The sequence below is a fragment of the Pleurodeles waltl genome, chromosome 3_1, assembly GCF_031143425.1.
Source record: "Pleurodeles waltl isolate 20211129_DDA chromosome 3_1, aPleWal1.hap1.20221129, whole genome shotgun sequence".
Lineage (NCBI taxonomy): Eukaryota > Metazoa > Chordata > Amphibia > Caudata > Salamandridae > Pleurodeles > Pleurodeles waltl.
This window is the reverse complement of record NC_090440.1, coordinates 1,008,620,565-1,008,764,743: the sequence shown is the minus strand read 5'-3', so window position 1 is coordinate 1,008,764,743 and position 144,179 is coordinate 1,008,620,565. Positions and strand designations below refer to the sequence as shown.

At 44.7% G+C, this 144,179-nt stretch overlaps 1 protein-coding gene across 1 annotated transcript; it reads right to left on the bottom strand.

Moving 5' to 3' along the window:
• Positions 1-40,542: 40,542 nt before the first annotated feature.
• On the bottom strand, positions 40,543-103,991 carry TBR1 (T-box brain transcription factor 1). Its single transcript, XM_069224239.1, has 6 exons — positions 103,164-103,991; positions 100,449-100,603; positions 100,102-100,223; positions 97,017-97,175; positions 92,806-92,867; positions 40,543-43,782 (listed from the first exon to the last, which is right to left on the bottom strand). Exons 1-6 carry the CDS (start codon positions 103,853-103,855, stop codon positions 42,936-42,938), a joined length of 2,037 nt encoding a protein of 678 aa, XP_069080340.1. The 5' UTR covers positions 103,856-103,991; the 3' UTR covers positions 40,543-42,935.
• Between the last annotated feature and the right edge of the window lie 40,188 nt (positions 103,992-144,179).

Here is a 144,179-nt window from a genome sequence, read left to right as displayed (position 1 = left end):
TGGCTCGGCATCTAAAATTACTTAGCAAGCCTGGAACTCCACTTTTACTACATATAAGTCACCCCTAAAGTGGGCCTTAGGTAGCCCCCTATGGGAAGGGTGCTCTGTGTGTAAAAGAGAGGACATATCATTTGTATTTGTCTCATGTCCTGGTATTGACAAACAGCCTATTTGGTTCCTCGCTGTTGTAAGTGCTGTCCCTCTCATAGGTTTGCATTAGGAATTCCCCTATATATGTCTAAGTGGTCATTTCTGATCTATTAGGAGTAGTGTGGGCATGTTTAGTATGTTTGGAATGGTGTGAGAAATCCTGCTTATTGGTGTAGGTGGATTTTTTATTACTGTGGTGGAAATGCCACTTTTAGAAAGTGGGTATTTCACTGTGCTTATGATTCTTGTGCTTTGCAGCCTGACTCCAATCCACGTCTGTGGTAGAGGGACAGCTGAGCTTTGTGCATACTTTATACAGACACTAAAGGATGATGAACAGAGTGTTGAACAATGTAAACACTAACCCCCAGTCACAGATCTGGGTTTAATCCATCGTTCTTTTGCTCACCATGCCACCCCAGTTTGGACCCAGCCATATGCAAATCAGTCTTGACCATGTTCCTCATGGGAACAGTAGAGCCCGATCTGGGTTTAATCCATTGTTCAACACTCCGTCCATCATTTTATTTTGTGATATTGCCTTGTACGCCCTAAGTGGCTAGGGTATGCCCAGACACAGGTCCCTTGCTTGCTGCGCCACTGGATTCAAGCTAGCCTGGCTGATGGAGGGTGATACCCTGAAACCGGTCCCAGGATGCTTGAATCCTCTCCAGGGAGCACCTGGCTTGGCAGGAGGAACTGTTATTTTTCCAGGAAGAACTGCCAGTGGACTTACTTGCTTGTTGGGCTGACCTGTGGCCTGCTGGACTGCTAGTTCGGCTGACCCTTCGCTACCTGGATCCTGATGTGCTGGCCAGCTGCCTGTTCCTTGCTCTGGTGCCCTCAGCAAGGTTGGATTGGGAAGGGGGGCAGTCGGGCTTTGGCCGATGGGCAAGTGCCTTAAGGTCACCTATGGGCTGTTTTTTTAGATCTTCTGTGAACCGGCCCACAGAAACTGAGGGCCATATTTATACTTTTCGACACACAACTGCGCCAACGCAGTTGTGCGTAAAAAAATCTAACGCCATTCTGAAGCGCCATGCGGGCGCCGTATTTATTCAATGACGTTAGCCGGCGTTAGCCGGCCGAGCTGCCTGGTGTGCGTAAAAAAAAATGACTTACATCAGGCAGTGCCGGCGTAGGGGAATATGGAGCTTGGGCGTCAAAAAATGGGGCAAGTCAGGCTGAGGCAAAATTTTCGCCTCAAACCGATTTGCGCCATTTTTTTTAACTCCCAACCCCCATTGAAATGACTCCTGTCTTAGCAAAGACAGGAGTCATGCCCCCTTGCCCAATGCCCATGCCCAGGGGACTTATGTCCCCTGGGCATGGTGGCATGTAGGGGGGCACAAATCAGGCCCCCCTATGCCACAAAAAAAAAAAAAAATACTTACCTGAACTTACCTTAAGTTCCCTGGGATGGGTCCCTCCATCCTTGGGCGTCCTCCTGGGGTGGGCAAGGGTGGCAGGGGGTGTCCCTGGGGGCATGTGAGGGCACCTCTGGGCTCATTCCGAGCCCACAGGTACCTTAACGCCTGCCCTGACCAGGCGCTAAAAAACGACGCAAAAGCGGCTGGACATCATTTTTTTGACCCGCCCACTCCCGGGCGTCATTTTTGCCCGGGAGTGTAAATACGGCGCACATGCCTCGGAGTCATTTTTTAGAAGGGAACGCCTACCTTGCATATCATTAACGCAAAGTAGGTGTCCACGCTAAAAAATGATGCAAACTCCATGAACTTTGGCGCTAGACGCGTCTAACACCAGAGTATAATTATGGAGTTCGTTTTGCGTCGAATTTGCGCCAAAAAAAACGACGCAAATCCGGCGCAAACGGAGTATAAATATGGCCCTGAAAGTCTTCCCCCTTCCCTGTAAGACTACTAAAATGTGTGTCCCCGGTATCATTGGCACTACCCTGCCATGCTGTCAAACTGAGATTGGAGGGCAGGTGTTCTGGCCCTTAGGGCATTCTCACCTCATCTCCCTGCCTCGTGTGGTCGGCTTGTCCCAGAAGCAGTTCCCCTGCTGGGCCATCACTTTCAAGCCATGGTGGGCATAGGGAGAGTGGGCCATTCTTACATAAACTTCCCTGGAGAAGCAGTAGCAGCCATGTTTTTTCCTTGTCCCCTCCCCTGCCAGGCCATACCCTTAGTTTATAGTGGGCTGGGGAGCGGGTGAGTAACAGAAGTGGCCTCGCCAGGGGCCAGGTGTTGTCACCTTGGTCCCAATGTCTTTTAGGTCTTGGTGGAAGGGTGGGGGAGTGTTTACATAGACCTCTCTGTGAGGTCACCTTTCCCAGTGAAAAAAAACTTGAGATGTAGCGTTATGGCCTCTGAGCTGCTGATGTTGGAACTGGGGAAGTACGTTCAAGTTCTGATATCAGTACAACATCCAGTGATTCTGGGCAAATCACTTAATCTCCCTAACTAATTTAAAAATGAATTTGATCTTGTGCAATGTAGCTGGTGCCCCTTGTAATTGCTCCAATGCCTTTGGGAGGAGAAACTATAAAAAAATTAACAATTTGGGAATGTGGGCCACTTTTTTTGGAGTGCCCGGGCTGAATTGTGATCCCAATCTGATCTTGGCCCTCAGTGCTCTCCAGGGATGGGTGAGCTGACCACCTCCTTGTTTTTAGTGCAACCAGGATGTGTAAGGCACTCGCCCTGAAGCACAGGAGAAGCGCTGATCGCTCTCTCCCCTGTTCTGATCTCCTAGAGTGCGTGGTTGGCATTGTGGGCGCTCCAGATCTCTGGCCCTACTAAGTGTGCTTTTGGCTCAGCGGAGAGGTCTCTCCGTACTGAGCATGCTCAAGAGTTGCAGCGGAGGACTGGGTCATCAGCCTTCTCAGCGAGAGTGCCCTTTGGATTTTCCTGGGTGGCTCGCAGAGGCAGCCCACTGATGCTCTATCGGACCAACCGCTCATCATGGGAGCCTTCAGGCCAGGTGAAGGCCCAGAGTTGCTCACCTCTCTGTGCCGCAATACTCAAAAGGGGCGCCCTGGTGATTCGGAGTGCCAGTATCCGCTCCAGGTGAGGTCCCAAAGCTGGAGGGCTCATGCAGCGTACTGTAATTCCCCTAGTGGGAATGCCCACATTTCTTGGCCGCAATACTCAAAGGAGGATTGAGCATGCTGGCCGCGTGTTGGAATCAACCTACACATTAAAACATATCCAATAGAGGCCCGCAGGTATTCCGGTGCCTTACATTTGGGGTGGGAATGCCCCAGAAGCTACACTTCTCATGGCAAAGCTACCATATAACACATAACAGGTACTGCACCCTAGGTCCTATGTGCTTATGGTAACATGGTGAACTGTGGTGATTTACTTGCACTCATATGGAGATTCATGTAATACTGAGGATTTGTGTTGATTCCTATTATTTGATCACCTGCTGCCATGATGTCCTGATGCAATGGTATATGTCATGCTGATTCCTGTATTGTTAGGATAATGAGTCTTGATCCAGGATCTGCATCACATGGGCGGTAATGGTGTTTTATGTGCAAAGTTGAAATACTTCTTTTATTGCACTCATTGTAATGTTGGACAATTGTCTTGATGGCAAGGTAATCACTGTTTTATGAGGTTTTGCTCTCTATTTTATGAACAATATATTTCATATTTTTACATACCATTGTGTGGAGCCTCTTTTGTGGTGTATTTATTGTGTCACTGGTGTGTGTGTGTGTGTTGTGCAAGCGCTTGACACATTGCCTCTGGGATAAGCCTGACTGCTCTGGCCAAGCTACCAAGGGAGTGAGCAGTGGTTATACTGGGTGTGTAGCTCCCTTATCCTGACTACAGTGGTGGGTTGTGCCTGGTTAGGGGCATACCCTAGCCAACCAAATACCCCATTTCTAACAGTGGTTTAAATCCAAGTTTTATACACATTTTCCAGACAGGGCAACTGACTCCACTGTCTTATGCTTCAGAACTGCTTTTGGTTGGTTCCTGTTCAACTGTCATTTCTAGTTCGCTTTCCGGACACAACTTTTGCAAAGTGATAACTCACACAGCAGGAAGCAGTGAATCTGTCTCCAAGCAGAAGTACCAAAAACAAGGGCCGAATGGAGTGTGAGATCTCTACACTTGGCTGCCATCAGCCATTCTGAGGTAGTAATCATAGACTGTAAAAAAGGCAGGCCTTGTCAAGAAACTTCCCCATGTTTAACATCAGAAACTGCAGCCCCACTCCTGTTATACCACGGGTCACCGCCCCGCCTCCCGGCTGGGCCGCAGGTGTAGCCGCGGCGTCTCCTGGCCGGGCCTAGGGGGAAGCCGCGGCCCGTGTCAGAGGTCGCGGAGCCCGCGGCGGCCCTTTTCTCCGGCCGCGCGCTGTTGTTTGGATGTGGCGAGCCCGGAGGCCCAGAATTGGGTCTCGGTCCTCACCGCGCACGGCGCGCAACGCGGATATTGTTGTGGGGAGGCTGCGCCCCCCCCTAGCATCACTTACCGACACACGAATTCAGGGCCTTCCTCTTCCTCCTGCAGGGTTTTTGAGCCATGCCTTCTCCTTCCCAGCATGCTGTGCACTTCCCTTCTTCCCTGCATGCATCTGTTCCCTTTGTACAAGGGTATATTTCCTATCTCTTGCTATAGCTCCTTCCCAATCCAAGATGGTGGTGTTACTTCTTCCTGTTTATCACTTCCTTTCTAGGGGTACATAAGGGGAATCATTTCTTCTTCTCATTGTGTTGCAACACTTCTGTTGTGGTGTTCACGCTCCGGCTGGTCTTCGCTTGGACGCCAGTCATTCTTGTTCTGTCTTCAGCCTTCCAGATTTCCAGGATACTGAGTTCTAAATCCTTGTGTCCTCCTTCTGTTTCGGAGAGTTCCTGTTGGAGGTTTTTTCCCCCTTGGGGTTTTTCCTCTAGAACTCCTTCTGGAGGGCACGGACTGTGGTGGCGTACTATTGTCAACAGCACCGTGGCTACTGGAAGGGGTCGCCCCTACCTCGGTCTGAGCAGGACTTGCAGGAACCGGGGCCGCTCACCATCCCTCTCCAGTACAGACAGTAAGCCAAGGGTGAATCGTGACAACTCCTTGCCACTGCCATCTAAGAAATGGTGGTGCTCAGGAAGAACTAATTAGCAGCCCCTACTAACAAGTCTTCATGGAATTTCTAAGGCACTCCTGTCTCCATTCTCCTCAGTTCAGTGCCTGGGCTCCCACCCTCCAGGCACAAGAATTAAGGCAATCCACTTCTGTTGTCCAGGGGAGCTAGCATCAATCTCCATCTTGTACGATACTACAAGCAGGGGCATCTAAAATGTGTCCTACTGGTCTCAGTACTCAGACACACACACACACACATTGAGTTCTACTACCAGAAGAGTGTCAAGAGCTCACTGTACTTCACACACTCAACATTCACACAAGATTTTAGCAAGAGGTTTATGTTTTTAGGTATAATCAGAAAGTAACATGAGAGGGCCAGTAGACCATGCTCTCATTGATACTGAGAAAAAAAGTCTGACTACACCACATAGCAAAAAATATGGTATGCTGCCGCCACAAATTTAGTAATACACTGAGGATGGGGACATAAGTCCACTGTCTATTTTTAAGGGTGCACTTGGTGTGGCCCACCAGTTCATAGGACAGGTCTTGGACCACACTTGGGGGCTGATTTAAGAAAAGTGTTGCTGCACCCAGTGCAGCACCACTTTCCTTGTGCCCTTTAGCGCCCCACCTACCGCCACCATGTGTGTGCTGTATTTAAAATATGGCACATCATGATGCAGAGTAGAGGGCAATAGCATCAGAATTCCTGACGCTATTGATGTACTCTGCATGAGTATCGCCCAAATTTGGGCACTACTTCTGCAGAGTACGTAGGGGCTCATTATATTCAATGGCAAGCCCCCTTTTAATGCCTGCTCTGAGCAGGTGTTAAAGGTGCCGAAAAAAATGGTGCAAGGAAATCGCTTAGATTTCCTTGTGCCTTATTTTTGGCCCGTTTTGCATACATTATGCCTGGCACAGGCATAATGTGGCGCAAGGGTTTACAAAGTGGCGCAATGTATGCATTGTGCCAATTTGCAAAAATGGAGTGTGTAAAAAGCCAAATTAGTGCCGCCTCAGTTTTAAAAAAACGACGCTATGGTGACGGTAAGGTGGCACTAGGGCCTCTTAAATCAGGCTCTTGATCTCTAACATATCCCTGCTTCCATGCTAAATTAGTATGACGTCCAGGTAAAAAATAAATCAGGTTCTTGTTTCACATAATGCTGAGCAGTCATGGCGGGGTATGCACCCCTCTACCATGCAGAGGACATTTCCGTCCCACCACTGTCTAGTATTTGGAGATTTCCTACACTTTTGTCCCTCTGCAGCTGACTGCGAAACGTACAAGGGTTCAGCTCCATCTCCTTTCTCATTGATTGAGGTCCACACAGCCGAGTCACTACAAACATATAACACACATCGCTGAACACGAGTAAATGGGCCTTATAGAACTTTGCCAGAAGCCTTTACTCTAGGAACTACGGGGTTGATCTTAATTTAATTTCTAATTGTGGAATTGGCCACTCAGCTCTCTCTAGCAATTACTACTCATCTTAGTGGCATTTATTTTATGAACACACTAAGAACTAAAGTTTGAAAAATCCCTTCAAAGTTATGCCAAGCATGTCAAGTGGCTATTTGCCGCAGGGCCATAATCAACAGCCCTGGTTCTCTGATCACAGCAGCCATCACACCAACCTACTCAACTATTCTACTAAGGTTTAAATCCAGGTTTGAATGGCATGCATCAAACACATTGATTTTGCAACTAAAGGACAAGAATGTGGTAAAAGGGTGAATGTAACCAAGTAAACAGAAAAGTGTGTACGCACCTATATGTATGTATTTGGGGACATATTTATACTTTTTGGTGCACAGCTGCACTAACGCAGTTTTGCATCAAATGGTTTTGCACCGGCTTGCACCATTCTTGAGTGCCAGCCGGGCACCATATTTATGGAATGGTGCAAGCCAGCGCAAAGGGTAGGCTAGCGTAAACAAAATGACGTTAACCAGGTGGAGTGGCGGTATGGGAGAAGGGGGATTTGCACACAAAAATTACGTTAGGCAGGTTAGAGTAAAAATAAATGACTCTAACCCGCCTAGAGTCATTTTCTGAAACAAAACCATCCATACCACATGACACCTGTCTTAAAAAAGAAAGGAGTCATGCCCACCACCCCGTTGGCCAGCACAGGGGTCCAGGGTCCCCTGGGCATGGCCATTGCACCCAGTGCCATGTAGGAGGGCCCATTTCAGGGGCCCCAGTGGTACTTAAAAAATATATATATATATATATATATACACATTTGTCCCCTGGGCATGGCCATTGGGGTGGTAGGCATGGCTCCTGTCTTTACTAAGAAAATGGCACTACACTGCATAGAGGCAATTTCTTTCCCTACGCCTCCGCGGCCCTGGGCCTGAGCTCCGGCTAGTGCCATTCCATAAATATGGCGCCCGGCCGGCATCTAAGAATGGCGCTAGCCGGCGCTATTCTTTTGGGCACAAACCTGCGTTAGCCCAGGTTTGTGCCAAAAAGGATAAATATGGGCCTAAATGTGGTAATGATGCTGAAAAGGGCGGTCTCCTTCAGCAGATATTAAAACGTGTATTTAAACTTCGAGCCTGAAATACATACATTCTGTGTTCACTGTTAAGTATTTTAGAAGGTTTCTCAAGAGGGAGGGAGGATCAGTGTAAAGCGATTGAAGACCACTGGTCAATGTAACAAACATAGCATACAGCATTTTTACTAAAGGACTTAAGGCTAGCTGCAGTGATATGTTGGGACTTTAGATTAGTCCACTCCATGAGGGTTTTCCTCAAAAAATTACTGCATACGGAGATCTTGGAACAGAAAACTTACAGTTCCTTCCTCAAGAATGTATTGTATGTTTTCAAGCTATTTGGGATTTCCTCTGCATCCTTAGGGCCATATTTATACTTTTTGACGCAAAACTGCGCTGACGCAGTTTTGCGTCAAAAGGTTTAACGCCGGCTAATGCCATTTCTTTGCGCCACCGGGGAGTCAAATTTATACTTTGACGCTCCGTGGCGCAAACAACGGGTTAGAGTCATTTTGTTTTACTCTAACCATTGCGCCACATCGTAAAGAAAAATGACGTTAACACAGCGAAAATTACTTTAATTCGGTTTACGACATGGCAAACCGGATGTGTGCCATTTTTCCCCACAATAGCATCAAAAAGCGGCGTAAGCACAGCAAAATGTGCAAAGGAGCCCCAAAATGGATCCCAGAAGCCATGAGAGACCCCAGGAAGACTCCAACCATCCAGGAACCAGCCAGGAGGACCCAGACAAGACCCAGAAGAGGGAGAAGAAGAAAAGGAAGTGTTGTTTCAGTGCAGAGGAGCAGGAGATACTGGTGAAAGAGGTGACGGAACACCAGCATCAACTTTTTGTCACCTCAAAATTGCCAATTGGGAAGAGAGAGGCATTTTGGCAACAAGTTGTGGACAAGATAAACAGTGTGGCAGAAGTATGGAGAACAGTCACTGAGTGCAAGAAACACTGGCATGACTGCAAGCACAGGACCAAGGAAAAGATGGCATGGAACAGGAAGGCAGTACTGCAGACTGGAGGTGGGAGTCCAGCACCGCAGGAGGCCCTGGACCAGATGGAGGAGATGGTGGCAACCATCACCCCAGAGGAGATCATCACAGGGATTCAAGGACAGGACAGCGCAGACTACCAGGAAACCACACAGATGCAGGGTAAGCTGCATGGAGGACAAAAATGCATAAATGTTAACTGTAAACAGGGGGGGACATACCTACTACACAATGCATGTCAGTCATGAAAATCAGGTAGTGGAAAGGACAAAGGGGCACCGCACGGGTGCATGGGCTGTGCAGGGGAAACCAGGGGCACAGCACAACACTACACCAACAACCTTTCCATGGGGGTACTCTGCCATGCCAGGGATGTTGGAAAGGCAAAGCCAATCCAGGAGGGTAGGGTACAATGTAAAACTGGCCTGCTGTCACACGACAGCTGGTATTGTTGCTACATGAACTAGGGCTTAATTTCCAGTCTCAGGCCATATCCACAAATGGTATTAACCATTGACAATAGTTGCCACTACCACCTGTGCTGTGTGTGCAGGTCAAGTAGATCATGGCAGTTACGTGCCCATGGATCAAACACACCCAAAATAGAGGGTTCAGGGTGATGACGTTATCAATCCCCTGTAATTCCTAACAAAGTGCAAATCCTGTCAAATGCTCATGTCTATAGGCACTATAATCACCAGGTATTGTTACTTACATTATGAAGTACACTGCAGTAATGTCATACCCATGCTGCACATTTCAGGGTCTACCCCGTGCCGGTGTTACAATAGCTGCAATGCCACCTTGCAACCTCCCAACTGTCATACTGCTAAGACAACAGCATTGAGGGGGAGGACATATGTGTCCAGCTAGTGAAATACACCCACACAGTCATAAGAGGAAATGGAACACTGCCAGGACCATCAGTGCAATCCACTGTAGCACACATTCCCCAACATCAACATTACACACTACCAATGCTGACACCTGTACTGTGCCATGCCAATGCTATGCGTAGTATGTGCTTGGTCTCAGCACATATAGATGTATGTGAACTATCCAAGACTGGGTCAGTTCCATATTGTTAAGTGTGGTGCAAGTGGCATCAGAACACCCACAGCCATTGCAAGGCCTCACCATGATAATGGAAGTAGACGGAGGGTTGAGTAGGACAAGAAGGTGGCAACATACAATTTGGACAGAACCTACACCTAGATGATGTGACGTAGACAATTCCCCAAACTTCCCACACTACATGTGACATGCAGGTGGGGCATAGGCCTGTGAAAATGCTAATATTAATGACAAGAACAATGAACAGGAACCAAGATTACTGTGTCTCACTAATAGGAAGTCAGTAACGTCACATTACAACTGCCACAACACAGACACACTAATTGTACAATATTTCATTGCAGAGGATGATGGCTCTCCTGGGGATATGCCTGTCCTGGAGTTCCCTGATGACATGGATGACGAGCTGACAAACATTAGCCAGCAGACCCTCCAAGATGTCCTTGGAACCCTCCAGACCCCACCTTCAGTCGCAAGGAGGAGTACAGACACAGCAGCCATCACAGAGGACCCAACCACCACCCCAATAGTACGACCTGCCAGCTCCAACCCAGCTGAGGACTCTGAGGACACTGGTACCACCTTTGAGAGGATAGTAGTGGGAGTAAAGCAGGAGCTGGCCAAGGAGGTCCGGATGGGGATGCAAAATATGGCAGCCAGCCTTGAGGGGATGCGCACGTGCATGATGTCATCTGCAGAACAGGCAGCAGCCATGCAAGCGCTACCATCCCTCCTGCAAGGACTACAACAGTGTGTAAGGGAATTCACCACAGCAGTTAAGGAGTTGCCACAACACCTGGTATCCCAAACCTTTCACTGCGTGCACGAATACCATCATGACCCCCTCAGGGCCGACTTGGCTGCCTACCACAGTGATGTAGCTGCTATACTCAAGAACCAGCAGCTCCTCCTTGCTGCAGTAATGCCCTTAATAGCCCCACAGTTGGCAGCTACCGGGAATTCTGACTCCACGTCTTCAAACACCAAAGTGTGTGTTGCCCCTTCAAACCCACCACCACGAAGGGCAGAGGAGACGACACACACATCAGAAGATGAAGACGTGGAACAGATCACCTTCACCCGTAGGAGTACCCGGTAGCACAAGTCCATGCCACATGGGCACTGATATCCTAGGTCCTGTGCTTGTTAACATGCCAGTCTTGCTACAGTTTGTCACATGCACTGTTCTCCAGCACACTGTTTACCTTGACACTATGCACTGTAAGTGTCTCTCACTACCTCATTGGCAATTCATGTTCCTCTGCACTGTATGACACTTCACCCCAGCATGTCCAATGACATGTCCCTCACCATTGCACTTGTGTTCCATCACAATAGAAGGCATCACACTAATGTACTCACAATCCTGGACTATGTAAATATTGCACTACAGCACTTTAAAATAAATAGCACTTCCACAACCACTTTGTCTCTGTGTAATGTGACACATCAACTGAGTAGGAGATTAGTGGTGTATGTCACATGTCAATGGCCATAGAATGTCAATACAACAGTGCTGAAAGAATGTGGGCTGATAACTATGCACTGGGGTCTGGATTTTATCATCATCTGTGCTTCCTTAGGCTTATTTGTGAAGTTAAAGCATCACAAACAGTATCATGCTGTGTAGAACAGAAAATGTCAGTTTCAAAGTATGTATAACCTGAAACTCAATGTGGCCAACATTCCCTTCAAGACAATCTTTATGTATGTGACATCTGACTATAAACTTTCATCACACACACACACCATACAGCAGAAATGGATGTGTACGAGTGTATGAACAAATATGTATTCTGGGAGTACAATGTAATAAATGATAGGTGTGAGTTATGTGTACAGAACTACATTAGATTATAACATAACTCAGCTTATCAGTGTTCACATGAACATCAGGCTGCAGGCAGACGTCCCACAGTGCCCAAGATTCCAATTCAGGTATCAAACGAGGACAGATTAAAAAACACATCCAACCTTCACAACACATTGGGAACCATGGTAACCTTGAGTGGTGGGTGCAATGGATGGCAGATGCATAGAGAAGTAGCTTTGGTGTAGCTCCCAATGTGATAGCTCATTTGGAATTGGGAATAACCATGTCAATAATGGGATTCTGATGCAGGATGGAGCAGAAATGCAAATACTAAATTGACACTGTACACCAATGCCAAGGCCCTGATCCCCAAGCATTTGACACATACTGTAAAGGAGTACCTACAACTTTATTTCACAGTAATAAAGGAAACTTAAACTAGGGGAAAGACCTTAACTAACCTAACCTATCCCAACTATAGTTTACCCACAACTGGCCCTAACTACCCTAAGCTAAACTTACTTATCACATTTAACTAAACACTCTAAACATCAACCTCCCACCCCCCTTATATGACGGGACACATGTAGGACAACAGATACTAACCTAAACACATCCTTACTTATCCTAAACAAATATATTTTTTTGTATTTTTTTATAATTTTTATGTATTTGTTTATTTTTATTTTTTTATACACATAACCCCAACATCATCTAACACCTACCCGCCCACAAACAAAACATGTTATAATATAACCCCCTCCACCCCAACCCACTTATACTAACTAAACTGACCTGAATGCACGCCTATGACATTCCACTCAAGTGCCACATAAACAGAGCAAAACATGTGGAGCTCGATGCTGCTAGGACGTCAAACATACAGTCCTACATGTTCATTACTTAACAGGGATGCTCAAGGCTATGGGTAAGACTTCGGCATCACTGGTCTGTGTGAATCAGGGTATGACTTGCTGACTAAATCATGAAACTGGCCACCTCCAGTCAAGTCACATATTAGATCATGTGCCAGCACATCATACCTTGCAATGAGTCCAACACAGAGGAGTCAATCACATAACAGCTGCAAACAGAACACAGGACAAACAAACCTATTAACACTTACTGGATACGTCTGGGTCCGCAAATCGAGCCACTTCACCAATTGAAAATGGGGCGGGTCCACCTGTAAATCATGGAAGGGTGAAATGTGCTCAATGTCTGCTCACTGTACAAAACTTGGATCAAAAAATTACTGTGTGTGACAATTTATATGATAAAGCAGCACGTCAGGCATGTAGACACCCCAACAGACATACTACTGCAAACATGCATTGACACTGTTACTCCAGTGAGTGATAGACACACATATGCACACATGCACTGGTCCTAACAATCATGTGGTGCCAAACATGATTACTCAATGTTGTGCTTAATTATTTCTAGAGGGTACTCCATCTCATCATATGTTATTATGAGAGACATGCAAAGCCACATTCCTGGTGCACTGCAATACCAGTGACTCGGGTATTGTGGCTTGTGCATCAAGGGACAATGAGTTACTGTGTGATGCTCATGTGGGTTGAGTTTTGTTCAGGAATTAATGTGCTTTCAATGGTCCATTATATGTGTGCGTGTGTTGTATGTAGGTTACATTTGCCACATTGGCAGTGTACCCAGAGCCGTATATGCCCCCTTTGACACCATAATGGCAGGGATCCTGTGTGTTACTTGATGACAATGTTACGCAAAACATGGATTGGACATTTATCTAAATCATAACAACAAAAACATATATGCTGACCGTGTCTAATTTGATCATCCGTGACAGAATGCATGGGCACAGGTGTAGTCATTGCACCTGAAATGTGTTCCTCTAGGCCCTGTGTACCTATGTCAGGTATTGTAGATCACAGTTTGCCACATTCATTATCTTAGAATTGCCAAGTTGGGTAATCTGTGGTTATACAACCAAACTCACACTGTCCGCTAATTAAAACATGGTTTAACAAATGTCCTACTTCTGCAATCTTGATGAGGTATGTCTCTATTTGTAAGCACCTTGGGAATGGTGGCACTCACAGGAATGCTGGCCTGCTGATCTTAGCATACCACCATGTCTGTGATAGCCTTCATACTGAGAAGTTAACAATTGTACATATGCTGAACTAGATCAGCAGGGGTGTACCAAACGTAAACTAGCAAACTATTTTGTCACTTTAAATGTATGATGGAAGCAGTCAGTGGTCCCTTGCACAACATCATGCAAATAAATACTTTGTGACCATGCTTTCACAAAGTTAAGGGATCCCATGATGACTCATTAACTTTAGAAAATTGTTTTGGCTATAAGGTGACACAGATGGCAAATGCACCACCTCTGTACCAGCAATTGTGCCCAAGGCAAAAATGTTGTTGGGCCATGCTACTCAATGATAGGATTTCTACGCCTACTCTGAAAAGCCATGAGATGAACCTGTTTAGTGCTACTGCAATCTGGTAGAATCCGAGCACAATTACGTTTGGCCGTGTGAAAGATGATCTGTCCAGACATAAACACACAGAAACAATTAACTTAGGGCCAGATGTTCTTTTTTTTATGTGTAGCATTTGCTTCATTTGTTTATGCTACAGCTATGGAAAGTAGCACAAAATATTGAGATATTATCAAGTGTGCATTACTTTGGCATCAATCATTAATTTAAATGCTGCACAAACCAAGTCGAAATATGAGCCAAGATATTACCAGAGGTTAGGGAGATCTTTGTACGTATGGCCATGAATACTGTTCAGACATGGTATACAAAATCTGGGGACTCCATTGATTCCTTGCATTAGCATGTAAAAAACATCTCATTCCTGGTACACTCACAGGCCCTGAATAATACTTTTGTTTGTGCAGCATTACCATCATCTATTGATGTCAAAGCGGCACTAATTTACAAGATAAAGTTGTCTTTTGTAAGTTTGTGCAGCTTTTGGGTCAACAAATGATGGTAATGCATAGCAAAAATTGTTTAAATCAGGGCCACTGTTTGTTCAACTTGCATTCCACATCTCCACAAACATTGCATGCAGCATGTCACAAAATCTGCTACTGTCACTACAGAGCATTTTACTGTACACATTAGTCTAATTTGTACTCACCAACAGGGCTACCAATCACCACACCCAGTGGCCCACCAGGTCAGCCCAGCGATATTTCAGTTGGTGGTCGTTGCGCTGGCTGGTGAATAGTCTTCTTAGGTGGAACAGCACCTTTGCCCACCTGAGCCTCCTAGCCTCCGTGTGATACCCCTGTATCACTCTGCCACCAGCCTCCAACATCAGGGGGAGGAAGTGGCACACCAGCCACACAAAGGCCCTCAGCTCCTCCTCACCCATTCTCCCCAGACATGGCCTTCCCAACATTTCAACAATACTAAGGATAGGAAAGGGTAAAGAGGGAAAAACGGGGAAAGGAGGTATGGAAATGAAACTTAAAGAACCCACAAACAGCCCAACAATACCCCAACTAACAATGCCCACTAACACACTCCCAACAGTGCAAAGACAAATCTAATCTCAAAAAATGACAAAAACACACTTACATTGATTTACACAGACACTTACAAAAACAACAGATGACAATGGAAATAGCACACGGGAGACAAAAGCACAATATTCACAGACACAACTCTATACACAGCCACACAGTCTAGAAGAATCACAGAGTGCAAAGTGAAAGTTAAAGTACACCCACTGTACCATTTCTGTAAACAGGATATCCTATTACATCACTTCCTGTCTCAAATGCAGTGTTTTTTTATTATAATGCATGAAATGTTATGACGCTTACGGGCTTTGCATCAATATTTTTTGACGCATATGCTTAAAAATTCCCCGCATTCAAGGATCAATAACTTTTTAATGGATAACCGATTTCATGGGGTGCAGAGTTGGAATTAACGCTAGGGACCAATCGATGTATTATGGGTGTTGTTGTAACTTAAGTATATGATGCAATATCTAAATTGCATAAAATTGCTGCAGAAATCCACACAGAGACTGGTACTTGGACATTTTCTGGATGGTTTTAGGCTCTTGTTTCCGCTTGGAGCTGGAAACTACTGACTATCCTGTGTGTAATGATTGCAATATATTTCACATGCTGTATCTGTATTCAGTGTGGTCCAATGTTCTGCTCCATGTGTATTACTGCTTGTATGCCTACCAAAAGAAATATTACAGAAATGAAAGCACAACATATGTTAGATAAGGAAATAGCTGAAATAATGAGCATAAATATACAAGATGAATATTTAGATTATCCCAGAAAGACGAATGTCTTCAGCTAATGCTGAAAGGGTCGTCTGTTGTAACTTAATAGCGATTAGATTAAGCATTAGCAGAAGACAACTTGTATTTAGCAACTATTGTGAACATTTGGCGGAATCCATTTTGTATTCATGGCAGTCATTTTCTCTGCCATGTGCTCGCCATGTGCTCTGTCCTACCTTTCTGTTAACTACTCTTGAAAATCTATCTAGTGACAAGTTATATTTAGCATTTCCCACTTTCGCACATGCCCAGTAAGATCTGCAGCTGTTAGTAATCAGTAACAGACAGTAATGTGTCAATTAGTCCCTGAAACTTTTAGCCCCTCCTACCTGTCGACTGTGCATTTCCATATGACCTTACATGTATGTAAGTCTTGCTTCTATAATTGTACCACCTTCTTTTAGCCCCTGCGTGGGTATAAAAGGAGCATGCTCTCTTAGTTCAGTGTGCTACTTAAAACATTACCGAAGGGTGCTGTTTGAACTGTAGTACCACCTCATGAGGTTTAATAAACTTTGTCTTTTATTTCAGTTTCTGTGCCAACTTCTTCCTACATGGTCTGAGGACTTTGTGCAGAGAAGGGTGAACCCGTTACACTAGTAGGCCTTGCTGAGGCTTACTTCAACAAATTGCCGCCCGAACAGGGACTCATCGGCGACTCGGATGCCCAACGGATTGGTCGCGACAAAGGATTGGGATCTCGCTGGGGACGATCAATGCCTGAGGAGACCCGAGTCTTGGCAAACACAGCGTTTTTCCTTTCTTTCTGATTTGACCATCCAGGTGGCGCCGGTCCTCGACTGAGATCCTTTTTGTTCATTCGTCATGCAGTGACCATTTGGTCGATTTTAGAACTTGGCAGTTGGAACCTGGACAGCCTGTGATTGGTAAGAGCCGTTTTACGACACTTGCTATGGGTTTTGATGCCTTTGTTTGGTAATGAAGTTTAGCACTACTTACTGTGGCTCTCGTGTTTTAGGTGACTAGTCAATTTGTGTCCTTTGAATTGATATATAAATTGCAATTTATGTAGGCAGGTAATGAGGAGAATTTTCTCCAATTTAATTTTGATTTGAACGGCACCTTAAGTGCTACTTTGATTATAATATTGCATATTCTGCACTATTTTTGGCATGCCTGTTTTTAGCACACTTCGTAGGATGTGTTGCTTTTGTAATGGTACCAATTTGAGACTGGAAGAATCGCAACCGGCACCCCCAGAGAGGACGCCCAATAGAGATATGTATGTTAATCATGGTCTTTCTTCTATAATGTACAGCACATTATGGAATAAATACACTCATGCGGATCCTGAGTTACGTTGGCCTATGCATGGGTCATTTGATTTGCGAAACATTGAGTATGTGGAACAATGTATGTGTAAGCGAAAGTCTAGACAAGATATGTTTGACTGTGTATGAATGTGGGAGAAAGAAGTGCGTGGACGAGTGAAGCGTGAGCAAGCTTTGCTTGAGAAAGAGCAGCGGAAGAATGTATATGTGAAAGCATTGGAAATGAGAAAGAAAGAAATAAATGACTTAAAGGAGCTAGAAGAGAAAGAATGTAAATTACAGGTAGCTGGCCAATACACCGTTAGGCAACCTCTCTATCCTATCCCTAATAAACCACACGATTATTTTTTGTTACTAGATTGCCCTCCACCTCCGTACGTCGTTCCTTCTGCCCCTCATGAGTTAGCTAAGGTCTCCGGTTTGGAGCAACAGAAGATGCGAGACAGTCGCTCTATGTTGCCTGCTGACCGTGCGTCTGAGCTTAGATCTATTGCTCGTAAAACAATTCGTAGCGTTGTCTCTGCTTCTGAACTTTTAGACAACATGAAAGGGTGGACGGAAAAGGAGCAGCTATATTTTACTGAGGCATTTGTCACAGAAGTTATTGAACTATATCGGAAATATTCTGATGAGTTAGAGCCCAATGATGTAGCAGATGATCATAAGCAAATGCGTGATGGTCTTTCTGTTTTCTCCCAGGTGGCTGATGCAATCAGGCGTTTGGTGAAATTATGTGTTGTGGCAGTCCATTTGCAAGAGGAGAAAAGGGCTGTGGACGTAGTTGCACGGACATCTCAGACCGGCGGGGTGCAAGCTTCCATCTTCGGACAGATAAGGCTATGATAGTTCACGCGAAACCAATGCGGGAGGCTCCGCCTTTGTATGTTCCTCCTAAAGGATTGGGTACAAGTGATGATAAAACTTCTGTTGATGATAAGGGTTATTTTATTTATAATTGGGTGTATACTCCTTGGAATAGGGCAGATGTAATGGCACTTAAAACAGCATTACCCGACCCGCTGTAAAATCCAGCCGCCTTTTATGAGGAAGTTGAGGGAGCATTTAGTTCTTGTACTATGACTTTGGCTGACATTGATTTATTTTTCCGATTGATATTACCGCCAGATATGTGGAGAACTGTTCGTAAAATTGATGATCATGTAGTTTTTGGGGCATCATGGAAGAATTAGAACAGATGGACGGGGATAGGGAACCTGCGAAAAAGCCATATCAGTTGATTCTAGATCTTCCAGCAGACATATTAGTTAAGTTAAAAAACATTTCCCCCTAAAAAGATAGATTGGACTGTTTTAGCATCTTGTAAGCAAAAGGCAGATGAATCGGTCTCTGATTTCTTTACACACTTTAAAGAAGCATTTCATGATTTTAGCGGCCAGTTATTGTCAGATGATACGGGCAGACATTTGTTTGTCGATAAATATGTCGCAAATCTGTTACCAGGAATAGCTAGTCGTCTAAAAGCTAGTGAAAGTTCATGGACTACCTCTACTCCGGTTTCTCTTTTGACTATGGCTCAGTATTATGAACATCAGGAATTAGAAGCAAAAGGTAGCGAGGATAAAAAGATTAAAGAATTAAAGACAAAGGTTATGTTGGCTCAAGCTTATGGTCCGCCTTTTAGAGGTAGTGATAGAAGTGGACGTGGATCTTATGGTTCTTCTTACACTCGTTCGAATTTGTCTGTTGATCAGTGTGCGTATTGTAAGAAATTTGGGCAATGGGCTGCCGATTGTCCATCACTACGTATTCAGCAGTGTTCACGTGGTCGGGGACAAATGAGAAATCGCTCAGGATATTCAGGGCCTAGAAGAAGCACAAATGATCATGCTAGGGTTGATGCTAATGTACGAGGGCAGGATGGGTTTAACACTTTTGATAGACGGAACCAATACCAGATATCTAACTATGTGCAGCCTGATTTCCAAGATTCTGCTTATGCATAGGATTGCCTAGGATGGGGTGAGGAATCAGTTGAAGTTCCAGTAGATCAGAGGGGTCCCTATGTTACAGCACATGTTTTGGGTTCTACTGATCAGTTTCTGGTTGATACAGAAGCTACTCGTAGCGCCTTGTCTGAACAATTGATTCCAAGGGCTTCCCTCTCTGGCTTAACCATTACATCGATAGGTTTCGATGGAACACCTTCCCCTAGCCCATTGTCACAACCACTTGCATTCCATGTTGATAAATTTACTGCTCCATGTCCATTTTTGCTTTCTCCAAATACACCAGTCAATATTGTGGGTCTTGATATGCTCAAATATTTCAGGGCTACAATTCGATGCTCTCCTGAAGGGGATGTGTTATTTGGAATGATAATCATCCTGTGATGGAAAGAGTTTGTCTTGTTAAAGAGGATATTGCATTAGCTTCACTCCGTAGTACTTTGTGGGCTACTTCAGATACTGATGTGGGACAAATGATTATTCGACCAGTAAATATTAGTGTCAAGGAGGGAGCTGTATTGCCACGTTTGCCTCACTACAAAATTTCACAGGAGGGCGGAGAAGCACTCTCACGAATTGTGCATGATCTTATTGCAGTTGGAGTTCTTGAGGAAGTTCATTATAATGTTTGCAACAGTCCGATTCTTCCTATTCTGAAAAAGGATACTGATACTAGGATTTACCGATTCATTATTGATTTATAAGAAGTCAATAAGATTGTGATACCACAATATCCTGTGGTATCTGACATCACAACACTTCTTACTTTGGTTCCCCTGACAGCAACTATGTTCTCTGTGATAGACTTGAAGAATGCTTTCTTTTCGATCCCTATTCATCCTGACAGCCGATATTTGTTTGGTTTTACTTTGAATAAACGATTATATATATTTTGCAGAGTTCCTCAAGGCTCTACTGAGAGTCCTAGTATTTGTAGTCAAGCGTTAAAACGACAACTTGATTCTTTTGTTTTAGCTGAAGGTGTGGCTCTCATACAATATGTCAATGATATTTTGTTGGCAGCTGATACCCCTGAGCAATGTGAAAAGTGCACTTTGTCCTCACTTTCTTTTCTTGCTTCACACCATCATAAAGTGTCACGAAAGAAATTGCAATATTGTAGACCTAGGTAACCTATTTAGGTCACCTTTTGTCTAAGGAGGGCCGTGCAGTTACATCAGATCGTATTAAAACAATTTTAGACACACCAGTATCCTCCACTCAGAAAGATGTTCGTGCATTCCTTGGTCTTACTTCTTTTTGGAGGCACTGGATATTAGGATTTTCACACATTGTCAAACCTTTGCTAGCACTTTTGACTAAAGATACTCCAATGCCCCTCCCATGGACAGATGAATGTGAGACTGCTTTCCGGCAGCTACGACAAGCCCTTTGTTCAGCACTAGTGTTAGGTTCTCCAGATTACATGAAGCCTTTTGCACTTTACGTACATGAGAAAGATGGATGTGCATTGTCAGTTTTAGTACAGACACATGGCGATAAGCAGCGTCCCTGTGCATATTTTTCAGCAGTCCTTGACCCTGTCGCTCGAGCGTTGCCTGGGTGTTTTCGTTCAGTTGCCGCAACAGCTGTGTCAATACGTCAGAGTGAAGGGGATAGTTTTGTCACATAAGCTGTTGGTGTTAATACCCCATGCGTTGATGCTCTTTTAAATCAAACAAAGACACAACATTTAACTAGTGCTTGCCTGACAGGATATGAATTGACTTTGCTGGCTCCTCACATTACACTGAAGAGATGTGCAACACTAAATCCAGCCACTTTGTTGCCAATTCCGGTGACTCAGCCTCAGTCACAAGAAATACATGATTGTATATTCCTTACCAAAGAACAGACAAAGGGTTGTATTGATTTACAAGATACGCCCCTTCCAGATGTAGACGGGGAATTGTGGGTTGATGGGTCTTGTTTGAAGTTGCCAGACGGTACGACCTCAGCTGCATATGCAATCACCACAATACACACGGTAGTGGAGACAGCTCGTATACCACAGAAGTCAGCTCAAGCAGCTGAACTAATATCTTTGACACGAGCATGTGAGCTTAGTACTGACTTATGTGTGAACATTTATACAGACAGCCGCTATGCTTTTGGAGTGGCTCATGATTTTGGTTTGCTTTGGAAGGAGAGAGGCTTTCTCACATCCCACGGGATGCAGATAATCCACAGAGAATTAGTGCATAACCTCTTGACTGCATTGACATATCCAAAGAAACTAGCTATTGTGAAATGTAGTGCACACTAGAAAGTGACCGATAAGATAGTTCAAGGTAATGCCCTTGCGGACCGCGTCGCACGTGAGACTGCGATGCAGCAAAGTACTACTTCTATGTATGTAGTGAAGTCACAAGCTGAACGTTGGCATAATGCTAGACAAGACGTATTAGATATACAGAAATCTGCTTCTGTGAAAGAACGTGAGCAATGGTCTGAAGAAGGAGAATTGGATGATGAGGGCTGTTGGCGGAATTAGCAGATGGATAAATGGAAATTGCCTATAGCTTTTGTACAACCTATGGTTCAGATGGCACATGGGCTGGCACATGTTGGAGCTTCAACAATAACAAAGTTGCTTATGCAAGTTTGGGAGCATCCAGAAATTTCCAGTACAGCTAAGAGAGTAGTACAGTCTTGTTTGATCTGTTTACAATACAATCCTGGAAAAGGGACACCTACTCCTGCGGGAGGGTTTGCTACACCAACTGCACCTTTTGAAGTTCTAAAAGTGGATTATATTCAGCTTGAACGCTGCAACTATTTAAAGTATGTCTTGGTGGTGGTATGTGCCTTCAGTAAATGGATAGAGGCGTACCCCACAAAGGATAATACTGCCATTACCACAGCGAAGGTGCTTTTGAAAGAATTTTTCCCTAGGTTTGGTGTTTGCAGACTTTTATGGAATGATAACGGACCTCATTTTGTTGGGGAAGTTATTAAGGGGGTCATTCCGACTTTGGCGGGCGGCGGAGGCCGCCCGCCAAAGTAACCCCGTCGGAAGACTGCTCCGCGGTCAAAAGACCGCGAGGGTCATTCCGACTTTCCCGCTGGGCCGGCGGGCGACCGCCAAAAGGGTGCCCGCCGGCCCAGCAGGAAAGACCCTGCAACAAGGAAGCCGGCTCCGAATGGAGCCGGCGGAGTTGCAGGGGTGCGACGGGTGCAGTGGCACCTGTCGCGATTTTCACTGTCTGCAAAGCAGACAGTGAAAATCTGTATGGGGCCCTGTTAGGGGGCCCCTGCACTGCCCAAGCCAGTGGCATGGGCAGTGCAGGGGCCCCCATGGGCCCCACGGCACCCGTTCCCGCCATCCTGTTTCTGGCGGTGAAAACCACCAGAAACAGTGTGGCGGGAAGGGGGTCGGAATCCCCATGGCGGCGCTGCAAGCAGCGCCGCCATGGAGGATTCCCTGGGCCAGGGGAAAACCGGTGGGAAACCGCCGGTTCCCCTTTTCTGACCGCGGCTTTACCGCCGCGGTCAGAATAGCCCAGGAAGCGCCACCAGCCTGTTGGCGGTGCTTCCGCTGCCCTCCGCCCTGGCGGTCAGAGACCGCCAGGGTTGGAATGAGGGCCTAAGTATGTCCTGAAAGGATTAGGGATCAAACAGAAGTTCCATGCGGTTTTACACCACAATCAGCAGGGTTGGTGGAAAGGTATAATGCTACTTTGAAGCTGAAGTTAGCGAAGATACAGGCTTCCACATCCTTAACTTGGCCGGATGCATTACCGTTGGCATTATTGTCTATTAGGTCAGTGCCACACTCTCAAATCGGCCTTAGTCCTTACGAAGTGGTGTTTGGAAGGCCAATGAACATTTGGGGAGTTCCTAAGCCAAATTCTGTATAGATGATGTACCTTGTGTCCTGATGAATGATTATTTGGCACAGTTAACCGACAATTTGGTTTCTATTCATCAACAGGTTCAAGAAGCACTTCCTGACAGATCTACAGGTGAAGGCCATGAACTCCGACCTGGTGACCAGGTGATGATTAAGTCCTTTGAAAGATCAAGCAGCTTGGAACCAAGGTGGCGAGGCCCAGATCAGGTGCTCCTTGCGACAAGGACAGCAGTTCGAGTGACGAACCGAAAGAATTGGGTCCATAGTATTCACTGCAAGAGAGTGCTACCTACCTTGGTGGAACCTGCTGTGCTGACCAATCATCGAGAGATTTTGACTACGGAGAAAGGCCTTGCTATATCACCTGACTAATCTGCGGAGTTCTTCCCGGACCATACGATTTCTGGAGTGTCGCGATATAATTTGAGACCGAGGAAAGACCCCATAGTGCTGGAGAAAACTGGTTGAGCTACCACCCTGGGTTAGTGAAACGGAGAGCCAATGTGGCAAGAGGGGGGTTCAGCCATGCATTAGAGTAGTGACACCCGTCTTGGCCCGTGGTGAAGAAATCAGCGGCTGCCCAGGGATAAGAGCTCCAACAATTGTTTTTAATTAATTTCTGAAAGGGTCGATTATCACTGTTGCTAAAATGAATAACAAACTGATCATTAGTACTATGGGGTTTGTTGTTGTTTTGGTGGTTATAGCAATAATCACCTGGTTTGTTGAAAATAAGGCTCCTGCTCGTGAGTTTTTTGTTGCCACTACTCCAGTACCAAAGGATCACTATGACTTTACGCTTCCCTATCAGGAGCAGAAGCACCGTCAATCGTACTTCAATAATACTTTCATTCAGATGTTGCATCATACTCATAATGCTACAAATACTACTAACTGTTGGGTATGTGGAATGATACCTGCGCATCAAAAGAAAGGAGGAACACCTTTCATTCCTCTTCCTTTTTCACACAATGGTTCTTGTCAAGCTTGGTATACGCTTTTGTTTGCATCTGGAAAACGTACAGAGGGCGGACTTCTTTTTCGCCTTAATAAAGTATGCTACCAAGACAAAGATGGGTATCCCCAAGCCAAAGGAACTAAATGGGAATGGGAAGAGTATCAACCGGACAATGTTTCCATACCATATGTCTTCACAAATATAAGAGACTCTGACAAGAAAGAAGAATTTGTGATTTCTGTTACAAAAACTAAAGCATTGGGCGAATTCCAGTAAGGATAAGCGATTGTACCTTGATTTTAACCATTGAGGGTGTAAATAATAGTAGTTTTACAGCTTCACATAATACATATTTTGTTTGTGGTAACTATGGATATTACCAACTACCTGTTGGGGGGATCAGGTGTGTGTTATGTATCTTTTCTATTACCCCCTGTGTTTTTGGCCCCTGCATCATATCACCGAGATTTTAAACTGTTCAATGACATCATTAAAAATAGATATAAAAGGACAATAAGTACAAATGAGGTAGACCAAACGGATACTAGCCTGCAACAATATGTTGATTTTAATTTAGGGTTGTTCTCCTTTGTGGGTGCTGCGTTAAACAGTAGGAAAGTGAGACGATTGACTAGGGTTGTTGGAGCTGTTACCAATCAGGCAGCTCTGGCACTTGGGAATATTACCGAGGAGATCCAAATTGCGAGGATTGTAGCGCTCCAAAATCATATGGTACTAGATGTGATATTAGCTGATCGAGGTGGTGCATGTCGCATCATCGGTAGTAGTTGCTGTGTTTTTATTCCAGATCACTCACCTTCAGTATATGATGCAATATCTAAATTGCATAAAATTGCTGCAGAAATCCACACAGAGACTGGTACTTGGACTTTTTCTGGATGGTTTTGGGCTCTTGTTTCCGCTTGGGGCTGGAAACTACTGACTATCCTGTGTGTAATGATTGCAATATTTTTCACATGCTGTATCTGTATTCAGTGTGGTCCAATGTTCTGCTCCATGTGTATTACTGCTTGTATGCCTACTAAAAGAAATATTACAGAAATGAAAGCACAACATATGTTAGATAAGGAAATAGCTGAAATGATGAGCATAAATATACAAGATGAATATTTAGATTATCCCAGAAAGACGAATGTCTTCAGCTAATGCTGAAAGGGTCGTCTGTTGTAACTTAATAGCGATTAGATTAAGCATTAGCAGAAGACATCTTGTATTTAGCAACTATTGTGAACATTTGGGGGAATCCATTTTGTATTCATGGCAGCCATTTTCTCTGCCATGTGCTCGCCATGTGCTCTGTCCTACCTTTCTGTTAACTACTCTTGAAAATCTGTCTAGTGACAAGTTATATTTAGCATCTCCCACTTTCGCACATGCCCAGTAAGATCTGCAGCTGTTAGTAATCAGTAACAGACAGTAATGTGTCAACTAGTCCTTGAAACTGTTAGCCCCTCCTATCTGTCGACTGTGCATTTCCATATGACCTTACATGTATGTAAGTCTTGCTTTTATAATTGTACCACCTTCTTTTAGCCCCTGTGTGGGTATAAACGGAGCATGCTCTCTTAGTTCAGTGTGCTACTTCAAACATTACCGAAGGGTGCTGTTTGAACTGCAGTACCACCTCATGAGGTTTAATAAACTTTGTCTTTTATTTCAGTTGCTGTGCCAACTTCTTCCTATATGGTCTGAGGACTTTGTGCAGATAAGGGTGAACCCCTTGCACTAGTAGGCCTTGCTGAGGCTTACTTCAACAGTGTGAGCGTCATTTTTAATGCATATGCATCATATTTTGATGCATATGCGTCTTTTTTGACGCTTTTGCATCAAGAAATCTGTCTATAACTGTGTTTGTGTCTTTTTTTTTTTTTAACACACATGAAGGCTATAACTATACAAACATAGGATGTTATGACCTGCTGTGTGTGCTCTAGTATTTGGGCACATGTGGCAGACCACACTACTGTGGACCATAATACTCATGTTGTTGTGCCGGATTAGCTCTCTTAACTGACGCAACAGCAATACAAACTTTTGGAATAAAATTGGTATTTCCTAGTTTGAGCAGGTGTTGCATCAATACAGGATAGCAAGGCTGCGCAACTAAACAAATAGACTCATGGCCTGTGTGTTTATGTCTGTGAATTGGCTTTTCAATTGTTGTTGTGCCTCTGTGTGAACGTCACAAGAGGTGTTTTGCATAATGTGCATGTATGAATGTGTTATAATTGTGGATAACTGTCAGATGCCATTCATTGAGGTACATCAGTCATGATATGTGTTTGTTATATGTGTTGCGTCTTGTGCTGAATGAACTTCCCTGACTTTGGGCACAAAACATGTCCCATGACAAACTATACACAGGATAGATAGAGGACGGTTGATAATGGCAATGTCAGAAATGTAACCCATCACATTTAATGAAATGTTGGATCCCACTTCATGGTCACTTGTGTGCATACTACCCATGAGTCAGGCATTTGAACATGCTAGGTAGGTACAGTGTTTGTGACACAGAGCCTCAAATCCAATCCAAATATTTTTTGGTACACCGCAGTTTGAGTCAAGTACATGACCTATGTTTCTCCTGTGGCTGTGGAGGACCAGCAGACCATGCTGCATGTGTTCACATATTTCCAGTGGTTCATTGCACAAAGATATCCAGTTCAAGTGTGTGGCCATGTGTACCCTGTGTCAGTATTGGCCTCCATGTTGTCATAGTTATGTGCAGGTTTAGTCATAAGTCTGTGGAACCATTCCCTCAATTAACGGAGTAACCTTCCAAGCAGATTTGACTTAAAGCCAAAGATCAACTAACGACACACATGGTGATAGTCCAGCTATGGCACTGCAGACCTTTAATACGGCTGACAACAGGGCAACCTTGGTGTGCTCAAAAACTTTATGGATGAGTAATAGGTAACAGGCAGCTTTGATCACAACATGTGTACACAGGGTAGTCTTGAAAATTACCACTGCAACAGGGAACATCAGTGCCTCTGTGCTAATTAATCTCACAGCTAGTCATCATGCAAGAACCATCAAAAGGTGGTGGCAGAAGTGTTTCTGTGTCTGGACCGTCAGGGCACAAACATGTTTTGTCCTCACATACACATTGGCAAGCCTTGTTTGTTGTGCTGGAGGCACCGTACCGAATCCATGCATACAGCCATACCACACTGTCACTGTTTGGCAATAATGAATACATGCAAAACCAGACAAGGGATGGGGGCTGGATTAGGCCATTTGAATACATGTCCCAGAACTGATTACGATGAGTAACATGATTTAAATGTACTATCTATTTGAGGTTTCATTGTAGACCTACCACACACAATACCCCATGATGAAAGAGAGGGCATGGAAAGCAACTATGAGACAAATGTAGCCAAGTTAACGCAAAGACAGGAACCAGACTGGCTAACAGGATGCAGGCTCTGTCAGGAACAAACATGAACAAGGCAAATACACAGTGAGCAGACTCTGACTAGGAAAAGCTGGAACAACACTGTGGGAACTAAAAACAGTTTGTGCTGTGGTCTGCAACGTTACACACTCCCCCAATGGCTCTGGTACACAAGTGATTTGTACACCAATGCACAACAAGGAAATTCTGAAAATGGCAGCTTCTAAGCAGTTCCAGGCAGCAGCAAGGGCAGGGCAGGTTCAAATGGCTGGTCTGCATGGTAGTGTTCACAGGTGTGTGCAGCTTCAGTCTCTCACAAGTCCTGGAGTTGAGAATCAAGTTTAGAGGGCCAAGTGGACCTTTCACATGGGAAGCAATGGGCAGCTGATTACAGGTCTTACCGACTACCAGGCAGTGCATTATTTGACTTGAAGTCCATGCAGACTGATGAACTATGAATATGGCATGCCATACTGAAGTGGGAAGCACACAGGAGTCAGAATGGGAGTCTGGGTGTGTGTAGCTGAAGATTCTCAGGGTATAGATAGTCCATTTACAGGGCCCCCTAGAGGAGGGTGGGGAGAGACTTAAAACATGGCAGTGACAGGACTTATTACCTGGGATGGACTGCGCAGGGCATGTCTTGTGAGCAAAGCTAGTCATACCTGGGGCACTCGTGCTATCCATTTTCAGCTTAGATGGACTTCTTCTCACACATGCTCCTTGCAGAGATAGCTGATGTCACACTTACTGCTGTCAAGGGTCTGGTCATACATTCCTGTTACCAATGCAATAGCACATCCACTGCCTCATGTATGAGACACTTTTTTTCCTTATGATTGATGGTGTCTTAGTTGTTTTTCATTTGCTGCAATGGACCATGATGGCAACATGGATGTGTCTCATTGCTGTGGTCCTCTGATATTTCCCTTTACATGTGAATTAGACAGGATATATGTCATTTACATTGTGTGTGATGTTGGCAGTACATTCATACCCATCAAATGTGATGTGTCTTTTTCAGTATCCTAATCTGTATTTCTGCAATGCTCCATGAGGCCAAACTCTGATTATGATTCCTAGGGATCATGTGATGCATACAAAATTACCCAGAGCATGATTGAGTGATGAAGTTAGGTGTTTAATCTCATAGGATAACAAAGTGGTGATGGTGACTGTAGTTAGAAGAAGTTTAGTGGGATGTGTTGTCTGTGACGCAATCCTGCAGCAGTGTTTGGATGTTCCCCCTCATTTTCACAGACAGCATCCTCCTCTTCCTCCTCTTCAAGCATTTGTGGGTCTGGTTCATAGAGGGGAATGTTCCTCCTTACACAAATGTTGTGCAGGATGGCACAGGTCAAAATGATCTTGCAGACCATTTCAGGTGAAAATAGGAGGCTGCCTCCGGTGATGTCCAGGCACCTGACTCTGGACTGCAGGATGCCAAAAGTCCTCTCAACTATGGTGCGTGTCCTACGATGTGCCTCATTATAGGCATGTTCTGCTGCTATGCTTCGGTTGGCAAATGGGGTCATGATCCATGGCTGGATCCCATAACCCTGATCAGCTGAAAGAGAAAATGAGGGTAAATATTTGGTTGTTGGTTGCACCTTGATTAGCACTTTGCATGGCAGTTGTTATCTTGTGTTGTCTGTGACTCATCTGTGTTTGTGGTATTGTGTGGGATCCTAGGCTTCTAAGATGTTATTTCTGCATTGGGTTGTTTAATTATCAAAACTGGTGTTTGGCTGATTGACCTGATATCAGTGGTATATTTCGAAACTTGCTGTTCAGTGTGTATCTCCCATGCATTATGTAATGTGAAAGAAGAGTCCGTGTGCCTTCGCTGGAGGTGACATAATACTTCCACGCACAAAATCGATTCCACTGTGATGGTGACACGGTTGCCCTATATGGGCTGAACAATCCATCAAAATTGACATATGTAATTGCATGTGAAATGCAACAGTGAGGCCCTATGATTTGGCTAGGTGACAATGTACAACACATCTCTATAAGTTGGCAGCACTGAAGTGTTCACAATTGACAATGCACAATTATCCCAAGTGTGACAAGTTCTATGTAAACCTATTTTTGTGCCCTCACCGAGTTGGCTCATGTGCAAACAAGTAACTACACTACTGAACTTGCTCCAGGTAAGCTGGCTAACTTGGTTGTGGGGGTGAAGGTTTTAGTGTCAGAAGGTCCATGTGCCTGTACATCTGTTATTTATATGGGAAATTGTCTCAATCCATATGTGTAGCAGTGTGCACTTTGCATTAGTGTCATAGCCACATGTTTTCATAGCACAGTCCACTTACTTATTGCTAGCGGGCAATGTCACCCCAGGAGTGATGTGAGATGTTGGTACTGCCTCAATGATTCCATGTCACGTTCATTAGAGTCAGCATCATGATGCTATGTGTCTCATGATGTTTGACCTGCAGCAAAAGACATTACACACCCCTTACACAGTACGTATTGCTTGGAAGGGTGTGTGATTGAGTGTTATTGATGTGATACTGAAAGATTCATCTTCCAAGTTGTACTGCCAGTTAAGGCCATATCATTGTCACTATGTGGTTTTAAATTGGACCCTTGTGGCTTTGGAGTGGCATCTCTTGGTACTTGCATATGTCATTTGTCCACAGGTGTTTATCCCATTGGGTCAGGATATCACACATGACTACCAGTGTCACAACCTCAGTGTCTTCCTGGCCACATGTCAATGTAGTGGTGTATGTGTTGTGTGTCCTGCAGGGTTGCTGTGCTGTGTGTATATAACTAGGTTTCTGTACTTACCAACAAGTAGGCCATTGCCATATCGTCCATCCTGAAAGTGCTGATTGATGGTGCTGTGGCGGAAAATGAATGAATCATGTACACTCCCAGTATACTTTGCCACGATGTTGGTAATCAATCCACGGTGATCCACAATGGCCTGCACATTGATGGAGTGTGTGTGCTTCCTGTTGCAGTATAGATGCTCCATTCCAGCAGGTGGCACAATCCGTACATGTGTGCAGCCAATGGCACCAAGCACGTGCGGGAAGCCATTGATTTGATAGAACCCCTGTTTTGTCTCCTGCTGCTTCTGCTGTGTGTTGGGGAAGCTGATGTGGTGGGGTGTGAGGGAGATGATGGCATCAAGTACCTTGGGAAGGAAGGCAGAGAATGTGGGCTGTGAGATCCCGGCAACCAGAGCACTAGTGGTTTAAAACGAGCCACTCGCCAACATGTGCAGTACAGCTAGCAGCTTGGTCTCTGGTGGAATGATATGGGGTGTCTGCAAGCTGGGTGCCAACTGTGGCTCAATGTGGCGCAGCAGCTGCTGTATGGCTTGCCAGTTTAGTCTGTACCTCTGGATGATGTCATGTTCCCTGAGGCCCTGAAGGGTTGTCCTGGTTCTGAATATCCTCTCCTGCCTTCTGCATTGCCTTTGGGGTCCCTGCTGATGTGGTGGAAGCTGCTGCTGTTGCTCCTGTGCTCTGCGTCTTTGTGCATGCTGGATGAATAGCACCTCCTTGTCTTCCTTTTTGAGCTCTAATGTTGATTGTGTGAGTTTTTCTTAAGTAATGGTGTGTTTGCCCCATTTTAACACCTGCCCTGACCCAGGCATTAAATGTTGACACAAATCGGGATTTGCGTCATTTTCCGTCTCCGCCTCCCAGCCGTGCGCCATTTTTTGCACGGTTGTAAAAATATGGCGCACGGGTGTTTAAGTCATTTTTTAGACAGGAACGCCTACCTTGCATTTCATTGACGCAAGGCAGTTTCACGCATCCAGAAAATGATGCACACTGGGATATTTTTAGGTTTGCGCTGATTTGCATCAAAATAAATGACGCTAATCCGGCGCTAACGAGTATAAATATGGGCCTTAGTGATTTGGACAGCTTAAACAACCATAAAAAACCCTTACTCCATTTGTCAGTCTGAAGTCTGACACTCAATGCTGCTCTACCTACAACGAAACTTATGACAGCTATAGAGCCCACACAGGCAAAAACATCACCATACTTTGAGCTACCATTTCAGCACAATGTTTATAATGTCAAAAACAAAAGTTCTTCCCTTAACAGTGTCACTGGTACCTTGGAAAATCGAATCATAAGCATCCCACACCTACACTCTTCAACACGGAATTTGGTATCTTTGTCAGGCACTGCAAACACAATGGTTAAAGTTTTTTAAACCTTTAGTTTTCAGATCTGGTCCTTTAAGGCAAATGAAGCGCGGATCTCTATTATCATATCAAAATGACCTAATTGGCTTTAAATGGTTTACCTTTTTTTAATTGTTTTCCATCTCTATTAATCTATAACTAAGTAAAATTTGTTTTTATTTCTTATTTTAAAAGCTGTACTGTTACTTAATCTTGCTTTGTTTATCTCTAGTGGGGTAAAAAAATCAGCAAAGTATGCATGATATGCTAAAGGACTAAAAAACGTCTTTAAAAAGCAAACGAGATAAGGAGCTATTGTGTCGACACTATTGAGAATCTGAGCACGACGTCCTCTCATGCAAGCTTGGACAAAAGGCATGCATGAAAAAGCTGGGTTGTGTGTCACTCCAAACTTGGCCCTGCTGAACACACTACCTCACGGAAATGCAGCAGTCACCCCGCTCGGCGCGTGATCTCAGCAATAGCGTCTTTTCTGTTCTAATGCAAACGTGCGTGGGGTGATTTGTTGAAGTGTTTTATTTGAGATTTGTGGGCAGCCAGCCATGTAATTGTGCATGGAGCATTCTATTAGCGCCCCCTGTTCCGGCGTACGTGACAGAAAGGTGTAATTGAGTCTTTATATCAAACAACTACAAGAAAGCAGGACGCTGGCGGGCACTGCCTGATCCCAGTAAAATATTCTGCCCCATTTAAAATGGCGGAAACGTGTGAAAGAGGCATCCAACCCATGGCTTGTCTCTGCGCATCTGGTGTATGTGAAATAGATGAAACCCTGGGAGCATCCTGTAGGTTGTTGTCGTCGTCGAAAACTGTCCATTTGTGGAAGAAGAAAAAAAGTACCGAAAGCTGAAAACCCGTGTTTGTCATATACGACTACACAGCCGAGCAGCAATCGGGCGCCAATACTATAGTTAAAACAAAAGCCCTGTCTAGAGGCGTCAGTCACTGCAGATCTGAGGAACAGCACACGCGGAGCAAGTGAGGTTTCTAGTTTACACGGCTTTGACGTTCTTGGAAAATGTGCAATCTTCTGCGAGATGAAGCAGGCCTTCATAAATAGTGCCATAGTATCACTTACACCATCTGGCATGGCGAATGACTATGAGAAAAAAAACTCTGCGCAATCTGAGCCATGGCCCGCTTACTTTAAATTAGACAGCGGATATCATTTATATGTGCTTACAATACCGTAAACAAAGCATTACAGTGAATTTACAAGCCATGAGCGTTTTGTGTTTAGAAAAAGCATGCCCTGTATGGTGGTCTGAGCGTCTTCCCAACTGTGAGTTTAGAAATGGGGTTAATTACTGACGACAACCGAAGCTTGAGGCGATGATGCCTTGTAAATTAGCTTCGGAAAATGCCCTGGCTTTGTACAATGTGAAGACGGGTGTTCCTACTCTGACCGTTAAAGACCTAATCTCGGTCAGACTAGAGAGTAAATGGTACCCGGGTGCCCTACAGTTCCGAGGCCATGTTTTACTCGAGGCGGCCCTGCTATCAGCCATACCTCTCATGGAGTGCTTGGGTCATTCCCTGCCACTCTGCACCCTGCTACCTAGCATTCAATCGTGCTGGGTGGGCTCTGTGTCCAGCAGAGCGCTAGGCAACTGTAGCGTCTTCATGTTTTTATTCACCGTCCTCGGCTCCTGAGTGACTTACCCGCTCTTTCACTTGACCATCCTCGACTCATCAGTCGCTCATTCACCCAGACCTCGACTTATTCTGTTACCCTCACAGTCGCTCATTCGTTTCCTCCTTAGCCAGGGCAACATGTTTTAATCGACTTTGCAAGCATTGACCTGATGATATATGTGTGTGAGAGAAGGGGTAGGTTTGGGGCGCCTTTGTGTATGTGTGTCTATTGTGGTTGTGTGTTTCGGTGAGTAAGTATGTATGCGCATGCGAGTGTTGCATGTTTATGTACTAGAGGGTGCATGTGAGCGTTTGTGTGCGCCTGTGTTGTGTGTCTCTGTGTGTGTGTGCGTGCACGCGTGCGCATGTAGTCGTCAGCGCATCTAGGAGTATGTGTATCCATGCGGTTGTGTACCTGTGTGTACAGCGCGTGCTTGTGTGTGTAAGTAAGGGGAGAGTGTGCGATGCAAGGTTTCACTCAACACCCTAGGCATCATTGTGCATACAACCGCTCACATTAATTGAGCCCTAATTTCAGAAATGGACGTTAGTTATTTCACATAGCAATATCAAAAGAACAACACAAAACTGTAATTTTACTATCTTTGCAGCCCCGATTGGTGTCAGCGCAGCTTCGACCGAAGTCTGTGAATGACGAGGGCTGTCTTCTACGCCCCAGTTACCGCTCTTCCAACCCTTGTGAGAGCCTGTGCAACACGTGCCTGCTTGCCTCGCTCCCTTGACTGCTTCAGAAACATCTCATAGTTCAAGGGGCATGGCGTAGTGCTTGATTGGAGCCTTTGTTTACCGGTTCGTAGCACTGGCACTTAATACTACACCTCAACGCTTGTAACAGTCGACCACTTGGTGGCACTGTTTGTTTATTTTTCAGGTGCGCACCTGGACGAGTGTTTCATGATTCAATATACATTAAATTAATAGGACCAACCATCCAGACTATTTTTAAACTTTGGGTGACCATTAATAGTCCGAATTGTTACACATAAGTGTGATTGTTAGTAACTGTGTTTATACTGACAGGTCTGTCAGGGTTAACGGACAAACTTTAGCGGCCTCTTGATAAGGGCCATGGCGTTTACTTTTTTATTTTTTAGAAACTAAGCACTGGGTGCAAATCATATTACTTCAAATCGTGCATCTCCAGTGGCTCCATGTGCCGCCGATGTGTGCACTCCTGGTCTCCTGCCTGTGCATGGTATCCTGCATGTCTCCGGGTCCAGTTACCAGTACATGGGCGTAACAAAGGCCCATGGCTACACCCTTTCAGTGGCTATTCAACCTTATGCCTATGGTCCTCTGCGAGATATCAAAATCTTAGGTTTCCCCTACTAGGTTTGCAGAGGCACTGCTGTTTTTAGGTCTAGCTTGACAAGATTCCCACAAATAGTATATTGTTAACGATTCTTCAAAACATGCATAAAGTTGATTTCGACTTTCAATAAATGGCTATTTGGTGCATCATTGGCCCTGAAGAAGTGCTTTCTTTTGAATGCCGGGGGGACCAGTTTACATTTGCTGTTACATTCGAATCGTAATCTCTTATACGCAATCAATACAGAAATCAATTATTTCTGCTACGTTTCCCCGGCATTGACAAAGCCAATCGCTCTGATCTTAATGTGGTAAACGGCAATTGTACATGCAAATAAAATATATGCACCTGTGTTAGCACACTGAAGCAAGAGCAATGCTTGTTTGTCACCCCACCAAGTCTGGGCATCCACTCAACCGCAGGTCACTCACATAGGCGACTGAGCCACGACACACACCTCCCTGGTCTACGTCCACTCGTCAGTCTAAGATGCAAATGTTTAATGGGCTTTCGGGGGCTGTCAACGAAAGGGGTTAAAATGAGGGGTCTGACATTGGGGTTGTTTTACTGCTCCGGGGCGGACAAAGAAACTGATTGGCAGCACTCTATCATGCAAGCGATCGTAATTGACTTTTTTTGTGAGCCTAACTCTCTCTGACACTTCATCGCCACAGCAAGTAAATTGCGGAAAACGACCCGAATACAGTTTTAATTACCTGTAGTCTGGCGGATTATTACAAAAAGAAGCAGTGTCTATCAAAATGTAGCTCACAGTTAATTTTAATTTATGAATGTATATAGTAAGTTTTACCAATTTTGCCTATCATCTGTAATGCAAAATATACATAATATTTGAATACAAATTACAATCTGATTTATATTCTATATGTTACCGTAGCTAAAAACGTTTTAAACTATTAAAACAGATTACACGTAAAATTTTATTTTTAAAAGGCTTGACAGCCATCATGCTCGCTTATCCTGTAGGTATGACAAACCAAACCTGTAACAAGCAGGGTGGTCTACAATCTTAGGGGCAGGTTTCCTTGCATCCATTAGCGACCCCCTACTGCCATCATGTGTGCACGTATTTAAAATACGGTGCACCATGGCTCAGGGTAGGGGGCAATAGCGAGAATGTTTGGCGCTATTGATGTAGTGTTCAGGGTAAGCACCAAAACTTTGGTGCTAACCCTGAACAGTACATAGGGGTCCATTGTAACAAATGGTGTACCTCTTTTAACACCTGCTCTGAGCAGGCATTAAAAATATCGAAAGAAATGGTGCAAATAAATCTTCTAGATTTTTTAGAGCCATTCCCCCCCCAAAAAAAAAATCAGAGAACGCCTCCTTTCATACATTAGGCCTGGCTCAGGCATAATGTGGCAAAAGGGGTTAGAAAGTGGCCCAATGCATGCATTGAGCCACTTTGTAAATCTGGTGCTCCGTTTTTGGACATCTAACAAGACGTTAGGATAAAAAAAATGAAGCTAATGTGTCGTTAGATGGCGCTAGCCCCTCTTAAAATCTGGGCTGAGAAACGTGACTACATGTGAATAGTGAGAGACGTCCAGGCTCAGATTTACAAAAAAGTGGTGCAGCACAGTTCTGGGACAAAATTTGCAGCGCCGCACCACTTTTGAAACTCAGGGATGTGCCGTATTTACAAAAATACGGCACACCCTTGTGTTTCCCCCTGTGCAGGCACTAAATTTAGTTGCCAGTGCCAATGCATGTATCCTTCCACCATAGTGCAAGGGTGTCTGCAATTGAGGGGATTGATTGTTTATGTGCAGGAGGGTGTTCCTTCCCACACATAAACAATCTACAATGGCGATTTGGCACGTCTGTGTACTGCAGGATGCTGCATACACAGAAATACCAATCGTCATTTTTGAATAATTGTTTATGTGCAGTAAGGAAAACCTTGCACATAAATCATTCATGGCCTTTTGCTCTTTCTATGTGTGCTGCGGAATGCAGCACTCATAGAACAAGCATTTGCAATGCAATGGGTCTCGCGTTTGCTCGAGTTAGAGCTATTAACATTGTAAATTCCTAACTGGACTTTTCTTGCCACATCAATTGAAAATAAAAAGTAAAACAGTTGACAAGCAAGTCAATTCAAAGCGCCACGGCCGCCATGAGCGTGAACGCGAGAGTTCTAGGCTCCCTGCATGAATGTCTAGAACAGATCATGGCTGGGATGAAAGGCAAACCAGAGGTCCACCTGTAACAGGAGGAAGTGTGACGTAGTATGATGGCCAACAAAAATGTTCACTCAGTTAAATCGTCTGGGAGGGATCTCAGCACACAAATGAGGGATATTTCACAAAATGCACCAATAAAAATGAAGCATTTAAGAGAAACACAACAAAGAAGGAATAGCAAGAGTGGATGTGGTTAAATGCCCACAGAGAGATTACAACAGGCCAGAGTGCTTGCGCTCTCGGCCCTAAAAAGCAAAAACAAGGAGGAATAAAAGTATTCCTCCTCTTTGTGACATGCTAACGCTGCCCCTGTTGTGGCATTAGTTTTTGGCGCTGCCACAGATTTACAATTTCTCATAAATCTGGGACAACATCAAAAGCAATGAGTGTTGCGGAGGTGTATCCCAGCACAGAACTCATGCGCTAATCACTGGCCAGTGCCCGCTCCTCACAGGTGTTCCTCTCTGCACCCCACAGACCCTCCAACTCCCAGTGCCCACCTCCCCATCGCTTGCATGTACAAGGCCTCTTCACTGTCTCCTGGCCACAAAAAGTGGCTTAACACCTCCTTGTAAATATGGTGCAGTGAATAGCGTCAGCAGAGTGCCACTAAAAGTGACGCTCCGGTGGCGCTAGGCCCTTGTAAATCTGGCCCCTAGAAAGAGAAAGAGCTTGAACTGACGTCATTAGAAGAGACAGCGTGGAAGATATCTACCATTTGCACTCATCGGACGTTCCAACCTGCAATAATTTGTCTTCAATGTACCGCTCACTGTTCGTACTAAAGTATTAACAATATGTTGTTTTGTTGCATAGCGCATTTCCTCGGAAACGTGTCACCTCATCTCCCCACCATTGCATCTGTTACACCCCTCCTTTCTGTAGTCTCTGGCTAGGCCCTGGGACACGGGTTCTCTATCAGTCTAGGCCCAGTGGTCTTCAAACTTTTTAATGCTGCGCCCCCCCCAGTTGAAAAATAAAAATCATTGGGCCCCCCCCCCAGAATTTTTCACAATTATTTTAGAAAGATGGCAATGTTTAAATATGTCTAAACCTATTTAAACATTGCAGTTCAGTACTGTTACCTTTTTAAAACTGCAATAGCATGCTTCTGCTTAAAACAAAGGCATGTTATCTGTATAATATTTCTTTTGACCAGAGTTTGGCACCCCCCCTGAGATCACTTAAGGCCCCCCAAGGGGGGCCCGCCCCCCAGTTTGAAGACCTCTTGTCTAGGGTGAACAGATTTTGAGGAGCAAAAACCGGGACAGGTCAGACATAAAAGAAGGACTAGCGACTTTACACTCACTTTTATATCTGGCCTGTCCCGTTTTTTTGCATAGCTTTGTGAATGTGTGCCTATGCATGTGTGTGTTTACATATATATATATATATATATATATATATATACACACACACACACACACACATTTACAAAAACTATACATATAAAATTAGCTATGCCTTGACCTCCCACCCTGCACCCCCAACACACCCCCACCCATCTCTCTCTGCGCCCCATTCCTTCTTGCTGCTGGGAGCAGACAGGGGACTGTGTCGCCTGACAGTAAAAGATAAATTACTTAATTATTACATAGTTTGTAGGCGTCTGTTAGAGGAGAGCATACCTTTAATGTATGCTTCCCTAGATAATCTGACCTTTGTCCCAAAAAACGGAACATTTATGTAATAATAATACCTTTGTCCCAAAAACCGGGACATTTGTTTAAATTTAAGAGAAGCGTCGAGACACCGGGACAGTTCTCTAAAAACCGGGACTGTCCGGGGAAATCCGGGACGTCTGGTCACCCTATCAGTCGTGTCTTTTATGTGGGTCTGATGCCGGCAGCTCGGTCTAGCGCTGCACCGTCTTGGTAGATGCCCCCTGCAAGGACCCCCCCTTTACACGCGCTCTTTGCTGCCCCATGCTAAGTCCCCGTGCCTCTCAATCATTATCGCCTGATACTCACAGGAGCCCCTCCCTGCAGAGGCCACTCGTGAGGGTCACCCTCCTGGACTGCTCCTCACAGGCTCTCCAGCCTGCTCACTGTCACAGACCCCCATTATCCGTCTCTGCCATCGCTTTTTTTCACAAGTGCTCCCTACTGCCCCGTGCAGAGACCTCCAGTGCCTGTCACTCCATCGTTCGCTTGTAAGAGGCCTCCGCACTCTATCCCAGCACAGAGCGCATGCGCCAATCTTTGGCCAGTGCCCGCTCCTCACAGGTGCTCCTCTCTTCCCCCCGCAGAGACCCCGCCCCCAGTGCCTGCCATCCCATTGCTCGCATGTTCAAGGTCTCCTCACTGTATCCCAGCACAGAGCTTATGACCAATCCCCCCCAGTGCCCGTTCCTCAAAGGAGCTCCTCTTCGTCCTCCGCAGAGACCTCCTACCCAGTGCCCGACACCCCATCGCTTGTTTGCACAGGGCTTCCTCAGTGCCCCCTGCAGTGCCCAGGGCGCCACCTAGATAGAGTTAACGGACCTCCAAAATTAAAAAAATGGGATGAATAAATAGACTTTTGTAAATAGTACACGATCGGCATATTTTCTGAAATGAACATCCGATATAACTTAAACATTTTCACAGTCCGCAAAGGGTATCTACTCTGTGCTGCACAAAGCGCATCAGTTCAGAGGTGTCCGCTTTGTTAGACAGAAAATAACACCGAGGTGGCCTCCAAATGGCATGGGTGGTACAAAACAAAATATAAAAAACAAATATATACATCATCATTATATAAAATAGAAATTGTAATAAAAAGCTAATAATATTGATAACAATAACAAAACAATTATAATAATAGTAATAATAATGGTTGTTATATATAACTCGCGCCGCAGATTTCACGGTTTAAGAAAGTTCTAAGTAATGTTATTACTACAATTTAATGTATAATCTTTATCGATTGGAATTAATATATTTACTAAAATGCTGAGTGTTACAGTTGCACTTATTGTTCAAGACCACCTTAATTGTAGTTATTACTAGATAAATAGGCATCAGCCTTTAGTTACCATAATTATTGTTGCTGCAGTGTGGAGATGCCGTGGAAGCGAACCCGTCACTATGTCCCATTCTGAGGAGGGTCCCTGCACCCGCGCACGGGGTCTAGGAGAAGCTGTGTCCCACTCTCGCTCTTCAATGCCTTCCTCCTGCCCCCCCTCTAGGTCTCTCTTTCTTCTGTGCCTTTCTACCGTCTTCTCTCCTCCGTGGCAGCTTCGATTCATTCCACATAGCCCCCCTCCCAACCCACCACCCACCTGGCACTTGGATGTGTGAGTTCAGTAGCACCCCATCTACAAAGCTTTCATGTGAAACGCAAACCAAAAAATAGACAAATACAACAACAACAAAAACGTAACATAGCCTTTACGCTAAATAAAAATGTGCAAATCGAGTAGACGACAACCCAGTCCACGCTATTGAGCAGCAGAAAATGCAGACCCCGCTGTTCAATAATTTTCATAGTGCTGACGAGAAATATAGATTCCCCTCCTGCACTCAATTTAAGACATATACCGCTTTGAATATATGTTACTCCTCGATATCGTGTTGTTAACGTGAGCGCCCGATGTTAATAAAAAGTTACTGAGAGTAAAAGAACAAAACTAACATTCAGAAAAAGGTGAAAGTCGAGCGTCATCTCAGCTTTTTCTGAGAGGGGGTAGTACACTTGAAATTGTTTCCCAAACGGATAGGATCGTCATTAAAATGTGTCACTTTGTTCCCAGAGACATTTATCAGGTTTATTTAAGTGGCGTATCACAGACAGTACAGACAAGCAAAATAAAAAATAAAAAAAACATTTCTCCGTGGGTTTGTTAGATGTATAAATTGGTAAAAGTTACAAACGTAAACAAATATGAAAGAAAAACACAAGATTAGAATTTTCAAAGCAATCAGGAAAAATATACAAGATTCTACCCCTCACGTCTTTAGGAAATATAACCGGGGTGAGATCGGGAGGGGCTAACAGCTAGTTTGAAAATGGCGCATATCTTTCGTGATATCCTTATTGACAAAAATGGAGTAAAAAGGTACAAAAAATGAAAAATATGTGTGTTGTTTTCTGATTCTACACTAACAAGTTCTATGACGTATGCTCGCCGTCACACTTAACAAGACATACAAGAAATAAATAACGAAAGTCATACTTTCAGCAACACTAGTGCAATCCAAGGAATTACTATCTCAGACATGGTCTAGCCTATAAAATTGATTTTCAAATGAAGTACATTAAAATACACAACCCATATACGTCGCCTTTAGTGCTCTGTGCTAAAGGGAGGCCGGCATCTCAAAATGGCGGCAAAATAAGTGCGCGGATTTGCGCAGCGATGCAAAGAACACCCTGCACCCACACTATTCAGGGATGGCTCAGCCCAGTTGGCAACTGCACGAAGAGAATGTTGCATTTGGCACTTCCTTAAAAAAGGCAAATTTTGTTTACGATGAAGCTAGGATTTAAAGGTGTGTACACTCAAGTCAGAACTACGCCCCAAAACCCTCGGCTTCACAATTTATCGCCTCCTTGCGCTATTCCCGTAGTGTGGTGGTAATGGGGTGGCCATGTTCGAACAAATGTTCTGGAGGAACATTCTGAAACAGGTGGGCGGAATTATCGATGCCTTACAATGTCTTCTTATTCAAAAACCAACAGTATTTTGAAAAACCCTTCACCCATTCACACATGCCAGAGGCCTCATGCAAAAAGGGGCCTGTGTTTTATCTGCTGTGTCAATCAGGCCTAGAACAGGCAGTTGCTACTGAGACACACCGTCTGCTTCTTCTTAATATATATAAATCAAATCAAGAACACGTTTTTTTCTAGATCAGATTTGCAGAAATCGAGCCACATATTGTTGGGAGTTATGTGGTGATGTTTTTGTGGTTATGCCACGGAATCATAGGATGGGTGTCTGATATCTGATAATAATAGGGTGGATATCTGATAATACGCGGCGATATGAAGGAGACAGTCATTGGTGGCGGCTATAAATGGACCATTTTACAGCTTCGAAGGACCAGGGGGTAAAGGTTAAACTGAATTCAATTGGTAACGTACCAAGCATTGTAAATACAGTAAATTCACATTATGTACAGCTGTTTTTCACAGGCTTTGTCCCAGTATGTGTCTTAATACCCACGCGCATGTCTACTGTTCTGACATTTGATGAAGCTCTGTTACTCCCTGGCGCCCTCTGGTGTTGGCTCAGATCTGTGCACCGAGTACTAGGGCTTCAGTCGCCGGAAGTAGGAGTCTGTGTAGCCTTTGATGGGATACGATAGGTTACGTCAGTATCTAAACCTTCTCGAGGGGAAAGAATAGTAAGGTAGCTAGGTACTGCATGCCCCCATTCACTTTAGTGTTCCAGCAGCACAGGGAACTGAACACGCTTGAAAGAGTTCAAAGAAGTGTTTTATTTTGTTGTTGGCGGCGGACGTAGAGCACTGAATTTGCTCCCGACTGCTGTGGGTAGCACCTATGCACGAATGTTATTTGTTAACGTGAAAGCCACGCCTCAAAAACCCTGCACGTCATTGCTGAGAAACTTTCTAGCAGTAAGAGTCAGATAGATGCGCCTCATGACTTGCATCAGATTGGACCGGTTGGGCTTGGTAGTGCACAGGCATGATCAAAGACCACGTGTAAGACGTGGGATTGGCCTACACATGAGCCTCAATGCCAGAGAAGAACGTAATGTGATTGGCGGGTGCAGTGAGAGGTGATAGGTTAAAAAGCCACTGAAGTTCATGATGTTCTCGGCTCACTGGTCATGACGCAAGACCCACTATTTTCCTGTTGTAGAGGCTAATGGTGCAGTGCAAGACTCTGGCCGGAATAGGCATGGGCGTTGATGTCACTGATGCCATACTGGCCTTGTTTGGGCACCAGCAGGTTTGAAGAAGCCACTGAATGGATGCATTAGATGGACACGGATGCAGATGCCACTGATGTCTTTCTTGTCCCAGGCGTAGTTAGACAGGGCTGCAGAGTCGATTAAAGTCCTTTGTATCCCATCAGTGGCATGCAGGCAACGAAGCCGTTGTGTCCGAGGCTTGACTGCATAAGCCTATGAAGCCCTGCTTGCCCCAAGACAGGCCTGGGTATCTCTGAAGCATGCTTAGGCATGTGTATAAAAGCCATAGAAGCCCTGGATGTCCTTGGCGCAGTGTTTGTCACAGTCCCTAGGTGGTAGGCCTTCGCTTTTGAGTGGGGAGGAGGAGTCAGACAGGGGAGTGTCTGCAGGGGAGAGGCGCCTTCTCTTGGCCTGTTCGTAAATGCCAGAATCAGTGGAGTCAATTGATTTGATGGAGGAAGGGGTCTCGATCCAACTCGAGTCAGAGAGGTCCTTGGGCTTGGCATCCTCGGGGAGCGGGGAACGCTCCGTGCTGGCGGCAGCCAGGCTCTCATCCTCAGAGGTTGGAGGGAGGTACGGGTTAGAGGGAGGCAGGCGGCCTGCGTTGGACCAGCAGGAGAGCATGGCGGCGCTGCTGGCCTTGGGACAGTACTGTGGCGCACTTCGCGCTGCCCACCCCGATGGGTCACTGTAGTATCCCAATGGTCTAGTCCCGCAGCCCCCGGATGGCAGTGGCAGCGCCTTCACCCCGGCCGCTGCATAGGACAGGAGTGTAGCCGCATTGCCTGCGAAGTCGGAGGCCGCGGCTGCTGCGTCATAGGCAGAGGCACTGAAGTCTAGGCGGTTGTTGGTGGGGGTGACAAACCAGCGCTGAGGAGAGGGCGCTGTCGGGTCTTCTCCCTGGCTCTGTGGGGACAGCAGCCCAGTGGCATGTGGAACGCTGCGGTCCGGCGCTGAGGGGTGGTGAAATCGGGATTTGGCGTAGTTGCTGACAAACTGATCCTGTAGGAACGAGCCAGCCATGGCGTAACGGGCCCCCGGCACGATCTGTGAGCGCGGTGAGTCACTGGGTGATGGAGTCAGACGGTCCATGTCACAGCCTGTGTAAATCCTGCCAACGAAAAGGAGAGTGTGTCAGAAATTTCTCTTATAAACACAAGTGTCTGCAGTTACAATCGTGTGCGCACTGTAGCATAGGGAATCACCATCCACATATACACAACATGCCATTTCCTCCTACCTCAATCTACCCTTCGCATCTCCGCTCCTTCCCAATTCCTCTCTCCTGATCCCCACCTTCCTTCGTCACCCATCTCTTGTCTTCCCACCCTTGCTTGCCTTCCCTCTCTTTCTTTCCATATTCTGGCTCCTGTATACTTCTGTAGACTGTTCCCTCTCCGCGGGCCTCACCTTACCCCACCTTTCTTGTCGTATCTCTCCTACATCCCAACCACCCTCTCTCACCTTCGTCTCCCCGCCCCTTTACCTGCCTTACCCACTCGTGCTCCCTACTCTCGTGCAGCCTCTCTCTGCTCTCCAACGTTTCCTCCGTCCATTCCTCCCGTCTTCCCTCCATCCCTCTCCCTTCCACGTCTTGTCGACAAGTTCATTTTAAGATTGTTGTCGCTGTTTTGTTACTTTGTAATGCACATCTCCACCTCTTACCGCCCATGTACTTTATAAGACTGTAAAATAAACAATATGCTTGAAGCAATCATAGGTGTGCATAAGGCACATGATTTAGAATTGTGAATCACAGGTATGCACAGAATACATTGTGGGATGACAGCAGTGACACAGCTGCACCCCTTACCTTGTAGGTTGTCAGCTATCTGTTGCGCATTTGCTTATGGCACATCATGGGTGATCAGAAATCACAAATGATCACACAAGAAAGAGAGTCGTCAGTCACAAGAATGCGCCCTTGAGAGGAGTTCACAGTGTATACACTGCTTAGAATGTCAATTCGCATAAGTGAAAATACCCACAGTCACAAGTGTGCACAGGATGAAATAGACACGATTAAATATCGAGATATTCACACACAATTCTCTACATTTGCAGGTGTTTGAGCCTAGCACAGTGATGCCATTCACAGACCAGCCCACAACACGGTGTCAGTAATTACAGATCTAAGCACAATAGAGCATATAATTAATTCATTACAAAGATAGGGAGTTAGTTCTGAAAGTAGTGCACCCACCACAACTCCCAGTGACAGCAATCACAGTGCTGCACAAAACAGAGAATAGTGGCAGCAGTAACACAATATTTATGTCAGACGATTTTATGACAATGAAATCCTGGTAACACTTCTCTCCTGCTCTTTTCAGAGTCATGGGAAGCTCCAGGTTTTCAATGGGTAAGGCACGGCTGCTCCCACCAGCAGAAACCTTTGACCAAAGGCACATCTGCAAAATGGCCATAAGTCAATCTTCATCAGAAGGCCTACCCTAATGAGGGCAGTTGTTCAGATGTACATTTTTGGGTCGAGTGTGCAAGTGTTTTAACCTGTTGTAAGTATTGGAAGCTTTTAACCGTGCCCATATGACACCCAGCCCATCACTTTCACTCGTTTGTGGGCTTGCCTTTCAAAAAATCACTTGATGTAATTGGTAAATGCTTTACGTTTGTCCCATCTTGGGGCGGTTTTGTTACCGCCCTGCAGACTGACCCTGTTACATGGATAATTGCACAATTGCCGATATGCTTCATCATGGAGAACTAGTTTTTTCTTTTGTCTCTCCCCTTCGTGCTGCATGGCGGCCATGGCGCTCACAGCAGCAACAGCGCAGAACAGTGCAAGCTCCATCAGCAGTATAATTTTGTGTTTGCTATTTATGTTGTCATCTTTGTTCAGTCCCCACATGGAAGCACAATCACCTGCACACACTTTAATTGCACACAGTTTTAATATTTTCTTTTGTCTCTCTCTTTCTTGCTGCATGGCGGCCATTGCACTCACAGCGCCAACAGAACAAAACAGCGCAAACTTCATCAGCTGTATAGATAGTTTTGTCTTAGCTTTCTAAGTTGGCTGCTTCGTTCAGTCCTAACATGGAAGCGCAATCGCCTGAACACACTTTGATTGCACACGGTTTTATTCTAAATGTTTGCAAGTTACAGACTTGTTCTGCCATGCCTGCCTCATGCGTAAGGCAAGCAATAAGCACTCTGCCTGTGCGGGTGCTGTCACGTTATGGTCAAGGGAGTTTGCATCAGGATTCCAGGCTCGCCGGATTGCGCCTGCATTGTGAGATCACCATTGCATCATTTTGCCAGGGTTTGAATATGTGGTGCAGGGAGGTGTACGGAGCTTCATTCCTGCCGACCTGCAGCTCCCCAACATCCTTACTGGAGGAGTAATGCTTGGTGCCTGTTATCATGCCACACTGGTGGCCGTTGAGTCCAAAAAGGTCACTTGTTTAGAAGTTCGCGTGTTATACTTGTTAGTCCTTGACATGGATTATGTCTCTTACTGAGCACAGGGAACTTCCTGCACAGGTAGAGCTGACAACACCAACTAGAGCACATGTCCTTGTGTGTCTGACCAAGTCTGTTTATAACCACTGGTCATGCAACTACCAGAGTAGCTTTTGGGTTCTGAATGTGGTTTGCGGCTGTGTTTCCTTCTACCCATGGCTTCTGTGATTTAATCACACTGTGTACATTTAGGGCGCTCCGCAGACCCCCAAGGTGCCCAAAACGTAGAGGCCAGTTATGGACATCACCTTGTAACGTAGCAAGGGCAACAAACCAACCCATTTCTGATGCATGTCACTTCTGGTGTTGGCAATCATTAGCAGCATGTCACCAGTAAGCCCTTGGCACATGTTAGTAAAAAATACAAATAACTTTAGGTTCACTCTATGCTACAATGTATTCAGGTCACTTTTAAAAAGGAAAGCACCCCATCTGCACTGACTAGTGTGGCTGGTGAAAGATCGACTGTCAAACTTGAAATTTATTTTCACACTGATTCAACTTTCATTGGTTGAGTTTCTGCTTGCAGATACAGTTAGGAATTCACAATGGCAATAGCTCTAACTCAAGCACATGCAAGAACCATTGTATTGAAAATTGCAATTGTATTTATATAGCGCTTACTACCGTTGAAGCACGTTTTGGCGAGTGGCACGCTACTCCGGAACCCAAGAGGATTAGTGGTGGATTAGTATAGGGAAATATGAGTACAGTATTAGTATAAGGAGGTATGAGTTAACTTGAGTTAATTTGAGCAGAGGACATGCAAGTCTATTAGCTTGATTGAATAAAATAATGGAGGGACAGAGGAGGAAAGGATCCAGACGTGTTAACTGGGAGATCATTAGTAAGATGAGGTTTAGGATGCGTAAAGGAGAGATGGAGGAGGGAAGTTTCTGTAGAAAGGAATTACAAAGATCACAGTTGTAAAATGGAGATTGGGATGAGTCAAAAGAAGAGATACATGAGGGGGAATTCAGTAGGGTTGTTTGGGAGATCATAGTAGTAAACTGAGGTTTGAGGTGAGGCAGGAGGGGTAGAGGAGGCAAGAGTCTAGGAAGAAATATTTAAGAGATTATTGTAGTGGAATGAGGTTTGGGATGAGTCAGAGAGTGGGGAAAGAGAACAGATTGACAGAGGTATGTGGTGATGGCAAGACAGAGTAAAGCTTTTGAGAGAGTAGTTTTTTCTCTTGTGTAGTAGCACTAAAGTATAGATACATGATTACACAGTAAGGGAATTTATGTAAGGAACATATTATATCGAAAATTAAAGTTTTATTTTATAAACACAGACTTTCAAGAATTGCAGTATTTGAACTTAATTTATTTGTGTACTTTTATAACATTATTTCCCTTCCTCAATATTTCAATAGTGAAATGCTTTGAATGTATCTGGTGATTTAATCCAGCTGAAAAGTGGTCCTGGCCCATGTATTGATTAGTGGGTGAAACAAAGTAGCTTGAAAGTGGATCTTCTGGCACCATGTAGCGAATGTAGGGCCCTCAAGGCAGGGAAAATGTGGGCTTGTGGCTTTACATGTAGGAGTAGTCTGGCAGTCGAGTTCTGGATGTGTTGTAGTTTTTTCATAGCAGAAACAGTTGATCTCTGGTAGAGGCCATTGCCTTGTTCCTGTTTCAGTTGACCTGGGAAAGACTGGCATTTTGGAACAGGAAATTAGAGAAAGTACCCTATTGGTGGTGGGAGAAAATCCCCAGTGCACCAGGGCCATTACGTTTTCTTTCCAATAAAAAATCCCACTTTGAGAGTTTCTTATTGAAAGACAAAAAACTTTGCCAAGTGGGTTCATTAAAGATGGAGCCTGTTCAGCAAAGTGGCAGGGCCTTAAGCGAGATGCCACAGCTGTGGCTCCATGGAAGGCACAGAGATCCCAACCTGCCTTGCGGAGATTTGTAGATGTGGCAGGTGGTCTTTCACAAGGTTAGAGGAGGCTGTATCTTCTACTAACTTGGTATGCTGTCTGCGTACCCTCCAAAGTGTAAACGACCCCCAGAGTGTCTATAGACTTAAAGGGGCACACACAACAAGAAGTCAATTCACAGGTTTGCACACAACACAGCACAGAGTTTCAGTCAATAGTCACACAGGCATACACAATATAAAATAATGGTGAGAGGGTCTTCAGGATACACAATCACAAGAAGATGAGAGACATCACACGTGCAGAGCACTCAGAAAATAACTATTTCAGATGCATTTACATGGATTCTATGCATGGGACATCAATACAGAAAATATAAAGTCATGGTGAATTATATCACATTTTTGTATATGTGTCTACAATCGTCAACAGCATAGCAAGGGTTAGATGCCCAAGCGTCCTTGAGGCAAACAACACAAATCTGGCAGGATAATCACCCCACTAGCAAATAGACATAGCCCACAAAGAGGTTGAAGGGCATAACAGAACATTTTATGTATGCCACACAGAGATATGATGAGACATCCATCTGCCATGAGAAAATATCTACATTTCTAATCTAAACACCATAGCTAGTAAACTCATGCAAAAGGGCAAACAAGCACACAAGAGAAAAGTTATGACATCACACTTGTGATATATATATATATATATATATATATATATATATATATATACAGTTGTAAAAAGAATCACGGTGAGTGAAATCACTGCTTCATAGATGCATACCAAGAGATTTCACTTACGTGTATACTGACAAAAATACACAGCCAGTATGGCTGATGTAGCACACCAGTATATCCACAAAACCACACGTAGTGGGGGTTCTCACTGTTACTGCTAAAACATTATAAATCTCTTCAGATCTCTGGAAGCACCTCATTAGGCCAATGTCATACTACTGCTTCTCTGGGTGATAACGAATGTTGACCTCTCACTTAGAGTAGTGATTGGGGTCAACCTTCTAGTGTGTTCCCTTTTTAGGTGTCATGCTTGCAAAGAACTTTTGTATTGCAAAATAATATACCATACACATATACTGTGTATTGAGCCAGCCTTTTCAGCCATTGTCTTCATTGGCTCAGTATCCTTCAGCCATTGGCTTGAGATATTGTCAATCACATTTGGATAAGCCCACAGGAGTATTTTAGTCTTACTGTCTTTCAAATGGCCCTATGGGTGTATTCTTCTATCACCATTGAGAATCACAAGGGAATGTTAATTATCTGAAATGTGCAGTCAGTCTTAACACATTTAGTTTTTATCTTACTTTCATGCTGTTGACAAAGCAAATGTTTTTCTATCACTGCATAATGGTTTTTAGAATTCATTTTATCAAGGCAAAAGTGTGATTCCGATAGTCAGATGGCCATTCATGGGCTCGTCACTTCTGCAGCAATAAAGATATCTTACTGCAAGGACTGCTCTCGAGTACTGATAAAAAGGATAAAAACAACGTACAAACCAAAACGATTGAATTGTTGGCAGCATTAAAGTATGATATAAAATATTGAATGGATTGTATTCCTTTTGACAGTGTTAAGGTGGCTGCCCAGTAGCTCCTTTCAACTAGGCTGTCATGACATCACTCACACGGTTAGTGAGTGTGCCTGCAGCTCTTCTCCCCTGGTGCGCTCATTTCTTTCCTTCTTTGCATGAGCTTCTATCAATATGTGTGATCATGCCATTGGGCTAAGGCATATTCTGCATCTCATTGTCACTGACAAAGAAAAAGGTTTGGTATAATAGCCACAATTTGAGGCAGCCATATTGGCTTCGCTAATGATAATACGTATACATGATTTGACTGTGGTTTACTAAATAATCTTCAATTGAACAACCAGTACATAGCCCGATACATGCATTGGTGAATATTATCTTGCAAGAAGTTTGTTAGGAAAAAGGTGGCTCATGTAATATAAACCTAATGGTAAACTCTGAGGTATAGTTGTGTACTATATCTGAGAAAAAAATCACACTACATAGGATTTCTATTGTATCTGAAGTGATCTCTGCCTGTCCACATTCACTCTGCTTTAACAAACACCTGTTAATAAATCATCTATCAATAAATGACCATTGTGTCACAATGAGTGGGGTCACCAACTGCACCAAATTGTTAGTTAAGTGTCAGACTGTTGTGCAAAATTTCCATCTGGGTTGCTTGTCTCTGTTCATGCCAGCATTACTGAATTGTTTATTTTAATGCCCTTTAAAAAAAAGATATCACTATGTTGGCAAGACCGTTAATTTTCAGGAAATGGTTAAAAATAAGTCAATTTACTGATATTACGTGTACGAATGATAAGCCCTCTGTGCTGTGTTAACTAAAGTATATCTTGGATCACCCAAATAAAAAAAAAACATATATATATGGTGCAGTTTTACAGTTCCTCAACATGAAAAGAGATTTCAGAACGAAGGATTGGAATTCTTCTGGGCTGATCTCAAAATTATTTAATGTCTTTTGTTCGGGGGCGGAAGGGGGGAAAACGTCCATGTACAATGGATTATAAATTGTATTCAGTTCATCTGCTGTTAGAGTGTTCTTTGCATTTGCAAATCTGTCAACTTTATCAATGTTCACTGTATTTAAAGAATGATGTCCAGCAACTTTCTCAGTCTGTTGTTTCACTGGAAGAAATCGAGTCCCTCCATGTGGCAAAATGCTTGTGGTTCCTATTTAATTTCTAAAATCAATTAATTTTACTTTAAATTGTTTCTATTATTATTTTTTATGTGTTTTTATATTGTTAGGACTATGGCCTATGAAGTAAATACAATAAATAAATCATCTATTTGGAAACATCCATTGGGAAATGTTAATGTTCAAAACCTGACATTTTTTATTGTTTGTGATCCTCAGATATCTACTTAAAATTGTGATTTAGTGATTTGACAAGATTTTGTGGTGAACTACAGGTAACAAATACTTCATATGTATTTAATATATTGCATGTTAGAGAGCTTTTAATTGCACAAACTTCAGTTGTATAAACCCCAAATTTCAAAGGGACCTGTGAAAACAGGAAAATGTATCACAACCCCTGCAAAATATGTTTTGACACCATAATTTGCATATCTTTCCTATTGCCTGTGTCACTAGAATTTTGTGGCAATTGAAGACCAGATTTTGGAACACATCTACATTATGCAGTAGGAAAAAGGATTTTAGCTAGAACATTCTTTGGCCGCATTATTTTCATCCAATAGAGAGTAGGCTACACACTTTCCATACTGAAAGGTATTTAGCAAGGTACATCTGGACCCAATTTTTTATAACCCCTCTAGGGCTAATTGATGAAACCTTTCACAACAGGCAGAACATGGAGCATATTGGGTGAAATCACCCATATTAACCAGATAATATGCTATTTTTTACTGGTATTCAGCTGTGTCAGAAACTGTAGACTTTAATGCAATCAGCAATTTATGTAAAATTAAACTTACACATGTAAATTAATGACAAGTGTAAGTTACTTTTGTGACCCCATAATGTCACATAATTATTGTGATCAGCAATTTAGGTGTGTTTGATGATTATTATATATCTTAATAAGATGTACTTGTTAAATACCTCAACTGACATAGAATTTTAAGTCAAATGCTTCACAATAGCTACTTATAAGGTATGCACAATGAGGTCTTATGAACAACCATCTGTAGTTTAAAAAAAAAAAGTACTTTACACACCACATATTCTGGAAGTGAGCATAATGGCGTACACACACCATTAAGACATTGCTTACGACCATACTTCTCCTTAAACCACTTGTGAATCACCCTTACATTTCACATCAGTCAACAATGTATAATGTCACAGGTTTTTCACCAAACGTCTGGAAATAAATATCTGTACATTATCAACCTCCAGTTTGTTTAGATATTGACAATAGTACGACATGGCAACCATTTAACTTCAACATTGTACAAATACCCACATATGAATAAGGTATTTTCAGGATAAACTTTAGTTTTTCTCACATATTTTGCAACAGGATTTTGATTTGTCACAATCCCGGTGTGACGTACTTCTGCACCTCACATGAGTTGTGTTCAGTGTCTACCTTGTTTAAATGAAGTACCATTGGCACTTCAAAGTCTAATGGTATTTGCACTGTGCACCTTTCGGACATGCACATGTATATACAGTCAATCTTTACTGTATATCATTGTGGGGCCTTTGATACCTACTTTTTCTAAAATAACCTAGGGGTTATGGAGGAATTAGAGGAGCAAAAGCTAGGTTGATGTAATCAGTGATCACATAAGTAATGCCATTTGAGATGTCACCGGTGATGTCATCAATAATGTCATATAACGTCATATATATATATATATATATATATCCCACCATAAGTTCATAAGCAGTACACAACGGGGCACAAGTTATATAGTTATATAGTTCGTTCACTGAAACATAACTGGTGAATTTCAGGTTCTTTATATATATATATATATATATATATATATATAAGCGCAAGAGCGGGAAAGACAAAGAGAGACAGAGATAGAAAAGATACATCAAATAATGGGTAACCGTGTAACCGTTCAATATGGTCCACTAATATACATATATATATATGTGTGTGTGTGTATATATGTACATATATATATACATATATATATATATACACACATATTCACTGAAAAAACAGAGGTTAATGTAATGTCATAGTTAGGTGAACATGCCACTTAAAAAGTAACATTTTAAACTGATATAAACACTGAAATTCACCAGTTATATTTAATGGAAGTAACTTTAACTGAAGCCCCTGCCCATTGATGACAGTGTTTTTATTAATGAGGTTGTTTAAGGTTTCATTAGGGCTGTTTTCAATGGTGCTGCAGTACTAGCCACAACTAATGCAATATATGGCATTATAAGCAGTGTATAGCAAGGGTGTGAGTTACAGTTACAGAATCCTAATTCCCTGTTACCTTAGGGCATGAGTTTTAGCTACTTGAAATAACTCTAACTATAATAGCTGAATTTCTATGGTTTTGTACATTTAAAATGTGAGCCGGACTATAACGACCCCATAACCTTTGTGTTTTTTAAGTGAAATTCTATTTTTTTAATTCCTTTTCCTAACTATAACATCCCTGTAACCTTTGTTTTTTCAGTGAATTTCTATGTTTTTTTAACACAAAGTCATTTTAATTACTATATGTTATTTCAACCACCTCCCATACCCACCCTAAAACTTAAAAACAACTTAAAACCCATACCCACCCAAACCCCTAAAAATTCCCTTGCCACCCAAAAACCCATACCCACCCAAAACCCTAAAAATACCCTTGCCACCCAGAAACAAATCCCCACTCTAAACCCTAAAAATTCCCTTGCCACCCAAAACCATATACCCACCCTAAACCCAAAAATTACCCATGCCACTCAAAAACCCATACCCGCCCTACCTTAAAATAACCCTTGCCACCCAATCACCCAAAAAAGCCATACTCACATTAAACCCTAAAATTACCCTTGCCACCCAAAACCAATATCCATCCTAAACCCTAAAATATACACACATTTATATACTCAAATCTTACCTGTAAAACCTTTACAACAAATATGTTTTTACTATTCATTCCTTTACAATGAAATTTGTTGTAATGCCATGCATGATAAAGGCATATTTGTTGTAAAGTCATGTGTGGTAAAGGCATGAGTGGTAATGTTGCATGCGTACTTAAGCCTGCGTGGTGATGGTATACGGGATTCAGTCTTCATTGTGAAGTCTGTTTCCCTTACAGCACTAACAATAATTTCTAAGACAAAATGAACCACCTCATTATGTTCCTTTCTAAAATTAATGTTTTACATTTTAACAGTTTGATTCAATAAAGATGGCTTCAGGTGTGCCACACGTTTGTTATAAGTAAGAATGTTAGTGCTCTAGTTGTTCTTTAGAACACTCTGGGAGGCTGCAGTAGAACACAGGGACATCAACTGACAGGCTGCTCTTGTTGGAAGTACACATTTTACTGAGAATGTCAGACTTCATCTGAATATGTCTGAGAAAGATAGTGTGAATTAACAGAAAATGTGCTCTCATTTTAGCTTCTGGAGCACGTTCCATCACCTCTTAGGGAAAATCATGAGAAAACAGTTTTCTCTCACCCATGATTCATAAAATCCCACCATGGTGAATTCACCTTACAACGCACCACAATTCCGAAAATTAGTATGGTACCATCAACAAATAATTTATATTGTAACTAACATTCATTATCACCCTTTATGTGTTCTCCTTTTTACGACCCTCGAAACCTGCCATCACTACAATGCATTTCAATGGGGGTGATATCATGTATATTGATCCGAAGATGGCTGCCTGCACTTCCTGGTTAAGGTGCTGACAGCCAATCAGATCTCACGATGAGATCTATGCTTGGGCTCTGCCCAGATATGCAAATCTGGTTTTCCTTTAATATCTCAAAAACTACTTAACTGATTTACACCAAATAAGAAAAAGCCTGATCTGCAGGCCAAACATTACGTTTCTGCCACATTTGTTGTCATTCTGTCCAGCGGTTCGGGATGTAGTTGTGTTCAAAACCCTACAGAAATAAAAATTGGAAACACCATTTTTTTGACCCCCCCCCCTTTTTCTCACCCTCTGCTTGATGGATCACTCCAAAACTTTCCATGCGCAACAAGAATCACAGGTACTTTCTTTGAAAAGTTTGTGAGGATTCATCAAACGACGCCAACGATATAGGCAAGTAAAAAATGCTTTCCCTATGAAAACAATGCTCCTAACTATAACTACCTACTGGTGACCACCAGTAGGTTATATATATTTATTTCCTGAAATTAGACATTAATTCAAAATAGGATGTTTTTGTGTAATATGTTCAATAAGGTTTGCTATATATGAATTACAAAAAAGTGTTGAGCAGTCTTTGATGCAATAAATGAATGATATCTTGATCAATACTTTACAGACCACCACTGAATAGGAAAGCATTTTTCCCGTCATCTAATGCAGGGTTTGTGGACTGAGACATGGCTTGAGGACCTTTTAAGCCAAACCACAAGGTGCATGGCCTTATACTATGTGCCAAGGTGTTGGGAAGGCACAGGACATCAAAGCAGCTAGACCTTGAGCCAAACTCCTATAGGGCCAATTCCTGTTTTGCATGGCATTCAGCAGTACACAGTGAGGGTTGGCCACGGGAACCAGCCTATATCATTGTGGATTTTTTAAATATTACTTATTTGGGACCACAAACCCTAAATGGGGGTTTGCTTGATTCACAGATGCAGACAGAGGAATCGAGACCCAGCACTAAAAGCACTTTTTGAAATAAAGTTTTGGGGTTGAAATGGATCCCTTAGGCCACTTCACGTTGCCCAGGGGTGAATGGATATTCCCACATACCTTTATTCTCCACTCATTTAGGGACTGAACCCCACATTGAGTAATGGTAGTCACAACAGATATGTTCCTGCTGAAACCAAGCAATAGGAATGCTCACTTCCTCAAACCCTGGTCTAAGTTTCCGGTCCCCATTGGACAATGGAACAATGTTTTCCCTTGCCCAAGAAGATTGTATATTTTTAAATTCAGGTCCATGAACTAAGGTCAAGATGTATAATTGATTAGCCCTTAGATGCCTGTACTCATTCGCAATGGAAATATCTGAAAACCTGAACATAGTTTCATCAAACACCGAGTCCCTGTTCTATGCAAAAAAATAATAATTTCAGACTTCCTTTGCTGTAACTAATTTCAACATAATTGTGCCAAAGTGGAGAAAATAAATTCTCATAGGAGCTTGAAAGAAAGCATAAGTGTTTAACTAACTTGAAAAGTCCTCCTTCCCTATATAAAACATGCCAGGCCGAAACTTAGCCTCTTTTGCAAAGTAGCTGCCAAATTTCATGCAGATTTATCATGGCGTGCTGGGCCTTACAATGAAGTTGATGTATACCTCAGCAGTTTGTGATGTTGAGCTGTGCCGCTGTAGTGGTACTCGTGAGAAATATAATTAGCAGAGTTTTGGTTCTTGCCTGACTTGTGTACAATTGTCTAGTCATGCTCCTGTAAAGGCAACCCTCACCGCTCAGTGGGAGGGGACAGCTTGGCTTTTTTATTTTTGAATAAAGTGAGCAGCTCTTGGTGATCTGTGACAATCATGAAAGCTTTCTATACAGACACACATGAAAATGCTCACAGGCCCTCACCACAGCAAGATTCTCTTTTTCCTGCAGGGAATAGCCACGTTCTGTGTCAGACAAACTTCAGCTGGTGTATGCCCCAGTGTGTCTCTGAGCATCTGGATGTCAATTATGCTGTGCAAGGATTGCTCCCAGACCCACCGGGCTCGCATCAACAGTAACCTCAGTGTATAGTTAAGGATCACAATAGGCCATTTCAGTCGCATTTTCAATTGCAGGCTTTATTTTTTTTAAGCTTTGGTCACATTCAGAGTACCATCGGAACTGGACATTTTGTTTGGTCAGGTCTTGCAATGGGGCACTCATTGTAGCAAAGTCACAAATGTACCTTGAACAATAGCTGGCCATGCCCAAGAAGGACCGTAACATGGTGACATCTTGTGGGGGACTGGTGGCTGACAGTGCTCATACTTTATCTGGGCCAGGAATCATCCCTCCATTAAAAAATATGTGCCCAAAGAACCTGAGTCTGGTTTTGTGAAATTCACACTTTTCTGCATTTAACATGAGACCTGGATTTGTAAGTAACTGACATAGTTGTTTTAGAGGCTTATAATGCTCCTTCAGTGTTGTTCCAAATACCAGCATATCAATACTGTAATTGAAAGCATGCGTAACAGGTTAAATTATTCTCTGTATAACATCTTCAAATATTTTGGCAGCAGATGACACTCCAATGCTCAGTCTTTTGTATCTGAACAAGTTGATGTTATCCCTTGTTCAAGTCAGGACAGAGAAGACTTTGGCTCCTTTCAGCTGCATGATTATATTTGCATTGTGCGGACCAGGATGTCTTTCTCTCTTGATTGCTTTGTTGGCCTGGAACATATCCACACAAATGCACACTGCACCCTCACTGTCCTTTTTTGGCACCACCACAATGGACAACACCGTGGTGTGGGACCAGTAGAGAGCTCAATAATGTTGTGTTTTAACAGCACTTCTAGTTCCTTCTCAGTTGCTTCTTGTAGGTGAAATGCTATTCTGCAGTGTAGCTGTGCAACAGGCCGGATGGCTTCGTTAATGTGAAGTTGCACCTTCATGATCTTGAGCCTTCCTAAGCCATGAAATAGTGACTGGAGCTGACTCACAATTTCGGATTGCCTATTTAGGTTGTAATTGATATCAGTCCCATGTCAGCAGCAGTTGCAAAACTAATTAGGTAAGCACTGGATGAAGTGATGCAAGACATGGATTGGGGCCTGCACAGATATCTCCTTATGCCACAAGGTTGCTGTGAATGATCCTTGACTCCACAACCATTTGGAAGCAGCCCATGTGTACACCTTTGTATTTGATGCTTTGAGTCGACATACAGGTGACACAGTTAAAGTATTCAACTGGTATGATGTTAATTGATGCACTGCTACTTGATTACAAAGGTTATGGGGCAACCATGGACTTTTAGTTTGATCTTGGGGAGATGTCTAAATTAATTATTTTGTTTTGTTGACTCACTTGTTTTTGTCATTACTTTGTTTTGTCTGCAAGCGGCAACTCAAGGCCTACGTGTGCATGTTGCTTTTTTTTAGACATGATCATTGCACATTCATCCTCCTCGTCTCTGTGGCGCAACAATGACATCAAGGAATTCTAGCAGGATGAACTTGATAACAATCAACTTCATTTAACTTCCACCTGTCCCAGTTGAGGTTGCATTTCTTTCTTTGTGGGTGTGGCAAGAATGCTTCTGAGACTTTCTGGCATCCATTTTCTTCTCTCATCGTGATGGAATTGGTTTCTCTTTTGCTCCTTTCCACAACATTACACATCTGTCTGAAGAGGGGAAATTTGCTTTCATTTAGAAATGAAAATCCACATCAGAAACACAGTCTTTCTTAAAGGATGTCGATTGACGGGAATCTACTTGGTGCTTATATTTATTCTCAATGATTAACTCTGATTCACTTTTTGCTGTTCCTGCTTCCATGTTGGTGGCTTGCCGATCTTCTCATTCCTCACTCTGGCAGCCATTACCACTTTTACTAAAGTGAGATCTCAATATGTGTCTTCTGAACGAGTCTGACAAACAACCATCAATGACTCTAAGGAGCATAGCTTCTTCATCATTAAATTCAATAAAGTTAGTGTTTGATAAGCACAACAAGTCTCTCCACAAACTCATCCATCGCTTCACCAACATGTTGTCTGCCTTTCATTGTCGACATTTAGCACTGGATTGTACTTGGCTCCTAAAGCTTCTTTCATCTGATGATGCAACATTGTCTCTGTGAGATTTTCTTTATCACTTCTTTTACTGTGTCACTAGCAAAATTCTTTAAGTATTTAATGATTTTCTCATCATTTACTTCCTCAAGAGCATCTATCAGATCACAGAAAGTCTTAATCCATGTGGTCAATCTGGCGCCAATATTCTGTTTTTTGGTGGTATTGAATGGTGGCAGAGGTTTCAAGAATGCGGCAGCACTGAACTTCATGTTTCAGTGGCAGCTGACTGAAAACAATCACTATTCCAAAGTTGGCTCTGGTTGTTTCTGCAGTGACCAACAACCTTGCATGCAAAATCTCTTTGCTTGCTCTTGAGACACTTCACCCGATTTTGAGGCCATAAGACCAGTGAAAATAGTTCAGTACGCGTACCTCGTTTGCTGCCTTTTATGTTCTATCTGATTGTCACTGTGTTTAGAGTTCTCTTTGTATGAATGATGGCTCAGTGTTGTGACACAGCACCAACATTCTCTCAGTCTGCCCAGTGAGTCCTTGCTGGCTTTTCTAATAATGCTCCTCTGCTAGGCCTTCAGCTTCTCCAGGAGGTCTCATACGGGCTGGAGTGGAGCTTGCACTCCACATACGCCAACTGCAAGCTTCTTTGCACCGGCTTGGGGTGCATGTGGCACACATAAGGAGTTTGTTATATCCTTGCAACCTCTCAGGAAGAGCTGTCTTGTTTCTTTGATGCATGGATTTCTTACTTACCACCAGTTGTCGCATCCTCCCCAACCCGGGAGCATGCACAAGAACACTCCGCACACTGAGCTCATAACCAATGTCTTTATTCATCAGCGTGCAACATTGAACCTGAAACTTCTCATTATCTCATAACCATTAATAACCACACCTTAACAGTCCCCAAATGATTATGTAATTCTTTCATCAAGTCCACCCAGGGCAGCGGGGTCCTCGTGCTCACAGTCCTCAGATACTACACATGGTACCTCATGCAAGAACCATGCAGGGTACTGAAAGATTATGCAGTGCTGCCAACCCAAAATATTATTTCTTTTGGCAAGGTCTTGCGGCTAAGCCCCACTGGGCACAGCAAGGGTTCATGCAAGGCAGAGGTTGTACACTGGTGTGGATGTGGCTCAGGCAAAAGCTGTACACAGCATGGCCTTGCCTCATGCAACAGCTGAGCGCATACCCTGGCCGAAGCGCAGGTTCTGTGGCCACCCACTGCTGTGGACGTGCGCTGCATGGGTTGGCTTCACATGGGGCAAAGGGGGTTGGGTGCACGACCTGGCCCAAGGCCTTGCGCAGTGAAGGTTGGCTGCATGCAATGGGTTGGTTGGCCTTTGGTCCCATTTGGAAAATAAGAAAAAAAACGAAATTCACTGAAAAAACAAATGTTAAAGGCACTTACATTAACAAAAACAGACATTCGCTGAAAAACAACACATTTTGGTTTTGGAATGAAACATTAGCTAATGTTAACCCCTTCTGTGCCGCGGACGTAGTGGTTACGTCCCGCGGCACAGTGCTGCTGTGCCGAGGACGTAACCACTACGTCCTCGGCACACAGCCCAGAGGGAGCGCTCTCGCTCCCTCTGTGTGCTTCCCCCCACCCCCCCAAAGTCAGGGATGGAAGGGGAAGCCCTTCCCCTTCCACCCCCGACCCCCCCACCCCCCCATAATGACGTCAGCGCGCGATCGCGCGCTGACTTCATTATGGGGATTTCGCAGCACAGGAAGCCATTTGCTTCCTGTGCGGCGACGAGGAAAGAGGTGAGTTCCTCTTCCCGGTGGGTGGGGGGTTTGGGCTAAAGAGGCACCGGGGGAAAGGAAAGGCTTTTCCTTTCCCCCGGTGTCTCTTTGAGCATTCCTGCTGCCCGATCGCATTGCGATCGGGCAGCAGGAATGCCCACTAGACACCAGGGATTTTTTTTTGTTGTTGTTTGCTCGTGTTTCTTGCTGGCGGGGAGCGGCCCCTTGGGCAAGGGTCGCTCCCCTTGTGGGGGCAATTAGTTACGGCCATTTCTGCCCCCCTTGGGGGCAGATTGGCCTACTTTTTAGGCGGATCTGCCCCCAAGGGGGGCAGAAACCACTGGATCACCAGGGAATTATATTTTCTGTGCAGGTATGTTGGGAGGGGGTGCCCCCTTGGGCAAGGGGCGCCCCCCCCAAGGGGGCAGAGAACTGTTGGCCATTTCTGCCCCCCTTGGGGGCAGATCGGCCTATTTTTTTTAGGTCCATCTGCCCCCAAGGGGGGCAGAAGCCACTTAGGCACCAGGGATTGTGTGTGTAGTGGATGGGGGGGCGCCCCCTTGGGCAAGGGTCGCTCCCCTTTGGGGGGCATGTCTTTTAGGGCCATTTCTGCCCCCCTTGAGGGCAGATCAGCCTATTATTTTTAGGTTGATCTGCCCCAAGGGGGGCAGAAACCACTAGAACGCCAGGGATGTTTTTTTATGTGTTTATTTTTGTGGGGGGGCGTCCCCATGGGCACGGGGCGCCCCCCCAAGGGGGGCATTGACCTGTTGGCCATTTCTGCCCCCCCCTGGGGGCAGATGGGCCTATTTTTCTAGACCCACCTGCCCCCAAGGGGGGCAGAAGCCACGTAGACACCAGGGATAGTGTGTGTGTGTGTGTGTGTTAGTGGATGGGGGGGGGGCTTGGGCAAGGGTCGCCCCCCACTTTGGGGGCACATGTACCCAGGCCATTTCTGCACCCCTTGGAGACAGATCAGCCTATTATTTTTAGGCTGATCTGCCCCCAAGGGGGGCAGAAACCACTAGAACGCCAGGGATTTTTTTTTATGTGTTTATTTTTGTGGGGGGGTGTCCCCTTGGGCACGGGGCGCCCCCCCAAGGGGGGCATTGACCTGTTGGCCATTTCTGCCCCCCCTGGGGGCAGATGGGCCTATTTTTCTAGACCCACCTGCCCCCAAGGGGGGCAGAAGCCACGTAGACACCAGGGATAGTGTGTGTGTGTGTGTGTGTTAGTGGATGGGGGGGGGGCTTGGGCAAGGGTCGCCCCCCACTTTGGGGGCACATGTACCCAGGCCATTTCTGCACCCCTTGGAGACAGATCAGCCTATTATTTTTAGGCTGATCTGCCCCCAAGGGGGGCAGAAACCACTAGAACGCCAGGGTTTTTTTTTTATGTGTTTATTTTTGTGGGGGGGCGTCCCCTTGGGCACGGGGCGCCCCCCCAAGGGGGGCATTGACCTGTTGGCCATTTCTGCCCCCCCTGGGGGCAGATGGGCCTATTTTTCTAGACCCACCTGCCCCCAAGGGGGGCAGAAGCCACGTAGACACCAGGGATAGTGTGTGTGTGTGTGTGTGTTAGTGGATGGGGGGGGGCTTGGGCAAGGGTCGCCCCCCACTTTGGGGGCACATGTACCCAGGCCATTTCTGCACCCCTTGGAGACAGATCAGCCTATTATTTTTAGGCTGATCTGCCCCCAAGGGGGGCAGAAACCACTAGAACGCCAGGGATTTTTTTTTATGTGTTTATTTTTGTGGGGGGGCGTCCGCTCGGGCACGGGGCGCCCCCCCAAGGGGGGCATTGACCTGTTGGCCATTTCTGCCCCCCCTGGGGGCAGATGGGCCTATTTTTCTAGACCCACCTGCCCCCAAGGGGGGCAGAAGCCACGTAGACACCAGGGATAGTGTGTGTGTGTGTGTGTGTGTTAGTGGATGGGGGGGGGCTTGGGCAAGGGTCGCCCCCCACTTTGGGGGCACATGTACCCAGGCCATTTCTGCACCCCTTGGAGACAGATCAGCCTATTATTTTTAGGCTGATCTGCCCCCAAGGGGGGCAGAAACCACTAGAACGCCAGGGTTTTTTTTTTATGTGTTTATTTTTGTGGGGGGGCGTCCCCTTGGGCACGGGGCGCCCCCCCAAGGGGGGCATTGACCTGTTGGCCATTTCTGCCCCCCCTGGGGGCAGATGGGCCTATTTTTCTAGACCCACCTGCCCCCAAGGGGGGCAGAAGCCACGTAGACACCAGGGATAGTGTGTGTGTGTGTGTGTTAGTGGATGGGGGGGGGCTTGGGCAAGGGTCGCCCCCCACTTTGGGGGCACATGTACCCAGGCCATTTCTGCACCCCTTGGAGACAGATCAGCCTATTATTTTTAGGCTGATCTGCCCCCAAGGGGGGCAGAAACCACTAGAACGCCAGGGATTTTTTTTTATGTGTTTATTTTTGTGGGGGGGCGTCCCCTCGGGCACGGGGCGCCCCCCCAAGGGGGGCATTGACCTGTTGGCCATTTCTGCCCCCCCTGGGGGCAGATGGGCCTATTTTTCTAGACCCACCTGCCCCCAAGGGGGGCAGAAGCCACGTAGACACCAGGGATAGTGTGTGTGTGTGTGTGTGTTAGTGGATGGGGGGGGGTTTGGGCAAGGGTCGCCCCCCACTTTGGGGGCACATGTACCCAGGCCATTTCTGCACCCCTTGGAGACAGATCAGCCTATTATTTTTAGGCTGATCTGCCCCCAAGGGGGGCAGAAACCACTAGAACGCCAGGGATTTTTTTTTATGTGTTTATTTTTGTGGGGGGGCGTCCCCTTGGGCACGGGGCGCCCCCCCAAGGGGGGCATTGACCTGTTGGCCATTTCTGCCCCCCCTGGGGGCAGATGGGCCTATTTTTCTAGACCCACCTGCCCCCAAGGGGGGCAGAAGCCACGTAGACACCAGGGATAGTGTGTGTGTGTGTGTGTGTTAGTGGATGGGGGGGGGCTTGGGCAAGGGTCGCCCCCCACTTTGGGGGCACATGTACCCAGGCCATTTCTGCACCCCTTGGAGACAGATCAGCCTATTATTTTTAGGCTGATCTGCCCCCAAGGGGGGCAGAAACCACTAGAACGCCAGGGATTTTTTTTTATGTGTTTATTTTTGTGGGGGGGCGTCCCCTTGGTCACGGGGCGCCCCCCCAAGGGGGGCATTGACCTGTTGGCCATTTCTACACCCCCTGGGGGCAGATGGGCCTATTTTCTTAGGCCCACCTGCCCCCAAGGGGGCAGAAGCCACTTAGGCACCAGGGATAGCGTTGTGTGTGTTTTTTTTTGTTTGAGGGCTGTCCCCTTTGGCAAGGGTCGCTCTCCATGGGGACACAGTACTAAAGGTATTTTCTGGCTTCCTTGGGGCAGACAGGCCTATTTTTTTAGTAGGCCCATCTGCCCCTATGACAGAATCCACTTAGGCACCAATTTCTAAAATGTTTGATGGTGGGGTGTTTGTCAACTGAAGAAGTCTTTGCATTTGTGATAAAAAAAAAATTCCTCCTTTTTGTTCTAGTTCAAAGCTTTTGCTTTATTTGCTGTGGCTCCTTGCGGTTTTGGCGGTGGTTGACCTGCAGTTTGCACAGTTGCATGTTTTAGGTAAGTAAAAACAATTTACTCCAAAGGAGTATTGTTGCCATGCATGAATGACATGTTTGTAGGGGGTGTACTAAATGCAGGATTGTGTGTGAAATTGTCCTTAGGTTTGTGCACAATGATATTTGTTGTGTCTTATTTCTAATTTGCCTTTCTTTCTTTCTTTTTAGTGGGATATCATTGGTGATTGCTGTGTAGTTGCTGGTGAATCAAGCTTTTTCAGGCAAGTGAGCGGTATAGTTTTTGAGTTTGTAACTCTTACTAACAAAGCTACACTTTGTTACTTGTCTTACACAGTGCTGGTTGTTGGTGGTGAATTTGTCCAATTAATTTTAGCAGGAGAGATCATGGCTAGCCGCAGGATGACCGCTCAGCAGGTGGTTGGTATGCTTTTTGAGTCACAGTCTGATCATGACTATGAGACGGACTCTGCATCTGAGGCAGAGGAGGAAGTCAGAGATTCTGGCAGTGATGTTTCTGTTGGAGGGGAATCTTCTGATGATGAAGCCACACTCAGTGCAGATGAAGGTTCTGTTTTAGAGGAGGACATTGATGTGCCAATAGTGCAGCAACCTGGGGCTGAAAGGTTTCCCGTTAGAAGACCTGATGTCTGGGTTGCCCCAAACATGGAGCAGCCAGAGTTGCCTGCCTTTACTGGTCTCCCGGGGTGTAACGCCAATACAGAGAACTTTATGCCTATCAATTTCTTTGAGTTATTCATGGATGATGTGTTTTTGGAAGAGATTGTTGAGCAGACTAATTTGTATGCGGAGCAGCATTTGAGGGACAACGCTGCTAGACTTAGGCCACACTCTAGAGCTGCCCAGTGGATTCCCACAAATTTGGAGGAGCTAAAAAAGTTTTTGGGTTTGACTTTTTTGATGGGGTTGATAAGGAAGCCGTCACTGGCTTCTTATTGGTCTACTAGTCCCTTGATGGCAACAGCTATATTTCCAGCTACCATGAGTCGTAATCGGTATTTGCTTCTTCTTAGGATGCTGCATTTTGTTGACAATGCATTAGCCTTGCCACGAGATCACCCAGATTCTGACCGTCTTTTTAAGATTAGGCCTGTCCTTGATCATTTTGTAGATCGGTTTTCGGAGGTCTATGTTCCAGGCAAAGAGATAAGTGTGGACGAGTCTTTGGTCCTCTTCAAGGGTCGTTTGGTTTTTAGGCAGTACATTCCTAGCAAAAGGGCACGATATGGAATTAAATTGTATATGCTGTCTGAAAGTAGGACAGGATATGTGTATAGTTTCCGTGTGTACACTGGTAGGGATTCCAATATTGACCCCCCTGGTTGTCCTCCCACTTTTGGAGTTACTGAGAAAATAGTGTGGGATCTTGGTAGACGACTGTTCAACAAAGGTCACCATTTGTATGTAGATAACTTCTACACTGGTGTGCAGTTGTTCAAGGAATTGTTTAGAGTGGACACAGTTGCTTGTGGCACAATCCGTTCTAACCGGAAAGGCTATCCAAGGGAGCTTGTCTGTAAAAAACTTGAGAGGGGACAGTGCTGTGCCTTGCGGAACGAGGAGCTGCTAGCTTTGAAATTTTCAGACAAGAGGGATGTCTACATGCTAAGTACCATCCATGATGAGAGTACTTCCCCTGTGACTGTTTGGGGCCAGGTTGCTGAAGTGCGCAAACCTGTGTGCATTTTAGATTATAATAAGCACATGGGAGGTGTAGATAGAGTTGACCAGAGGTTGGAACCTTATACTGCTATTCGTAAGTCTTATGTTTGGTATAAGAAGTTAGCACTTCACCTCTTCCACTTAGCAACCTTCAATGCTTTTATTGTGTTTAGGGATAGGTCTCCAGACTCAAAGATGACATTTGTGAAATTTCAGGAGTCAGTGATAGAGAGCCTTATTGTGGTGGAACAGGCCAGAGTTCCTAGAGAAGCAGTGGTGGAGGATGTGGCTAGATTGAAAGATCGCCACTTTGCTGAGCACATTCCTCCCACACCCAAAAAAGACTTTCCAGCTAAGAAATGTAGAGTGTGTTTTCGAAGAGGTATCCGGAGGGAGTCTCGAATGTACTGCCCAGATTGTCCTTCAAAGCCTGGGCTGTGTGTCGGTGCTTGTTTTAAGAATTACCACACCCAGAAGAATTTCTGGGAACAACCATGAGTGTAAACTCATGTCTGTTTTGTATTTTCATGTGTTTAGTTTCATGGTTAGCATTTCTGTCATGTTGTTAGTTAGAGCTTTTGTGTTTGTTGTTTTGTAATTCTTTCTACTTAGTTAGGGGTTCCTCTGTTAAAAAAAAAAAAAATATGATGCCATTGTGTGTGGAGTGGGGCTTGGCTGAGACTGTACATATTGACTTGATGTTGGCTACTGCAACACACTGCAAGCCAAACACCAGTCCACACACTCCCATCAGCTGGTGTGATTGTTGTATCAGGCATGTGGGCGTATGTAAGTGATGGGCCCTTGAGTGGCGCTGTCTGTCGATGTGAGTGTTGTAATGTGCTGGGCCCGTGGCTGGCGGTGTGAATGGCCTTGTGTGTGTCATGTATGAAAGTTGTGTGAATGGACTGTAAAGCGGTTGGTGCCTTGTCGCGGCTTTACAGCTCACGAGCTGTGAGTCATTGGTTCAGTTTTTTGCCTTTCAGTTACTAACAGTGCTTTTCATTTTTGTGAAAGCTCTTGTTAGTAAAATTTGATCCACTGAACCATCACTCACCCTCGTGCCAAATCCAACCAGTATGTGTGGTAAAAATGACCAAACCTGCTCCGCTGTAATCAGGCGTCGCAGCACACCTATGACACGCTAGGTGCCTCAGGTGGGACCCCGATGATGAAGCATGCCACCAACTTGGTTGGTGGGTGAGGGGTCTTTTTCACATAACCTAAGTGTGTTTCTTTTCAAAATTTTAGTGTTTGGCACATCACGGACGTATGTGGGCACATCAAAACGATATATTACAAAACTACCTGTGTTTGGGGGGGGAGAGGGCACCTATGTTTTTGGTCCTGTGTGCGGCCTTCATCTAGGGAAACCTACCAAACCCAGACATTTTTTAAAACTAGACACCCCAAGGAGTCTAGGGAGGAGTGGCTTGCGTGGATCCCCCAACATTTTCTTACCCAGACTCCTCTGTAAACCTCAAAATGTGCTTAAAAAAAGCATATTTTCCGGACTTTTCTTCGTACGATCACCACTCCAGCACAAAATTCCTACTCCCCAGTGTTCCCCTCAGTCTCCCAAATAAAATGACACCTCACGTATGTGGGTCCCCAAAGCAGAGTCAGTCTAAAGATGTATAAAAGAATATGTCCTTATAAACTCGCAGTACTATCCCCTGTATCTCTACAAGTTTTGGGCCTTATTCTGTTGGAGGCACCTGGCCCACCCACACAACTGAGGTATCATTTTTATCGGGAGACTTGGGGGAACGCTGGGTGGAAGGAAATTTGTGGCTCCACTCAGATTCCAGAACTTTCTGTCACCGAAATGTGTGAAAAATGCGTTTTTTTAGCCAATATTTGAGGTTTGGAAAGGATTCTGGGTAACAGAACCTGGTCAGAGCCCCTCAAGTCACCCCATCTTGGATTCCCCTAGGTCTCTAGTTTTCAGAAATGCACAGGTTTGGTAGGTTTCCCTAGGTGCTGGCTGAGCTACAGGCCAAAAACTACAGGTAGGCACTGTTTTCAATGAAAAAATGTGATGTGTCCACGTTGCGCTTTGGGGCGTTTCCTGTCGCGGGCGCTAGGCCTACCCACACAAGTGAGGTATCATTTTTATCGGGAGACGTGGGGGAACGCTGGGTGGAATCAAATTTGTGGCTCCTCTCAGATTCCAGAACTTTCTGCCACAGAAATGTGAGGAACATGTGTTTTTTTAGCCAATTTTTGAGCTTTGCAAAGGATTCTGGGTAACAGAACCTGGTCCGAGCCCCGCCAGTCACCCCTCCTTGGATTCCCCTAGGTCTCTAGTTTTCAGAAATGCACAGGTTTGGTAGGTTTCCCTAGGTGGCGGCTGAGCTACAGGCCAAAATCTACAGGTAGGCACTTTGCTAAAAACAGGTCTGTTTTCTGTGATGTGTCCACGTTGCGCTTTGGGGCGTTTCCTGTCGCGGGCGCTAGGCCTACCCACACAAGTGAGGTATCATTTTTATCGGGAGACGTGGGGGAACGCTGGGTGGAAGGAAATTTGTGGCTCCTCTCAGATTCCAGAACTTTCTGCCACAGAAATGTGAGGAACATGTGTTTTTTTAGCCAATTTTTGAGCTTTGCAAAGGATTCTGGGTAACAGAACCTGGTCCAAGCCCCGCCAGTCACCCCTCCTTGGATTCCCCTAGGTCTCTAGTTTTCAGAAATGCACAGGTTTGGTAGGTTTCCCTAGGTGGCGGCTGAGCTACAGGCCAAAATCTACAGGTAGGCACTTTGCTAAAAACAGGTCTGTTTTCTGTGATGTGTCCACGTTGCGCTTTGGGGCGTTTCCTGTCGCGGGCGCTAGGCCTACCCACACAAGTGAGGTATCATTTTTATCGGGAGACGTGGGGGAACGCTGGGTGGAATCAAATTTGTGGCTCCTCTCAGATTCCAGAACTTTCTGCCACAGAAATGTGAGGAACATGTGTTTTTTTAGCCAATTTTTGAGCTTTGCAAAGGATTCTGGGTAACAGAACCTGGTCCGAGCCCCGCCAGTCACCCCTCCTTGGATTCCCCTAGGTCTCTAGTTTTCAGAAATGCACAGGTTTGGTAGGTTTCCCTAGGTGGCGGCTGAGCTACAGGCCAAAATCTACAGGTAGGCACTTCGCTAAAAACAGGTCTGTTTTCTTCCAAAATTTTGGTGGTGTCCACGTTGCGCTTTGGGGCGTTTCCTGTCGCGGGCGCTAGGCCTACCCACGCAAGTGAGGTATCATTTTTATCGGGAGACTTGGGGGAACGCTGGGTGGAAGGAAATTTGTGGCTCCTCCCAGATTCCAGAACTTTCTGCCACAGAAATGTGAGGAACATGTGTTTTTTTAGCCAATTTTTGAGCTTTGCAAAGGATTCTGGGTAACAGAACCTGGTCCGAGCCCCGCCAGTCACCCCTCCTTGGATTCCCCTAGGTCTCTAGTTTTCAGAAATGCACAGGTTTGGTAGGTTTCCCTAGGTGGCGGCTGAGCTACAGGCCAAAATCTACAGGTAGGCACTTTGCTAAAAACAGGTCTGTTTTCTGTGATGTGTCCACGTTGCGCTTTGGGGCGTTTCCTGTCGCGGGCGCTAGGCCTACCCACACAAGTGAGGTATCATTTTTATCGGGAGACGTGGGGGAACGCTGGGTGGAATCAAATTTGTGGCTCCTCTCAGATTCCAGAACTTTCTGCCACAGAAATGTGAGGAACATGTGTTTTTTTAGCCAATTTTTGAGCTTTGCAAAGGATTCTGGGTAACAGAACCTGGTCCGAGCCCCGCCAGTCACCCCTCCTTGGATTCCCCTAGGTCTCTAGTTTTCAGAAATGCACAGGTTTGGTAGGTTTCCCTAGGTGGCGGCTGAGCTACAGGCCAAAATCTACAGGTAGGCACTTCGCTAAAAACAGGTCTGTTTTCTTCCAAAATTTTGGTGGTGTCCACGTTGCGCTTTGGGGCGTTTCCTGTCGCGGGCGCTAGGCCTACCCACGCAAGTGAGGTATCATTTTTATCGGGAGACTTGGGGGAACGCTGGGTGGAAGGAAATTTGTGGCTCCTCCCAGATTCCAGAACTTTCTGCCACAGAAATGTGAGGAACATGTGTTTTTTTAGCCAATTTTTGAGCTTTGCAAAGGATTCTGGGTAACAGAACCTGGTCCGAGCCCCGCCAGTCACCCCTCCTTGGATTCCCCTAGGTCTCTAGTTTTCAGAAATGCACAGGTTTGGTAGGTTTCCCTAGGTGGCGGCTGAGCTAGAGGCCAAAATCTACAGGTAGGCACTTTGCTAAAAACAGGTCTGTTTTCTGTGATGTGTCCACGTTGCGCTTTGGGGCGTTTCCTGTCGCGGGCGCTAGGCCTACCCACACAAGTGAGGTATCATTTTTATCGGGAGACGTGGGGGAACGCTGGGTGGAAGGAAATTTGTGGCTCCTCTCAGATTCCAGAACTTTCTGCCACAGAAATGTGAGGAACATGTGTTTTTTTAGCCAATTTTTGAGCTTTGCAAAGGATTCTGGGTAACAGAACCTGGTCCGAGCCCCGCCAGTCACCCCTCCTTGGATTCCCCTAGGTCTCTAGTTTTCAGAAATGCACAGGTTTGGTAGGTTTCCCTAGGTGGCGGCTGAGCTACAGGCCAAAATCTACAGGTAGGCACTTCGCTAAAAACAGGTCTGTTTTCTTCCAAAATTTTGGTGGTGTCCACGTTGCGCTTTGGGGCGTTTCCTGTCGCGGGCGCTAGGCCTACCCACGCAAGTGAGGTATCATTTTTATCGGGAGACTTGGGGGAACGCTGGGTGGAAGGAAATTTGTGGCTCCTCCCAGATTCCAGAACTTTCTGCCACAGAAATGTGAGGAACATGTGTTTTTTTAGCCAATTTTTGAGCTTTGCAAAGGATTCTGGGTAACAGAACCTGGTCCGAGCCCCGCCAGTCACCCCTCCTTGGATTCCCCTAGGTCTCTAGTTTTCAGAAATGCACAGGTTTGGTAGGTTTCCCTAGGTGGCGGCTGAGCTACAGGCCAAAATCTACAGGTAGGCACTTTGCTAAAAACAGGTCTGTTTTCTGTGATGTGTCCACGTTGCGCTTTGGGGCGTTTCCTGTCGCGGGCGCTAGGCCTACCCACACAAGTGAGGTATCATTTTTATCGGGAGACGTGGGGGAACGCTGGGGGAAGGAAATTTGTGGCTCCTCTCAGATTCCAGAACTTTCTGCCACAGAAATGTGAGGAACATGTGTTTTTTTAGCCAATTTTTGAGCTTTGCAAAGGATTCTGGGTAACAGAACCTGGTCCGAGCCCCGCCAGTCACCCCTCCTTGGATTCCCCTAGGTCTCTAGTTTTCAGAAATGCACAGGTTTGGTAGGTTTCCCTAGGTGGCGGCTGAGCTACAGGCCAAAATCTACAGGTAGGCACTTCGCTAAAAACAGGTCTGTTTTGGTGGTGTCCACGTTGCGCTTTGGGGCGTTTCCTGTCGCGGGCGCTAGGCCTACCCACGCAAGTGAGGTATCATTTTTATCGGGAGACTTGGGGGAACGCTGGGTGGAAGGAAATTTGTGGCTCCTCCCAGATTCCAGAACTTTCTGCCACAGAAATGTGAGGAACATGTGTTTTTTTAGCCAATTTTTGAGCTTTGCAAAGGATTCTGGGTAACAGAACCTGGTCCGAGCCCCGCCAGTCACCCCTCCTTGGATTCCCCTAGGTCTCTAGTTTTCAGAAATGCACAGGTTTGGTAGGTTTCCCTAGGTGGCGGCTGAGCTACAGGCCAAAATCTACAGGTAGGCACTTTGCTAAAAACAGGTCTGTTTTCTGTGATGTGTCCACGTTGCGCTTTGGGGCGTTTCCTGTCGCGGGCGCTAGGCCTACCCACACAAGTGAGGTATCATTTTTATCGGGAGACGTGGGGGAACGCTGGGTGGAAGGAAATTTGTGGCTCCTCTCAGATTCCAGAACTTTCTGCCACAGAAATGTGAGGAACATGTGTTTTTTTAGCCAATTTTTGAGCTTTGCAAAGGATTCTGGGTAACAGAACCTGGTCCGAGCCCCGCCAGTCACCCCTCCTTGGATTCCCCTAGGTCTCTAGTTTTCAGAAATGCACAGGTTTGGTAGGTTTCCCTAGGTGGCGGCTGAGCTACAGGCCAAAATCTACAGGTAGGCACTTCGCTAAAAACAGGTCTGTTTTCTTCCAAAATTTTGGTGGTGTCCACGTTGCGCTTTGGGGCGTTTCCTGTCGCGGGCGCTAGGCCTACCCACGCAAGTGAGGTATCATTTTTATCGGGAGACTTGGGGGAACGCTGGGTGGAAGGAAATTTGTGGCTCCTCCCAGATTCCAGAACTTTCTGCCACAGAAATGTGAGGAACATGTGTTTTTTTAGCCAATTTTTGAGCTTTGCAAAGGATTCTGGGTAACAGAACCTGGTCCGAGCCCCGCCAGTCACCCCTCCTTGGATTCCCCTAGGTCTCTAGTTTTCAGAAATGCACAGGTTTGGTAGGTTTCCCTAGGTGGCGGCTGAGCTACAGGCCAAAATCTACAGGTAGGCACTTTGCTAAAAACAGGTCTGTTTTCTGTGATGTGTCCACGTTGCGCTTTGGGGCGTTTCCTGTCGCGGGCGCTAGGCCTACCCACACAAGTGAGGTATCATTTTTATCGGGAGACGTGGGGGAACGCTGGGTGGAAGGAAATTTGTGGCTCCTCTCAGATTCCAGAACTTTCTGCCACAGAAATGTGAGGAACATGTGTTTTTTTAGCCAATTTTTGAGCTTTGCTAAGGATTCTGGGTAACAGAACCTGGTCCGAGCCCCGCCAGTCACCCCTCCTTGGATTCCCCTAGGTCTCTAGTTTTCAGAAATGTACAGGTTTGGTAGGTTTCCCTAGGTGCCGGCTGAGCTAGAGGCCAAAATCTGCAGGTAGTCACTTCGCAAAAAACACCTCTGTTTTCTTCCAAAATTTTGGTGGTGTCCACGTTGCGCTTTGGGGCGTTTCCTGTCGCGGGCGCTAGGCCTACCCACGCAAGTGAGGTATCATTTTTATCGGGAGACTTGGGGGAACGCTGGGTGGAAGGAAATTTGTGGCTCCTCTCAGATTCCAGAACTTTCTGTCACTCAAATGTGAGGAAAATGCGTTTTTTTAGCCAAAATATGAGGTTTGCAAAGGATTCTGGGTAACAGAACCTGGTCCGAGCCCCGCCAGTCACCCCTCCTTGGATTCCCCTAGGTCTCTAGTTTTCAGAAATGCACAGGTTTGGTAGGTTTCCCTAGGTGGCGGCTGAGCTAGAGGCCAAAATCTACAGGTAGGCACTTTGCTAAAAACAGATCTGTTTTCTGTGATGTGTCCACGTTGCGCTTTGGGGCGTTTCCTGTCGCGGGCGCTAGGCCTACCCACACAAGTGAGGTATCATTTTTATCGGGAGACGTGGGGGAACGCTGGGTGGAAGGAAATTTGTGGCTCCTCTCAGATTCCAGAACTTTCTGCCACAGAAATGTGAGGAACATGTGTTTTTTTAGCCAATTTTTGAGCTTTGCAAAGGATTCTGGGTAACAGAACCTGGTCCGAGCCACACAAATCACCCCATCTTGGATTCCCCTAGGTCTCTAGTTTTCAGAAATGCACAGGTTTGGTAGGTTTCCCTAGGTGGCGGCTGAGCTAGAGGCCAAAATCTACAGGTAGGCACTTTGCTAAAAACAGGTCTGTTTTCTGTGATGTGTCCACGTTGCGCTTTGGGGCGTTTCCTGTCGCGGGCGCTAGGCCTACCCACACATGTGAGGTATCATTTTTATCGGGAGACGTGGGGGAACGCTGGGTGGAAGGACATTTGTGGCTCCTCTCAGATTCCAGCACTTTCTGCCACAGAAATGTGAGGAACATGTGTTTTTTTAGCCAATTTTTGAGCTTTGCAAAGGATTCTGGGTAACAGAACCTGGTCCGAGCCACACAAATCACCCCATCTTGGATTCCCCTAGGTCTCTAGTTTTCAGAAATGCACAGGTTTGGTAGGTTTCCCTAGGTGGCGGCTGAGCTAGAGGCCAAAATCTACAGGTAGGCACTTTGCTAAAAACAGGTCTGTTTTCTGTGATGTGTCCACATTGCGCTTTGGGGTGTTTCCTGTCGCGGGCGCTAGGCCTACCCACACAAGTGAGGTATCATTTTTATCGGGAGACGTGGGGGAACGCTGGGTGGAAGGAAATTTGTGGCTCCTCTCAGATTCCAGAACTTTCTGCCACAGAAATGTGAGGAACATGTGTTTTTTTAGCCAATTTTTGAGCTTTGCAAAGGATTCTGGGTAACAGAACCTGGTCCGAGCCACACAAATCACCCCATCTTGGATTCCCCTAGGTCTCTAGTTTTCAGAAATGCACAGGTTTGGTAGGTTTCCCTAGGTGGCGGCTGAGCTAGAGGCCAAAATCTACAGGTAGGCACTTTGCTAAAAACAGGTCTGTTTTCTGTGATGTGTCCACGTTGCGCTTTGGGGCGTTTCCTGTCGCGGGCGCTAGGCCTACCCACACATGTGAGGTATCATTTTTATCGGGAGACGTGGGGGAACGCTGGGTGGAAGGACATTTGTGGCTCCTCTCAGATTCCAGCACTTTCTGCCACAGAAATGTGAGGAACATGTGTTTTTTTAGCCAATTTTTGAGCTTTGCAAAGGATTCTGGGTAACAGAACCTGGTCCGAGCCACACAAATCACCCCATCTTGGATGCCCCTAGGTCTCTAGTTTTCAGAAATGCACAGGTTTGGTAGGTTTCCCTAGGTGGCGGCTGAGCTAGAGGCCAAAATCTACAGGTAGGCACTTTGCTAAAAACAGGTCTGTTTTCTGTGATGTGTCCACATTGCGCTTTGGGGTGTTTCCAGTCGCGGGCGCTAGGCCTACCCACACAAGTGAGGTATCATTTTTATCGGGAGACGTGGGGGAACGCTGGGTGGAAGGAAATTTGTGGCTCCTCTCAGATTCCAGAACTTTCTGCCACAGAAATGTGAGGAACATGTGTTTTTTTAGCCAAATTTTGAGGTTTGCAAAGGATTCTGGGTAACAGAACCTGGTCCGAGCCACACAAATCACCCCATCTTGGATTCCCCTAGGTCTCTAGTTTTCAGAAATGCACAGGTTTGGTAGGTTTCCCTAGGTGGCGGCTGAGCTAGAGGCCAAAATCTACAGGTAGGCACTTTGCTAAAAACAGGTCTGTTTTCTGTGATGTGTCCACGTTGCGCTTTGGTGCGTTTCCTGTCGCGGGCGCTAGGCCTACCCACACAAGTGAGGTATCATTTTTATCGGGAGACTTGGGGGAACATAGAATAGCAAAACAAGTGTTATTGCCCCTTGTCTTTCTCTACATTTTTCCCTTCCAAATGTAAGACAGTGTGTAAAAAAGACGTCTATTTGAGAAATGCCCGGTAATTCACATGCTAGTATGGGCAGCCCGGAATTCAGAGATGTGCAAATAACCACTGCTTCTCAACACCTTATCTTGTGCCCATTTTGGAAATACAAAGGTTTTCTTGATAGCTATTTTTTACTCTTTATATTTCAGCAAATGAATTGCTGTATACCCGGCATAGAATGAAAACCCACTGCAGGGTGCAGGTCATTTATTGGCTCTGGGTACCTAGAGTTCTTGATGAACCTACAAGCCCTATATATCCCCGCAACCAGAAGAGTCCAGCAGACGTAACGGTATATTGCTTTCGAAAATCTGACATTGCAGGAAAAAGTTACAGAGTAAAACTTAGAGAAAAATTGATGTTTTTTTCACCTCAATTTCAATATTTTTCTTTTTCAGTTGCTATTTTCTGTAGGAAACCCTTGTAGGATCTACACAAATTACCCCTTGCTGAATTCAGAATTTTGTCTACTTTTCAGAAATGTTGCGGTTTATGGGATCCAGCGTTGGTTTCATGCCCATTTCTGTCACTGACTGGAAGGAGGCTGAAAGCACAAAAAATCGTAAAAATGGGGTATGTCCCAGTAAAATGCCAAAATTGGGTTGAAAAATTGGGTTTTCTGATTCAAGTCTGCCTGTTCCTGAAAGCTGGGAAGCTGGTGATTTTATCACCGCAAACCCTTTGTTGATGCCCTTTTCAGGGAAAAAACCACAAGCCTTCTTCTGCAGCCCATTTTTCCAAATTTTTTTAAAAAAATGAAATTTTCACTGTTTTTTGGCTAATTTCTTGGCCTCCTTCTGGGGAACCCACAAAGTCTGGGTACCTCTAGAATCCCTAGGATGTTGGAAAAAAAGGACGCAAATTTGGCATGGGTAGCTTATGTGAACAAAAAGTTATGAGGGCCTAAGCGCGAACTGCTCCAAATAGCCAAAAAAAGGCTCGGCACAGGAGGGGGAAAAGGCCTGGCAGCGAAGGGGTTAATAAACCCCAAAACACTGAAATAAACCATTTATATTTTAGTCAACTAACTATTACATGCAACTCCATCAGGGGCTGCTTATAACCTCACATATTGCGTCACTTATGACATGATAAAATTAAAAAAGGGATGAGAATGTGAGTTGGCCATTTGCAGAGGGATGGGGCAGACCCTGGCTGAAGCCAGGCTCCATAAGTAGGCCATGCAGCACACAGCCGTGGATGAATGTATGCGGGTGCAGTATCTGCCCAAAGTCCAGTCCCAGCAGTGGTGTTTGGGTCTACACACTGAGTTGGATATTGGCCATACATGCTACATTGGTTAAGGATAATGGCCAAAGGCTGTGCGCATTGGTGGTGAGTGCTCCTTCTGGTTTGGGTGCATGACTTGACTGAAGGTTCAATCATCAATTTAATGTTTTGTACTACTCCTGCCTTTTAAAGGCTTGTAGCACACTGTGAGAATTATTGAGTGGACCCTATTAGTAACGAAATCAATGTTGCCATTTAAATATAATCAGTGATGTAAACAATGATGTAATTTAACATTTAATGAATGATTTTATATGTGAGGGCGTAAGCAGGACATGGTAGGGATGCACATTATAGTTAGTTGACTAAACTATAAGTGGTGTATTTAAGTCTTTGTTTTTTTTTTTAATGTTAGCTCATGTCTCATTCCAACACATAACTGTAATGTCACTTTAACCTTTGCTTCTTCAGTAGATAGATAGATAGGTAGATAGATAGATAGATAGATAGATAGATAGATAGATAGATAGATAGATAGATAGATAGATAGATAGATAGATAGATAGATAGATATGTGAACTCTGAAACAGATGCAAGAACCAACACAACACCATTCACATATCGCATTTTCTAGGACAGTTTTTGCACCTCAGTTCATCATGGTAATCAGAATGAGGGTGTTGATGGCATCTTGGTCTCCACCATTTATTTTTCAAAGCATACTTCTTGATGACTGTAATAAAACATGCGTACTCATCACCTACAAAGTTAACAATGGCCTTTTTCTGACCTTGATCTTCTTGAACCTGAAGCACTGCATTGCCTTTCTCAATGATCTCCAGGCCTAATCCCTCACCCCCTATTGATGCTGTATTCTGCTCCTTTGTGTCCTTAAGTCATTTCCCATTCTTACCATGATGCCTTTTCCAGTCCCCTCTGCTTTCTGCTCCTTATATATAGTGTTAAAACATATCAGCAGTCTATAACCCCTGCATATTTTTTAGTTTGTGCAATTTCATGTTGGTCAGGTAGGTGGCAAATTTGTTTTGACCAAACCCTTCACCCCTTACTGTAGCCTCTCCTCCTTTGAGTAATCCCGGTGGTTTAATCCAGATTACTGGCTGTTCTCTCAACCCCTACAATTTTCACAGTTCACTCCCCTTAAAAAACATCTAGTTTCTGAGGCCCTTCAGGGCAGCTTTCTAGCTGTCTAAACCACGAGGTTTCAATTAAAGTCCTTACGGGCTCAAGATCTGTTTCGACTTTCAGGGTAACCATAATGGGAATAAATTCCATTTAGATTCACTGGGGCAGATTTATCACCTTTTTTGCAGTGCAGTGCAGCACCACAACTTGCTACACTGCAGCAGATAGAGAGGGCATGAATGAGCCGTATCTATCAAGATAAGGTACATTCCTGCTTTTGCTGCACTAGTGCTGCCTAGCACCAATGAAGGTACCCTTGCACCATGGTGAGAAGTAGTGCCTGCGTTGCCTAAACACCGCTATTGTGTGATGCTGTTTGTTTGAATATGTGCAAACCTTTGTCGTTTTGAAACGTTGAGTTACCCTTTGCAGAGTACTTAAGTGTTAGTACCTTCAAATTACATAAACAAAGTAACACACCGCAGGGGTGGGACTGAAATTGCACACAAGTCAATTTATTTAACAGTTTTCATAGCAATAATTTCACCAAATTATACATTTGCTTGCGGAATTATATGGTTTCATTATTTTCTGAAGGATAAGAGGGTCCGCCAGCATGAAGATTTCGCACAGAAGTATGTGTATGCATACATGAAGCAGAAAGTGTTAAAGACAGCGCGCACAAGACTTTATATGCCTGTGACACACAGCCAGTGCGTGAATCATTGCACAGAAGTCTAGATATGCATATATGAAGCAGAAAGTGTGAAAGACAATGCACACAAGTCTTCATATGCCTGTGACACACAGCCAGTAAGTGAGACTTTGAACAGCAGTCTAGATGGCCATATTTGAAGCAGAAAATATAAAAAACAATGTACACAAGTTTTTTTATGCCTGCAAAAAGCAGTCAGTGAGTGAGACCTTGCCAGGGGTGGCCCCTCCGCTATAGAGGAAGAGCGTCGCCCCGCTGCTAAAAGGCAGCAGGAAAATAAAATCATAATACAACTATTGTAATATAATTTTATTTTTTGCTTCCTCCTTCGCCAGTCTGCCAAATGTAGAGCGGACAGGGCCATCCTCATCACCGGGGGAGGAGAGGAGGCGGAGTAGTGTGCACTCTAAGTGCGCATGTTGGTTTGGCTGGCCGTCCTAGGCTTGCCAAACCAACATGCGCACTTAGAACTCTCCACCTGGGCTTTGTTGCACGGCCCGGGTTAAGAACCGGTGCAGGCTTCCAGTCTTCAACTGAGCAGCATTTCAGCCCACTCAGACTAATCCAGGGGCTTCTCTCATGATGGGTAACAGCATAAGACAAGGGTCTGGCTTGGGTGGGGAGAAAAGAAGCAGTGAAGCACAGACGAGAAGAGGACCTGCATGCAGCAGGTAAGTGTTTTTTTTTTATTATTCCCACCCCCTGCGAGCCCCGCCCCGAGCAACGTGACCCACCCCACCAAGCATTATTGTCAGCAGCCGCCGCAGGACCTTGCACAGAAGTCTAGATGGGCATATGTGAAGCAGAAAGTTTGAAAGACAACAATCACATATGTTTCTTTACATGCAATACAGAGACAACATGGAAGACATTGACAGAAGCCTAGATATGCATACATGAAGCGGAAAGTATGAAAGACAATGCACACACGTCTTTCTATACATGTAATACAACATGGGAGGCATTGCACAGACGCCTACATAAACATACATGAAAAAGAAAGTGTGAAAGACGATGATCACACATCTTTATATACATGCAACACAGAGACAGCATGGGAGACATTGACAGAAGTCTTGATATGCATACATGAAGCAGAAAGTGTGAAAGATAATGTAAACATGTCTTTATGTACATGTAACAAGACAGTGTGTAAGGCAATGCACAGAAGCCTTCATAAACATACATGAAGCAGAAAGTTTGAAAGACACGCACATATGTCTTTACGAACATATGACACACAGACAGCATGGGAGGCATTACATACAAGCCTACATATACATACATGAAGCAGAAAGTATGAAAGACAACGCAAATACGTCTTTATATACATGTGACACACAGACAGGGTGGGAGGCATTGCATAGGAGTATACATATACAAATATGAAGCAGAAAGTGTGAAAGACAAAGCACACAAGTCTACATACATGTAGCACAGACACCTTGGGAATAATTCCACAGAAACCTACATATGCATACATGAAGCAGAAAGAGTGAAAGACAAGGCACACGAGCCTTTATATATATGCAACTGCGACACAAAGTCAGTGTGTGAGGCATGGCAGAGAAGTATAGACAACAGCCAGTGTGTGAGACAATTTGCAGAAGTCTAGATATGCATAAATGAAGCAGAAAGTATGGAAGGCAATCACTTAAGCCTTTATATACATGCTTCACACATCCTACATTGCACTGTATTGTAGATATGCATACATTAAGCAGAAAGTGTGAAAGACAACACACACCCAAAGTGGAAGACATTCTGCAGACGTCTAGATGTGCAATAGAGTGTGAAAGAAAATGCACTCAAGTCTTTATAAACATGCAACACAAAACCAGCGTAGTATACATTGCACAGAGGTCTGCATGCCACACAAAGCTTTTGTGGAAGATGTCTAGTACGTGCAATAAGCAGTAGTGTGGGATACATTGCACAGAAGTCGAGGACATGCCACACCCTGCCAGCATGGGAGACATTGCGCAGAGTTCTAGATGTAGTTCCCTCACAAAGTATGAGAGACATTGGCTGCATGTCTATGTGAATGCAATAGACAAGTTTTTGTGAGGAACTTTCCACACAGGGGTCTGTTTTTGCATACATGTAACAGACAGAATTTGACATTGCATGCGTGTTTATGTAAACAAATAATAAACATCTAGTAGGAAAAGTATTTCACACAACGCTTTCAGTGCATTTCCAGTATGAGAGACGTGGCAGTAGCTGCGTATGTGTATACAACATAGGCCCAGTGTGAAGGAGATCACACACAGACATTTGTGGACATAGAGCTGTCATTCAGTACAAGAGACACTACTCCATTCTCACTGGATGGCCTGGACACATGTCATTTTGATTAAAACTGAGAATTGTAACCTATCCTGCTTTCTGTGCTTTTCTGAGCCTTGCTTGAGGAGATTTCAAAATCATGAGTGTGCACCAAATGTCCAAGTCCAGACTTCCCATTTTGTAACTTTCACTGCTTCAGGTCATTAAAACTGAATTATATTTTCATTAAAACTGTAATTTGCAATGTGCCCTACCTTTCTGTGACTATGTATCCTACCAACTAAGATCATTGTAGTCGCCAATTTACTGGCAACTTACCACTCTCCTACACTTTGGTCACACTGGACTACTTTACTTGTCTGAGGAACATTCCTCCACAATGTGTGTTTCACCAACCTCCCTATATCTCACCATCTCCCTTCCAACCACCACGGCACCAAATGGGTTGATCATAAACGCCACACATGCACTGCACCTCTAAATACCAACCCATCTGCTATCTTCTCTTCTCATACATCACACATTTCTCAAAGGCACCTATTTACCATCTATGGCAGCCACCACAGTACCAAAGCAATCTCACTGCACTGTTACTTCTAAACAAATCACATACACTGTGTGCACTCTATGCCTTTCCACATTCTCTTTTCCTGGAGAAAGGGGTCAATCTCTATGTTATTCCTACACGCCTCCAAGATCTCAATCACCACAAAGCCAAAGGTCACAAACCCTAGAACTGAGGCCAGCCCACTGTCAAAGTGCTATTCTTCAACTCACCATATTACAGGCACTAGGATATTTGACACAAACCCCAGTGCCAGTGATGCACACTAATGAGAATTCATGATAGCACAGAACTGTCTGGCATTACATGAACGCTGGCAGCTCAGAACTGGGCGTCAATACATGTGGCTAGACCTGTGTGGTAATGCGTATACCAGTCAGCCTACAGCACATAGCTGTCATACTAACAGCTGACATGAGCTATATGAATACCCAGAACATAGCACAACTTAAACACATGTATGCACACAATCTGCTCTTTTGACAAACAGTGCACAGAAGGCTATTCAGATATATATTGTATAGCCAGTGTGTGAGGCATTGCAGGCAAGTGTCTCTGGGCAACAATCATAAAGTTAGGTTGAGATACTGCAGATGGATACAAAGATACAAATGCCAGAAGAAAGCTTGTGTGAGACGTATTTCCCAATAGCAGACAGCAATAAGCAAAACAAACAGTGGCAAAGCCAATAGGTCTCACCCACGGGCAAGCTATTGTATTTGGCAATCAGGTGTGGGTGGCTAGCAGGGGGCGGTAACAGCAATGCTTTAATGTGCATTTTAGATCAAGACTGAAGAGACGGGCAGGAGGGAGGAGGAGAATAATGAGAGACAGACTGAAAAGAAACAGCGAGGGTGCGCAGTCTATAGTAAGAACAGGAAAACATGCATGTAGCATAAAAAGTGCACATTGGTGCAGTTCACCTCAAATCGAGAGCACACTGCTCTCAGATTATGAGGAGCCGCACTGAAGGCATTAGCATGAACATGGGCTCTGTCACACATTGCTAAGCCCTGCAGATAAGTGCTGCAGAGATCATTTACAAGATGTGCTGTTCCGTCTCTGACAGCTTAGTTACAATACGGCATATGGTATGTGGGCTACTCACTGAACCCTTGGTAAACAGCATCAGAACAGAACACTTAAGGGGAGCGCTGGGTTACCCCGCTTTGTTCTCTGGCAGGTCTGTCATAAGTGGAAGGGAATCACAAATCAAGCAAGGGATCATAGTACAAAGAAACAGTGGTTTCCTGGTTAGTCCTGGTTCGTTATGTAAGTACACATGGCTGTCTGGTGGCAGCACAGCATGTCGGGAACTGTAGTCTTTTACTTAGCGAGTGAAAACCATGTTAACTGATGCTGAAGGATAGGGTAGTGATCTGTGGGTAAAGGGGCATAGCCCTTTGCTCTTACTTTAGTACCCGTTTGTGTCACTCCAAGGTTGCGTCTTTACCACCATATTGTTTAATAAATAAATGCCTCATGCACATTCCGTCCTGCCTGCAGCCCATTAAATAAATAAATAATTACCTCATACACGTGGACCACAATGCCTGCAACGTACCGAGAAAGTGGTAATGCGCTGACAACAATGACGTAGGTTGATGAGTAACATCCCACTCTGTCAAAAGTGTAACCAGTGAGACAATTGCCTACTGCATTGTGAGGAGTGAGAATCGCCACCTTCCCCCACTCTGCAGCAGCCCTGATCAAAGAAAGCAGGATTTCCAGCCCTATTTTTAGCAGAGCTTGGAAAGGAAGAGCACTCCTCTCCAGTGTTCCAGATGAAAGTTAAAAGTAGTCCCTGAACAGATCTTAAAATGGTGAGCAGTGTATTTATATAGTTCTTGGATAGATCTCCGTGGGAGGACACAGAAAAGAAAAAGAAGGGACAAAGAGGAAGAGTTGCCCATTAACAAGCATGGATTTTTAAAGGACACTGTCATAAGACTAATAAAAATCACTGGAAGGAGTTGAACCCCACAAAGCATACACAACAGGCCACTAAGCAACAGCAAAAGCGTTATCTAGGCTCAATCTAAAAAAGGACAGACAATTAAGTAAGTAAACTGTGTACACACGGTGAGATACATTACACATATGCACATTCATTCAACAGAAAGGGGTGGCGAAAGGTGTACTAAAAGTGTATAAATCAGAGACAAGAAACACCCTCTATTAGACATTCAACTGAAAAAGTCAGACACCCCATAAACAAAGATATGCACAAATGTTTCAAAAGAACAGAAAGAGAGAGAGAGAGAGAGATGGATGTCCCTTTGCAATATTACATGAAAACAAATTAAGAAAATAGGCTCATAGAGCATTGTTGTGTTATAATCAATGGATGTACAAATGACAAAAACTGTACACTGAGGTGCAACTGTATATCTATTCTCCTTTAAGGCTTTGAGAGGCCACTCCCCCATGATACATCAAACCCCGCTGAAATGGTAACATTAAGGCCCATATTTATACTTTTTTAGCGCCGCATTTGCGCTGCTTTTTGACACAAACGCGACGCAAACCTCCAAATTACAATTGTTTTTTGTAAGTTTGCACTGCTTTTGCGTCAAAAAGCAGCGCAATTGCAGCGCTAAAAAAGTATAAATATTGGCCTAAATCTGCCTGCTGCCCTGCTTGTTGGGTGACCAAGTGATTTTATCAGATAGTGTTGAGTGGGACTGTTGGTGTGGGGTCATGGAATGAAAAGTGAACAGCTCCAGAGATGTAGGGCTGGGGATAGCGACGAAAATAAACAGGGACTATCCACATTTGATGATTGACAGGTATGCATGCTGGTTGTGTATACAGAACTTCCACTGAGTCACATAGGTGTGTAAATAATAGTGCAGGTGCCCAGATGTGTAAATGAAATCAAAGGGTTGCAAGATAAACTAGTAACTATTACCACTTGATCACTTTTGCCATAAGGTTAGTTTATGTCTATAGGAAAGTCTTGGGCTTTATGCTGTATTGTTGACACTGGTGGGTGGAAATGCGCGAGTTCAACTTATATATTTTATACCTATTGTGTTAATCCATTGGTAAAATCATACAAACAGTAAAATATGTTAAACAAAGCATGCTATTGTATTTCTCATTCAAACTGTATTCAATGTTATTTCTACACAATCACATTACAACAACATTCCTCATGCTTAGGGTTCAAGACCATTTTTGGAGTGTACTGCAGTGGTGGGCAGTTTTGTGTGATTCACCATATTACATATTCTGCTATGTCACACTGCTCTTCTAATGCTTGATGTGGTATTGACTCACTTGGAGTATTCTAATAGCCTAAACACTGTCCTGTCTTAAACAGTTCTCTCAAAATCCCACAGGGATGAAAACGCTGCTGTTCATCTGTCGTTTGGGCTGAAATAACACAATCCCATCACACCTACTCTGAACTACCTACACTGGTTTTAAATAAATTAAACAGGGACCTTTATAACTCTCTGCCTCATTCAATAAGGTGTTACTTTGAATAAACCTCTCAAAACCTAGCAAAACGGTTTACTCCTTACCATCAGGCCAGAATCTGCATGTCTGCCAACTGAAGCCTGCTGAAAATTCACTGTTCAGATTAAGGAAATAAGAAGGTTGATCTTTCCAAGGTCATGGTTATTCCACATGGAAGGGTCTACCTCTACAACTGAGACTGGAAAATGGCTTTCTCAAATTCTGAAGTTCTTAAATGCCCACCTAGTTATGCAGGAATAAAAAAAAATATGTCCCCAAGCCCCAGAGTCCCACATATTTTGTGACTCTGGTGAAACTCGTTATCTCTGAACTCCCACAAGAGATTTAAACATAATAATTTACTCAGACTTGACTTGAACATCTGAAATGGCTTAAAATGAGTTCAGAAAAATATTCTGTCACAAATACATACAATGAAATATCGCAAACTTACGATGAACTTGTTAAAAACGTTGCTCAAAACTATTTCAATATGATTTGTGATATTTGAAATCACATTATATACAAAGTCAACAGTAGGTAGATTCTTTAGTTCTCAATGAAACTTTGGTTTAGCAGTCATTCTTTATACTTTGGTGAACGGTGTAAACGTACAAATGCTTCCCTCACACCCCTGTATATGTGGAGTGAGGTTGTGTGGTGGACTGACACACTGAATATAGTGTAAGGGCATATCAAATTTTATTACGGACATGGTTTGTGGTTTGAGCAGTGGTAGAATTGGAAAAAATGTACCAAGGGATCCTATCAATTGGCGGATCAAGGTGTTGCAGAGGAAAGGGGGTGGAGTCTCAAAGGGTGGAGCTTGTAAAGTAGAGTATTTATACATTTCTTTAAAAAATATCTGCTGCAAAGAAATTGGCAACAAGGGAATGTGTGAAAGTAAAACTGTTCTAGATTACCTAGTAAATCAAAAAGATTTTTCATTTTAAAATTGTAGAGATTATTGTGTGCTTAGCAGTTTTGAGGGGATTATACTAGTGGCAAGATAACTCTAGTGTTTAACACAGATGTGGGAAGGTTCTGTGTTTTTTTCAGTCACAGTTTTGATTCATAAAACAGCATAAAGGGCTAATCTGCCTGCTGCAAATTAGATTGTGTAACATGCAGGTCGCCGATTTGCTTTTTAGTTTAGATAGGTAAGTGGGCTACTGATTTTGACAGATACATCGTTTTGCTACTACAATCCATAAATTGCATCCCCTCTAATACAGCACAGTTTTCTATTACCAGCATGAAAAAACAGCTGCATGTCATGGGCTCAGATCCTTACTGTATTTTTTCTCAACCTGTTATTATTCTAACATTGCAATGAAGGGTTCATTTGGGAAGGAATACAGCCTTATTAGTACAGTCAACCACAACCATTGCATTAATTTTTATATCCTGACTTTGTGTTTCTCCTGACCATTCACTCTTAGCATATTATGTCTAAAAGCATGGATGGCATGTGATTCCAACACCTTATAATTCTCATTGTTTTATTTAACATTTCCTGTACATTGATTTACACACATGTATGATTTATTGTGCCTGTGTGTGTGATGACACACTACACTGGGGTGAGTAGCACTATAAAAGAATAGAATAAAAAATATCAGGTGCCATGTGCATCAATATTTGTGTAATTATGCATACAGACCATAAATCGTACATTCTGACAGTGGACGCACATTTCTTACATAGGGAGTTGAACAAAGTTAAAAGCCTGCCTCCAAATCACCATTTCTAACATTGTGTGCACCGTTGTTTTCTTCCATTGCTTTGGCATCTAGGTGTTAGGCTCCAGATTCCACTCAAACAAGAGGAGGGCTGATATAGTTTTAAATTAGCCCTTTGGGTTTGGCCCAGCTTGGAGTGTAAATAAGAAACGACCCTTGCTGCCTGCACAGTACTGCTCTGAATGGAATGAAGACAACATGCCAGTGTTGATGAATTGTGTCCTGACACCAGGACAAATCCAACATATTTCCCTGGGTTGGCGAGATTGCAGATCTGGCCAGAAATAGCTGCCAGAACCCGGGTTCGGTGAAATTTCCCTACTTTCCAGCACAATGTTTGAGCACATGGTGGGTGCTCCAGGCATGTGCAATGAAGTCTAAGCAGAGCACCCATGGGTCCTGGTCCCTCTGCTGCTCTCATAACTGTTGAGAAGTGGAGCAGGCTGTGAGTGCTTCAGAATGGGTGGATTTCTGGGCATCTGACTGCCGAGGCTTCTCGTACCATGGGTGACCACAAGAGGTGTCCGCAAATGTTGCATCATGTCTGCTCATGCTATTGAAATGGCCAGGGGCAAGGTATTTGGTCCAGGCCCACTCTACTGCCCCCTCTATAGTGGCCATCATGATGGCAGGACCAGACTTCGGTAGGGTAATTGGAAGCAAGGCTGCTGTGGGTTGACATAGTAGCATGCCTTTGCTCCTAAATTTGGCTCCTTACAGCTGCCCTTTGTTGGAGGTCCCTTGGTGCCAGGAGGACCTCACATTGGAGCTGATGGCCACTATCTTCTTTCCGCAAGGCCATCCTCTTGGGAGTCCTTGGATATTCCAGGTTAATCTATCTGGATACAGCGTAGTCGTGGTATAATGTTTCCTCTGAGTCCTGCCCCAAGATGCAAATGTAGGCAGATTTATTTTGAAAAGCGTTGTCCTTTCTGCTAGGGTTCACTGGGTGTACTTTTTTCTGTCTTCCTGAGCACATGGGTTACTCATAGTACTGAGCTAAGGTAAAGGTGTAATTGTAAAGGGTTGTGTTTCCTCCTGGAGGTAACGGGATGGATTTGTCAGATACCACATGTAGGTTAACATCTGGGAATTTGCTGCTTCGTTGATGGACAGAGGGAAAGGCCAAAGGATATCATTACCCTGGTGGCATGACTGTGGCACACATCCGAAAATAACTCTCAAGGACAGATACACTATTGTAATTTTCTGTATGGGGGAGCACTGAGATGGTATGTGACAATCTTCATTTTGCACTGGGTTGGGGCTATGGGCTCACGGTTCACTGGTGTAGGGCATGTGGCTGTTGCCCCTGGTCTCACAACATAGCCTGGTGTTGGAGGTGTGGGTTCACAGTGGTTCGGAGATAGCGGACAGCCCATCAGGAATGCAGGTGGTTTCACTTGTATGGTCTGGGTAGAATGAAGGGAATTCAACCTGAGCGCTATGATATCCTTCAGGGAACGAAAGATGAAAACAAATGTATATGCGGCGTGTTTTTATCCATAGACAGTTGCCAAGTGTTAGATGGGTGTGTGGGTTGGGCAACGATACTGCAATGTGAAATTAGAAAAAAAAATTATACTGACATAATGTTGAATTTATGTTATGTTTATGAAGTAGAACAAACATGTCCATTGGGTACCCACAATAAACTGGAAAACTGAATTTGTCATTTACCTGTTTGAGCTGGAGGGAGGAGGGACCCAGACTGGGGATTTTCCCTGCCAATGTGTATATGGACAGCAGTTTGTGTATTTGACATGTAGAAAAGACATGGGTAAATAATCTGTTCATGTGGTTTAAATCCGGACATATCTCAGCACATGGAGTTTCCTTTTTGATTTGTGTAGGGTGGTTCAACCTGTGGAGTATGCATGTGTTAGGTGGATTGTGGTACAGGCGTGTTGCGTGTGATGTCAAAACTGTGTACTCAGATGGCTATATTATCTGGCTCTATGGATTGTGGGTTTCGCATGTAGTGTGTGGTCTGTGCACGCGGCGTGCTTTATGGGCATGAAGTATGTGTACCTGAAAAGCTCTCTTTACTTAAACGTATTAGGCATGTAGAATGTATGTGAAATATTTATGGAGAAATGTTTCAACAGGAGGAGTGTGAATTGTGAAATGGGGTGCTGTATCAGAATGAGCAGTGGCGTATCCGTATGTTAACTTAGTTCTGGGCGTGTGAATGGAGATCTAAGAATGAGCAGAGGATTCTGGAGATAATGAAAGTGCTGGAGTGTTGAGGTGTATGTTTTGGAGATGTAAAGCATCGTTCGGGCATAATAGTATGTTTACTGTGCATTTGGATTGCCTAGTGTGGTATCAGTATGCCAAGTGAACTCTGGCACGTGGAGTGTCGTCAGAACGTGTGAAGTGTGATCTATACATGGGGAACATGGAATGCTAACGAGTGAGATCTGGCATGAAGCCTGTGATCTTGGCATGTGAAGTGTGTTTTCGGAGTGTAGTGTGTGGCCCGAACCTGTCGATCCCGATATAACCCTGCCAAGAGTCACTGAGCACGTGTAAGATCTACATATGTGGACTGCCCCATTTGCATGTAGTGTTGTCAGTTGTACTGTGATCTGGGCTTTAGAAGTGTGATTGAGACATGAGGAGTGTGGGCTGGGCATAACTGCATTTTAGATTTGAAGTTTCATGTGTTTCCGCAGACTGTTGTCAGGGTCTGTAAACTGTCACGTGGAGAGTGGTGTGAGCTTATGGGATGCATCCTCGTCCAATTGTGTGAGGTCTGGTCGTGCAACACGTGTTCTAGTTATGTGGGGAGTAAACTCGCTATGAGAAGCGTATGGGTTGGGTTGTAGTGTGCTCCCCTCATATGGAGTGCAGGCTCGGCATGTGGCGTGCAGTGTGATCCAGTCGTATGAAGTGGTACCTGTGTATATGAAGTGTGGAGCAGTGTTACCCGAGTGTATGGTGTGTGGTCTTGACATGTGAGTGAGGTAGGCATGCAGAGCGCCGGAGGTCTGGCCTTGTGAGCTGTGACCCGGTTGTGAAGAGAAACCTCTCATCATGTGAAGTGTGAGCTGAACCTGCGAAGGGTGTTCTGGTTCTGAAGAGCAGGCTCTGGACATGTGAAGTGCGGTCCTAGCATATGTGTGTGATGCGGAATGCAGCGGGTTGTCGATGCGTGGGGTCTGGCCATCTGAAGTGTGCTTCGGCACGGAGGAGGAAGCTCTGGGCATGTGGTGTGCGGGCTGGTTATGTGGCGTGGGCATGTGGAGCGTGGTCCATCGGTGGAGCGGACGTACAGCGATGAGCACCGGTGAAAAACACTCTTTACCCCTTCACTGCCTCGTGTTCATACCCTTAGAGCAAGCAGTTGCGTGAGTCGCTGTCTCCACCCATTATCACTCATCTGCAAATAGGGCGGGTCAAGTACAGAAAACATCATTTTCAGGAAACAGATTTTCTGCAACTTGAGATTTGTTTTACTTTATTTTTGAAAGTACGTCCTCTCTGTAACCCACAACGGCCAGCACACACAGTGCAACTCTGTGTTTTGCGAAGTCTTCTTTGATGCAAAACAGGAACTACCATCTTAAATTTCATAATCCAAGAACAATAAGAAAGAGACAATAAACATCTAAGTAGGACAGTCTGTCAATCCATCATTGGGCGCGCGCGTTTTTATTATTACCCAAACAACAGTGTTCTCACAACCCATAATCCAAGGTTACGGTGTTATTCCCTGAATTGTGCATTTCAGCACAACGAGAAAACTACAATATCTCAGACCAGCTTCTGATTTTCTTCTCACTAATTAATTATATTTCAATAATAAATCAAAAACTCGCAGAGCTCGCCAACTTAGTTGGTTCAACCTCCTTTTTAAACACGGGAGGTAAGTAAAATGCAAACCTCCTGGCTTAGGGAGCACGTTTTAAGATGATCACTGAACAGAGGAAACGAGCTGCTTCAAGCCCATCACCCCTGCTGACATAATATACTTCCCAAACAGCCAAAGATCTTTAAAAAAAATCCCGTATAGCGCCTAACATCAGTGACTATTTTCTGTTCCCTTTACAAACACAAAAGGCAACCAACTAGTGAAGGCCTGTACTCACTCAGCTTCAGTCAATAAACACTGTGAAGTTTGAAAACAACCATTCGGGATTGAACAAGCAAACTAAATTAATCAGTTTCTCTTCTCCAACAGAGAACCAAAATACGATCGATCCCAACTGTTCAATCAGAATCCGACAGTAAAGTCAACTGGCATAATCATTAATTGACTAAAACATCAGTTGAAAAAAGTAAATCGTTTTATCATTTTCAGATACATTTAAAAAAAATTCTAATCGTTTTACTACAGAGAATCAATCGTAGTATCTATATAATGCAAAGTAAAAACAACATACGGAATAACATAAATCAATGTATTTTATCAAACATATATATATATATATATATTACCTAATATTACCTAATGGGAATCCTGTAGTTCATTTCCTTATTTACAATGAGAGGATGCGGAGACATGTAAATAAAATAAAAAATGTGCCAAAGGTCAATAATAGACGATTCTAACCTTCACCTTTTATGTTATTTACATTACATAATCTGTGAAACCACAGCCTTTTACTACAAGGAACAAAGAAAAGAGAGAGAGAGAGTTTGTGCATGTGTGCCTTTCTCTCTCTCTCTCTCTCTCTCTCTCTATATATATATATATATGTATATATATGTATATTTATATATATATATATATATATATGTACTGTTGTCTCTAGGTTAAGATGACATTTACAGATTTCAGAAATCTCTTATCACTAGGCGACTTTTTTATTTCCATGTTGTAGCATCCTCTCCTACAAAGGATTCCCATCATGTAATAATATTTTATATACATAAATGTATTTTATTTCGGGTCTTATTTTTTATTTGCATGTATATTGCTCCAAGTAAATGGAATTGTATTTTGTAAGGCTCGACTTACGAGCAATACATTTATTCGATGTTTTTTTTTTTTTAAATGCCTAAAGGCTACCTAATAAGCATCCGTGAAATACTGTTCTATAGTGCCTTTGACGGGGGATGATGACATTGTAAACCATGATACCAAATACCAAGGCCCTGATTTATACTTTTTTGCGCAGCATTACCGTCATTTTCGGACGCAAAAGCGGCGCAAACCTACAAAATACAATTGTATTTTGTAAGTTTGCTCCGTTTTTGCGTAAAAAAGCGGCGCAAATGCGGTTCTAAAAAAGTATAAATATGGGCCTATGTGTTTTTTAACATCAGAAGCGACAGATAGCAAAATGGGGCCTTACTAAAATAAGTATTATATAACATTTATATATACCGTAGGTTGTTTATTTTGTGGAAGTTAGCTTTAAAAAATGACTTTTGAAAACAAAAAGCTTTGTTCTGAGCGAGAGAAAAAATCCAGGGCACATTCTTAAAAAAACAAAGGTACGTATTCTGTCTGGCGACAGGAGACATATTTAAAGGTCTTCTTTTCGTGTTAGGCTAATAATGGGCACTGCTGAGAATGGAATAGAATACCCATTATAAAGCGGCCTCAGTAACGTTGTGTGGACAGATTTTATGCTGACTTTATGATGATGAAACCTAGGAATTGTTTTTCCATATTTTATGTTCCGCGTGTTCCTAGTGAAATACGGGCTTTTTAGCATTGTTTTCTTCTAAACACCACATACACACGCACACAAACTACACTAGATCCAAAATCAACAGCGACACATATGTTGTATGATTTTAAAAAATCCCTTTTGATCCATTAAAAACAGAGAGAGGGAGCTTTCAGGGTGTAGTTTCTGGGTTTTGCGCAGTCCTGCAATGTGTGCTTGTTTCAAACGCAGCCCTGCCCTGGGCTGCCACGGTCAGTGTGTGGCTGGTACCACACCCAGTGAGCGGGGACACGGTGCCCTTCCACGAGTCACTTGATTACACCTGCTTTGAATTTCTCGCCCTAATGGGCAAGTGCGTAAAAGACACCTGGGAGGCTCCGCTGAGCGCCCCTCCGGGGCCCCTAGCCTAAGAGGACAACACAACACCAAGAAACGTGAGCCGGACCCCCGGGCTTTCCGCTGGTCGGTGGGGCCAATTAATAAATGTCCCGGTGACCACCCGAGCACGCTTCGCACTCGAAAACAATATGTGTTTGTCGCTTCTAATTGCCTCCATTAAAGAAGGTAAAACAGCTGCACCCCGCCCCACTGCAGCAGGGAAAGAGGAATGTTTTTATTAGGCTGTTATTGAATTTGAATCCGCCTGAGCTCAGCCCGCTTGTGGAGAGTGGACTTTCAAAGAGAGCCAGGCGCATCTCGCCACTGCCTGAGCGCCTCTGACTGGGCGCTATACTGGTAATCCGTCGATTTATTTCCGCGTCATTATCCGCTGCGGTAATTATCGCAGGAAAGACCCCTTTGATCTAAAAAAAAACGCCCGACCACTATAAAATGCTGCTTTTTTAAATAGCAGCAACTGTGTTTACCGAAATAATAAAGGGTGGGCTGGGAAAAGTACAAGGCAGCACAGAAACCAAACCTTCGATTTCTCAACCAACTTGAATACCACAGATGGAATGTCGGTGTGAAGTTAAGCTGCAGCTTTCAGTGTCAAAGCATCTTCAGAAGACTAGCCTAACTTACTAATGGGCATTGTAAAATTAGATGTGACTCGGTCCTCACCGCCCATCCCGATCAAAGCCAACAAAAACACCTGCACTAATTCACAAATGCGGGTTTTTATTTGGAAATTATTTGAACACTGGGCACGTGTTTCTGAGTTCTCGTTTTCATTTTACTTACGTGTCGTAGTTGTCCCTGAATCCTTTTGCAAACGGGTTGTGATCGATTTTCAGTTGTGTAATCTGCAAAAGAAAAAAAGGACATGTCAATATACCCTCTAAATATGGCTGCTTAACTTCGAGTTGTGAATGCAATTAAATCACCGAGTAATCCACATAAAGAAAAAAACAAGTTCGTGTGTTTGTATATATGTAAAGCCACGCGTTTTTTATATTTTATTTTCGGATTCCTACATAATATTACAAGAGAAACAGACACGACATCTATCTATCTATCTATCTATCTATCTATCTATCTATCTATCTATCTATCTATCTATTACGTATTTTTGTCTGTGTGAAGATGGTGCAATACTGTTTCCATTCAAATTAATGTATATTTTTCATTGAATGCGTGCGAGCACACACACCCGAGCAGCGAAAATAAATTAGGCCCAATATGTTACTGTCGTGAAACCTGGCCCCTCCCTGTACTATGCTCAACAATGCTTATAAATGCACCTGACATTCTGCCTATATATAAATATACATATACATCATCCGTTGACACCAGCAATAACATTGGTGGCTTTTTTCTAATAATCAGTAGTAATCGTCATGGGCTGACGCCACTCCCGCGCATCACGGGTTAGGGGTTGAATAGAACCAACGTACAGGAATGAATGATATGCGAATTAGTACCCTATATAGTACCCCTTCGAGGTTTGAGGTTCAATTCGGCACAAGGTAATAATGGATTCGCAAACACGGAGCTTTCCAGTCAGTTCGGAAACATTTGAAAACGTTAAACAAAACCCGGGCGATGGAATATCTGAAGACAAGGAGCTGCCGAGGCTTCTGCGCCCGCTTTGGAAACAACGGATGCTGGTTGGGGGAGTTTTTTTTTTTTTTTTACCAATATTATTTATTTACACTGTGGAGTGAAAGTACAGCTCAGTTCCTCAGGCGTATATCAGTTAAAGTCACAAAATTAAAACGGATGGCTGTGCATATTAATGGAACTGTTACTGTTACTGTAAACGTGACTGGAGTATTTATAAATTCTTGAAGCGTTTTATCATTCCGTTGGGTTTTCTATCAAAGGCATCGGCGCTGGAGACCTGTCCGGCACAATCACTGTAACAAACAGTGCAAGTGGGAACAGAAGCTCCTCGAAGCACCATGTTTCGTAATACCCCCAAGATACCCCAAATCCTGCAGTGCCTGCACTGATTAGATTTCACTGCGAGACCAGATATGCTGGTATAATTTTGCACCAACATTTCCACCACCTGTGTTGTGAAAAGTCTGGTTTGTGAGCCAGCGATATATATATAATCACTGGTGTAGGGATGCGCTTCGGGAAGTCTTGGTCCCTTTAAATATACCTTAGGGTGACGTCCGGCCGTAGGATTGCGTGCGCGCACGTTGTGCGGTCAAGGGCCTAATTTCTGAGCCGGGTGGCTCACTACAGTTTGCACCGGTCTCTTCAATCATCTTTGTGAATGTCGGGTGCCACATTTTACACATAATGTTATTTGAAACTGTCGATAGAGAATGACACCATCTCAGGGTGGCACTTGCTTGAAGCCCGTTCTTGTTTTCCTCCTTTTCTCTCTGTTTTTTGTTTGTGTGTTGTGATTGTGCCTTGCCTGTTGTGCTCTGATGTGAAACCTTCTGGCAGCCCCTGCTCGATTTGCTCTGCATGTGCAATTGGTCTCGGTAACCTCCAGTCCTTAGACGTCTGCTAATTCATCATATCATCTCCGGACCTAGTCTGGTTGTATCTTGTGTACTCTAGCTCCTAGAAGGCTTCAGGTTCCAATGCAGTGTGGTCTTGGTAGCGCCTTGTTTTAGATATATTACTTGTGTTAGTAGCTCCTCGTGCCCACTAGTTCTAGTTGTATTTTCAGTGGAATAGCTGCTTGAAGCCCCCGACTCTGGTCGATCTGTGGAGAGATTTGGTCGTCACAGCTCCATTTCTAGTTGTGTTGTCAGTGTGGTAGTTTCTCCCGGGGCTACCCCTCTAGTCATTGTGAAAGCTAGCAACAGCTGGTCACACTGTAGGGTGGTCGCTCCTGGCAATCCCTGTTCTGGTTGCACTATAGAGGGATAGCTTGCAGGCGTATCTTGTTGTGGTTGTGTGATCAACATGATATCTCCAAGCAGGTCTATTCTGGGCGCACTCTGATGAAATAGCTCCTAAAACAAACTATGTTTAGCTAGTTTATGTGATCGCTCCTCGTCGCCCCTGTTCTGGCTGCACTGAAGAGGAGTAGCTCCTATAAGCGCATTGCTGTGGTTGTGTTATCAGCATGATATCGCCTAGCTGGCATTTTCTAGTCGCGCTGTAGCGTCCTATAGGGGCACTGCTCAGTTTATCTTGCCAGTGTGATAGCTCCTCAGCGCCCCTGTTCTGGTTGCACTGAATACGAGTATATCCTAGAAGCACCTTGTTGTGGTTATGTTAACAGCATTATAGCGCCTAGCTGGCTTTTCCTGGTCGCACTGTAGTGCCATAGATCCTAGAAGGGCCCTGCTCGGCTTATCTTGACAGTGTCGTAGCTCCTCTGCGCCCTGTTCTGGTCGCTCCTACCAGCCTCCGTGGCGCTCGGTTTTTAAGCCTGCCGTCTGCTGGACCTGCCAGGAGCAGTAGACGCGCCTGCCACTCAACGCGTTGGTGAATTCAATATTTAGAGTCCGGAGCCATATTAAGACATCTTGTTTTTGTGCCTGATCCAAAATGGCTCTGATGGCGGTACACGTGTTTTTTCATCAGACACGCTTCGGGATGTCCCTCATCGTGTTAAAAAATATATATCATTACGTAAACGGCTGAGACTCGTTAACAAAGCCGTTCCCGGAAGATTGGAAAGGGTGTGGGTGAAAGGGGTAACACCTGAAACGTTTTCAGCATCCCTCGCTCGTAGGTCCACCCTTAACAGAATATTTCCAAGCACGATTTCTGCGGAATATCTTCTGTGTAACAGGGGGCACAGATTATGTGTGATGGCGGCAGTGCCTCCTCACACACACATATCTGGAACTCAACGAATTCACAGGCTGAACAGAGCCTCTGAAGTGTCTGCAAGGTTGGTGCAGGGTCAGTCACATAACCGGCCTGTGAGCGCCCAGACATTCCAAAGACTCAGTGGGCTGTGGGTGCTGTCGGCTGGGGTGCCCCTCCCCGTGCTCCGTGAGCTGTGGGTGCTGTTGGCTGGGGTGCCCCTCCCCGTGCTCCGTGGGCTGTGTGTGCTGTTGACTAGGATGCTCCCGCCCCGGGGTCATTGGGCTGGGCGCTGCTAGCTGGTGTGCCCCCTCCCCCACCCCCCTTGTAGGCTGCGTGGATGCTGTTGGCCAGGGTGCGTCACTGTGCTCAGCGGGCGTGGGTGCTGTTGATTAAACCTTCCCCCTCCCCCGTGGTCAGTGGGCTGTGGGCGCTGTTGGCTGGTGTACCCCTACGTCTGTAGGCTCTGGGTCCTGTGGACGCGGTCCTTCACTGTGTTTAGTGAGCTGTGGTTGCTGTTGGTTGAGGTGCTCCCTCCCCCCGGCTCAGTGGGCTGTGGGTGCTGTTGGTTGGGGTGTCCCCCGTGGTCAGTGGGCTGTGGGTGCTGTTGGTTGGGGTGTCCCCCGTGGTCAGTGGGCTGTGGATGCTGGTGGCTAGGGTGCTACTCCTGGTCCGCGAGCTCTGGGCGCTGCTGGCCTGAATGCCCCTCCTGCTTTGCGGCCTGTGGGTGCAGGGGCCGCGTTGCCGCACTGTTGGCCGGGGTTCCTTTCTGTGCCATGGAGCCTGTGAGTGTAGGAGGCTGGAGTGCCAAGCTGCGCTCAGCGGACTGTGGGTGCTGTTGGCCGAGGTGCCTTTCTGGGCCTAGCTGCGTTCAGCGGACTTTGGGTGCTTTTGGCTGGGGTGTCTTTCTCTGCCCAGCTGCCTATGGGTGCAGGGGCGCCTCACTTTGCCCAGCAGGCTGTAGGTGTTGTTGGCCGGGGTGCCTCTCCGTGCCCAGCGGACTGTTGGAGCTATTGGCCTGGGAGCATCTCTGTGGGTGCGGGCCCATGGTGCATCTCTGTGCCAAGCGCCCTATGGGTGCAGGGGTCGGGGTGCCTCTCTGTGCCTAGCAGCCTGTGGGAGCTGTTGGACGGGGTGCCGCACTCTGCCCAGGGGCCTGTGGGTGCAGGGGCGTGGGCGCTAGCAGCGCAGAGACGGGGGCAGGGTGCGCGGGGCGCGGTCCTTACGTCGGTGTTCTGGTAGGCGGTGACGGCGATAAACTGCGTCTCGGGGAAGGTGAAGGTCTGTACACGGCCGGGCTGGCTCGTGTCTTCCGTGCCGTCCTCGTTCACCTCCACCACGTGCAGCCGGGGCTGGTACTTGTGCAGGGACTGCAGGACCACCATCTGGAGAAGCACCGGGGGGGACAGAGAAGGAGAGAGGAGAGCACGTATATCAGGCAAAGACGTGCGTCAGGTACAAGACAAGATCACACAAGACCTTCATCAAGGACAGCACCACGGACAGGCTTTGTAGAGACAAGCAAAGAACAAAGAAAGGACGGTAGGGCCTCCAAGGAGCTCCACCACTCAGCATCTGCTCAGAGAAAGGTAGCGCCTCTGACAACACCTAGACAGCACCACTCGAAGCAACAGGCCCAGCGCCAAAACGGAGCTCCACAGAGAGAACCACACACATCGCCAGTTGTAGCACGTGGGATTGTACCATAAACAGCACCGCGGACAAACCAACTGTATGCACCGGTTGTAGTTCCAGGCAGAGCAAAATAGAGCAGTACCGTGAAAAAAACCACAGACAGCACCACTAACAGCACGAGGGAGACCACCACGCACAGCACTACAGAGAGCACCCACTACACCACAACAGACCGCGCCACGCACAGCACCACAGACAGCATCAGCTGAGAGAGAGGCTCACACAGAACACCAATTTTAACACAGGGTCAGAACCCCAGACAATACCATGGACAGCACCACTTGTAACCACAGACAGCATCCCTTGTAGTACTGGAGACAGCACCACAGACAACACCACTTGTAACACCGTGGAATGCATCACAGAGAGCACAACTTGTAACACCGGATACAGCCCCACAGACAGCACCGCTTGTAACACCACAGACAGCACCACTTGTAACACCGGGGTCAACACCACAGGCAGCACCATTTGTAACACCACAGATAGATTCACTTGTGACACCGGAGACAGCGCCACAGACAGCATCACTTGTAACAACGGGTACAGCACCACAGACAGCACCACGTGTATCACTGGGGAAAGCACAGCAGACAGCATCACTTGTAACTCCAGAGACAGCACCACAGGCAGCACCACTTGTAACACAGAGACAGCACCACGGACAGCAGCGGCACACGGGTCAGCACCAAGGGAAGCGCCATGTAGATACCAGAGAAAAAAAACGAAGTGGACACCAGGAACTGCACAGCAGCAGCATCTGCACGGAGAAGGACAGCGCTGCTGGCAACACGAACAGCACCGCTGTCAATACGAGAGACAGATCCACTCAAAGCACCACAGACAGAGCCCAGGAGGGACAACGTCACGCACAACACTGCAGGCAACAACGACTGTAGCATCAGCGACAGCACCAAAGACGGCACCAGACAGGACACCAGAAACAGTACTAACTGTAACGCGGCAGGCAGTACCACAGACAGTACAATGACAGCATTAGAAACAGCACCAATCAAAACGGCGGGGACAGTGTGAAATATAGCGCCAAAGGTAGCAGGAGGGACAGGACCAAGGAAACGACACTCGCAGCGCCAGAGACCGTGCGAAAGGACAGTGCTAGGGACAGGAAGCGATAACAGCTTGTAGAAGACAAGGGAAGGGCGCGTACCCGACCCAGCATCAAGAGTAGAGGGAGCGTACAGCGCCGTGTACAGCAGAGAGGCTTCATCGCCATCACTGGGCGCGAGGAGCAACCACGAAGATTGCAGAAATTGAGGAGAGCGAAGAGCGTGCACTGGGGGGTACAATTCCACCCACAGACCCAGGAGAGGGGCTAGTGCAACCACACAGGCACCTGAGAAGGAAGTGCAAAGGCGGCGTCAGTTTCAAGAGGGGTGGAAAGGACAGCCCCAAGGATGAAAAGTGCAGCATTAGGCTCAGGAAGCAATACATTCAAGGCCAGGCCATGAACGTGCTTGTTCAATAACCAAGACGGACAGCTTAAGTGCAGGTGCAGCACCACGGACAGCTGAAGTGGACGTTCAGCACCATGGACAGCTGAAGTGCATGTTCAGCACCACGGACAGCTAAGGGGCTAGACTCTCGCCTCGGGCACTGAAAGTTTAAGTTATGTACCACAGGCTTTTAAAGTAAGGGTTAGGCACCACAGTAAGTGAAAGTTAAAGTACGGTACCAAGATCCACTAGAGTGGTGGTTCCGCGCACAATCAGATCCACGACATTGAAATTAAAGACTCAGAAAAACAAGCAGTGAACTCGTCTTTTCATCATCGTGGAAAGTGGGATGCAGGCTCAGTTCCACGGTCACTGAAAGTGCCGCTTCAGAGTCACAGACAAGTGCAGAGTCAAGGGCACGAGGAAGGAATCGGAGCAGAGGGTTCATTAAGTGTAGATTCCGCGCAACTGACAGCGAATGCACAGGCGCTGAGCCACCTACTGGGAAAGTGAATGTTCAGCACCGCGGACAGTGAATGGAAATACCGTGAAAGTGTATGCAAGGCACCGTGGATAGAGGTGATTTGGGGACGTGAGTCATGACAGGTAAAGCCTGAGCTTCCCGGACAGTTCAAATACAGAATCAAAGTCAGTAGCGTAGCGAGGATGCCAAGGGCCCTGCTGCAAGGAAAATAGATAGACCTTCTGACTGCTTTTGATGTAAAAATATGCAGCAATTATAACGGTTCAGTGGTACCCTCGGGGCTCTGGGCCACTGTGGCACCAGTGGTAGCTACACCCATGTCATAGCGACGGCTACTGAAAGAACCGTTTCAGCACGGCTGACAGTTGGAACAGGAGAGGCGCATATTTAAATTAAATGAAATCCGAACAAGTTCGGGTGTTCTGCACTTGCCATGAGGCGTATTATTATTTATGATACGCTGGGACATCCTTAGCAGAGGATATAAATTACCTTTCCCTGTAATGTACTATGAATTTGCATTTTGTTAAAATCGACCGTCGTTAATATCACGCCGCTTTTTAATTCATTAAAATGGGTTAATTTGACCGGGTCGAGTGCTGCTGGATTCTGTTCATTCTTGCGAAGGGTAGCGCCTTGACTCTGCTGCGCTAGTGCAGGCTGCGCGCTCTCACTCACCTGCCCGTTGTTGTTCGACGCCCCCTTGTTGTTGGTCAGCTTGAGCTTCCCGAAGGAGATCTCCTGCCTCATCCAGTGGGCCCCGGTGTTGGGTGAGTCGGGGTGCATATACACCCGGTTCCCTGGAAGAGAAAGAGACAGTCCGTGAGGCGGCTGCGGGCGCGATTCCCAGGACGCCTCGGCCTTTCATTAAAATCTGTTTTGCAGCAGCTCTGCTCTCCCCGTTTCACATCATCTGTCGGGTGTCGCTGGAGAAGAAAAGGCAGCCAGGCCGGCCCAGAAAGGCCTCAATTAATGCTTCTCACCTTGGTAGGTGCGAGGGGAAGGTGTTAATTAGAGGCACTTGCCTTGAACATTGGTGTCCGCTTTGCCGCAAGGAACCCACTTCCCGCCCTGAAACCTCCAGTGGTTCGGGTCTGCCAGGATCACGTCCACGAAGATGTTGTAGTGAGCCGTGGGGTCCAGGCCCGAGATGTTGAAGCTCAAAAATGGGAACATGCGCCTGCGAAGAAAATATAAAATACAGAAATTAATAAAGAAAAAACACAGAACCATTAGACAATAGAAGTATTTCGATGTTATACTCTTGCGTAAAAAACAGAATGTTCCTCAGAATGTCAACTCATGAAATGCGCTAGACAATGTTATAGTCAAGATGTCGGATTCTGAAAAGAAGACCGTGTATTTAAAATGAGCTGGTTCAAGGAGCAGCCATCCAAACTTTATTTCCCGTACCTCAGAGAGATACCCTACATTTTGGATCACGGACGTTCATCTACCCTTTTATTTATTTGTGCATCTTTAAATGCCCCCGATGCAAGGATCGGCATTATCCCAATAAAATAAAAATATACCCTTCTTTTGTCCGTTGCCAAGGGCACGCACAGAGAGTGAGCGAAAGGGCATACGTTAAACCCTCTGAAAGAACTCTGTGGACCAAAGCAAACTGTCCCCCCACGCCGCACGAGACTCCAGTGCACAGCTCGGATGTGCCGCGGAGACAAAACTTGATAAAAAGCGCCCATTGCTGCCCTGCGTCCTGGCCATCACCTGCACACAGGAAGGGAGGGATTCTCCTATTGAGGTCATCCTCCCGTCTCCTCTAGCCTCAGCAGTCAAAGTACACCTCGACTCCTGCAAATCATCAAAAATGTTTTATTGACCCTGGTTGTAGCTGGTTTACCCCTACTGAGTTCAAATTGAGACTGCGTGCATGCCAGTGGCGTTAGTAATGCTCGCGAAATCAGTGCCAAATAAAGACCACTCGACTCACTTTTGCAAATTAAAAAATATAAAGTTTCCAGGTCGAATCCGTGAACTGGTCCAATAATTGACCCACAACATATGTTCTAAGAAGTCAGAGTCCCAGTGCCCGACTTCGCACCTTCCACAAGGCGCGTAGCCCAAAGACAGCGAATTCCGAGCTGGAGCCAGGCCGAGAATCCACGCAGAGGAGTCTCGATGCAACAGAACCGAATCTAGCGAGAACCGCGCGAACCGGGCAGGCACCGGTTCCGCCCTCAAGTCCAGTCGGCGCTTGCTTGGAATCCTGAAGAGGGCTAGACTGACCATTCGTGCACCCTGACATTCCCCCGGTGGGCAGCGTGATACCCTGCTTTGGAGACAGAAGACTTCCTCCAAATCCCTTGCGAACGTCAGGTTCGCGCTCTCCACTCAATGGCATGGCTGAATTCGGTTGCGGCTGATATGAACATTTTTGACCTCGCTGGTTTTGTTTCGAGTTCTGTCATGCCTGCTCCCAGATATCTCATGTTTAGAAAATGTTCCTCGCGCAGAGACAAAAATGAGACAATCTGTTTGTCAGATTAAAAAAAAAACAGCAGAAAAGGAGATAAAATAAACACAAACACAATTATCCCTGCAAAAAAGATTTCTACATAAGGGCAGTCCATAAGGTTTGTTGACACGCGTGTTATTGAAATGGCAAACAAAATAGTCCCCAGTTGGATAGGCAACACTCGTGAAATGACTTTTGGTTTTCTGGTTTCAGAAGAAGTATGAAATTTACTCCTCTATTCGTAAGAAATATTCCTCTGTTTCCTTCAAATAACTACCTCTAAAGCTCACCAGCGAGATCCTTCGCTTGCTCTGTGCAATGCGTTTATAAAAATAGCAGAAATTATAATGTGCTGTATAAATGAAATTACTCAAGAAATAAAATACTTGTGTGCACTATATTTGTACAAATGTTATAGGCCGGTAAGATAGAAGGGAAAGTTGATGGTGGAGGAGACGTCAATGTGCGGGGACGGAGAGGTGAGGTAGACTTCCTGCATCCTCCGAGCTCCCGTCCCGCTCACCAACACTGCCTACAGTCCGGCCCACTGCCTCACTCACCTCCTCCCTGAGATCCCACTGGCCCTTGTCCCTGCTAGCCAACCCTGCCCGGAACGGGGCTCTACTCTTCCGGCCCGAAACACTCTCCTGCCCCGCACAGACCTGAAGATCCACTGTAATATCCCACAAATACCCCAGCTCTACTCCAATACCCCATGAAAACCCCAGATCCTTTCTCCTGCCCTGAACAGATCTGAAGATCTACTCTGTTACCCCACAAATGCTCCAGCTTCATTCTAATACCCTTACACAAACCTTAAGTCCGCGCTTCTGCCACGCACAGACTTGAAGCTCCGCTCTAATGGCCCACGAATAGCCCAGCTCCGTTCTAATACCTCAGATTACTCAGACCACAGATCCGCTCTTCTGCCAAGCACAGACCTGAAGCTCCGCTCTCACACCCCACCCAAACCACAGAATCACTTTTCTGAGACTGCCAGGTCCCCTCTTCCCCGCACAGACATCACAGCTCTTATGCCCCGTACTACAGAGCCTAAGCCCCACTCTCCTGCCCTGTTCGACCCCCAAGTCAATGTCATGCCTTGTACACCTACTCTCCTACTCGCACAGACTTCATGCTCTACTCCCTGCCACACGGAGGATCCCTACAGACCCGTGCAGACCACTTGCCCCATTCCCCTACCCGTACATCCCTCGTGCTCCGCGCTCCAGCCCCACTACCCCCCTGTCCCAGCCCCGCTCACCTGCCCTGCTTGGTGATGATCATCTCCGTCTGGTGCCTGTGAAACTTGAGCCAGAGCGGCCGGTTGCAGAGGTAGACCTGCGCCTTGCCCGGCACCAGCCCGGGCTGCGAGAGCTGGTAGAAGGGCGCGCCCTGGTACGAGTGGCCGTACTGCTGGCTGTAGGGGTAGCCGGGCGCCGCGTAGCCCTGCCCCGAGGCGCCGCTCAGCAGCCCGTTGTAGGCTCCATTGGTGATGACCGGGTGGTGCGCCATGTAGCGGCCGGGACTGGTGAGGGAGAAGGCCGGGTGGGCGGGCCCGTGCTGCCCGGGGTAAGGGAACATGCTGCCGGTTGTGGCGGCGGAGGCGGGCTGCGGCTGGCTGGGCTGAGGCAAGAGATAGCGCTCTGCCGCAGCCCCATCGAAGCTGTGACGAGTCTCAGAGCCCCCGTCCGGGGTGGGGGACAGCTTGCTCCTGTGCGCGTCCCCTGGCGCCTCCTTGGAGTCAGAGAAACTGCCCGCCTCGGGGTGGGGATTCGACAGCCCCCTGACCATTTTTTTCAGAGGTGATCCTCTCTCCAGGCTGTCAGTGGCCGAGATGAGGGGGTGCTCGTGCAGGGCGAGCTCGGACCCGCCCGGGTGGGGGTACCCACCGCCCATATTCAGGAATTTCTTGGAGAGCATGATGGAGGGGGAGAGGCAGTGCTCCAACTGCATGGCTCTGCCACCGGTCGGGCGCCGGCCAGACCCGCCCCTCCTGGGCTGCGGATCCCTCCGCCGGCTCCGGGTGCGAGCGCCGCCTGCGAGCTCCGATCACTTTCCGGGGAGAGCAGCCGCCGCTCACCCGCCTGACACAGCCCTCTCCTCTCACAGCACTTTTGATCCTGCTGCCGGCGCCGCCAATGAAACGGCGCTCGCCATTGGTCGCTGCTGACAGTAATTTAATTAGATCGACATTAATTAGGATAATCACCTGGCTCCTGGGCGCTGGGTAGCAGGTTGCACGAGATGGTGTTATTGTGAGCTAGGGGTTGGGGGCGTTCCACCTCATGCCTTGAGTCCTCAACAACCTTTAAACTCTATGTGTAATTGTTCGAGATGATTGATCGATACGCACCAAGAAGCGTCAACACCGATCCTTTATCTTTAACGTGGGCCATGTTTTACACGGTGTTGCGTGGAATGTTGGCACTTGTTCCAAGTGATTTTATTCAACTTACACAGGCACCTCCGCTAATAGCTTTACTTAATGCCTTCAGATTACACCCTCCAGGAGTGTTCATCCCCCTCCCTTGCTAACAACCACTGCAGCTCGAAATACGATTTTGGCTAATTTTGCACTCATGAAAACATTTAATGCACCACCCTCTGCGGCTTTCTCAATCGTTTTTATCAACTGGAAAGAAGTGGTTTGTTGAATTGCAGCTGTGCCTACCTGTTCTCCCAGAATACATATTGTATCGGAATGCGCTAATTTGTTTTATTCCTGTTTCGTTGGCGTCCTTTCTACCTACACCAAAACATCAGGGTATCACCTAAAATGTTCATGCGTATGTGTGCCAGAATATGTGAGCGTGTGGCCTCCGCCCTGCAGGGCGCTCTCACAGAATCCCCGATTGACTTTCTTGCGATGCCGGGCCCCTCAAAGGGGTCTGTTAGCTTCTAATGTGAAGCACTAAAGAGCACGCCCCGTCCCCCATTCTTTTGTGCTGTTCATTGCCACGGGCCTGTCATTGCAGGGTATTTTTAGCAGGCAAGCATTCCTTGAAGTGGCTGCGCCCCTGCCTCCTCGCACTACTCCGTCGTGGGCTTTCCCTTATGCTCCCAAACCCCCGATGCTTAGTGGAAAAGTAAGAGGCAGTGGGAGGGTCTTAGAGCGGCTCGAGGTTGTCATCACGGGGCCCTGTTTATACCGCCAGTCAGTTTGCAAGCAAAGGGAAACCAATGTCATTCGACAACTGGCCGCAAAATTAAAGTGATGTCTTAGAAAGTCGATCGGCTTTGAAATATAAGACTGTTTAGTAAGGTTGTCATGTTATTCTTTCAAGAGCGGCAAGAAGCTAAATTCTCACAAAGGCACTATATCAGCCTGAAGTACACCGCAGTCCAGCCGGCCCGAGGCCTGGCAGTTTGCTGTTACATTGTGCGGTGTGAACTTGGTAGGACTGTGACGTGGGCACCCATGCAGGGCGTGGGCAGCGACGCGAGGGGCCGGGGTTGCGACCTGACGCCACCATAGATCTCAAGGGCTGTAAATGCCAATGGTCTGCTCTTTAAAATCATGGTCTGTGTGCCCATGCTCTTAAAATAAGCCATCCCGACTGGGCTCGGTGCTATGATCCCACAATAAACACTAGAAGTCCGCAATGGCGGCGGTAGTTTACTTTACACCCCGCAACAAGTGCAGGGTTTTTAGGTAACGATCTTATCACACAGGAAAGGGGCAGGCGATATATTAGAGTACGGTGCTGGTTCAGTCAGGAAAAGATCGCTATGCCATTGTTTGGGGAGGGTGGCGTAACTAGGCCACAGCAGACCCCAATGCGAGCAAAAATGTGAACCTCTCTGCCTCAGCTTGGCAGTGAAAAGCAACCACTAATTGGGGTGAAGAAGGCCTCTCGCTTCCAGGGCCCGGGTGCCACTGCACCTGCTGCACTATTCATAGCTACGTCCCATGAAGGACAACTGGGGCCAGAGGCCGCCCTAAAACGTATGCAGTGAACCAGCTATCAGCCACACTTTCCACCTTTTGTCAGCATTTATTCACTAGTGCAACAATCACTGACCGTTGCAACTAGGAAAATCTGAAACATGACCAGCTGGGAACCAGGATGCAGCGCCCAAGTAGTGTGCCATCACCCCACTGCCACTATTAAAAGCTCCCTGGCACCACCAGCGCACGTACCGGCCTTACACGTCAATATTGTGTTCCCAGTACTATTATATGGCTTATATAGAACTTTATCGCTGAAGTCCCAGAGTTATTATTAATCAGAGGTACTCATTTCACCGGCATCGCACCGCTGAAAGGATGAATGATTCTGTCGGGACTCTTCAGGGCTATGTTTAGAAGCTTTCTGCTTGACACAGGGAGAACCGTTCATACTTCGCTGTTCACCGGGACATTTCTTAGCTCGGAGTGGCAGCCATGTCTGATAGTAATCCAGATGTGCCAGGCGCTGGACCCAGAATTTCATCCTTCGCGGGGCTCGGCGCTGCCCCGCTGACAGAAACCAGTTACTCTGCTGCTGGACAGACTGGAAGCCACAGCCTCACCAGTCTTCCTACTCAGTCGCCCACCCTCCCCATAACCGCAACATCCTAGGTGCATTCAGAGAGCAGGGGACAGGCGCTGCGCGGGATGGGAGCTCTGATCTTGCATATTCCCGTGGCCCGGGGTGCACCGAGCCCTTGCTGCAGCACCACCGCGAGCAGCCTGGCGCGTCCTCCTGTCACCAGCCAGCCTTTGCAGCTTTGGAGACGCGTTGCTGCGCTTTGCCCGGACGTCAAGGCAAAGTGAGAATCACGATAACAATTAGAGGCACTCGTGTGATTTGAAAATAAAGCCAACGGAATGGTTACATATTTCCGTCCTCTGGGTGTTTACCTGTTTAGGGGGGAGATAACGCTACTGAAGGGGAACTGATGTCTGCCCGAAACAAATCAATTTATAATAAAAAAGTGCAACCTTTGGCAGAAAGGAGGAATGGCATTGACAAGTTAAACATTGTCACATGAGTTAGATTAATTCAAATGGAAGTTAAAGAAAGGTTCTAATTTATTCAATAAGACGCCATTTACCATATGGCGCCACAGCTTTCTAGACTTTTAATTTGCCACCTATTGTAGTGGGGTTTCCTGTTCTTTCCGAATTTACATTTATTAGGAAGCACCGCTGCACGAAAGAAAGTGGGTACTGTGCCTACATTTTAAAATATAAAATTAAAACATGATAACTTAACACGATCCCACAAATTAAAAAAGGAACGTGAAAAGAATATGTAATATAAAAACACAAAGAAAAGAATAGAGAAAGGTAAGTGGCAAGACACATAAAATCACAATTGAGCACCGCAATAAAACTCAAAAGGATGATTTATTGTAGAAAACAAAATACACCAGCTAAGGAGAACAGAGAAGGGCAATTTGTGAAATACACAATATCAAAATGCAACACGAAAACAAAAAAAACAAAAAAAGAAAAATGGACTAAAATTAAAATGTAAAAAATACAGAAACCTAAAATGCAACATGAGGACACAATTTAAAAAACATAATAAAAATAAGACTCAAACCTGCAGACTAGAATGAAGAATCTTAAGAAGATTCTTTACCAGGACCAAAGTCAATGTGATGCTAGATCAATCTGACTCAGTATCCGATGGACGCATTGTATTAGTAGATTCAGCGGAAAAAACAGAATATGTGAAGCAGCAGCATTATAAAAAAAAATTGTTAGTGAATCATTTCTGTCGATCGATCACAGTGCAAGTACACATCTCTGAAACTGTTCCCATGTACTGTGACATTTCCACTGGCTGTCCTTATCCCAGTAAATTTAAACAACCCAAAAAATCTACTTTCCAACATCTTATTCTTACATTCCTAGCAATAGGTGGGACGCCACCCATCCATTTAAGTAATGAAACTACTAAAACTACAGAAAAAAGATGAACCTTCGGTTCAGCTCTCATCAACAGGCACACTCATGGTTATTGTTTCCAGACAAACTTCCATAGTAGGAACAATAATTCAAGTGCACTTTGTAAATAAAAGTCCCGCCAGTGGCCCTGAATCGTGGGAAAAAAGAACATATAAGCAGAATCTGCCTTCTCCGTGCTGCATTTGGAACAAGGAGGACTAGAGCGAGAAACCCGATTTATAACGTTTTGGGGATTTAGCCTACAGGAAACGTATTTTTAAAATATTGTAACTGATGTTGAGATGCAACCATCTACTGGCACACTATTACCACACAACTTACAACATTAAACGGTGTAATGGGCACCCCAATTTATTTTGAAAACTGGCATAGTTTGGTCGCCATAACTGTAAAGGATGCGTATTAGTATTGAAGATTACATAATAATTGCTATTTTAGGACTACTGTCATTATTGAGACACATCCCAGGACTCTCATATCATCAAGGGTAGAACATCGCTAATGTCCTTACATTTAAAGTTACTAGATGCTGGGGGTGGGGAGGCGATCTTCCTTTGTAATTTCCAAATAAAAGATTGAATAACCCCTGTTACCAAGAATTGGCCTCACCTTCGAGTTTTGTTGCTAGGTTATTGATAGCACCATGGAGGGAATATTGAGATTTCTTCCCCAATCAGAATGTTCAGAATGCTGGAACTAATTTCTGTTGTTTACCTGCATCCTCATTTTGGCGAGAGGGTGAAGAAAGGACATAGACCACACAAGACAGTTTACACGTTGCCGTTCTCTGTCTAGTGAGTTAGGGGGACTGGCTGCAATAGCCATGTTACTTACATGGCGTGTTTGCATGCTGCTGGCCGCTAACAGTTGTTAATGGCAGGGACCGGTACCCTCATTTGCAGTCATCACCTTCGGCTCATAATTAAAATTAACAGTGCTTAACACCCACTGCAGAGTGCAATAACCACTGTCCACTCAATAGCTGGTAATAAGATTTAATTATGAGCAAGCAAAAGCCCTCCAGCCTTGCCCTGTCTTACTAAACCAGTCAGCGACTTCCCAGAGTAGTAAAATATTGTTCTTAGAGAACTGTGGAATGGAAAAATCTTCAAGTAATCCTGGCTAAAGGCAATGCGCTGTCTTCACAGTGAGTTGGCTTGTCAGTGGGTGGGTTGGCTTTCCATCCACTCCCCACTTGCAGTAAGGGTTGGCTGTGTGGTATGTTGGACACAGGCCTGTGGCCAAGCCCACTGCAAAATTACCAAAAGGCAATTCAAAATGGGGATTTACTGCATTAGGGTTCGGTGCAGGGTCAGGCCATAGGCCAGCCCCCCATTAAACCTTGATATTTATTACCAAAGATCATGCACAGAGGGAGTTTGGCACACAGTGGATTGAGACCAGGACAGGGTTTGTACACCCCCCACTCTACACGGGCCTTGGAGCATGCAGAATACCACAACTCATGTTTCTGCCATTCACTACTCATCCTGCCCTCACACACGACAAGACTGATCGATTACTTTGTACATTTTATCGACCATGACATCACTGACAATACCACAAATGTCATCAATAATAAAATCACATGCCATCATTTATGATATCAAAGATGACATCAATGTATAAACCAATGCAATGAATGATGCAGACTCTGGGGACATGACGCAAGCACAATAAATGATTAAATACTACTCTGTAAAGATCTATGAAAGGTGTATGTATGTTTAACACAGGGAGATTTACTGACATCTTAGGATATCCTTGAACATCAAAGTACTTGTAAAACATGGAGCAGGCTCTGTGGAGTCAGGATTCAGAGAGATAGCCAAGTTCACCCAACATTATGGGAATGTAACATGGGGTAACATGGGATAGAAGGGGTGAGGTGTCAGAGTGCAATTTCAGGATGTTTTGTTTCTACAACAGTACCATGCAGAAATGTACCTTGTAAAATCAAAATGTATGAAAACATCAAAACGATTAGAATATGTTTGAACTTCAAATGTACTGTTCGCCAAGTAGAAGCACAACTTCAATGTATTTTGGTGATAATTGGATTGAATTTAGTTTATATGGTCTGGTGGGTTACATTTTTTGTATGTTTTACTTGTTCAGTGAGGGACAGTGATTCACGGCAGAGGTCAACTAAGTATAAACGTCCACAAAAATAACACTGAGCATTATATTGGCTGGGAAGTTCTACACATAGTAATTGAAGATATCAAAATGCAGTTGAAAAATGTTGATTCTAGGGTGGATCTACTATTAGGTCCTTAAACCAACTTTGATAGTATTGATCACCAAGTTCTGCTCAATAGGTTAGGAGAAGTAAGGAGTAAAGGAACGGTTCTCTCTTTGTTTTACATGCTTCTTGGCTGATAACATCGAAGTTATCCAACATGGACTTTATAATTCAGAGACAAAGCAGCACATTTGGGACATCCCTCAGGGGTCGTCACTTTCTCCAATTCTTTCCAATTTATATTTAGACCTTCTGCACCCTTGTTACATAGATTTCAAATTTCGACCTATATGTATGCTGGTAACACTCAGTTGGTGGTTACTCTTACAGAAATTCAAGACTCGCCTAAGCAGGGGCACTCAGAAGTGTTAGGCACCATAAAGAGTTGGACGGGTAGAAATCTTTTATTTTTTAAAATTAAACCCCTGCAAATCTGAGATCATTCCTTTGTTCTTAAAAGCCAATTTATAGACAGCCTCCCTTTGGACGAACATCAGAAGGCAGCTGACTAGCACCAGTGAAAGTGGTCAGACATTTAGGTATCCTAATGAACTTCAATGTAGACTTTGATGACCTGTTTAGAGTGGTAAAACAAGTCTGCTTTTTTATCGTTTGAAGTTAAAACATATTTTTCCTTCCTATCTTTTTCTCAGAGAAACACAGTTGTGAAAGAAATCATACAGTACTTATTGGAATTTTGCAACACAATCTACCAGCGGTTGCCCAAGAAACAAACATCACCAAAGAACAAAAGATTCAGAGCACCATAGTGGGACCAATTTTCAATCTTCATAAATGTCTCGTATCTCCAGTAGTTACACTGGCTATCAGGCCATTAACCAATGCAATTCAAACAAAAATGTATGGTGTACAAGTTATACAATAACAATAGCCTCATTGCCTTGTGGAACCCACTTGGAGAGTATTTGCCTTCCAGAACTCTGTGGTCTGAATATTAGGCCTTTTTGCTATTCATCAAAAGTGAAACATTTGGCAGAAGTACTGCTGGCGTAGCTGCTGCCAAGCTATGGAAACATACCCCCTACCAATATGTTTCAAACATCCCTACTGAGATTTAGGGAAAAGCTAAAAAAATGGCTATTCCCTTTTTAATCCTGACTAAGCTTGGAAGAACAAGGACGGTGGTCTACTGAATCCCGTCTCAATAACTCTTTTATATGTAATAGTGCCCTTTGAGGGGGCACCAAGAGATTCCTAGAGAGTGAATGTAGTACCCTATAATACCCCTTGAATAAGCACATAACAAAACAGTGTATGTGCAGAGCATTTGATTCAGTGGAAGAGGTTTGAGAATGAAACCATCTAAGCTAATCATGCAGGTGAAAGGCTGGGTGTGGGCAAAAGTCAAAACAATGAGTAGCACCAATGTAGACTATATTGCTTGCATGTTAGCAACATAGTTTATACCTATGGAAGTATTAGTGGGTGTGTGAGAGAATAAAAGCTCTTTTAAGTGTGCCTTCAATAAAGTGTGTCTTAAAAATGTATTGATGTAATTGTGGAGTCATTTGGTGACATAAATGCTCATAATGATGATGTAAATGATTCTGTCATGGGTCATGTCATATGTGATCCAGACAATGATAAACAAGTTATATATGTACCTTAGGTAAAGAAACATTTTCTTTGTCAAATATACCTAATTCTTACAGCCAGCCATGTGCTCCTCACATTAACTGATATCTAAATCAGCAGAGCTTGGGGTGATACATGTGCCCATAGTAGTTCCTCATAGCTGTTGATCTAGTAAATCAGTAAACAGAAAAATGGTCTCACTCAGACACTATTTCATCATTTGGAACATCTGGGTATGTTTTCACAATTTTCACGTGTAACGCTTAAGTAATGTTTGAAAGCATTAAATCCATCCTGGTGCCACATTCTGGTATTTATCATGATGAAACATGCTAAGGCAATCTCTGGAAAATCACTTTCTCACCTAACATCAATGATCTGACATAAAACAGTATGTAGTAGCTCTCTTACATAAAAAGCACATCTGAAACAGGAGACAAAAAAAATGATCAAGGTAGACAGAAGTGTTTGAAAAAACATCCTGCACTGAGCACTGAGATAATGGGCCTCACTTCAGGGCTTATCTTTCTTTATGAAATTGAGGTAATAAACTCATGGAATCTTGGGATGATAATTTTCCAAGAACAGATATTCTGTTCTTTCAAGAAGCCCTTGCTCAACCAATTATTTCACGATGATTAGATATTTTATGTTGACAACTCGATAGTCAGATTTTGAAATGTATGCATAACATTCCTTATCATTCAGCAGTTGATGCAGCTCATTACTTTATTTCTCACTAGGCGTTAGGACAATTTTGTTTCTTTTGTCAGATCGTTTAATGACAATATCAGTTCCTCTTCTATTAAGTGATTGGTTGTAAATAGCCTTTGCCAATTTTTCTATGTCTGTTGCCTTCATTGGTGCTGGCGTACAGTTGCTTCAGATAAGAGACAATCAAGTAAGGCTAAGTCTCAAGGGATTCATGTAGCAATTTTATTGTCAGTAATTCAAATTCAGCTCTTACCCTTACATTCATCTGAAATTCCAGCTACTATATCTTTTTCAGGAGCTTCACTTTTCTAAGCCAGCAAGTTTGCAAAGGGTCTCAATGTCAGCAATTTGTAAGTTATTCAAGGAAGAACACATTATTGCTAGGGGGTTAGCATGTAATAATTTATGATCAGGCATGCAAACTACATCAATAATTTTATTTCACAAATGAATTTATAAACATCTAAACATGTCAGTATGTACTCAAATAAAAGTGTTTGCATTTCAACGTCTGTTGACACTTTGTCAGTCAAATGAATTCGCCCTCGCAATGCACAGTGTTGTAATCAATAATGTCAGTTCAGCTGTCATCAGTAATATTATCAATGATGTCACTGAACAATTTATGATTGTTGTAATGTGTGAGAAAATAAGCAGTGCATGGAGAAGGCGTGTGTTATAGCTACCCTATGGCCCAAGGTATAGTTACTTGAGATAACTATTACTGGTGAATTTCAGTGATTTTGTTTGTTTAAAATGGTATGTTTTAACAACATTTTCATTTAACTATAATGTTTGTTTTACCTTTTATTTTTCCAGTGGATTTCTAAGGTTTTTTCATCATGTAAAGTAAGATATAATTACAATTCCTAACTTCAATGTCTCTTTAACCTTTGCTTTTCATGTAATTTTTAGTTTTGAAAAAAAATGTAAAGTAATATTTTTCTACCATACATAAAGCCAACACCATGCCATGCACATGCATTTAGCTGTGCGTGGTGTGGGGTTGGCCATAAGGCATGACTTGGGGCCAAACCCTGCATCGAACCCTCCATGGGCAGCCAACACCATGGTCTTTGGCCATGCGGGGTGGTTGGTTGGCCTGATCTATGGTGAGGGGTTTGGGTGAAGGGTCTGCTGTCCAAACACCCACAGGTGCACACAACTGACTAGGTGGTGTTACAATATAAACAGTGTCATTTTAAATAGAGCAGACCTACTGACTTTGTCAATGAGTCAGAACGCCAAAATATAAAAAGTCGGCCTATTGGCTTTATGAATGGGTCATCATGTCAAGATATATAAAGCACACCTATTGTTTTTGCCACAAAATAATCAAAAGTATAAGCAAATGTATATTTCATTAATTCACACAGTGTAACGTAATAAAAGTGATTGTCAAAAAAGTATTAAAAAAATTAATGCCTTAGAGCTTTTTTAAAAACAATTTTCAATATACAAAATGCAGCTGTCGAGCCAACCACAAGGGAACTCTGTACTCCAGTTGACGAGCATAGATCTCCAGGAGTGCTTTAACATAAATGGCAAGATCTCCAGGGGTCATGGATTTGATGGCCCAGGAGACTTAATGTATTTTTTTTCTTAATGTTTTGGGGGGGGGGGGCATTTCCTGCAGCTGCCAAAGCATTAAAACATGATTGGTAGTACGAAATCCCCTTTTTTGGTATGAGGAACAAGGGTCCCTAAGCAAAAGGTAAATAGTTATCTAATACACGGGAGAAACAATTGTGGCCCAGGGAACACTCAATCAGCTATATAAAAAACATCAATTCATTTATACATAAGTTTAAATGTAGGAGAAATACCCTTACAGGGGTGCATTTGTGCATGTACACATATACAGGCAAAAAACAAGTAACAAACCCGTATACCAATCTAGTCACGATATCCTGTTAGATCACAACACTACTGCACCTCATATTAAATTACATATATTCGAAGAGGTGGGTCAAAGTGCTTTAGTCAACAATGCTTCAATCCGCATTAAATGTAAGGATCATCATCAGGGCGATATCATGTATGCCTGCCCTTTGTTCCTCATAGCATATTATCACCCTTGGTCCCTGACTGTCCGTGTGTGTTTCCCTTGTTTTTTCAAAACAAAGCCCCTTTTTGGGGCACCACCAGTAACAAAAAATAACCAAGTAAAGCCCTCTCAGGGCGCTCACCCGCCATAACCATTGGACATGAAATGATCCTCTCATTTCATTTTTACTGCTATGCCTTTTATTCGTGGGCTGCCTTTAAAAACAATTATTCTGTAGGCAGTGTGGGGAGCCCACTCCAGCGCTGCATTTGAAAAAAACTTTTCAATAGGCAGTGCTGAAAGCCAACTCCTATGGAGCCTTGTATTTTTATTTGTTCTATGGGCAATTTGTGAAGATTTGTCAAACAGCACAAAAGTTACTAGCATACCAAAAAAGGCATCTCCTCTGGAAATGCAGACCTAACTATAAGTCACCCAATAATTTTACATTGCAAGTAAAACAAAGTGCTAAAATTAGTATCCCAAACAATGAAACCAAACAGACATGGAAAAATGAGCCCACAATACAAACTGAAGTAACAACATCATAAAATACTACAAAATGACCACAAATCATTCAAAATGTTAAATTACACGTTTCTGTTGTGACAACATATAACCTTCTCTATGTGTCAGTTTCTGCAAATTCCATTCACATTTAATGTCTCAAAGTAATCATAATCATATAGTTAGATCAACAAACTATCACCTTCCTTTGACCTAAGTAATGCAATAAATAGGTGACATACTCCCATTGTGTAACACACAGACGCTTATAAAGACCTTCCTCAATTTCCAAGTAGTCTTGCATACTCTAGGTCTACAATTCATACGATGTCCAGCTATTGGTTTAGTTATAACTGTCTGTATACTACATGAGTGAATAACATCAAAAAACACCCCAGTGGGCTTATCTTTTCTTATATCATCATAAAGTATAATCCGCAAACGTTATGTAAATATCACACAAATTATACCATTAAGAAAAAGGAAAATATTTTCTGGATTGGAGGAAAAATTCCAGGAAGAGGAAGTCAGTGAGCTTCCATGAAGACAAAGGTAGGGGGTACAAACTGCCTCTCATCAGAGACTCTCTTCCTCGTCTCCTAAAAATAAACAGAATGTTTTAATGTTCAAACCTTAAGATTCTGCAAAACACAAATCAGAGCATACATTATTATTAGACTTGACAGCCTCACGGTGGTCATTCCTCAACTTTTCTCCAGCCTCCCTCCACTTTTCTGACACTGTTTCTGCTGGTTTTAGGACTTTGCGCACTTTACAACTGCTAATCAGTGCTAAAGTGCATATGCTCTATCCCTTAAACATGGTAACATTGGTTCATAGCCAATTGGCATATTTGATCTACTTGTAAGTCCCTAGTAAAGTGCACTACATGTGCCCCGGGCCTGTAGATTGAATGCTACTAGTGGGCACTACATAAGTAGTACCTTTACCCATAGGGCAGAGTGCTATGTAGGTAAAAGGCAGGCAATGTACATGTGTGTTTTATATGTCCTGGTAGTGGAAAACCCCTTAACTCGGTTTCCACTACTGTGAGGCCTGCCCCTTTCTTAGGCTAGCATTAGGGCTACCCTCATATACTGTTTGAGTTGTAGAGTCTGATCAGAAAGGGGTAACCAGATCAGAAAGGGGTAACCAGGTCATACTTAGTATGGCCAGAATGGTAATTCAAAATCGTTCTTATTGATGAAGTTGGATTTTATATTACTATTTTAGAAATGCTACTTTTAGAAAGTGAGCATTTCTTCGCACTTAAAATCAATCAGTGCCTTGCAGTCTGTCTCCAATCCACCTCTTGCCGGGCTGGTTGACAGCTCCCTTGTGCATTTCACCCAGACAACCACAAACACACAATACTCAGTCACACCTGCACTCATCTGCATACTGAACGGGTCTTCCTGGGCTGAAAGGGTGGAGGCCTGACACTTACATTTCAAAGGCTAGTGGCCTGCCCTCACACAATGGACTGCCTAACCCCCTACTGGGGGACCCTGGTAGACAGACCTGTACTGAAAGGGGACCTTCTGCACTTCAAAACCACTCTTTGAAGTCTCCTCCACTTCAAAGGCATTTTTGGGTATGTAAACCGGGTCTCCGACCCCACCAAATCACAAACTTCTGGGCCACATCCTACAACCTGCCAAGAGGAACTGCCTGGCTGCCCAAAGGACTCACCTGGACTGCTTTGTTGTGAAGGATTGCTGCCTTGCTGTTGCCCTGCTGCCTTGCTGACCTCTGACGTCGCTGAGAAGTGCTCCCCAAGGGCTTGGATTGAGCTTGCCTCCTGTTTTCTGAAGTCTCAGGGCCACAAAGACTTCATCTCTTCAAGGAAACTCCTTGTGCACTAAAAATCGATGCACAGCCTGCAGAAACGATGCACAGCTTGTCCTGCAATGAGAAAATCACTGCATAGCCGAACTGGAACGACGCAGCCCGACTTCCCGAGTGAAGATCAACGCAGCGCCTTCATTGCGACTGGAAATTCTTCACACGGCCCATACCGGATCAACGCACAGCTGAGCCAGAACGGCACAGCCCAATTTCCTGAGTGAAGAATCGACGCAGCGTTTTCGCACAGCAGTAAATTTGACAAATCACCTACCAGATCGAAGCAACGCCTGTAACTTCTTCTCGCACACGCCCAGAATTTTCCCCCGCATCATCCCTGGGCGCCAAAGGAACCCAGCATCACAGTGAAGATCCAAGACTGCTCGCCAGAAATCGATGTAAAGCCCCTTGCAGCATGGAAAGAAACAGCGCATCGTCTGTGCCGCGTCGGAAATTCCAACGCACACCTTATTTTTCCACACATTTTATCAATGCGATATTCCTCGGGGCTTGCACGCTGATAGAATGTTCCACCTCCAGGCTCTACCAAATCTGAATGTTGTGGTAACACAGATTATTAGAGTGGCCAGTTGGGGGAAGGGTGTTGGGAAGGGGACTGCAAGGAGGAAGATCTGTGAAGGGAAAGTGTTAAACACAAATAAAAGCATATGCATCTTACTTGCCACAAATGCAATTATGTTGTTAATATTTTGATTCTCTGTTTTTCAGAACAACCCCTGAGAAACAAGGGCATCTTACCTATTGAACTCATTTCTTGCACAAGTGTATTTTGTTGTTCATAAAATAACTGTAACCTTCTTCCAATTCTTCCAGATTGGAAGTATACTCTTTAAAGAAACAAAACTATAAAATGTGCAGGATCATACATGGACTCGCATACGAGTCGAACTGTTTAAATGCACACAAATACTTCAGCAGTGTGCTTTCACCACAAACACCAAATGCACACTAAATTCCTCAGGTGTGCACTTCTACAATAACATAAAATGTGCACTGAATTTCTCTGTTGTGCACTCCCACAATAATCTCAAATGCCCACTGAATTCCTATGTTGTGCGCTTTCACAATAATATCAAATGCGCACTGAATTCCTATGTCATGCGCTTTCACAATAACATCGAATTGCACGGAATTTCTGTATCATGCGGTTCCTTGCGAATACCGAATTCACACTGAATTCCTCAATTGTGTGCTTAGATCTTAACACAAGGATATAAAACTATCCGGAATCCTCGTGGCAACACTCTCACTGCGCAGAACGCGGCCTGCCCTGAATGATGCGTCTGATCCGGAGCGCACCCAAGGGAATCAAAGGAGAACTGCTACTCGGCTGTAGAACAGCTGAAATGCTGAGATAACGGCTCTGAACACAGCCGCACAGGAACGACTGAGCCAGAGTGGAGGAGAAGTCTGTCTTCAGGCTGCAGAGGAATAGTGAGCAAGTAATCATGGGCAGGGTCCCTTTTATACATGGGTCCCACCCAAGATGGCCGCCACTGTAACACCTGGGAATTTGGAGTCAGTTTCCAACTGCACATCACAGGTGCTCATAAGTACCATATTAACATGATTGCAATAACTGAATGTGAATAGTACAACAGCATCAACAGTGCAAAGTGAAATTACAGTTATGACATTTGCAATATCGGAATACAAGTATTACAATAGCATCAGCAGTGCAAAGTTGAAGTACAGTTATGACCAAGATGTTCAAACTGAGTTTATTCTGATAGAGGGTGCACATGGGCACCGTAACCAATATTTGGTGACTGTGAAACCGTGGTGCATTTTGCCACAGCGTTTGCAAGAACAATCTTGGGCCTTGAATTCCCTACACGTCCTAGAGCTGCTATTTGCCATCATGACACATCTCCTCCTCTGCGGTCTCCGTGCTTCGTAATTTAGAAGCAAACCTGGTACTTTGTGCATACAAGAGACAACTGTTGATTTTGAAGATCTGACTCTTTTTAAACTTGTAAAAGTAATATCTCAAATTGTGCTTGTTGAATCTTGATAGTTTTGACCTCAATTTAATCAGATAAATATCTTATATTTTTCTAAACGTGTGGTGTATTTTTGTGGTGTTTTCACTGTGTTATTGCATGGTTTATTACACAAATACTTTACACATTGCCTTTTAAATCAAGCCTGACTGCTCAGTGCCAAGCTACCAGAGGGTGGGCAAAGAATAATTTGGATTGTGTGTGACTTACCCACTAGGATTGTGGTCCCTATTTGGACAAGGGTGCATAGCTCTGCCAACTAGAGACCCCATTTCTAACAATTATCATATCAATGACAGCAAACAATCTCATATTCAATGCACATTCAATCTCTCACATGTACATTTAATTGTTCCTCCATGTGCAAGCCCCTTGGGGTCTTGGTTTCCAACTCTATAATATACTTCAACTCTTTCCTTCTCAATTGCAGGACTCTGGTTCCTCCCCGTATATCTGGCTCTATTCTGTCTATCCCATGGTATTGCAAAATCTCATGATCCGAAAATTGAAATTTAACAAAGTGATGATCCACTGAATAATGGGTGTCTACATTGTTACTGTTATTGGCCACAAACACCAGTCCTTTGTTTATATAATTGCAACTATACATATATTCATTATGAGAGCAAGGCCCTTTTGAGGCCAAAACGCATCAAGGGTGTTTAGTAAATAAACACTTGGCATCATTTGTGCCTCAGTGATTGTGCTTTTTCTAACTCCCGATTTCAGTATATATATATTTTTTTTTCACTTAAAATGGTTCAGGTGCGTTAGAGTTAGGCTCACATGTTAAACATACGAAACCATAGAAATTCACCATAGGACACTATAAGTCCTGTCCTCGCCATGCACAGTTTTTTTGTCAAAATTCTTAATGCAAATATTATATTGATATTATCAATGATGCTATCAAAGATGTCGTGAGTGCCGTAGTTTGTGGGGTCATTAGCAGTGCATGGCGAGGGCGTGCGTTATAGTTATCTTAGGGCATGAGTTATAGTTACTTGAAGTAACTTTAACTGGTGAATTTCTATGGTTTTGTATGTTTCAAATGTGAGCCTAACTATAACGTCCCTGTAACCTTTGGTTTTTTAAGTGAATTTCTATGTTGTTTAAAAATTCAATTTTCTAACTATAACATCTATGTAACCTTTTTTCAGTGAATATTAATGGGGTTGTCAATGTATAGTCATTTTCATTACTATAAGTTAATCCAACCACCACCATGCATGGCCTGCAGCTGGGCACGGCAGCGGTTGGTCACAGGGCCTGGCTAACCCCCTATAACCACTCAACCTTGCACCATGCACAGCCTTCGCCCGTGTGAGCAGGGGTTGCCAGCAAGGCCTGGCCTGGAGCCAGTCCCTGTAGCCAACCTCCTAACCTCCCAGCCCTACTCTGCACATAGCTCTTTGGCCATGCACAGCAGGAGTTGGCCGCAGCCTATCTCTCTGGGTGTGAGAATAGGTGTAAGAGGATGTATCTGGTGGTGAGAGTGGCTGTGAGAGTCTCTGTCTTGGTGTGAGAGTGCATGCATTAGTGTCTTAGTGGGTGTGTCAGTGTCTGCACGGTTCTGTGAGTGGGATTATGATGCTGTCAGTGGGTCTGTGAGTGCGTGTGTGAGAGTCTGAGTGGGTCTGTGAGTGGGTGTGTGAGTGGGTCTGTGAGTGGGTGTATGAGGGTCTGACTGGGGCTGTGAATGAGTGCATGAGGTTCTTAGTGGGTCTGTGAGTGGGTGCGGAGTGTCTGAGTGGGTCTGTGAGTGGGTGTGTAAGTGTCTGAATGGGTGTGTAAGTGGGAGAAATTGATTGAAAGAGAGACAGAAAGAGAGGGAGAACGAGAGAGTTAGAGAGTTTTTTAGGCTTCGATGTATGACTTTCTGTACAATTTAAAATAAAAATGTATCTGTCATTTTCAAAAATTAAAATCATTTGAACTTTACTTTAAATAAAAAAAAGAGAGGGAAGTGAGTCCAGCTGGACTCAAACCCTGAATGCTCAGTGTGAAGGTCTGTGACCTTCACACTAAGCTATTGCTTTTGCTTTGTTTTGTTGTTTAGCCATTTATGGGCTTTCTGGGACCATGAGGGGGCCTCAAGGGCTCCCTCGTGGTCCTTACACATTTATTTATTTATTTTGAATTATTAAAGAAAATGCCCTATATGGGCTATCTTGCACCTCGGGCTCAGCCTCAACACTTACCTTGCGGCGCCATTGCTTCAGCAAGCAAAGAGCTGCTTTTAATTTTTTTAACTCTTTGACAGTGGGACCTTCTTCATAGATCCTGCAGTCAAAAAGTGGAGTATTTGCTGTAACCTGGCTGCAGCTGTGACCCCGCCGCAATTCTGCAGTAACAAAAAAATAAAAAATGCTTTTCAGCCCAGGGGGCAGGAGGTGGAGGTGGAGTCCCTATGGGATCAGAGTGTTCGTGCCCTGGCCCATTTTGTATTTTGTATTCTTTTTTTCAGGGACTTGGCTTCAGCCAAGTCCCTAGATGGCTGCCAACACTTCAACAGCTTTGTTGTTAAAGTGCTGTCAGCCAATCCGATCTCAGCATGAGATCGGGAGCGGTCGCAAATCCCTTGCATCCCACATATGTATATACAAATTTGGATTTTCTTTAATTTCTCAAAAACTACTGAAAGAATTTACACCAAAACAAAAAGATTATTTTCTGGACCAGGACCTACCTTTCTGCCTAATTTTGTCCAATATTTTCAGTGCTATCACTATTTTAAATCCCTATGGAAAACTTAATGTGGAAAAAGTGTTTTGGGGCTTCCCCTTTTCTTTGTCCCCTAGATGGTTCACTCAGAAACTTTCCAGACATGAGCTCAAGTGAGCATCACATTTTAAGTTTTGTGAAGATTCGTCAACCCGCGCCAAAGGTGCTAACTCTAACTACCTAGTGGCAACTGAATCTCCACAAAGCTTTCCATAAAAGTGCTACTTTTTGAAAAGTTTGTACACAAAATGTTTTGGGGTGATCTGTCAAGCAGGGGCTGAGAATTGGAGGGTGGCCCCAAAACACATTTCCCCATTAATGTTTCCATAGTGACTTTAGACACAGCTACAGCCCAAACTGCTGAAGGGATTTAAACCAAATTTGGCAGAAAGCTAGATTTTGGTCCAGAAAGAGTGTGTTTTGGTGTAAATCTGTTCAGCGTTTTTGGACAAATTTAGGTTAAAAAATTGTATATATCATGTTGCAGAGGATCCGTAGGGCCAACAGTTCTCATGCTGAGTTCTGATTAGCTGTCACCACATCAACTAGGAAATGGTGGCAAGTATCTAAGGACTCAGGACTCAGTCCCAAGTCCTAAAATAAAAGCAAAAAAAGACATAGGGGGCAGGGTACAGATATCCCAACCTCTTAGGCCTGCTGGCGGGTTCTTAGAGGCACCCAATCTGTGACCAAAACCTTTTTTTACACATTTTTTACAAAAACATTGCAGCAAATTTGTGTGGGGTCCATGGATCTGTGGCAAAAGAGTGCACACTCTACGCTTGTTCCTTTAAAATCTTCCAGAGTGTGCCAAGACCCAGAGGGGCAACATGTGTTTTTTGAGGGGGAAAGGGGCATGTGCACCCCCTCTCTGAGCCTCTGAGAAGCCACAGAGACTCCAGCTCTCAAAGTTGAGGTAAAAAACAAGAGAAAGGGGTATCTGACTCCCTCCTGGAGCTTACAAATTCCCCTTGGGCTCCTGGGGCTGAAATGTATTAAAAAGGAGAGGGGGTCATGCGGCCCCCCTCCACAAGCTTAAAAAGACCCCAGAGACCCCATCTCCAGGACCAAGTAATTTATGAAGGGAGGGGGCACACAGCCTCCATCCAAAAGCCTAATTAGGACCCGGGGACTCCATCCCTCGGTCCAAAATGTAAATAAAAAGGGAAGGGGGCTGCATTGCCCCCCCTCTCTGAGCCGTATAAAGGCACCGGGGAGCCCATTCCCCGGAACCATGAGCAAGGGTCGCTCCCCTGGGGGCAATTATTTATGATTCCTTTTCTGCCCTCCCTGGGGGCAGATCAGCCTATTTTAATTAGGCCGATCTGCCCCCGTGGGGGGGGGGGGGGGAGCAGAAGCCACTAGGCACCAGGGACTTTTTTGTTTTTACTCGTGGGGACCAATCCCTGAGGCAAGGGCCGCTCCCCTGGGGGGCAAATTCTTTTTAGGTCATTTCTGCCCCCCCTTGGGGGCAGATTGGCCTATTTTTATTAGACCAATCTGCACCCAAGAGGGACAGAAACCACTAGACACCAGGGATTTTTTATTTTCCATCAGTTTCACCCAAGGGGAGCGACCCCTTAAGCAAGGGCCCCTCCTCTGGAGGGCAAATTTATTTTAGGCCACTTCTGCCCCCCTTGGGGACAGATCAGCCCATTTTAATTAGACCGATCTGCCCCCAAGGGGAGCAGAAACCACTAGGAACCAGGAATTTGTTTTTCCAGATGGGGAGCAACCCTTTAGGCAAGGGCTGCTCCCATAGGGGACACATTTATTTTAGGCCATTTCTGCCTCCCTTGGGGTCAGATTGTCCTATTTCTATTAGGCTGATCTGCCCCAGGGGGGGCAGAAACCACTTAAGCACCAGGGATTTGTGTGTGTTTTGTTAGTGGGGTCAGCCCCTTGGGCAAGGGTCGCTCCCCATGGGGGCACATTACTGTTGGTCATTTCTGCCCCCCCTTGGGGGCAGATCTGCCTATTTTTGTAAGGCCCATCTGTCCCCCGGGGGGGGAGGGTGCAGAAAAAAAGAGGGTGGGGTATGGCCATACCCCCACCCCAAATAAATGGTGACAAAGTTGTTCTGCCCTCCTTTGAGCAGATGGGACAATTACACCGATCCACTCCTCAGGAGGCAGAAAGCCTACTAGATGCCATGGAATTAAAAAAAATAGTAGGGTGGTGGCTACCAACCAGTAAGGGCATGGTTATGCCCCCACCCCAACTGAAGGGGGTAACAGTCTTTCAACTCTCCCCCGCATACTAAAACATCTTATCCCATAGCAAGCAAGAGGACATTTGATTATTTTGGGTTTTGGTTTTACATTTGGGCTATGAGAGCTTGTCTGACTCTCAAAATCGTCCCACTTGGAATGGTGAGGGCTACACTTTTTGGACTTTGGGACGCTGCCATGTAGAAAAATCTTCGAGACCTAGACACATCTGAAAACTAAACATCTGGGTGAGTCTAGGTTGGTGTGCTTCACATGCACTCGCTCCATTTTCTTAACCACAATGCCCTGCAAACCTCCAACTTTGCTAAAAATCACACAATTTTCATACATTTTTGTGATGGAACATTCCGTAATCTGCAGGAATCCACAAAACGCCTACCACCCAGCATTGTTGCATCTATATCGATATAAATTCTGTCCCACTCATCAGCCTAAAAATGTTTTTTTTTTCAAACTGCCCTATTGGACCTGCTTTGGTTCCCCCTCATTTTTTATACGTTTTTGGCTCTTCCAAGTCACAGGCACTTGGCTCACCTACACAAGTGAGGTATCATTTCTACCAGGAGACTGAGGGGAATGTTGGGTCTTAGGAAATGTCTGCTGGTGCAGTGATCCCACACAGAAATGTGGGGACATTGTGATTTTCAGCTACATTTAAGGTTTGCTGAGGTTTCTGGGTAAGAAAACACTGGGGATTCCACACAAGTCACACCTCCCTGGACTCCATTGTTTTTTTTTTAGAAATGTTTGGGTTTGATAGGTTTCCCTACTTGGCTGTTGAGCACAGGACAAAAACTAAGGTGACCCCTCGTAAAAACAGGTAGTTTTGTATTTGATCATTTTGATGTGTCCACATAGTGTTTTGGGGCATTTCTTGTCATGGGCACTAGGCATACCCACAAAACTGAGGCACCACTTTTATCGGGAGACTTGGGGAAATGCTGGGTGGAAGGACATTTGTGGCTCCTCTCAGATTCTAGAACTTTCTGTCACCGCAATGTGTGGAAAAAGTTTTTTTTTGCCACATTTTGAGGTTTGTAAAGGATTCTGGGTAACAAAAACTAGAGAGAGCCCCACATATCACCCCATTTTGGATTCCCCTAGGTGTTTAGTTTAAAAAAATGCACAGATTTGGTAGGTTTCCCTAGGTGCCGGCTGAGTTGGAGGCCAAAATCCACAGCTAGGCACTTTGCAAAAAACAGGTCTGTTTTCTTTGGGAAAATGTGATGTGTTCACATTGTGTTTTGGGTATTTCCTGTCGTGGGCACTAGGCCTACCCACACCAGTAAGGTACCATTTTTATCAGGAGACTTGGTGAAATGATGGGTGGAGGGAAATTTGTGGCTTCCCTCAGATTCCAGAACTTTTTGTCACCAATATATGTGGAAAAAGTGTTTTTGTCAGATTTAGAGGTTTGCAAAGGTTTCTGGGTAAGAGAATCTGTTAAGAGCCCCACATGTCAACCCATCTTGGATTCCTCTAGTTGTCTGTTTTTCAAAAATGCACAGGTTTGGTAGGTTTTCCTAGGTGCCGGCTGAGTTGGAGGCCAAAATCCACAGCTAGGCACTTTGCAAAAAACAGGTCTGTTTTCTTTGGGAAAATGTGATGTGTTCACGTTGTGTTTTGGGGCATTTCTTGTCGCGGGCACTAGGCTTACCCACACAAGTGAGGTACCATTTTTATCAGGAGGCTTGGGGAATGCTGGGTGGAAGGAAATTTGTGGATCCTCTCTGGTTCGAGAACTTTTTGTCATCGAAAATTGCGGAAAAAGTGTTTGTTTGCCAAATTTTGAGGTTTGCAAAGGATTCTGGGTAACAGAACCTGGTGAGAGCCCCGCATTTCACCCCATCTTGGATTCCCCTTGGTGTCTAGTTTTAAAAAATGCACAGGTTTGGTAGGTTTTCCTAGGTGCCGGCTGAGTTAGAGGCCACAATCTACAGCTAGGAAATTTTCAAAAAACAGGTGTGTTTTCTTTGGGAAAATGTGATGTGTTCACATTGTGTTTTGGGTATTTCCTGTCGTGGGCACTAGGCCTACCCACACCAGTGAGGTACCATTTTTATTGGGAGACTTGGGGAAATGCTGGGTGGAAGGAAATTTGAGGCTCCCCTCAGATTCCAGAACTTTCTGTCACCAAAATAAGAGGAAAAAGTGTTTTTTTGCCAAATTTTGAGGTTTGCAAAGGATTCTGGGTAACCGAACGTGGTGAGAGTCCCACAAGTCACTCCATCTTGGATTCCCCTACGTGTCTAGTTTTAAAAAAAGCACAGGTTTGGTAGGTTTTCCTAGGTGCCAGCTGAGCTAGAGTCCAAAATCCACAGCGAGGCACTTTGCAAAAAACAGGTCTGTTTTCTTTGGGAAAATGTGATGTGTTCATGTTGCGTTTCCTTTCGCGGGCATTAGGCCTACCCACGCAGAATAGCAAAACAAGTGTTACTGCCCCTTGTCTTTCTCTACATTTTGTTCCTTCCAAATGTAAGACAGTGTGTAAAAAAGACGTCTATTTGAGAAATTCCCTGTAATTCACATGCTAGTATGGGCACCCTTGAATTCAGAGATATGCAAATAACCACTGTTTCTCAACACCTTATCTTGTGCCCATTTTGGAAATACAAAGGTTTCCTTGATACCTATTTTTCACTCTTTATATTTCACCAAATGAATTGCTGTATACCAGGTATACAATGAAAACCAATTGCAAGGTGCATCTCCTTTATTGGCTCTGGGTACCTAGGCTTCTTGATGAACCTACAAGCCCAATGAAACCCCACAACCAGAAGAGTCCAGCAGACAAAACGGTATATTACTTTTGAAAATCTGACATCACAGGAAAAAGTTACAAAGTAAAATGGGGAGCGAAATGGCCTTTTTTCACCTCAATGTCAATATTTTTTTATTTCAGCTGTTATTTTCTGTAGAAAACCTTGTAGGATCTACACAATGACCCCTTGGTGAATTCAGAATTGTGTCCACCTTTCAGAAATGTTTAGCTTTCCAGGTTCCAGCATTGGTTGCACACCTATTTCTGTCACTAACTGGAAGGTGGCTAAAAGTAAAACACATTTTGAGTATGTCTCAGTAAAATGCCAAAATTGTGTTGAAAAATGTGTTTTTCTGATTTAAGTCTGCCTGTTCCTGAAAGCTGGGAAGATTGTCATTTTAGCACCACAAACACTTTGTTGATGCCATTTTCAGGGGGAAAAACCACAAGCCTTCTTCTGCAGCCCTTTTTTTCCAAAATGACATTTTCGCCGTATTTTGGCTAATTTCTTGGGCTCCTCCAGGGGAACCCTCAAACTCTGGGCACCTCTAGAATCCCTAGGATGTTAGGAAAAAGGACGCAAATTTGGCGTGGGTAGCTTATGTGGACAAAAAGTTATGAGGACCTAAGCGCGAACTGTCCCAAATAGCCAAAAAGGGCCTAGCACCTGAGGAAGAAAAGGTTTGGCAGCGAAGGGGTTAACTATTTTAAAAATAACTCTGCCTCAAATGAATAAAAATCCATCCCTCCCCTTACATGTTTTAACCAGCTGGTTTCATACTTGCATTAACATATAAATACTTATTTACTTCAGTCTACTCCTCAGGAAAGGTTTTAAGTTCAAAAAAGTAACTCCTATTCCATTAAAATGCCATTCAGGAGTGCCTCACTCTTGTCTTGAATACAAAATTATAGCACTCTAGTGATTATGTAGTTGATTTCTAGGGAGTTAAAAACAGATTGCTGTTGATGTTGGAAGTACATGTTCATGTTGCACTCTGCATGTCAAAATGTTTTACTGACATGGATGAGGAAGATATTATATAAAATGTGTTCTAATGTTAGCTTTCTAGTGCGCTAAACATAAATATATATGACAAAAGAGCTCCTTATTTCTTCTGTTCACTGCAGTATCTTCTGTAGAAAATGCTTTCAGTTTTATTGCATCAATTCCATCAAGATGGTGTTCAGGTGTGCCACGCTTTTGTTTTAAAGGCAGAATGATGGCTCTCTAGTTGTTCATTACACTTGGAAATCAACTGACAAGCAGCTGCTGGTATTGCAAGTATATGTTTCACTCAGCACTCAGCACACAAGACTTCTTTTCTGACATTGATGGGGAACATATATATGAGAATTTCATTTCTAGAAAATGTGTTTTTGTTTTAGCTTTCTAGAGCACTAACCATAATTTATATGATAAACATACTTTTTCATTTTATTAAGGTACTGCAGTATCCTCTGCAGGAAGTCCTTTCAGTTTTACAGCTGTGATACAATTAAGATGGTATTCAGATGTGTCATACTTTTATCATAAATACAGAATATTATCTTTCCACTTATTTATTAGAACACTGCAGTGAAGTGCCTTTGACTGAGAATATCTGACTTCGTTCTCACAAGGCTGAGAAAGATAGTGGGAACTTATAGAAAATGTGTTCTCATTGTACCTTGTGCAGCTGACTCCATAACCTATGTGAGACAATCTGAGTGAATTTTTTTTCTCTCAAACATGTTTCATCAAACTCCAGCAGAGGATCAGCATTTTTAACAAGTAAAACTACCTTTGAACAATCCTGTAACAACTATTGAAAGATGTGTCCATGTTGTGGTCAGCCAATCAAGTCAGCCAGCCAATTCCCTGGGGGTCAATGCCATGTTGTTGTCAGCCAACATGCCAGGAGTCAGGGTATTCTCACCCTGATTCCTTATATGCTTATTTTAATTTATTTTAGGGGATTGAACTATTCAGTTGGAAATATTGTGAAAAGGTAATATCATAGTAATTATATTGTGAAGGAGTACATACCGTGGCCAATAATTTCACAGGTAAGAATACTTTTTTGGTGTTATTTAATATTGTTGTAATACATATGGATTACAAAAATATCATTGTTAATAATAGAATTTTGATGATACTTTTGTTATGTTTTATCTATTTATTTGGTACATGTAGTTTGAACGTACTGTTTATATTACATTTTAATAGTATTTTTTATATTTATTTTGTATTTTGTAACACTATTTGGTTACAGTGTAAATATATGTGTGTAGTAATAAGAGTATTATTAAATGTGTTGCATCCATCACACAGATACTATGAACATTGTAAACTAAAACAGTCATCATACCCATTTTCTAAAACAGCCTTGGTGGCTAAATCTATTAGATACACGAATCACATTTGTCCACACGCAGTAAGCTAAATTTAAGATTTTCTTTAATTTATCAATAAAGAAATGAGAGTTTGTTGTAAAACAGTATCCTCCCTAATTGTTATAATGCTCATTTAAGTAAAAAGCCTCCTTAAATAAAGTTTACTTTGTGTTAACAGCTTTAAACAGATATAAAATATATAACTGGGCATTTCTTCTTTAAAAACGCAGAGATGACAAGCCCTCATCCCTTTACATTTCGAATTCCATGTTACCTGAAACTCGAATATTGGTGTGTGTAATGTAGTCCTCAATATTTCTTTTTGGTGCACCTTGGAAATTTAGGGCCATATTTATACTTTTTGACGCAAAACTGCGCCGGCGCAGTTTTACGTCAAAAATATTACCGTCGGCTAACACCATTTTGGTGCGCCGTGCGGGTGTCATATTTATACTTTGACGCACGGCGGCGCAAACCACAGGTGGGAGTTGTTATTTTTGACGCACACCGCAGCGTCAAGTCGTAAAGCAAAAGGACATCAACGCGGCAGAAATGACTGTGGGTCGATTTATGACCCCGCAAACCAGATATGCGGGGGTAGATGTTTAGAACGTTTCGTCGCATGTGATAAGTAACTGTAGCTTAGGTTAGTTAGGGACAGTTGTGGGTAATGAGTAGTCAGGGTAGATTAGGGTAGGTAGTATTTTTCCCTCAGTTTCCTCTATTGTGATTAGCATCTAATAAATATTTGGTTATCCGTTAATAGTATGTGTTGAATGGTACTTGATCGTGGGTTTGGATTCAGTGTACATAAATTTGGTACTATTACATTTGTGTCCTATGCTACAAACAAATCCCAACTGAGCTGTACGATTGGCAGCTAGCCCAGAGCTACCTTGCAAAGTGTCGACCCTTCGTTTCAACCACCAATCACAGTTAATATGGATGGCAATGTGTTTCTGTTGATAAGTGTGTTTTCAAAGTCACAAACAGTGCTTCCAGACTTGGTATTGGGGAAACATTTTTAGGTCTGACTGCAGTGTGATGATCAAGGACGCCCTTATAAGATGAGTTCTCATTGCCACTCTTGTATTCTTGTCTTCATGACTCTCATACATCAATTGTGACACAGTTCAGCATGATTAACTATTTGTATGTAAACTAAGACACCTTCAGTTATGCAGTTTTAGTAGTGTTTGCTTAGATTAGTGTGCCATGTTATTTGTGTTATATTTGCATGTTGACCACATTTTGCGGCCACTATTTGATGACTTAGTTATCCTCTGAAGAAGCATTATTCTGTCAAACACAGCATGATGGTGTATGGTTTCTCACTTCATCCTATTTGTCCCTCAGGATGGGCAGAGTATGATGCAATCATGGGCACTGTGCAGATTTCTCTGACTACATATTATCAGGACAGTTGTATTGACAAGCTACGTAATTTGACAGTAGGCACTTTTCAGTTATCTACTGCACAGTTGATATGTCACATTATACCGAGACAGAATTGTTGTGTAAGTGCTATTTATTGAAAAGTGCTGTAGTGCTATCTGTACATTGTCCATGATTGTGAATCCATTATAGTGACATCTTACATTGTGATCCAACACAAGGGGTTACCAAAATGCTTTTGACATGCTGGGGTTGCTGTTTCAGACAGTGCAGAGGGACAGAATTTGCCAATGAGTAGGAAAGAGACAATCACTGGGCTGGGTGACAAGATATACAGTGGTTTTCAGAACAGTGCTTGAGTACAGTTGTTGCAAGACTGGCAGGGACTAGTGCTTCCGGGTACTTTTCCTTGTGAATGTGATCTGTTCCATGTCTTCTTCTTCTGATGTGTGTGTTGCCTCCTCTGTCCTTGTTGTTGTTGGTTGTGAAGGGGCAACACACACCTCAGTGTTAGAAGACGTAGAGTCGGACATCCTGGTCACTGCTCCCTGTGAAGGTCTTAAGGACAGTACTGCAGCAAAGAGTATCTGCTGGTTTTTGAGAATAGCAGCCACATCACGATGGTAGGCAGCCAGGTCGGCCCTGAGGGGTTCAATGTTGCATTTGTGCACGCGTTGACAGGATTGCTGTTGTAGGTGTTGGGTCAACTGTATTACAGCTGTGCTGATTTCCTTCTGGGTTTTCTGCAGTTCCTGCAAGTTAGATGTTAGGGCTTGCATAGCTGCTGCCTGATCTGCAGATGACATCATGCACGAAAGCATCCCCTCAAGGCTGGCTGCCATATTTTGCATCCCTACCCGCACCTCCTTGGCCAGCTCCCGCAGCCAGGCCAGCCTACAAAGGTCACATCACACATCCATAACCTACAAGATGGGTAACAACTGGCTTTGACTTGCAATCTGAGTTCTGCCAGTTATCAGCTAAGAATCATGCTGCATATCCTCCGCCAAGACCTGGGCTACAAATGTAAGTGTACGGAAAGCAAAACTAAAGCCACATGGTCTGCAAGTTGCAACTGGACTTGCCAGTATAGTACCAAGTGCCAAACCTGAGTGTGTATACTAGGTTGCAACCAAACCGTCACTTATTCACATGTATGTGTAACATACTGTTAGCATCAGTACTAGGTACCCCATTCACAAACCCATGCCCGTGTTTGAGGGTGGTGGCGTGGATAAACAACTATCAATTTCCTACAACATGTACACCGACGAGTGTATAGAAAACTCCACACGTGTTTGGCTCTACACACACACCACTGGTAAGGCCTATCAACAATAAGGAGTCAGCAAACCCTAGACCAATCATAGGGCCACACATGTCAGGAAATGCAGAACTTGGTACACAACATATACTTCCAGTAAGGCCTGACTTACATCAGACACAGAGTTGCAAGAACACCCATGAGCATGAATTGCATGCACACCTAGGCCATTGCACTCTAGTTCCACATACTTGTAGCACTACATGTGGAAGTACATGCTGCTAGGAGGTTCTACCTACTGTTTCATAATTACGTAGGTAAATAGGGAAGCAGATGTCTATTGGAAAGCAATTTGCTGTACCAATCTTGGAGAATGTGGGTGTGACAGGCAGACTAAATCGGAGCTGACTTCCAGTGCGACTCTTGTTGATACAAGTGTCATCCACATGACTAACCCCTGTACTCACAGTGGGGCCTACAGGAATGGCCTACAATCCCTACATAATACCATTGGATACGCATTGGCCAACTCAAAACATGTGAGAAACTGAATTCCCACTCATGGAACAAGAGAAAAGCTTGCCCAACGCATCACACCTTGCTATGCGTTCAACACACAGGAGTCCATAACCAGCAAACACAACACATAAGAGACATATCAACACTTACTGGAGTGGTCGGGGTCCTCAAATGTCGCCACCTCTCCCACAGTGTAGGGTGCCTGTCCACCTGTAAGGTATGGAAGGAAGAAATGTGCTCAAAATCTGTGCACAGTTCAACCATTTCATAAACATATACAATGTGTAGGCTGAATAAGGAAATTGCAGCCATTCAGACATGATGGTACTGGATCTGATATATCACGGCCAACTTGTACATAGCATGGGTCTCCTGTGACAGTTACACACATATCTGCACACATACATAGGCCCTAACTATCATGTGGTTGCAAACATGCCCCGTAATTGGTGAGCAGAAAAAAATATGGAGTGTAATCGTCTCATCATGTGCATCCAAGAGAGACATCCAAATCCTGGTTACTTGAGGACTGCATTACCAGTCAAACATGCCTTGTGGCCATGACACATTAATGACACATAGGTACAATGTACAGTGGGAGGGGCAGGGACTTTTGTAAGCCCCCCCTGTTGTTACATTTGATTCAATTGATGTGGCCCAGCTATGGTGATTTGCACCAACCATGGAGATGTAAAGCCATGTGCATACACTTGGACTGCCATCCATATTTGGAATGTGGCACAACTAACTCCAACAAACATTGTAAGATGTTAGCTGAGGGCACCTTACACCTTTTCACAATGTTTTCAAATTCATATCTGACATGTATCCAAAAAGATCAAGGAACACAATAATCCCAAACATTCATAGTACTTCCGTGAACGCTTTCCTTCCACACTCACCAGACTCACATGAGACATATGTCTGAGCCACTTTGCTATTATCAATTGACGTGAAGGCAGCACTCATTTTCACCATCATGTAGTGATTTTAAAGTCAGTCTAGCTATTGCCTCAACACAGTTAGCCAATATGTTGGTACATCTTTACTTCTCTGTCAATAGTACCCTATATAGACATGGTTGGCTCCTATTTTGTTTGGTTTTCTGACAAAAAGGCCGCACCAATTTACTTCATGGAAAAGTATCCTGTAAGTTTGCTGAGCACGTGCTACCTGACAGCTAGCAATTGTGATCCTTGCCATAGTGCATCAATTATCCCTTAATGTTACCCCAGCATTACACACAGTCAGCAAGTTAGCTGGCAGACATTGTACAAATCCTCTTATGTCACTACAGAGAATTTAATCGTGCACATTTACATGATTAGTACTCACCAACAGTGCCACCAATCATGATTCCCAGGTGGTCCAAGAGATCCTGATCCCTGGTGATGAGGTCAGCCCACCGGTGCTTCAGCTGGGGGTCACTCCTCTGGCTGGCATACACATGCTGCAGGTGATGCAGCACCTTTCCCCACCGGATTCTGCGCGCCTCTGCTGGATACCCCTGTATCACCCTGCCCCCTGTCTGGATCATGAATGGCAAGAAATGGCACACAAGCCAGATGAAGCCCCCCAACTCCTCTTCACCCATCCTGCCAAGACATGGCCTACCAGACATACTTGAAAAGTGAAAGGGAATTGGGGTAAAAGAAATAGAAAGGGGAAAAGGGGGAAAGTAGGGGTACAAATACAGATGAAAAGTAAACTTAACCACTAAAAGAGCCCAACTATCCCCAAACTAACACTACCCACAACAGACTCCCACAAACAACAAAAACACAAGATAACTGGACAAATGTAGACAAAACACAGTAGTACAGTATACAGCAACAATATTTATTTCACAAATGGACTTTACAGATAGCACACAGGACAAAAAAGCACAAAATCTCAGGACACCACTCACTACACAGCCACACAGTCTAGAAGGATCATAGACTGCAAAGTGAAAGTGAAAGTACACCCACTGTACATGATCTGTAAACAGGATATCCTATTACATCACTTCCGGTATGAAAAGTCCCGCCTTTTTCGCGTTATGCATCATTTTTTGTCTACCGAAACTGTATTTGCATAATTTGTTTTGATGCACAGAAGTGAAAATTAGCCCGCATCCACATAATAGTACATGGCCTGTACAAATATCTGGATGCGGGCTAATTTTCACTCCTGTGCGTCCAAAAAAATTACGCAAATACAGTTTTGGTAGACAAAAAATGACACATAACGCTAGGAACGTCAAAATTTCAGTGCATTAACTGGTTTTGGGCAATTTTTCTTGTTTTTTTGTTATGTTACATTTGGGACACATCAGAGATAGGCTGATTGAAGACACTATGGTGTTGATGGTGTATGTTCACATGTGTGACATCATACTGCAGCGGACCATGATCCGCTACTCCCTTCACAGTATTTTTACGGTTGGCTGACGCAATAGTTGGTCATAAGTGTGGCCTACATATATGTGTTGCACAAATTGTGCATGTTTGTCATAAGGAGAGGATAGCAATGTGACGCACATATGTACAATACCTAAATGCCTTTGGCTCAAAATGAGATCTTTGGCAATTAATGTATTTGTTGATCAAGTGTGTGTGTATCACATGAAGCATATTTGTACATCTGCTTGTATGAATGTGACGTCCATGTGTCCAAACCTTAGATGTAAGTCATTGTGGAAATGAGAGAGGGCATGTGTTAGTCATACATGTAGCAACATCCGTAAAGTGGACTTCCAAGATTTAGGGTCACGTAGACACTACATGTGACATAGCATGCACCAGATAGATGGCAGACGCTTGTTCATGTCAATGGTCCACATTTTCAACATCCTATGTCCTAGAGTTTTGGTAAAAGCTTCCTAGGCACTAGTTGGTGAATCCCACAGTGAGTCATACACATGCATTGAGGAAGTGGGTACCATGTTGTTTGCACAGACAGACAAGGGTGAATCTCAAATGTATGATGACACCACAGTTGAGGCCATAGAAGTGAGCCCCAACTATCAAGTGGCTGTGGTGGACCAGCATACAAGACAGCACGTGTCCACATATTTCCAGTGATCAATTGCACATAGGTGTCTTGTTCATGTGTGTGGTCCAATGATGATCCTGTATATTTTTTGGGGTGTAATTTGTCACAGTTCGGTCCAGGACTCATCATGAGTCAGTGGCAGCTATTCCTGTATCTACTGAGTATCCTTGGTTGATCAATGTGAGTAAAGTGGATGTGGACATGTGAACCTACATGGGGATGGTCCCACCCTGTCACTAAAGACGTGTAATGAGACAGTCAAGAGGGCAACCTTGGTGTGCTGAGTGAGATAATGTCTCAGGTGTCATGTTCCGGCAGGTGTCATTACAACATTTGTACACAGGTTAGGCTCTGCAATTCCCACTGCATCTGGGAACATCATAGCCCCTGTGCTGATTATTCTTGCAGCTATTCACCACACACGGCCCATCACTATGTTGTGAGCACTGTGATTCTGTGTGCGAACTGTCATGGTCCTGACATGTGTGTATATTTCATGGACATTATCAGAGGTTGCTGGTTGTGCTGAAAGCCCCGTACCCAATCCCTGCCTACGGCCCTGGGACACTCTCACACTTTGTCATTCATGCATAAATGTGACCCAGACAAGGGATGGGCCATGGATTTTGCTTTTCCCAGAGGATTTAACTCAAATGGTACAGTTAAAAGGTAGATGATGCTATCCAATGTATTTGTGTATGCATTGAAGAAGCCCATGCCCAACACCCCCTGATGAATGAGAGGTTTGCTAACGCAAGTGTGGTACATATGTAGACACAGGGATACTTTAGTGTGACGCACAGACAGATGCCAGTCAGGCTGACAGAATGCAGGGTGATTCAGGATCCAGAAATTTGATAAGTTACATAATCAGTGGTCTGACTCAGACTGTTTGGAGGACAAACTAGAGAGATGACATGTCAAACTGTGTATGTCCTGTGTTTTTGAAGGTGACAAATGAACCCAAGGGCTGTGTTACACCGCTTAATTAGTATCAATGCTTAACAGTGTAATTGACTAAATGGCAACCTCTATGCTGTTCCAGGCACCAGCAGGGGCAGTGCTTTTTGAAATGGGTGGTGTGCATGGAGGTGATCACAGGTGTGGGCTGCATCTGTTTCTCACCAGTCCTGTAGGTGAGACTTGCATTCTAAGGGCCAACAGACATTTTCACACGGGAAGCAATCTACAGGTGCTAACAGGGCTTTGAAACTAGAAGCCAGTGTATACATTAACCTGACGTCCATGCAGTCAGATGTTCTATGACAATGGCATACCATAGGAAAGGGTGTAGCACACTGGATTGCTAATGTTGGTCTGTGTGTGTAGAGGAGGGAATATCAGGGTACACATCTTAGTATTCCAGGGACCTCTTCAGACAGGTGGGTTCTGGCCAAGTGCATGGGTGTGTCAGGAGTTAGGAAATGGGCTGACATGTACATGGAATGTCATGTGTGCAATGCTGCTCATATGAATGGCACTTGTGCTGTCTATGTTCTGCTTCTATGGAACTCTAGTCACGGATAGTCCTTGCAAATATTGGATGCAGTTGGACTTACTGCTGTCAAGGGTCTGGTCAGACATTCCTGTTACTTATGCAAAAGCACATTGACTGCCTCATGTATGAGGCTTTTTTTCCCCTTATTGAGTGATGGTGTCTTAGTTGTGTGCCATATGCTGCATTGGACCTTGATTTCAAAATGTATGTGTGAAATAGTTGTGGTCCTCTGCTATTGACCTTCAAAGGAGAAATGTACATGATATATGTCATTAACAGTGTGTGTGTATGTGACCATTGTATGTTAGGCATTATATTAGCTCTGGGATGTTCAGTGTCCTAATCAGTATCTCAGCAATGCTCCATGAGGCAACACTCTTATTCTGATAAGTGGAGATGAAGGTGTGCAAAAATGAATAGCCAGACCATGATATGGTGATTATTATAGGTGTTTATTGAAATTAGTTAACTAAAGTGTTGAAGATGATTATATTCAAAATAAATTGTTGACGATCTGTTGCCGCCTGCGTATACCAGCGGCCGTGTTTTGTAGTTCCCCCTCATGTTGCAGGCCAGCATCCTCCTCTTCCCTCTCTTCAGGCATGTGTGGCTCTGGTTCCAGGAGGGGAATGTTCCTTTTGATGCAAATGTTGTGCAATATTGCACATGTTAGGATGATCCTACAGACCATCTCCGGCAAATATAGGAGGCTACCACCAGTGATGTTGAGGCACCGGAACCTTGACTTGAGGATGCCAAAGGTCCTCTCGACAATGCTGCGTGTCCTCCTATGTGCGTCGTTGTAGGCACGCTCTGCAGCAGTACTCGGGTTGCCAAATGGTGTCATAATCCATGGATGGATGCCATACCCCTGATCAGCTGCAAGAGAAAATGATTGGGATCATATTGATGTAGCTGGCCCTATTGAAATTACTTTTCATGGCAGTAGTTGTCTTGTGTTGTCTGTGACTCTTTTGTGTTATAATGTAGCATCCTAGGCTTGTATGATGTACCATCTGCATTGTGTTATTTCCTTGACTGAACGAGTGTTTGTCTGCTAACCGGTTGTCAGCAGTATTTTTTGGGATTTAAAGTACAGGGTGCCCTCCCTAGCATTGTGACTTGTGATACAGGTGTCCGTGTGTCTTCACTGGGAGTGAGATGATAGTTCCATACACAGGTTACAATTGACAGTGTTGTTAACATGTTCATATCAATGTACCCTGGACATCCCATACCTTTAGACTTATGCAATGGATTAATGTAAAGGTCATTGGGACACTTACATTTTGCAAGGTGACATTTGTGCAACCCACTCCACACGTTGTGATCTTTGACGTCTTAACATTAGGCTGTACAGTAATTTCCGATATGTGACAGGTTCAATGGTGACCTGAGAAACATGGCTAGCGATGTCACGACCTCAGTGTGTTCCTGTCCACATGTTGCTGTCGTGGTGTATGTGTTGTGTGCCCTAGAGGGTTGCTGTGCAGTGTGTGTATATAAGTAGGTTTTTGTACTTACCAGCAAGTAGTCCATTGCCATACTGCCCATCCTGGAAGTGTTCATTGATGGTGTAGTGACGGAAGATGAATGAGTCATGTACACTCCCAGGATATTTAGCCACGATGTTGGTGATCAATCCCTGGTGATCGACTATGGCCTGCACGTTGATGGAATGTGTGTGCTTCCTGTTGCGGTAGAGGTGTTCAGTTGCAGCAGGTGGCACAAGGCGTACATGTGTGCAGTTGATTGCACCAAGGACGTGTGGGAAGCCACTGATGAGGTAGAACCCCTGTTTTGTTTCCTGCTGCTTCTGCAGTGTGTTAGGGAAGCAGATGTGGCGGGGTGTCAGTCGAATGATGCCATCCAGTACTTTGGGAAGAAAGGTGGAGAATGATGGTTGTGATGTTCCGGTAACCAGAGCACCAGTTGTTTGAAAAGAGCCACTTGCCAGCATATGAAGTACGGCATGCAGCTTGGTTTCTGTCGGGATGGTGCGGGTTGTCAGCAAAGTTGGGACCAACTGCGGTTCAATGTTGCGCAGCAGCTGCTGAATGGCCTGCCAGTTCAACCGGTACCTCTGGATGATGTCGTGTTCCCCGAGGCCCTGAAGGGTGGTTCTGGGGCGGAATATCCTCTCCTGCCTTCTGCGCTGCCTTTGGGGTCCCTGCTGGTGTCGTTGTAGCTGCTGTTGTTGCTGCTGGGCTCTGCGTCTGCGTGCACGCTGGATTAGAATCACCTCCATGGCTCCCTGTTGCTGCTCTGCTGCTCTGCTGTTTGTTCTGTGTGTTCTGATTAAATACAGGTGTGTTTGCCCCATTTTAACGCCTGCCCTGACCCAGGCATAAATTTTTTACGCAAATCGGGCTGTGCGTCATTTTCCGGCTCCGCCTCCCGGCCGTGCGACATTTTTGCCCGAAAGCATAAATACGACGCACGGCCGCTTAAGTCATTTTTTGGACGGGAACGCCTACCTTGCATATGATTAACGCAAGGCGGGTAGCCGCATCCAAAAAATGACACACACGGCGGAATTTTGTCGTGCGCGGGCTCGGGCGTCAAAGTTTAAATACGGGGCAACGTTTGCGCTGAATGTGCGTCAAATTTTTGTATGCACATTCGGCGCAGACAAAGTATAAATATGCCCCTTGATTCACTGGTGAATACGATTCACACACCAAATCCATATGTTTATACTTCATCACAGAGGCAAGTTCGTTCTTCCTGCTGTTTCCATAGTGTTTTCCTTAGTAGATCTTTCTGCATAGTGTGACTCAATGTAGCCAGTATATCTATTGCTGGTAGTTTAAATTCTTTATTTGATTTGTCTATTGATGATTCGTTTAATTCCATATTTTTGTGTGAGGTGGTGGAAAATTGATAATATTATGGTTATTATTTTTCCTATTTTTAGCAGTGGGATGCAGAGTTTGTAGGGGAAAATGGTGGGGAGATTTTTAAACTATTTGTTATTATTCTTTCGTTCACAGAAATTAATGTAAAATTATGTTTATTTAAACATGCACTTATTTTATCATTTTATATTTTAATTATTTGTAATAAAAAATGCAAATGATTAAATATAAATTTATATTCATATTTGAAAAAATGGGGGGTGCGTGGCTGGGGGCTATCAGGATGGTGGTCGCACTCTAAGAGTGTTCCGGACCCCTCCTTCATCCACCACCATCCTCATCCTTGCCAGCCATCCAGACTGATCCCAGCAGCATCCACTCCCTTCCCAACGGTGGAGCTCTGTCAGGCAACACTGTGAAACCCCTGACGGAACGAGAGGAGGCGGGCGACTGAGACAAAGATGGCACCCTAACAAGATAGCAGAGGCAGGCGGCAGCTGAGACATCATGAAACAAGCTAGCCCCTAACTACTGTGCCTTGTCACCACCACCCTGACCAGATTTGCGTGGTCATCCTACAGCTCCTTGGTGGGCGCCTCATGGGGCGACTCACATATGGTGAGAGCCACTGCTATAGTCCATCACCAGAGGGACGACCTGCCGGAGTTGCGCTGCGTGCAAAGCTGTGCCACTGCGACCCGCCAGCCTGACATGGACTGGAGCTGAAGTCCTGAATAGACACCTGCTCCCTCAGAGGAATCGAGCACTCTGGGGGCAGATCCCAGGCCAATGAATCAGCCAGCCTGTGACACTATACCGGGTGATCCCCAGTGCTACTGCCTCTCATCTGCTGCCATGTTCTGCCCTGGTGCTTCAAGGGGGATGGGGAAGGCGAGAGCCCTCCAATAATAGCTGCTGCCTTTCTCTGTGGCCTAAATGTGCAGTATCGGACTACCAGTGCTGTGCGGGGAGGGCCGTTGTCCTCATCGGAGTCAGAGCAGTGCACCCCTCCGAGTGGAACATACCAGCCCATTGCCCTGGATCACTGAGAGGGCTTCTAACATCTGCCTTTCCTCATTATACCACCGGTCCTCCTTGTCTGCATTGCGGGTGGGACCCAGCTGACAGTAAGGTGATCCAGAAGCCAGTGCGACAGAGGAGAATGTTTCCAACTGGACATATGCACGAAAGCTGAGCAGATTGACGGGGAGGAATAACTAAATGCAACACAGACACAAGTCCCTTTCTGACCAAACTTGGGCCTGGGGATGATCATAACCTATGAACCCTGATGTCTGTGGCACCCATTGCCTACCTGTGACTGGCATTGATGTCCACAGGGTAGAAAGCTTTGACTCTGCAACCTGTGTTGGTCAAACTGAATGGAGACTCATACCCAGTGGACTTGAAAGGGCCCTCTGCATGCACACACTAATACAATAGTAACCTGCGCCACCCACTGGGCCCTGGGAACCACATCAGCTATCGAACAACTGAAGGGGCATGGGAACAGACATAGACCCTCGGACACCTCTGTCTTGCCCCTCATAATTGGTTGGCCCAACGAAGATGTCAAGATACCCTCTGTACTGAACAACCCATAGATCTCTGACTTACTGCTGCAGAGGGTGCACAGGTCTGGACTCCTCCCTAATGCTGTGCACTGGTCTTCCACTGCGGGTGCCTGCTATCTCCATGCTGCCACACCAGAGGTCCCTGAATACCAATGTGGGCGTGTACCTCTGAAACTTGAGATGGGGAGAGACAAACAGATGAAACCTCCAGCCTCTCAACCACGCACTGATAGATTTACTACTCCTGCATGGGCCCATGGAGGTGACACCCATGGATGCTTCTGCTCCTAGTGTGGGAGACACAGATAAGAACTTGCAGGCAATCCAGAACTTGCAAGCAGCAGTGGAAAACAAGATTGGATAAGTACAAGCGGACATGGCTCTACTCTGGCAAGATCTCAAGAAAGCCACAACCCGCATTCCAGAAGCAGAGAAATGAGTTTCCTCAGTAGAGGATGAAGTCACAGAACTGACGACCAAGCTAAACTGTTGGCTCATCCGTACCTATGAGCTCCAACAGCGAGCAGAAGATGCAGAGAATTGCTCAAGGTGTAATAATTTGAGATTTGTTGGGTTGACGGAGGAAGTTGAGGGTTCTTATACTGTAGACTTCCTCGAGATGTGGCTTAGGTTGTGGAGGTTGTGGATAGCATCGGACAAGCTCTCCCCATTGTTCACTGTAAAGGGCATCCACAGGGCTCTCTCTTCTAAACCCCCTCCTGGAGCATCTCCCAGGGCCCTGATTGCCCATTTCTTCAACTTGTGAGATCATGACTGTATTCTAAAAGAAGCTCATTCACACGCCACCATATGCTTTCAAAATTTAAATATCTTTATTTTTCCAGACAACTCGTTTGAGGTTCAGGCACACCGAAGTTCCTACGAACATGTCAAACAGTAACTAAGACCACTGCAATTGTCCTAAATGATCTTATTCCCAGCCTGTCTGAAGGTAATACATGCTGGAATAATGTCAACACCAGAGCAATACGCGCTCTATTGGCGACAAAAATGCAAAAACCCAGCACTCTCAAAACAAAGTAATTTATGCACTGTGCTGATATGTTGTGGTTCAACCTTTTGCATTGCAGAGTTCAATCCTGAAAACTTATTTTTAATATGCTTACAAATACTGTTCCTTTGCAATGTATTGCTGCAGGTTTTCAGAGTGTGTTAGGGTGTGGCCCCTTTCCAGGGCCTTCCAGAGACTTTCCCTGCAACATGCCTGGGCGTGGTTCTGGGCTGGGCCAAGACTCTATAAAAGAGAGCCAGCCCAACTCCCAGTGCTCACTATTCAGAGGTCCTGGTGCAGAGCAGCAGCTTCTTCCTGAGCTCCTGTCCCGGCGGCTTATTTGGATCTTCCAGTCTTCTGGCCTAATCCTTCATTGGTGATCATTGTTCCAGGCGGTAAGATGGTGGTCGGACTGTCCCGATAACGTTATTTAGAATTTTCATATTCTTGGTTTAAATTCTTAAATGAGTAACAGATTACTTGCGCGCTACCATTTCTTGACATTTATATGGTAGTTTACAAATAGGCAAGACGCGCGATTTATTTTATAAAGGTTTGACTTTGTTATTCATTGCGCGCTACTATTTCTTGACATTTACATGGTGGCTTAAGAATAGGCAAGATGCGCGATTCGTTTTATGGTGTTTAAACATTGTTGTCCATTGCACGCTACTATTTCTTGACATTTACATGATGTTTTACGAATTGGCAAGAGGCACAACTCGTTTCATGAGCATTTAACTTTGTTGTTCATTGCACGCTACCATTTCTTGACATTTTCCATGGTGGCTTAAGAATCGGCAAAAGAAGCACGATTCGTTTCATGGTACTTTGATCTTGTTATTTATTGTGAGCTGTTATTCCTTGACATTTACATTGTGTTTTACGAATAGGCAAGACGCGCGATTCGATTAATGATGATTTGACTTTGATATTCATTGCGTGTTACCATTTCTTGGTATTTTACATGGTAACACTCGAATTGGCAAGATGCACGATTCTCTCCTCAAGTTTAATTCATGTTGTTTATTGTATGCTACTATTCTAAGATATTTTTTATGTAATATTCGAGTTGACAAGTTATGTGATTTGTTTCCTGAATCCATATTGTGTTATTCATGGTGCACAATCCTTTTATGGTGTTTACTATATATATATGTATCTGCAATATGCGCAATTTGTGTTGAAACATTTTAAGAGTACACAGAAGGCCAGAGTTTCTAGATGTAATATTGTATGGTCCTAGTATACATTCTCAAAACAGGATTTATATGACTGGTTTAAAATATAGTCAGAATGTTTTTTCTGATTCTCATGTAAAGGAAAGTACTTGAATAAGAAAGTTTTCATTTAATTCATTTTGATTCCCCTACAGGTATCCGGTCATCTTGAAACTTAGTCATTTTAAACTTAACTTTTAGATTGTTCATGTTTTCAGAGTGACTAGGCTTAGAATCATAGTCTAGTATTGATTTCAGGAGATATAATTTTCATATTGTGTGTTCTAACCTTTTTCTTACTACAGGCCTCCTTCCCAGCTGTTCCCTTCCTAATCCCCTCTTCCCCTCTTGGACTCTCTCAGTCTCTGTAATGTATCTATCAGAGTCTTGAAACTGTTCAGTGGTGGACGTGTTGGGAACGTGCACAGACCCCGAGGATCTGGTGACTCTGACAAATAACTTATTTTTTTGACACTTCTGAATCTGCTTGAGAATGGCTGACGGAGGAGAGGCACCTACTGAACAATGCTTGTTCGTCTTCCCCCCCTCACGTGGCCCTTGTCCATGCTCTTGGAAAGCAGGCGTGGAAGTCTGGTCGCCTAAAGTGCTCCCACACTGGATCCCACCAGCGGCGGGGGAAGACCCAACAGGCCTCATGATCACAGAGCTCTAGACCCTTGGGCCCATATTTACACTTTTTTAGCGCCTCATTCGTGTCATTTTTTGACGCAAAAGTGGCACAAACCTACGAAATACAATTGTATTTTGTAAGTTTGTGCCGCTTTTGCGTCAAAAAGTGGTGAAAATGCGGCGCTAAAAAAGTATAAATATGGGCCTTGGTGTCACTCCTCTGGCAGTGCAGAGACCACTTTCTGGGTCTGGATGAATGAGAACAGACATCTGTATGGGAAGGAGAGTGGTTTAGCCAGACC

Excerpts from the sequence above, each read along its gene's own strand:
- TBR1 (XM_069224239.1), bottom strand. The coding sequence starts at position 103,855 with ATGCAGTTGGAGCACTGCCTCTCCCCCTCCATCATGCTCTCCAAGAAA. Across the intron at positions 100,224-100,448 it reads AGCGGACACCAATGTTCAAG|GGAACCGGGTGTATATGCAC; the intron begins GCAAGTGCCTCT and ends TTTCTCTTCCAG. Across the intron at positions 43,783-92,805 it reads TTCAGGGACAACTACGACAC|GATTTACACAGGCTGTGACA; the intron begins GTAAGTAAAATG and ends TTTCGTTGGCAG.